Genomic DNA, 141,000 nt, shown 5'->3' on the forward strand with positions numbered 1-141,000 from the left:
TGATTCCGAGTTCTGGTAATATGAAATGCCAGTTTATAATCCTGTCCATCATTGGAGATTATTTCTGTATCTAGAGATTATATTTACTCTCCCTACATCTCGTATTGGAGATTATCTTTATATTTAGGGTGGTAAGGTTGTGTATATTAACGCTCCCTAGATATGGTATCGGAGGGATTGTGTACACTGGTACATGTGGTTGCTTCTGTAGTTTTATAACACAGGAGAACCTCCTTGTATATGATTTCATTCAATGCTTGTCCGAGAAGTATCTACCGATAAGAAACACCTTGAAACTAGACAGAGATTAGAATGTTATAATAATAACAACAACAACAACAATAATAATAATTTGCACACCACGTTTATCTAAAACTAGTAGGTTTTACGGATCTACTACCAAAGTGGCTACAAAATGACAAGAAAAAAAAAGGAAAACTCAAGAACAGGCCAGCATGAACAACGAATGATCCAAAGAGGGCCTTTGCCGAAGCAACCCCAAATAAATGTAAGAAGATGAGGATGATATCGACCTTTCCTCGACGGTCAACAGCGGTTCAAAAGTCAACAACAAATCAAGGTGAAGCACTAGTCCATCGCTTTCCACGTGCCGTTCTGAGGTAGCCCTTTGTCCAACGACGGCCGCGATGATTCCAACGGTTATAACACAGCCCAGATCCAACGGCTCACATCAAATGGCCGGTTGCCGCCCAAGAGCAGCTTTCTCGGGGCTTGCAGTTGCGTCTTGCAGCGGCTGTCGGCAAACCACGAGCGAACTCCGCCATCATAAAAGGACCCAAGTGATGTGAAACTATCCGTTGCACTGTGCTCTATATAACGCCTTGCGGACCACAGAGCGTCCCAAACGATCTTTACATGTAGTTGTAATCTTCTTCCTTGATTCCGGTTGTGAGAACATAGATAAAAGTAGTTGATTCCTGTAGAGATCATCGGTGTGATGGAGAGTGTTCTCGTAGATCGATCTCCGGTAAGTCTCAGGAGGTTTGCGGCTACCAAGGGTGTTATGGTTTCTGTCACCGATCTGCTTCCACTAAACGCCCCTCGTTCTTCTTTTCCTTGTGCTCCTCGTCCTCATCAATCGCCGCTACTCCCCCTCCCTGTGCCTCTCCCATCTCCGAGCAAGAGACCGAGATCACATCAACAGAACAAGAGGAAGCCGAGATGCCAGTCTGTGACTCCCACCAAGGACCCAAAGGCGAAGGCCATTGCAGTTGCTTCACGGGATCCACTCCAAAGACTGGTTAAGGTAGAGGTAGATGAGAATGACAGCAGATGCATAGATTTCCTGCAATCGGTGTACTCGAAGTCGCCACCACCGAGCAGTCTTCCGCTGCCGAGTTTCCCTCTGACGAAGCCCAAGAGCGAAGGTTCGACTGAAGCAGGACTCGGAGAGGTGAAGGGAGGCATTTGTGGAGGTGGCGTCGATGCCGGCGCCACGGATGGTCTTCGGCGTCTTCTTGGTATATAAAGAATGTGTGGGGCGTCTTCTTGGTACATAGAGAATGTGTGGATTCGGTGTTTATGCGTTTGTATTGGTCATGAATAATTTAGAAGGCTATCATCCTATTTGAATGATGGAAGCTGCAAAGTTTTGATGAAATTAAGCATTGATCAAAGACAACATGTTCATGGCCAAGAAGGATAAATAAAGAGAACCATTGACAGATATTATTATCGGATTTCCGAGGACCAAAACATACAGATTGCATGCACAAATATGAGATTAAAAGATTAGAAGAAAACGCATTATCAAGTATTACTCACTTAGATTAGATTTTGATGAGAACTATGACAGACAGATGAAGCAACAGTGGTTATGGTTAGAGTATAATCTGGTGCTCTATTTTTTCTCATAATCTTTTAAGAGCAACCAAATACCCCTATCTTCATTATCTAATTATATACAGAGGGCACCAATTCTTGCAAAATATGGAAATATTTACTTTTCATTAGCATTCATCTAAAATGAAATAGAACTTAAGAGCCAAAGTAGGACAGGGGCTCAAAACTACACAAAAATAAGTCCCAAACATGAGAAGACCACAGCTGAGATGGTGGTGGAACTTCCATTCTGCTTCACACTTACGCTCCGACTAACCTTATTATAACATCAAATTACTGGATCTAGGAAGCATAAGAAGAAGAAGAAGAGTGATTACAGCACACACTTAAGTACCAAAGTTATGCATAGAGGAGAAACTTCATAGTGGAGACTGGATGAAGAGAAACAACACAAAGTGACCATTGCAGCAGATGGATCAGAGGTTGGTGAAGAGAAGGTACTGCTGTTTGGATGGGAGATCCACCGTGTCATAACCCTGGGGAAACATTACCTTGGCTTCCTCATTGGAAACGCTTGGTGAGATGACCACCGGCTCTCCGGGCTTCCAGTTCACCGGGGTGGCCACCTTGAAGTTTGCAGTCGTCTGCAGCGACTCCACCGCCCGCACCACTTCGTCCATGTTTCTCCCGGTGGCTGCAGGGTAAAGGAAGCTGAGCTTGATCGTCTTGTCCGGGCCGATCACATGGAGAGCCCGAGACGGGAGCTCAACTCCATCGGCATCCTTCTGGTTTAGATCCACCATGTTGAGTTGCCTAATCACCTCTCTGTTATCATCCGCCACTATCGGGAATCTCACCTTGCATCCAGGCTTGAAGAGACGATGAAGAGAAAGAACATGAGACATGGCAGGCAAGTTCATGTTCTGTCGTTGGAAATCGAAATGGTTACCGCGTAAGCCTCGACGTCTTTCATCCATTCCACGTGAGAGGCAACGTCGTCGCAGGAGAACCCCAACAGCTTCACCCCCCTCGCGTCTCGAACTCCTCCGCCTACATCGCCATCTTTCCCAGCTCCGTCGTACATACCGGCGTGAAGGTAGCTGCAAACAAGAAGATCACATCATTTACTCTGTACTAACAATCCTATTTGCATATATGATGATAAATTTTGACAGTCAACCCAAGGTAGCAAAGTTAGATCTAACAAAATCTAGTTTTCAAATATTATTATATCTGAGAATTATGAAGAAGTTCATGTGATTCATGAGTGAAAGTCAAATGATTATGTCCAAGCTCATTGGACAAAAAAAATTCTTTTTGAATCAAAGAGGCTACAGATAGCTTGGTTGTCTTGATTTTACCTTAGATTTCGTAAAACTTGATTGTGAGTAAAGGAATTTCACAGGGAATTGAAAAGTTCAGTATTCTCTTAGAGAGTTTTGAAGGAGAGCTATCTGTAAGGATAATAATTGTTATCTAATAATCATCATCAATTAAAAAATTAAGTGTTTTAATGATAGTATGGTCGATCATCACCTTAGTGCTATACAAGTCGATATCTTAAACCTATATGGTCGACACGTTAATGCTATATGGGCCGACACCTTAATGCCATGCAAACAAACACCTAGCACCGTTAACTAATGCGCTGTTGGCACGAGGTTGATAGTTAGACTATAATGATAAGATCAAACAAATATATTATGCATTATTGCATCTAGGATTTGGTGCTATACGAATGCGTTTGAATCTAAGATAAATACATTATTACATCCACCCCTCGTGATCGATGTCTATCATCATAATAATGGTCAATATAGATAACTATAAAAGGGTTTCTCAAGTATATTCCCCAAATATATTTAAGTATTACTCTTAAGCCTCATATATAAGCATCAAAGAGATATTTATCGAAACACTCTCAATACGATCTTACCGACACCTTCAAAGTCAAATGAATAATTCTTCATCCAAGATTGAACCGAGATAAACACAAAAGAAGACCTAGTTAACTCCAAATCAGTAATAGCTAAAATAATTTATTTAAGTTTATCAAACCTAAAATCATATAAATTTTAAATTGTATAAATTTTGAGTTCCGATGGTCTCCAATAAGGGCCATTGATGAGCCAAGCTATTGGGTTTTCATTGGACTAACTTATAATAACCATCCACTATTATGTTGTAGATTGACTTTGAAAATCTTACTGTGAAAATGATGATGATTTGTAATGTATATTTATATAGATTTAATAGAGAGATTTATTTTTTTTTCAATTATGTGCTCAAATTATGCACATATATCATGACGATTGATCGTTAAATCATAAATTGATTGAGAATTAAAATATATATAAAAAAATAAAATTATCATTATATATTTATCTTTATCATAATCCTTTATTATACCTTTGTAAGGTTGAATTTTCGCTAAAAATATCAATGATGTGATTGAAATATCTTGTGAGCGAGAGGTTTTGTGAGGAGGCTCACTAGATGGTTATAAGTATAGATATGAGAAACACATAATTACCTTTTGACAACTTAATTTTTGATAAAGTAAAAATCGATCATAATGTATTTCATACGAGAGTGAAACATCAAGTTAAAGCATAGGTGAGTGACACCGATATTATCATAGTATATTATTGAAATGGATTTAAAAGTGATGCCAAGTTCATATACTACATTGGTAATCAAATTAAGTTTTATAGCTATGGTAGTGATGACTCAATATTCAACTTCAGTGGTGGATTTTATGATTGTGTTCTATTTCTTGAAACTTTAACTAATTATGTATGATCCAAAGAAGATAATATAGGTTGATATAGATATTCTATCATCAGTATTTCCTATCTTATTGGTATCCATGAAATTATAAAGATTGAGGAATGAGTGTTTACGAAGAAGTTTGTGATTGAGAGCTCCTTTAAAATATTATTAAATATATTTTAATACTGACCAATGAGTACTGGAAGGCTGGTGTATAAATTATGATAATTTATTAACTATAAATAAAATATTTGAACGTATAAAAAATAAATAGTATAAGGAACCAAGTACTTGTTGGTACTGTATGTGATCCGTAATAAGACTATTATCATATAAGTAACTCGGTAGAGGAGCGTAGAGTGATAACTTCTTTGGCATTATGTATATTCATCTTTGATAATAGATTTTAAATGTTCTTCTTTTAAATTGAAAAAATTCAAAAGATATGAAAGTTACTTTCACTCCTAAAAAATAGCTTAAGGTTCGTAGGCCTATAATGGAGAATTGATATGATAATTACTTAAGAAATTACTTGACCTGTATGTAATTATTATTTGTGATGATAATATTATCTATATAAATCAATAGAAATATAGTATATCCTTATCATAAGAATAAAGAGCTTCGAATTTAGAGTTGACGAAATTGACTAACATAAAAAATGAGCAAGTTTGGTATACCAAACTCTTGGAGCTTGGTGAAGTCAATAAATTACTTTTCATAGTTTACAAGATTTAGATATTGAGAGTGGATGAAACCAAAGGGTTATTATATAAATACATCTACAATTAAGATCCCTTAAAAAAAATATTGTTAACATTTATTTGGTGTACATGCCCACCTTAAGTGATATCCAAACTTAAGATAAATCGAATTATTATCGATTTAACAAATGGATTGAAATGATTTATGAAATCAATACCTGGTCATTGATGAATTTCTTTGACCACTAGACGTATTTTGTATCTAGTAATTGATTCATCTAAATTTTGCTTCATTCAAAAGATTCACGTTCAATAATATGTTTTGTGGGATGAGATGATATAAGGATCCATATAATATTATTGGGCTTAGGTTATGTTTGTGGGTTCGGTAGAGTTGGGTAGAGAGCTTATATAGTATGAAGATTAAAAATTTAACATGATTTGATCTTTAGGGGTTGTGGGTGTGTTAGTGTGTTAGAGCGTTAACGTTGACACGTATAGACGCATCTCTCCGTTGAGGAATTCAGTTATTCTCTGAATTCAGTTATTATCCGTTGAGGGTCTACTCTTCGCACTCCTTGCAGATTTCGCAGCGCGATCGGATTAAAGACGGAGCCTGCAGCAATCTTGGATCACGGTGCTGAGCAGATCAAACAAGATCTCTGAACGGATGGCATCAAAAGGTAAGCATCGTATAATTAGATCTATGTATTGATTTCAATCCTGGCATGTAGGTTAATTCCGCATTATTGACTTAGCATAATTACAGATTTTTTATGCTTACAATTGGTATCAGAGCCCGGTTTTTGAAATCATGCATTAGATCTGTAAATTAATTTACGATGCATAATTACCTTTATCTTCCAAGAACTGCTAAGCAGTAATGGTCACCGTCGACCTCGCTGCAAATCTGCGGTTACGTCGAGTAGCGTACGTATCACAGAACTCGTCCCATATGCGGACATCACAGAACTCGTCCTATATGCGAACATCATAGAATCCATCCACGCGATAGCATTACAGAATCCGTCCGTGCGACGGCATCACAGAACTCCGTCCATGCGACGGCATCACAGAACCCCGTCCGTCCGTGCGACGGCATCACAGAACCCCGGTCGCACACGGCCAGAATCCGTCCATGCGACGGTCGGCCGCACGCAGGCAGACAGCCCAGGTGGCGGCCATGCGTGAGTAGGCCGTGCACAGGCGGCGGCCGCGTGCTGGCAGCAGCCACCCGCGGGCAGGAACCGCCGCAGCGGCACCGGCCGCGCATGAGTAGTAGCAGCCCCGCGGCGGCAGCGCCGTGGCGGCAGTGGCCGAGCACAGGCTAGATCTACCGCTGGCAGCCGCGCACAGGCGGTCGCTGGCAGCCGCGCATAGGCGGTAGCCCGCAGCCGCGCACAGGCGGCAACCCGCAGCCCCGCACAGGCGGCCGGGCCGCAGGCTGCAGCGGCAGCGCCGCTCGCGCAGGCAGCGGCGGCGGCGATGGCAGATTAGGGTTTTGGCATATTTACGTTTTTGTCCTCGAGGCTAGGGTTTTTGAAAAATTACAGTTTTACCCTTTGCAAATATCGTAATTACAGATTATGTTCTGTCAACATATTTACGGTTTTACCCTCGGGTCTAATTTCTGCCAAATTACAGTTCTGCCATTCGAATATTTTCGATTTATTTCCTATCAAATATTTTCGTTTTTTTATCATTATGAAATTGAGAAATTTAGGTTATATTCTCAATTATAAAATTGATAAATATCATTTATTATAATTATGATTAATTTTAATCATGATTATATTTTTGATTATTTGATTGGATTTAATTTTGATATAAAAAAATATAAATTATGGTTTATTTTATGGTTTTCTCATATGAATTATTCATTATATATGTGGTAAATAAAATTAAAATCTAATTATTGTTTTTTAAAATTTTATTTATTTATTCACATGTATATGCTTGAAATTATCATATGAGTTTTATTAATGTTCAATAATTATTATGGTTATTTATTATTGAACTGTTTTGCATTATTGTTCAATAATTATTATGGTTATTTATTATTGAACTATTTTGCATTAAATTTTAATAATTATTATTATTATTTATTATTGAATTGTTTTGCATTATGTTCAATAATTATTGTTGTTATTTTTTTATTGAACTGTTTTGCATTATTGTTCAATAATTATTATGGTTATTTATTATTGAACTGCTTAGCATTAAATTTTAATAATTATTATTGTTATTTATTATTGAATTACTTTGCTTTAATGTTCAATAATTGTTATGGTTATTTATTATTGAACTGTTTAGCAAAATTAAAGAAATATTGATGAATATTATTTGTAATTTATTTCCCTAAGTTTTATCTGACTAATAGCCGCCAAAGTGGCTTAGGATGATAAACTTTTGTGATATGAATTACAATAAAAGTTTTGTCATTTATAGGACATTTTTATTTTATATCATTGCATTAGTCTTGAAGTCACCAAAGTGACCTAGACTAATGACTTATAAAATAATATTAAAGAATGAGTCCTAAATGATATTAAAGAAATAATATTCATAATGGCACATATAATTATGAGATTTAGATAATCCCAAAGGAGAATCTAATTCAAATAATTATGTGATGGGTAGGATGATACTATTTTAGATATCCTTGCAGTTTAGGGTTGTGTACCCAAAGGTAACAATACCTATTCCTCAAGGATGGTATCAGTCCTCCAAAAATATTCTTGAGTGAACACTAGATATGTCATTATTTCACCCAAAGGTGTAATATAGATGATATCAATAGTTCATCAATTTTTTGACAAACTCAAAGCATTAATGTTGTTATATATCTTTTGCAGTGGTACTTTCGCATATACATTCATATGCTTCAAGTGTCCCTGTACTTTCTGGATCAAATTATTCAGAATGGTTAGAGCATGTGCAATTCACACTGGGTGTATTAGATCTTGATCTAGCATTACTTGTTGAAAAGCCTGCAGACTTGACTGATGAAAGTACTACAGAACAAGTTAATGAAATGAAGGCTTGGGAAAGATCTGATAGGCTTAGTTTAATGTTCATAAGAATGACAATTGCAAATAACATAAAGACTTCATTATCGATTGCAACTAGCGCAAAGGAATATTTAAAGGTTATTGAAGACAGATTTAAATCTGCTGATAAGTCATTGGCTGGCATATTGATGAAAGAACTGACTACAGCTTAGTATGATGGTACTCGAGGAATTCAGGATCATATCCTCAATATGGCTGACAAAGCTGCAAAACTTAAAACATTAGGCATGAATGTTGATGAATCCTTCCTTGTGCAATTTATTCTTAATTCTCTTCCTTCTCAGTTTGGCCCATTCAAGATTCACTACAATACAAATAAAGATAAGTGGGACTTGAATGAGTTGACTAGCATGTGTGTTCAGGAAGAATTGAGAGCAGGAAAATTCATATAATGTCATGACGACTACTCAAGGAGGTGATAATAAGAAAAGAAAGTTGAAGCATCATCCATCGAAGAGATTTGCTAAGTCTGGAAATGTTAAACAGAATAATGAAAAGAAAGCCTTTACTGTAAAGTGCTTCTTTTGTGGCAAGAAAGGACATGTGAAGAAGGATTGCATTAAACGCAAGACTTGGTTCGAAAAGAAAGGTATTAACTCGACCTTTATATGTTTCGAATCAAACATTACAGAAGTTCCTTCTAACACTTGGTGGATTGATTCCGGTGCTTCAACTCATGTTACAAATAACATGCAGGGATTCCTTTCAATTCGGAAACCAAAAGAACATGAAAGATTCATCATTATGGGAAATCGTCTTAAAGCGAAAGTGATATCAATGGGAACTTATCGTCTACGCTTAGAGACGGGTCACTTGATGGATCTTGTTGACACATGTTATGTCCCTACAATTTCTAGAAATTTGATTTCTCTTTCTAGAATTGATGAGTTGGGATATTGTATTTCTTTTGGTAGTGGCAAACTCAGCATATTTTATGATTCAATAAAAGTTGGTTCTAGAATTCTGTGTGATGGTTTGTACAGAATTAATTTGGATCTTGAGTTTGCAAAGACACTAATGACCCTGCAATCAAATGTTGGATTGAAACGTAGTTTCAATAATGAAAGATCTTTCATATTGTGGCATAGACGATTGGGGCATATCTCCAAGGAAAGAATTGAAAGATTAGTGAAGGATAATATTTTGGAACATTTAGACTTCACTGATTTTGATATTTGTATAGATTGCATTAAGGGAAAGCAAACTAAACAAATAAAGAAAAATGCCACAAGAAGCAAAGAACTCCTTGAGATTATTCATACTGATATCTGCGGACCACTCCACATTCCTTGTTTTAGTAGAGAAAAATATTTCATCACATTTATAGATGATCTGTCCAGATATGGCAAAGTTTATCTAATACATGAAAAGTCTCAAGCCGTTGATACTCTTGAAGTATACATAAATGAGGTTGAGAGACAATTAGATAGAAAAGTTAAAATTGTCAGATCTGACAGAGGTGGTGAATTTTATGGCAGATATGATGGATCTAGTCAGAATATTGGTCCTTTTGCTAGATTCCTAGAACAACGGGGTATTTGTGCTCAATATGCATTACCAGGTGTGCCACAGCAGAACGGTGTTGCTGAAAGGTGAAATCGTACTCTGATGGATATGGTTAGGAGTATGATGAGTTATTCCTCTGTACCTAAGTCGATGTAGGGTGAAGCTCTTAGGACAGCTATGTACATCTTGAACAGGGTTCCTAGCAAGTCAGTTTCATCGACTCCATTTGAGTTATGGACTGGTAGGAAGCCTAGTCTGAGACATTTACATATTTGGGGATGTCCTGCAGAGATAAGAGTATTCAATCCACATGAAAAGAAATTGGAGCCAAGAACTATTTCAGGATATTTTATTGGTTATCCAGAAAAATCCAAGGGATACAGATTTTATTGCCCTAATCATAGTATGAGAATAGTAGAATCTGGAAATGCAAAATTCCTAGAAAATGGCGAAATCAGTGGGAGTGAAAAATCTCGAAAGATTAATTTTGATATTGAGGAGATTCAGGTTAATTCTCCCATATCATCTCCTGTCCGAGAGATTGTTGTTCCTCAAATCAATGAGAGTATTAATGAGGGTGAACAACAAAATAACATCCAAGAACTCTCACATGATGTTGATGTCGCCGCTGATGATCTTGTAGAAAAATCACAATTGGCAGATTTGAGAAGATCTCAAAGGAAAAGGAAACATGCCATTTCTGATGATTATGTTGTATATCTACAAGAATCAGATTATGATATAGGAATAAAAAGAGACCCCTTATCGTTTTCACAAGCTATAGAAAGTAACGATTCTGAAAAATGGTATGATGCAATGAAAAAAGAGTTAAAATCAATGGTACAGAATGATGTCTGGGATCTCGTTGAATTGCCCAATGATTGTAAAAGAGTCGGTTGTAAATAGGTCTTTAAGACAAAACGTGACTCAACAGGCAATATCGAACGATATAAAGCCAGACTTGTGGCCAAAGGTTTTTCTCAGAAGGAAGGCATCGACTATAATGAGACTTTTTCTCCTGTTTCTAAAAAGGACTCATTGAGAATCGTTATGGCATTAGTAGCTCATTATGATCTTGAATTGCATCAGATAGATGTGAAAACAGCATTTCTGAATGGGGATCTGGATGAGGAAATCTATATGGAACAACCTGAAGGATTCATAGAAAAGGGAAAAGAAAGTTGGGCTTGTAAACTTAAGAAATCCATTTATGGCCTTAAACAAGCTTCCAGACAATGGTATATAAAGTTTCATAATACCATTACTTCCTTCGGATTTAAGGAAAACACTGTTGATCAGTGTATATACCTGAAGGTAAGTGGGAGCAAGTTTATTATATTGGTCTTATATGTGGATGATATTTTACTTGCCAGTAGTGATCTTGATTTATTGCACGAAACCAAGATATTTCTCAACAAGAACTTTAAGATGGTTGATATGAATGAGGCATCCTACATCATTGGCATTGAGATATTCAGGGATAGATCTCAAGGATTATTAGGATTGTCTCAGAAAGGATATATTGATCGTATCTTGGAGAGATTTAATATGCAGCTTTGCTCAATCAATGATGTACCTATTACTAAAGGTGAAAAATTCAGTCAAAACCAGTGCCCAAGAAATGACTTAGAAAAGAATCAAATGAAGAATATTCCTTATGGATGCGCAGTTGGAAGTCTACTATATGCTCAAACCTGTACAAGACTAGATATCAGTTTTGCAGTTGCAATGCTGGGAAGATATCAAAGCAACCCAGGAATGGAACATTGGAAAGCTGCAAATAAAGTAATGAGATATCTACAAGGGACAAAAGATTATATGCTCACATACAGGAGATCTGATCAGCTTGAAGTAACTGGATATTCAGATGCTGATTTTGCAAATTGCCTCGACAGCAGGAAGTCCACTTCAGGATTTGTATTTATGTTAGCTGGTGGGGCAATTTCTTGGAAAAGTGCAAAGCAATCGCTTATTGCATCATCAACAATGGAAGCTGAATTTGTGGCATGCTTTGAGGCCACAAATCAAGCTTTATGGCTGCGAAATTTTATCTCAGGACTTGGTGTGGTCGACTCAATTGCCAAGCCACTGAAGATATTTTGTGATAACACCGCAGCAGTTTTCTTCTCTAAGAATGGCAAGTACTCTAGTGGTTCCAAGCACATTGAGATAAAGTACTTGGTGGTTAGAGAAAGAGTCCAGAAACATCAAGTGTCAATTGAGAACTTGAGCACCACTATGATGATTGCTGATCCATTGACAAAAGCCTTACAGTGCAAAATATTCAAAGAACATGTTCTTAGAATGGGGCTTGTGAGCAAGTCATAAAGGATATGGTGATGCATGTTTATGTGGATGCTATTATTGATATTTTACTTAATTAAAGTTATCTGTTTCTGCTATCCTGTTTACATTTATGTTTATGCATATTATGGTTGAATGTAATAACAGGATTGTCTTGACAAGACAAATTACAGGGGTCATTATGGACTATGTTAGGAAAGACTAACAATGTTGTGGTACATAGAAGGGAGTATGACATTGATGAAATACAACCGCTATGACTCGCATTGATAGTTGGACTTAATATAGTATTATTGTGTTTATTGGACTTATTGGCTTATTTTTAAAAACATGGCCATGTATAAAATGCTTTTCAAAAATTTTTTGGAATCCAATTAGGTAAAATTGTTTTCAAACAAATTTTTTGTTTTTGTTTGTTTTGATTTTGTATCTCTTTTATATCTTATCAATTAATGGGCCAAGTGGGAGAATGTTAGAATATGTGGCCCTTTTAATAATTGAATAAGATATATAAAAGAATAACTAATTGGGTTCCGTTGCGATATTTTAGCCAATATAGACTAAGTCCACTACGGAACGATTCCTCGGAGATATCCTTGATGGGAGGAAATCTTCTGAGATCTCATCTCATCGTAGACCCTCTGCTCTCGCCTATTAAAGGATAGGATCTTTAGGGGTTGTGGGTGTGTTAGTGGGGTTGTGGGTGTGTTAGTGTGTTAGAGCGTCATAACGTTGACACGTATAGACGCATCATCTCTCCGTTGAGGAATTCAGTTATTCTCCTCGACTCTCTCCCCAAAATCCTCTCCCCAAATCCATCAATCCGTGTGATCCTGTGAAAGGATAGGAAGAGAGGAGAAAGGGTCTACTCTTCGCACTCCCTGTAGATTCCGCAGCGCGATCGGATTAAAGACGGAGCCTGCAGCAATCTTGGATCACGGTGCTGAGCAGATCAAACAAGATCTCTGAACGGATGGCATCAAAAGGTACGCATCGTATAATTAGATCTATGTATTGATTTCAATCCTGGCATGTAGGTTAATTCCGCATTATTGACTTAGCATAATTACAGATTTTTTATGCTTACAAGTGACACGTACGTGATCAGGCTGCTGAACTTTAGTGTCACTTGATCGAGAAGAGGATAAAGATACTATTTATGGTGCTAAGGGTATCACTTCAAATGTTACAAATTGAGATGATAGAGAGACGGATTTAGAAGTCATAGAAGGGGTGAGGTGCTATTCAACTAGAGTAATAAGTGAGTATAGGTCTAGAAGGAAACTACTGGTTGATGTGATAAGAGGTGTGCTTAAGGGAGCTTGATGTGTATATATATGAATCCAATGATGGATGATTAGTATAGCAGCTCACATTATTGAAGGGGCAAGATATTGAAAGAAAAAAGTATACTTAATAAAAATATCATGATGTGATATAAAGGCCCTTTAAGGATGGAAGCACCAAAAAGTATTATATTTAAGAGAGTATTTAATGAAGATGCATGACCTCAATCTTGGTGTTAACTTGTGTGAACCGGGCATAACTACGGATAACATAAGTAATCAAATAGTTAAAGTTTTTTAAAGTTTAAGATTTTATAAGATAGTCATTCAAATAATGCTTGGTGTTGTACGATTAGGGTGAGAATTTGGTTAATGAGATGTATAAAGACTACTAACCAAAAGGTTAATGGTGTGAAAACTTAGTATAGGTGAGTGAGACTAATTTCAACTATATGTTAGTGCTTTCATTTAGTAGGGTCAACTAGTTAAGGTATATATAATGATGATTTAAGATATTATATACTATATAATGAAAGATAAGTTATTAGAGCTTGATATTCACATTTTTCATTAGAACAAATATATTAAAGTTTCGTAGATGGCTTTTTTTTGTTGATTGTTGTCATTAGGACATCAGAACTATTGATAGTTGTAGTGATTATTATGGTTGAAATTATTTTCTGAGTTATTTAGATTAAAGTTATCATTATAGTTAGAGAGTTGATAGTGTAATTGTAATACCTTGATTAGTCCCACATCGGAAGTAGACATGACTAAGATTAACTTATAAGAGTCTAATAAGTATATTATTATTAATTTAATTTAAGTATTTGGATTAGTTGTTTAAGTCATATAAAATTGATATGCCAATTAAACAATTATAACACCTTGATTAAAGTTAAGTCATTTATAATAATTTTTAGATTTTGCATGTAATTAATAAAACTTTCCTTTTGATTGTTTTAATCAAAGTAAATAATATAACTTAGCATATGAGTGTAAGAGTGATCGGTGAAAGTAGTTTGCAAAGTAGATAATGCTTTTGCTACGGCATTACATGAAGAGATTAGTAGTACTATATAACTAATAACTGCTTGAATGATTTGTAGAATAAGGTAGTCTTGATGTAATTATAATTTTGATTAAGATTTACCCTTAAGGTTGGTCCTCCTATTATTTGAATATTTTTAGATGGACAATTGAGGGAACTATTGACATAGCTTAATAGATTTAAAAAGAAGGTTGAATTGTTCTTACTAAGATGCATAATTATCCCTTTGGATAGCTTGGAATGAATTAGAGTGATTGCATTGATACATATAAGCTTAGCATATTAAGAAAACCTATTGTGGATAGCTTGAATGAATTAGAGTGATTGCATTGATAGATATAAGCTTAGCAGATTGAGAAAACCTATTGTTTCTAGATGAAATAACAACCAGAGTGTTAGAACTTGAGAAAGTAGACGAAGCACCTGATGAAGTGTCACCTTATGATCACATTTAATCAGATCTAGAATAGATTAAATTTGATAGTTAAGGTGGAGCTGATATAGATCAGATCAAACAAATTAGATTTGATAAGGTAGAATCGATGTAATCGAAGGGATGTAACCATTATGGAGTGATATCGAATAGATTAATCATAGTGAGAGATAATAAGGAGAAACTACACCGGGGAGAATCAAGTAAGCTAGTACTATGTGACATACTTTAATTTTCTCTTTCTTTTTTGGTTTGATATTATTAGTTGACTGAATCAGATATGTTTAATTGGTCCAAGATAGTTCATGATGATTCCAAACTAACTTGATCGATACAAGCCTACTTGACCTAATTAAAATCAATCAAATCTAAATTAGATCAGTCTAAGATAATTTTATATCAACTCGATGAACATTTGAGTTTGGTTTCATCATATCCCAATTGAATTGAGTTTGGTTCAAGTTAATTGAGTTTTGATTAAGAACTATCAAGAGGTTGATATCTCGTTGCTTTATAATTTAAAGGTATTATTTAAAAATAATTATTAATTTTTTGATTAAATTAATGATATTAATATGATTATTATCATATAGTATATATGACTATACTAAGTGATCCATATTAGAAGTGTAAACTATGAAAGAAGCTAAAGATCCATCATAGTATGAAGCCACCAATAGACATAGTTTAGTAGATCATACTTTAAAAATGATCCTTCATAAAATTTTATCATACTATACTTTGGATACATACATGAACGAATGGATGAATATGAATAAATAATCATGATTGACTATATATCCTTACTAAGGGTTAGTAAGATGATTCCTTTTGGGGGATTAATAGGTTATCAGACATGACAGTTAGATAATTCCTCCATTTACTATTGGGAAAAACATATCTCCACTTGGACAAGTGAGGGATACCACTTTTTTATTGTTTGGAGTGTAATATAAGTTCCCTCCATCCGTTGTTTAAAGAAATCCATCCTATAAAATAAACCTCTTCATATACTATGCTTTTATTACTTTATTATTATGTATATCATCGAGATATATTGTATATATATTATTTTGTTTATTATATAATAATTATCATTATTTTTCTTGTATATGAGTTTCATAATAAATTGATATATTATCATTTCATATTAAATTATTGATATATATATTATAAATATTAGATATTATTTTTATAATTTTTAAGGTTTCTATTGGCATATATGATTACTGATGGGTTTCTATCTTATATTTATTTTCAAATTAACCTACTACTTAACATATGAGGTTTGATTAGAGGAAACTTTTCCATCACTTGTAACATTTGAAAGATTTTCTTTTCAGTTAAAAAATATTTAGTACTATAAAGATAGAGATTGAAATTGAAAGATAAAAAAAAGAGAATCTTATGTAAATAATGAATAATGAAATGATGATTTATTTTTTAAAATAAATATGAGATGTGACAAATCATCAATGGGGAGAAGATACAGATGATGAATCGTTGATGCCGGACAAATCAATATTATCGCTTGGCCAAATTAGCAAGGAAGGAGCGATCAAGGCAAATCAGCAAACTATCACTTGGGTAGATCAACGATGAAGCTTTGATAAGGAAACTTATTCATTACAATAGGAAATAGGAGAAGGGTAAGGAGAGGATTGAATCTTTGCTTGGAGCTTTGATATTAGGAAAATTTTATTGTAAAAGTGATGATAATTTCATTTGTTATACACTCAAATCATGTGATTAATTCTTAAATTATAAATTGAGTAAAAATTAAAATATATAAAAAAAAAATAAAATTATTATTTTATATTTATCCTTATCATGATCTTATGTTAGATTTGGATGTACTCATTTTTGGCATAGGAGAACTTATTCCTCGCAAAAGGCCGCTCAATATTTGCTAAAGAAGTCGAACTTTCCTGTGATTCTTGATTCCTACTTTCTAGGATCAATGCGCCCAAGCATCTCACCGCCCCTCCACCCGAAAAGCTCATATGTGCAAGAACGACCCCCACACCCATCCAACTGCTGAGATCCAGAAGCATGCTTTGGTTTGATCCCAGCAATCACTGGAATGGAACATCGCAACTTGTTTTCCTCTCTCTTCCCTTCCCTCTCTTCTTTTTGTTGAAGATGCCATGGCTGATGTGACAATCCTGACATCAGCTGCTGCTATTCTCGTTTCTTGGTTGATCACCGCAGAGGCAATATCGATACTTAGTGCTCTCAGAATCCCATGAAATGAAACCGTACAAGTCAGCCAACCATGCATCTCTTAAGCTTCCTACCGGTTGCTGTCCCCTTCTTTTGATTCCTGAGATGAGGGTGGCACTGCCACTTTCTCGTCTTTTTCATGGCGTCAGAGTAGCAGATGGAATGTTACTGTTGAATGATGCGACGTAGAGAGCATTAGTGCGCTTCCGAGTGTACACCATATCCGACGTCTCGTAACCTAACTCGCAGTGTTTTGCATGAACAATGGTGTACGTACACTTGGAGTCATACATTATTGTGATTCTTGTGCTCTGTCACTCTGTAACCATTTCTTCTTCATCTTCTTCTTCTTCTTCTGTCGCAGCCATGACTGCAAAATCTTTTTCACTTCATCTATTGTCACCTCTAATTAGTGATCTCTATATGTATTCTCCTTAATCCAGTTCCAGGCAAGGTTTCTTTTCTATTGGTAGAGGGAGAGGATATTTGGATCATTACATCTTTTATGTAAATTATAACTCTAGGTGAATGAGTTTTGGATCTCCTTCTTTCTGCTACATTTTCATTACAATGTAAACATCAAACACCCATCAGGAAGCCATCAATGCTCAAAAGTTCCTCACCAACTACTTCACATTCACACAGGCGTTAGTGCCAAGTGTCAGAGGTCGAAGAAATGCTCATGGTTTGACAGAATGCCATCGGGACAAAGCAAAGAACACAGATCTGTACCATTCTTCCTTGTTCAAGTAATTTATATATCTATACAAGCAAAAGCCAAACCGAGTGGCGATAATTATACACATTGGAAGAAAGCAAAGACACGGACCTATGTGTACATATCAATAAAACTGTGCTGTTCTCTTCTTCTTTGTTGGACTCTGCCATATCTACACCAGCACAGATCAAAAGCACTGGAACACAGATCGGAGAGCAGGCTTGTACGTGGGATTTGCTGCCAAAGGCAACCTTCTTTTCTTGGTTTTCCAACTCAAAATGGAGCTGTTACAGTTCTCTGCAGCGCACGCCTGGAAGCAGTGGGGTTCTGTGAAGCTACTACTGTCATACGCAGCTGTCGCAGATTTTGAGAAGAACCACAATAGATCATCTAACATGTCGCTCTAGAAACAAGGATGGAGTTAAAAGTTACCTCTTCAAGCTCTCTCCTTAGCGCATGGTTCTCATTCAGCAGACGAGCAACTTCTAGCTCAAGCTCATTTATGTAGGCCTGTCTCGTGGAAGACGATCGAGGTTAGAATTCTTGAACCCATTTGAGAGTGGTCATCATTGGAAGAGACAGTACCTGTTTCCTGGCTCTCGATCGAGCAGCCGACTCGCGGTTCTTGATTATCCGCTTCTTCCTGCGCTCGGCGCCGTCTTGGCCGTCGATGCTCCTGTTAGGCTGCTGCTCCGGTGAACGCTTCTTCGTGCACTCAGAGTGAGCGTCGTTGAAGGAAGAGCCACTGATTTTACAATCACAGGCGCTGGTATTGAGATCATAGCCAAAGAACCTGACGGAGTTGTCAGGACTGGGATCAATCGAAGCCGGAGGACGGCTGCTTGGAGGAGGAACCCGAGTTGCTTCTTTGGTGGCATCCGCAAGGAAGTCCTCGAGGGTGATGCCTCCGAAAGAGGAGGTGGTGGTGGGGTTGGAAGTGTGGAAGGTCCGGTGGTGGTGGTGGTGGAAGGAGAGGAGAGGGGTTGAGGGCACGTCTTGGTGGAGGGTGCTGAGGCTTATGTCCTTCCAAACTTCTTCCATGCATATCAGGTAGGGTAAACAGAGCAAGTAATCGAGAAGAAAACCTGGAGGAAGAGGGCAGGCACTTCACTGCAGATTTGTGAGGCACCGACTCAAAAGCACACTGGTTATCATGTTGTGCTTTGCAAAGGGGCTGTAGGACCAGGAAAACATAATATAGTACTCGAAAGCATCAACTTGCTGTTGCTCGCTAGTGTTGCTTGTTGATCGATCCTTGGTCCGAGGAAGAGCTTTTAATGTGCCCCATAGGAGCTGTAAGATGATCCTGTTCTTACCTTCGTGGTACATGCTTCCACGTCCCGGCTTGTCTCAAGACGACAGGATGTGGCACACATCAAGAATCGCACTGCCGCTCCGATCACATCGTGAGTCACATACCATGATCAGAGGCCGCGATTCAGATCATGACGTGAAAGGCACTTTTCGCGATTCAGATCCGCAGGAACATTCCTCCCGTTTAAATCCTTCCATGTCCAAATCTGTAGATAACAGTTCTCACTTGCTTCGTGTTGGTCAGAGCATGTAGACGGAGTTGAGGTCTTCAGATGCTTCAGATGCACCTGAATTTGGTCATGAAAAGCAAACATTGGTATGTTATTGCAGTACTTGAAGAATTCTTCTATCTGTTTTGAGTATCTATCTGAACTCTGCAGCTCCACAGTGGAGTTTACTGCTATCAAGTATGACAATTTAGCTTGCAGCAAAGAAGCAACCATGGTTATCATCTTTTCCGTGGCATCCAGGTGCGCAGTAAAAGTGCCTGCCCTCTTTCTTTTCCATGCTTCTGCTTCCTTGTGGCTTTTTCTGGATATGTTCTGCTGCTCATCGGGCTGTGGTCAGAACAAGACTCATGGCGGGGAGGAGGAAATGGACGGCATTCCAAAAAGGAACAGGACTCAGCTTTGGATGTGGCGGAGAAGGGGAAAGGATATCTGTTGGGATGTGACCATTTCAGAATCTGCAGCGCCTTGGTTTGATTGGCTCCATGGTTTACGGACAGGGAGGCAGCTTTCATCTGACAGGAAGATGGCAGGTCGTGGGGAATCGTTCGCTGTTCTCCGCTGTGCATGCGCGCTGGAATAAGATTGTGTTCACCTCCTGCTTAGATTTCAATACACGCACCAAATGTAAAGTCCCAACAACTTTCCCATGATCATTGGACACGGACAAGAAGCTATTCCGATCGAGAGAGACGTCCTGATTCCATGGATCGAGTTTGCACCTGAAAGATACAGAGAGCTTTTTGAGAGCAAATTCTGGGATATAAAGCACTATTTTTGTGAGAGGAAAGAGAAAGATTAGTGCATGAGGGCAGAAATGGGATTGCTGATAACAAAGCCAACAGATCTCCTTTTTGTCTCAGGTTGTGAAGGTGATCTGGTTTGGGTTCCGACAAGCAAATGCCAAATCAAATTGATTTGGACAGGAGCTTTGTGCAATGCAATTTGAGGAGCTGCATGATTCCTCTCTTTTGGTGGAAACACCTTCTGCTTCCTTCATCTGGCCAAATGATTGGGCTGCGACACAACATGCACCATGAACAGTTTGATCAAAACCAAATATGTCAAACAAATTGAAAGTGTAACTTACTCCATCTAAGATTTCAACATGCAATAAAAGCCAAATGGAAAAAAATTAAATAACTGGTTAGTCAAATTTGTCAGCAAATCTATGGAGGACCAAGTGATCATCCAAATTGTCTTTTACTTTGAGCTCTGTTATGCAAAGTCTCTTGTATGAAAAGTTTAGAAGTCAATATATTATTTCTGTCAAAAGAATGTCACATTTGTCAAGTTAGATATCATAAAATACAGGGTTAGGATCACCAATTATTGTATAGCTTCTGTTCTGATCCAATTATTCTATATTAATATAGGTGACTGGAACCCTAATGTTATGATGTGATGGAACATCTTTGACCTCTAAACCCATGACCTATCAGCCAAAGTATATAAATATTTGCTATACTTGAATTGATCAGTGCCAATTCCACCCATGTCCATTCATCCTAAATATATAGATAGCTGCTACATTTAGGTTACCCACTGCCAACTTTTAGTTCTATTGAAAGAAAGAGAGATCACCCCAACTCATGTTCGAGAACATATATCAAAAATGTCAAAAGTGAATTGAAAGGGGTACAAAAAACAACCATTGAACCAATCTAAATAAGATAAGACAATAAGAGTTTTGCGGTTTATATCCTTACAGGAACTAAAGAGAGTCACTACACAGTCCCTACCTCGCCTAAGGGACATTTGATGCTTAAAGAAGACATATAATGCTTCTATTTTGGTCTTTTGTTATTTGAGAAAGCGCTTGAATCTTTTGAAGTAACAATATTGAAAAGATAAGAAAGCAAATGATAGCACAAAATGGACTAAAAGATCTTTCCAAATTGCTGCTGAAGAGACAAACTTAATACGCAGTATGCATATAATCTTAATGTAATATACACATATATACAGAGTGAAAAAAAATTCTGAATTTCCATTAAAAACTAATGTATAATTATTTCATGAAGACAAATCTAGAGGTCTTTGGTCTCCATGTCATGCACCTATCTCTGATGTCCTTTTTGACATCAAGGATAAAAAATAACTCAAGAATTACAGGTTGTGCATAAATATGAGCACCTGTCATTTTAATCCAACAGCAAGTTTCAACTCATCAACAGTCAGCATCCAGCCTCATCCATTCATCTTAAATAGTTTAGTTTAGAACACATGTCCTATGAACTACAAATAGCCTGGAATGATTTTTTGTATGATCTAAGAGAAGAATTTACTAGCTAATAAAATGAATCAAGATAGTACACTATCTTCCATTGGTGTGAAGACAAAACAAGCTTCAGAATTCTGTTGTTTAAGTTTTTGGTTCAACTTTTATGTTTTCTTGGTTAAACTTTATTGCTGTCTGATGGACTGAATAAAAATGCATGTACTCTGCAATTTGATGACTTCTAGACCTACACCTTTTGACTCCCTTGTCAAACTAGTATGCAGGTAAGAGTAACACAAAATGAAAAATATGTTGCTTCAACTTCATTTATCTCTGTTTCTCCACTTCTTGATTGCAAATGAGGTCAAGATATGGACTTCTGGTAGCAGCCAGAAAGTTTCATACTTTGGGAAATAGTTTTCAGAATCTCTACAGATGCGGAGAACCAATTTATCTTGGAAGTCTCCTTGTATTCGTTTTACATCAGTTTTATAGGAATAAAACATCCAGCAAACTGATACTTCACTTCAGTACGTGGAAAGCTTACCCATTGCATGTCCTGTAACCATAAACACTTAATCTATGACGCCCAAGAGAATGGGTTATTCAACCATACCCATAAATCTCACCAATAAGATAACGAAAACTGTAAAGCAATCATGAAAGCATTCGCTAAGCAAGGGTTCTCTTAAAAAACTCATTTGCAGATTAAACAGCTTAATCAAGTCTAATTTTCAACTACTATAAGTCTCTGTCTGATCCTACTTCAGTATTTCAAATTCTAGGTAGTTTAAGTAATACCATATTCAAGTTCTAACTCCATGACTCCATCAATAGACTAGGATTAGGGTTCCTCAAAAAAAAATAAAAAGTTGCTTCTTAACAAAAGAGCTCATAACTTCTGATTAATTAACATTTAACGTTCAACTACTACAAGTCTCTGAATGATCCTATATCAGTATTGAAACTCTATGTACTTTATGTAATAAGTACATTGAAATTCTAGCTTCACGTTTTCCTCTTTCCCAGAACTCCATTCAATAGACTAGCTTTAGGTCTCTCCTAATAGTCTCACTTCTACAAGCCCTAAATCAGAATTTCCATTAAAACTACTTAAATATTTTGCACACCTTAACATCTTTTTAAACCAAATAAATTTCAAAATGCACACAGGATTAGATCTGATAATATTTTACCACAAAATCAGTGATTAAAAGCGCTAGGCGCCTTTTGGCGCCATAGTCCCAAAATGGCCGAGGCGCTAGGCCTCGCTCGAGCAAAGTGAGGAGCTTTATAATTTAAAAATTATATATCACAATTAATAAAAATAAATTAAAACAAAAATATCACATCAAACTTGCATTCATTTAAGGTACCAAATTATGTTGTCCATATCGAATAACAAAATGACAAAATAAAGTAAGATTAACATCAAAGATCATTAAGATCTTGTTCATCATCTCAATCCTGTCACCATCTAAAGCTGCAACGACAATCCAAGACACTAAAAAGTAGCACTAATCACTACAGCAATAGCAATCATAATCGACATTTCACTACTGATTCACTACAGCAAGCAGCTGCTGTTCTCACAAACATAGACAAACAACAAAGACTAACAGCCAAGCAGGCAGCTATTCTAGTTTCAAATTGACAAACAGCAAAGAAGTGGCAGTGGTGAACGGGGAAGAGGGGAGACAGCACGTGCATGAATCGTATGAAAATGATGAGCAAAAAGGTAATTTCAACGATGATGGCAAACAGTGGCATCGTGGGTGGTTGTTGTGGTGGTGGTCGACGAGAACAACACGGTAGTTACCTGCCTCCTCTTCCTCCTCCGATGCTAACACAGATGCAGAGCAACACCAGAGGAAGAAGACAAGGCAAAGCGGTGCAACACTGATGCAAATGCCTCACCTCCCTCTTCTTTCTCCTTCGGCGCCAACGCAGATGCCTCACCGCTCTGCCTCCTCTTCCTCCTCGTTGTCAATGTTCGGATCGACATCGACAAGGCCGACTACTGCATCGTTTTTGCCATCCACCACCACAACAACCACCCACGGCACCATTGTCCGCCACTACCATTGAAATTACCTTTTTGCCTATCGTTTTCGTGTTATTCATGCATATGTTGTCATATGTTATCTTTCATCGGTAAAGCCAACGATATTAGGCTAAATGAGATTAAATATTTCACTTTCATAATTATATGAGGCTTGTTATGCACATGTCTTACTGCTCTGCCTCCTCATTGTCAATGTTTAGATCAACATCGACAAAGCCGACTACTGTGTTGTTTTTGCTATCCACCACCACAACAGCCACCCACGGCACCATTGTTCACCATCACCAATAAAATTACCCTTTTGCCTATCGTTTTCGTGTTATTCATGAACATGTTGTCACGTATTATATCTTTCATCAGTAAAGCCAACGATGTTAGGGTAGATGAGGTTAAATGTTTCACTTTCATAATTATAGAGATTTCAATGTAAATTTTTAAAGTCTAGGGATTGGAATGCTAAGAAGGTCTAACTACATGGGGTAATCTATAATTAGCCTACAAAAACCATGTAAGAAAGGGTTTCTACATTAGGGCTCGTGTGTGGACATGTTTTAATCGAACTCCGTAGCCATCAATTAAGGGTCTAATTGGTTTAATCGAACCAGATATGATTCTTTGGTTCAACTCATGCTCGAACTAGCATGAGTTTAATCAGGTGTCCGCTCAACGCGTGGGCCCAGGCGAGTGCTTGAGTGAAGATGCCTACCCAGCCCATTAGGCGAGCGCCCAAACAACTCGTGACTTCACTACACAAAATGATGATGTTTTGTTAGTGTTCAAAACTTTTTAGAATGTGAGTCATGTAATGTAAAACTGAAAACACCAACATCTATGACAAGCGACACAAGACATGCATCAAACAAATGATGTATCACACTATTGCTTGTTTTCTTTCCAAGGAAGATATATTCATCAAAGTCCTAGTTCATTCAAAATTATTACTTTATTGTTTAATAAGGGCAGATGATCTGAGACAAAAAAAAAAAAAAAATTCCAGGCCTTTAGTGCTCTCTGGCAGCCCTTAAACACAAGGCTGAACCACTTATTCCACAGTCCTTGGCATTAAATCTAAGTTTCCAAAGATTGGGTCCATTAATGCAGGCACCAACTGAAGGCATAGGGCTGAGATAACAGTCCTATGTAACCTCAAGAAACCAGAAAATCTAACCGCATATATTCCTAGGGATTAAGAAACCAAAATTTTAGTTAAAGACTGACAAATTGCATGTCCTGTATAAATGTCTATAGCAGAGCTCAATATATTTCATAGTATTCATCGAGTACCATCAGAAAATTAAGAAAAATTACAAGTCATATGGCGACATGAATACAAGTAATAATATAGTAAAAAGGTCTCAAATCTTATGCTGGCAGAATAATCAAGCTTCTATGCACATACATGATCCTCATTCATCAGGTTGAGGTAAATATATATGTTATTGAGATGACAAGAATTTACCACCTTCAAGCATCTGAATAGAAGTTAGAAAAGAACAAGCATAGCACCATTGAAAAGGCAAGGTATAAGCATTACTTGCTAGTTTTAAATTCTAAAAAGGTACTCAAGAAGCAAAAATTATGCCACTAGCACAAGAAAGTTTCCAAACCAAAAAACGCCAGTCAACCTCCTCACATCCAACATTTATTAATGTTACTATACGGATAGGATAATCGAAAGCTACAGCTACTTTTCACATGATATCATGAAATAGAGCCAACAAACTACAACAGTAAAATAACAAAAGAAAATCTACTAAAAGCGAAAGATAAAAAGAGTAACAGAAAAGCACGAATGATTTCTTATCCAATATAGTAAAATATTTTCTAGGTAAAAATACGCTGAGACACTAGCAACAATAAATTTTACGGTGATAAGTATGCTAACGACGGATGAGAGGATTCTCTGAGGTACATGAAAAATGCCCTTACAATTGGCTGATGCCCATATTTCTATACATAATGCCAATCTAAATAAGAAGAAATAGATTCTCGACGTGAGACTTCTTGAAGGGATCAAATATGAGATATTGCGTTCTGTACATCAGTGCAATTTCTTGCACTGTTAAAAAAAACTACCCAAAAAGATTCAAATTTGCATTTCTTCTTCGATAATTAGGAGCAAGTTTCATATGATTCCCATTCAATGAGAACTTGCACCTCTTCTATTTCAAGTTATTTGATGAACAAAACGAAGTTGAGAATCTACAATAGAGAAAGCCACGGATTAGGGATCCGATCATACATGAGACTTCATGAGATTCCCCGTCGCAGGGAACAGGGCGACAAGCGGCGTCAGCGAGACCGTGATCGGCACAGAGCCTCATTGGAGAGTGTCGTTCCCCCGGGCTGCTTTTCGCGGCCACACGAACCACCGCCCTGCGAACGCCATCTTCTGCGAGATTAAGATTAGGGTTCAGATGAGGTTTTGTTACTCGACCGACAAAAGATCAGGGTTTTTTAATGGGTTTCTCTCACGGCCGCTGCTAAGGAATCCATGTAAAGAAAATAAACCGACACCGTTGGATTTACCTTAAGCCTCCAGTAGATCTAATCCTGATCGTTGGGTTGAACCCATAAGAACCTTTCTCGGCTTCGAAGGACCTCGTTTTGTTTCGACAATGGAAGGGGGTGGAGAAGAGGGCGAACCCCTACAGAGCGATGCTCTAGTGAAAATGGACAAGATAGTAGAAGACGAGGAGCTCAGGTCTCTTCTCATACCAGATGTAAAGGATCTCCCGTCAATTCCTCCATCGGCTGTGGAGTCCAACTTCGCTCGCTACTATGCCGCAGGTACTCCTTAAACCTTGGGAAATTTTCATCAACGATCGAACGATTTCGAAGAGGAACTCTCAAATTCATGAAATTTATTACTCAGACTTTCTGAAGCCAGGGCATGATCAGTACGTATATCGCCATGCCAATGGGTAACACAAGACATGAACCAAAACCAGACTTTTCTTTACCACTCTGTAAACTGAGACATAATCTGTCTGTGTTTTCCATTTTTGTTCCGGGTTATGATCATAGATTGTGTGTAGTCGGTTTGGCTCCAAGCCATGTCGCCTTGAGAGAGGAAGGTGGCGTAACAGCTGTGAATTTCAATGTGGGGAAATCTGACCGGAGCGAGATGAAGGTCACCGGAAAGCGCAAAAGGGTAAGTGAACTTTGAAGAAGATTGTCGATTAGTTGAAGTGCTAAGCTTGATGGATTGTTGTTTGCTGAGGCTTGAGCGATGATGGAATTGCTTGGTTTTGCAGAATGCGCAGCATTTCGATGCCAAAACTTCATTGTGTAAAGTTTGTGCAAATGGCAAAGAATTTATTGTGAGGTTGGAAAATTTGGAGCTCTGTTTGTCTTCAAATTTAAGCCGTAGTGATGTTTAGATATATCATTTTGGTGACTGATTTCTGCAGGTGTTGTGTCAAAGGTTCCCTCTTAGAGGTAAATGACAGATTACTTAAGCAACCTGATCTACTTAATTCATCAGTAAGTATGAGTTCCCCTTTTCCTCATGAAGATAATACGTAATGTGTGGTCCTGATTTTGTACAACAATCTATCTGATCAGTGATCAGATAGAAGTCACTTTTGGGGATTTTTTTTAAATTTATGATGTGGTTTTTAATTTTTGTAGTTTGATATTTCTTGTGATTATTAATTTAGACAATTATTTTAGAAGGAGAGGAAAGGAGGGGGAGGATGAGAGCTAGAGGAGGGAGAGGAATGGACTAGGAGGAGGAAAAGAGGAGTATTTGGCAAACTAGCAACAGTGTGAGGAGAAATCCTCTTCAATGAGAGAGAGAGAGAGAGAGAGAGAGAGAGAGAGAGAGAGGTTGTTAAAGATTCTAACCCTAAAATTAAAATATAATAATTATTTTTAACCAAGTAGGAAGCCAAATTGTAGGTTACCGGCCAGAAACTTGTATATTAAACTGTACCAAGCAAGAAGGCATAGTCTGCATATATATTTAGCTTCGGACTGGTAAATATCACCCAGTACATACTGGTCGAAATGAAATTAAAAACCATGAAACAAACCAAAAAATTGATGAAAGGAATTGATTTTAAGAAAGAATCCAATAGAACATTTATCAGGACCAGTTTTGTTGAATATATCCTGAATATATATTGTTCAGTTGATGAAAAGCGTATATTAATATTGCTTGTATTACTGGTGCAGGGTGGTTAAAATTGTATGTGGCAGGCAAATATGACTTTCTTGTTTTGAAATCTTCTAAGATAGAAGCCAAAAAATCTTTATTAGTCAGAGGTTTAAACATTCAGGAAACTGGGTATATTAAAAGCTAGTTTATTTGAGAAGAGACTATCATAATGGATATCTTGTATGTGTAGTAAATAGAGCAAGATATGACTGCATTTGCAAAAAGTTAGATGCAACACAAAGCAAGAAGAAAATGTGTGAGCATTGCACTGGTGCATTGATTTAGGTCAATGAAGCTAGAGATCTCAATTTAGGGCAAGGAAGACCAAATAATATCAATTATATACAAGAAATGATATGGATATTTATTTATTTATTTTTGTAGATAATCTGATACACACAAAGCTAAATTAGTCGAAACATTCAATATAGAAATCTAAATGATTAGTATATGGCTTATTGTGCGTTAGTCATTTCTCTATTGTGGTATAGCAACGTGAAAATTATGCGCCTCTTTAGCAGCAGAATAAGAATATCATTTTAGTGTTAAAATACAGATTTCTTATCTCTTATTTTCTGATCCATGTACATGTTTGTATGCGTAGGCTGACAGAGAAGGATACATAGCAATTATAATGCCAAAGCCAATAGATTGGCCCAAGATCAAAGATTCCTTATTGAGCCGTGAAGACTACAAGAAATTGAGAGGCCTTTCTTGAGACAACAAAGGTATTGTCTTTTATGACTTATCACTGGACAAATAAACAGACTGTCAAAGGTGAAATTTTGCTAATCCTATTAAACATGCTTAACTCAAATATGGAAATTTGATATGTAACCTCAGATGGTGAACCAAACTTTATACTTTGCACCGAGTATTCCCTTCCTTGCTTAATTGTCAAAGGTAGAATTTTATCAATCCTACTTAACATTAGAAAGTCAAATATGGACATGTAATCTCAGATGGTGAACCAAGGTCATTCACAAAGCATCTATTCACTGCAAGTGTGTTCACTCTGTTCCTGTCCTTTCCCATCCTTTATTTGTTCAGACCTCTCTTGACCAATCTGTGGATCTTCATTAATAATTTCTGTTTTTCACATCCAGACACTGAAGTCACACTAATTAGGAGCTTTCATTCTCAAATATAATCAACTATCTTGTTCACCTACTAGACAGAAGCTGACTGTGAAGACTGGCATGTATAATAACATTTCAATTGCTACCGGTGTCACATTTTTGAGTTTGGGCATAAAATTAGTATTTGCATGCAATTCTACAATTGCACATATTTTGCTCTTAAGTTCATTCAAAAATGTGTTGTGCTACTTTGAAGTGTGCTTCTTGCAACCTGTTGTGCTACTTTGACCATTTAAAAGGAAATATAAAACTATGGTCTCTGATCCTTCTCGTTCATTGTGAAACAACTTATTCCTAGTTGACTCTCGTTTTTATATTGCTCGTGGATTTTCTAAAGCCTATTGTTGGCTAGCACTAAATTTAGTCATCAGAGTCCAGTATCATCTGATTGTAGTTACAAAATCTCTCTAAATTTGCTTTCTGCATGTAGAACCAGAATGTTGCTAAGATTCTCGTCATAAAGCCACACCCTCATTGTGCGCCATAGGTGTTGTATCCATTTATAAGAGGCATTTTGGTGCAGGATTCTGTAACTGCTATCTGAACAAAGGAGTTGCCAGTTGCAAGAAGAAAGTGACAATGCTACACCACAGCTCTTTCAGATTTGTCAACCAATGATCATGTAGTCTTAGGCCCCAGCTGGATCCCCAAAAATAATAATTAAAGCATCAGCTATAACCAAGTTTTTTTTTTTTCTTTTTGGGATAACCAAGGATTCATACTAAGCTGCATCTTTTAAGGTCCTGAGGATATGTTTCAACTAGGGAAGGCCTCCATTTTTCCTTGTAAAACATTTGTTTCCAGTATGACTCTTTGCAGGTATGTTATTATGGTTGATTAATTTTATTATATCAGTGATTCAAACTGTTATTATGGTATGCATTGATTAGTTGTCATATATCCAACCTGTCAAGATTAGTGCGAGTGTGTGCTATACCTAAAAGTTCAATTGTTGTCATGATGGTGTTACCATGAAACTCTTGTTAACAAGGACAACTTTTGATGTACATCTGCTAAATGCTATAATATAGTGTATACATGTGTAGGTTTGTCAACTCTAAATACCTTTTGTTGTTGTTTTTTTTCTCTTATTAGCCACAAATATTGTCTTGACTATATGAAGGGACATTTTAGTAATTCAAGAGTAAGGTATATACAATCTTTATTTTTTTTTCAAAAATAAGAATTTTTGGTTGACTTGGCAAAAGCAAGCAAGCAATCAATCAGCACAATGATATATGATAAATAATCGATCATTTAATCGTTCTAACAAGGTTAAATAATTTTTAATGAGAGATAATTGAAGGTGTCAACAACTTGACCATCTCAAATGAGTCGATTTCAATAATCAGGAGTCCACCCCCCCCCCCCGACTCCAAGGCAAGTCGTAATACCTCAAGCATAGGTATCAGTTCCAAGTGCAGCCATTCTCTCCTTTCAAAATATTTACAACATGTAATCAAACAGTCCCAGTATCATTTCGAATCAAATAGCCTAAACCTTGTACGTCCAAGTCTTCAAAAAAGGCCCCATACGTATTCAACTTATATCACCCCACTCTCGATCTTTGCTAAACCACAATGGTCTGATTAAGGGCAATAGAAATGCCCTCCGAATGAGTTTGAAATGTATCAGTGCAACAAAACTCATCAAAGTAAGCCAGAAAGCTACTTCCTCACGATACTGGTCGCCACCGTGGCCCAAATCAGCATACGCAATATTTATGTGACCTTTTGACTTTTTGTAAAGTGGTCGGCATCGTGGGCCCCACAATACGGGGCATTAGTCGTCATGCCATTGACTTGGCCTGCGGCTGAGGTCGGTGCGCCAAGTCCCGGTTAACAGTGAGCTGGAAATTTGGATCACAATAGCATGCATCTCGACTCGGACGTGACCCGCGTGTGACCCAATCGCTTCACATGAATCACGACTCTTCGTCTCGGTTGGCGCCCATCGCACGGAACGGAAACCTTTTCTTGAGGAACTAAAACTGACGAGCAGCCAAGTCACCGGGAAGGCAGGACATGGGCCTCACCGTCATTAGTTGGATATGCATGAGAGGGGTTGAAGCTTGCGTAGCTTTGTTTGTGTCAGATTGAGATCCTGAGGAGGAGGAGGAGGAGGAGGAGGAGGATGTTGTTGATATGGTGAAGTGCACTGCGTGCCCACTCAAACCCAATCTTCTTTTTTTTTTTTGTAGCAAATATTTCTTGCATTATATGGGTTATTTCCTATTATTTTAATATTCAGAAATAATATAAATTCATATACATTATAAACATTAAACTTGTTTTCCTTCTTCCTTCAAGATCTTGTTTTTGTGCTTCGGAAGCAACTCGATTCTTGGTTTTCACCCCCTGACTCCACAAGAAACCAATACCTTCATGAGCATCTTATTTTTAGCTATGTAGATGATAATGCAACAAGTCACTCAACAAAGTTTCTACTTGCTCGTCCTACAAATATAATACAACATGATTTCCGAATTATAGTATGATGTCTCCATTATTTCTGTTTGACGACTTCCTCGATGGTCACATTTATATTACAAAACCTTGTTTTCTATATATATGTGGACACGGAAACATGTCCGTTTCTCTCTCCAGAGTTCCCGTTGAAGGCCACAGCTAGATAAAGATGGCCTAATATTAGCATGAAAGATATCCAAAGCTCCACTCTCAAATATAATACTGATGAAGAAAGATGATTCCTTCAAAGTCAAGGATTAGATGCTCCAATACCGTTCTTAATTTTTCTTTCTCTTCGAAGATCTTGAGATTGTGAAAATTAATGCACAAGATGGTTCATTCAAGAGAGAATGTTGATTTTTGTCTGATAGCTAATTATTCTTATATGATAAAGGATTTGATTTTCTTTTATAAACATGGAAAAATATTCTTAGCTTGAGTGTTTTTCTCGCTACATGGAACATCCATCAGATACATTTATAGAATTATGTTGACTTTTGATAAAGTTACATGCTAAATTGACTTTTAACTTGCTTCCCTTGTCAAATCGACTCTATTTATGTGCTGAAACAGTAGATTTCTGTGGATTTACATGGCCATAAAAGATAAAATCACAGGGAAACAGGGATAAGGGAGAGGAGGAGCGTGAGAAAGTGGAAGAGGCTAGAGAGGTGGCCGAGGCTTCACCATGTAGCGTGTGCTTGTGGCGTTTGCACTCAGATGCAAGCTTGTTGGCAGGAAGAGGGAGGCAAAGATAAGGAAGATAACGCGGCAATCACAGTTAGATGGAGGCGCGTGGGGAGGAAGGAGGAATCCATAGCTTTCTTACGCGTGCCACGGCTTCGTCCTGTGGTGGTGGGGACTCTGCAGCCGCCTCTTCCCGTGCCTTTTAAGAAAGCTCCTGCCTGCCTTCCTCTTCCGGCAGACTCTCGTTGCCTTATATATACGGCAGTGCAGCTGACGCTTTGAAGCTTTCAAGTCATTGCAGGTTCTATAGGCTCTGCATTTGTTTTGTGAGCTTCGCTGCAAGTACGAGCGTCAAGTTTGGAAGAGAAGGCGATGCGGTGGAAGTGGGTGCATTCTTCCTCATCCAAATCCAAATCCAAATCCAGCGACTCATTAGCGGCTGGTGAGGAACATTTTAATCTCTTCTTTTTTGTTTGGTCGTATCTCAAGTATATTAAGATAGGATTAAAGCTTAATAATAAAAAGCCAATAGCAGGAATCATTTCTTGATGAGATGACAGGAAGTTAAACGATTGCATTACTTTCTCCTCAAGTAAGCATGCTGATGATGTCAGGACTTATCTCTCTGGCTTTTCTTGCTTGTCTGCCTCTTCGTTCTTCCCACAGGAGGACAGCTCTCCATGGCGAGGAACCCTAACCATTATCGGAGCCCGTTGAATGTCAATGAGGAGTACAAGAAGACACTCAGAACCAAATCTTTCCTTGACATGTGCTCCAAAGTCCATCAACAGCTCCGGCGAACTGTCTCATCTATCGCCTCCTCGTCTTCGGAGGATGATGGCAGTGATGACGACGATGGCGGTTCTACAGAGGAGGAGAAGCTAGATTCGAGCCGGCCTAGTGAGTCGTCTCCTCTCCCGTACGCTGACCTCCCGGACTTCCTTCTCGAGCCGAGTCAAGAATCGCTTGTCGCTGCGACGACCGCCACTGACGACCGCAGCGCCCACCTCCAAGTCCACTCCCTCCTCCTCGAATTTTTTGACGTCACCTTACAGGCCTGCACCGCCTGCACGAATCTTTTGGCCTCCATCAACCGTACTAGAGTGCACCATCGGTCGATCCGACATCTTCTCTACAAACTATCGTTTGCTTGTTCTGATGACAGAGATTGCACCGCGTTCGACCGTCTTGCTTCCCTCGTCAACACAGAGAATCCGCTCCAACCACAAAACCTTGTTCACTTTCACTCTGCGCAATCCGAGTATACTCGTCTGATGCAGCGACTCACGGCAGCGCACCGGAGAATCCTCAGAAGGGCGCGACTTATCCGTTTGACCAGGAAAGCCACCGGAATCCTGACCATTAGCATCGCCGTGGCAGTTGCACTAGTGATTGCGGTGCACACAGTGATCGGCGTCGGGGTTGTGGTGGCAATAGCTCCGGCGATAATGACGACAGCGCCATTGACGGCCATGACTTGGGCGAGGGCAGGGAAAGCGAGGTACCTAGAGAAGCTGGGCGCACAAGTAGACTCGGCGGCCAAGGGCGCGTACATCGTGGGGAGGGACCTCGACACGATGAGCCGGATGGTGCGGCGGGTGCACGACGAGGTGGAGCACGAGCGGGATGTGGCGAGGATGGTGTTGAGGGACAGGGAGCGGCAGCTCGTGAGGGAGGCCGCGAGAGAGGTGGAGGGCGGGACGGCAGGTATGGCGGAGCAGCTGAAAGAGCTGGAGGAGCATGTGTACTTGTGTTTGATTACGATCAACAGGAGCAGGAGGATGGTTGCGCAGGAGATGACGATGGGTGCCAATGCTGTGCCTTCCCCGGCGGCAGCCGAGACAATGCCATGACATTGCTTGATAGATAGCGCATATTCTTTGAGTTCTCCATAATTTTTTCTTCTCAGTTCGATTGAGTACATAAAAGCTGACTAAATATTTCTTTGATAGATGTGTGTTGGCCCCTTCAATTAATTAGGCCGCATCACATGATCAACAAATATTGTTTCAAGTTTGGACATTGGATGATTGATTAATCAACTTCATGCAAATTGATGGTTCATATTGTTCTCTTTTTGTGCTACTTAATTATTAAGTAATACTAATCAAAGAGATGTGGACTAAGAGACACAAATCTTGCTATATTAAGGAAAAAAAATGAATTATGGTTTCACTTGCTTGCTAATTTTAAATGATTGGACAACTTTAAGAGAAGAGAAGAAACATGATATCCAAATTTAGTAGATAATATAATGCTTGTAATTTCAGTTTTAATTGTTGCTAAAGTACTTCTTACTGCATTACCAATATGTTCATATAGGATCATTAGCTGCCTGGATGTACTCACCTGGAATGAATTGCCTATTTAGTGTGCCAAGAATTATACATTAGACTCACATGCTGAATTATAACTCCATTATCAAGTAAAATATTTGACTACTTCCACTAATTATTTATGACAAATGAAATTGATGCTAAGCACAGAGAAACAAATTAAATATATGGAAGGATAAGACTAATGACTCAGAAGTCTTGTGCATTGGCTACTCATTTTTAATGAAATTTATTTTCTATGTTTAATTTTTAGTGGGCTGAACATCAGAACCTTACATACCCATTAGTTTGTCCTTTACTTGAACCATCTATGATCCATCTGTGAAGATTTGTACATCAAACTCAAGTAAATCTTACAATAAAAGGAATAATCTTTCATATATACAAATATACAGTCAACAAAGAGCTAAACACAATTATTCAACTTGCAGAATATGACATGCATTCATACTTTAGACCTTCACAAAACAAACTGAAGCAGAACAAACAAGAAGACCTTCGGAATGCAGGAAGGGAACCCATCAACAAAACAAGACACAGTGTCTTCTCTTACACCAATCTATACTAGGGGGTCTTCTTTGACCTCTCCACATTGCAGAGAAGTGCATGCCCTGCACCATGAAGGCTTCCTCCTCTATAACCTGGAGCTCATCTGCAGAAACCCACCTTCTCGCATGCACTGCTCAGTCCTCATGACTAATAAATATAAAGCGTACGTAGTTTTACTCTTGAGCCATGAGATTGATTCAAGGTGCAGAGCTGCAAAAGGAGATGCTTAGGCTGGGCTTTCCTTAATGGCGAAATGGAGTACAAGCTTAGCAGGGAAAGGTCGTCTGAAGGAGGTGAAGGGTAGGTGGTAATCTATAGGGAGAAGAAGAAGAGGGAGTTATGACTTGGATTATGTCAGTGTGCACTTTAAACGCACTGGTACTTCATTTACTGAGTGATTGATTGCAGCAGATCTGCAAACTTAGATTGAATGAAGAGTAGCTAGATGCTGGCTAGAGATTGGTAGAGAGGGGGAATCACAACAGAACAGGAAATATTAATGATGAGGCATAAGAACACTAGTCAAAGCCAAAGCACAAATGTCATCACATTCCACTATATGTATCTTTATACGATGGAAATCCAGCAAAACCTCCCTGGATAACAGCGGTTGGAAGGAGTGAGCAATTATTAGCGAGTCTGAATCACACCTGCTCTATCAAAGAGAGAGATGGGGGAGAGAGAGAGAGAGAGAGAGAGGCCTTGAAGAATACTTTTATTGAAGCTAATGAGAATAGGCTTAATCTTGACTCAAACCTTCTCCAACATTCAGTACAAACTATTGTGGCATGATTATAATTTACCATTATTTTTTATAACCTATGTTAATTTTAAAAAGATTAAAAAGATTAATAGCCAAACATTTGTACCTTTTGGTTCCATGGTCTTATTATTAAAATTCATAGCAACAAATATGTTATTACAAGAGTTTATCAAGTTATATATATATATATATATATATATATATATATATATATATATATATATATATATATATATATATATATATATATATATATATTCTTTTAATACAAAGCGCAGCATTTATTTCACAGCAAAAGCAATGCCATTGACGTTCTCTTAATCTTCAAAGAGAAGCGAGCAAGATAACCTCCTCTTAATGCTTCAAGCGACAGCTTCGATCCACAACACACGTACTTCGCAGGACGGCGGGCAAGTCGAGCAAAATATTTCGCATGCCGCAGCCAACCTAAATCTTAGACTCGGAAGCTTCCCAGCCTTTCAGCTGAACTGCAAGCGGCTGGAGAAGGTCTGCCCAAATCCCCAGTTAGACGGAACGATGTCACTGAAGACCAGCGTCTGCCCGTCCGTGGTGGTGACTCTGAAGGAAAGAGGCTGGCCATTGAGATAGGCATTGGATTGCCAGTTGGCGCCCCAGTTCCTGGACATCGGCAGCCACCCGGTTTTGGATCCCTTGACGGACATGGACTGGACCGATCCAGGGCCAGCGACGTTGCTGACGAGAACCAGTTCGAAGTAGTCGAGCCCGTTGATGGTGAACCTCACGCCACCATGTTTCTTGCACGGGACCCTGCGTCATTATCCGATCGGTCGAGCACTCGACGAAACCAGGAAGACGAAGACTGTCACCGGGAAATCAGGAGACTCACCTCTGGAACATCACCGGCACGATTCCTCCGCGGTAGATGCCGATCTTCTCCCATGCGGGCTGCGCCATGTCGAAGTGCTGGCGAGGAGGGTTGCACCACCCCCCGTCGTCGTTGGGGAGGGCGTAGTTCGGGGGGCAGAAGTTGGTGGCCGTGATCGTCACCGACACGCCCTTGAGGCACCACCGCGTGTCCGCCCTGTAGTCGCAGATGATCTTGTAGCACTGCCCGCACGACGCGCCGTCGCCGAACAAGGCCGTGCTCAGAGCTGCCGTCCTGGTGCCGTACCCGGTCGAGTACAGATTGCCGTACCCGCAAGCTCCACCTACAAACCATCCACCGCGACTCAGCGCCGTATTGGATTAAGCTAACAAGATACAACAATGCATGACGCCGACGGATATCCCACCCATCGTTCCCGAGGCGTCGCTTCCGCCGTAGAACGTCGCGGTGGCCTTCGTCCATCCCGAAGGCTTGAAGCCCTCCACGACGGAGAACATGGAGCTCACCGCCAATACCATCAACAGCACAAGTCCAACACCGCTATCCATCGTTAAGATAAAACTGCCTCAAGCTTAGGTCTCTTTACTGAATGCTAAGATCCATGGTGGGGATTTATACGAGAAGGAGAAAGCCAATAATGGATGCAAGCTTTGCACATGGCATGATGCAGTCACATCCATACCTTGTGGGGTGCCCAATAGCTATATTCTAGACCTTATCTGTGGCAATTTTGGTCCATTTTTCGTTTGCAATGCGAACCATTTGGTGCTCCAGTTCACTGGAATTATTAGATGAGAGGGATCACATGGTCATGTGTCCCTGCACATGGCTCCTGATCTCTCTGTAGTGCCAGCAACCAAGACAGGGTTGGTTGGCTTGGATTTATGATGAAGGCAGTCCAGGCGAGAGTGATGGACAAGCCTGGGAGCTCATCAGGTGCAGTTTCACTTCAAGTGGGAAACCAAATGGGCTCTGATTCCAGATCACCGACAGAAATGGTCATGGAAGCTCATCAGTCCTTGAAGAAAAGTGGCAAAACCAGATGGATTCTGACTCAAGATCACCGACAGAGTCGGTCATAACCACCTGGCAAGATAGATCCTGGAAGACCACACTTTACTACCATAGTTGTTTGGGATAAGGTTCAACCACAACCTAGATCCTTGACACACATAAGCCTAGGATCAAAGTATAAGATGGAACAGACATACTTGTTTAGAAGGAGTATATGACAATGCAATCTCAACTTGCACCACTGTTTCTTGGTAAACAACATCTTCCGTTTCAGGTGATATTGAAGGCCTGGCTGAAAGGTTAATGTTGTGGGTCAAAAAAGTCAGTTCTGTCATCCAATGACAAAATAGCATCCAGCTATAGAAACTACTTCAAATTTACTCACATGCATGCCAGGAAATCAAGGAACAAGACCATGTTATCGAAACAGTTTTGGATCTGTAGCATTTTGTGAACAAGATTTCACATAATTAATCATAGTTCTAAGCCATTGAATCTGGTATCAGATTGCAACTGTTCTCAACAAGCTTTCCAAAGACGAGGGAAGATAAAATCCATGTTACTGCTTTGTCTCTTGAAACTTGCCTCACCCAGGAAAATTATTGACAAAGGCTTGAAACCCTGAACCTGCATTATCAAAGAGGGAATAAGTTAGAGCAATTACAACTCAGAGCCAAGGCCACTAAAACCACATAAACTGCCCAGAAAAAAATTCTTTCATATTGAAGAACTATTTTTATATTTAATATGCATATTGATCCATCAGACTAAGTTGTAGGTTAAAAAAAGGTTGATATCAGAATTCAGTTTACCTATGTTTCCAAGAACAGCTTGCAAGCAAAAATATAACTAAGTTATTATTATTTTCATCCACCTGCTTTGTTGTGAACAGAGGAAATAGATCATCTCGGAAATTTTACCACACAACTTTTTACCTCATTGGGATCATCTTTTGTATCCAAAACTAAGATGGAAGTTGCTTTCCACGTATCTCACAATAAAAGTAAAAAAGTAATGCATTCAAACAAAGTCATGATCAAGGATGATTGTATGATAACCACACAATTACAACAAGATATCAGTGAACCTTGCTGCTTCCACAATCATCATCACTACAGTCAAATTTATAGTGATCAGACTGTAAAAAAACATTGATATCGTACAAATATATAATTACATTGTTGGAGCATAAAAGTGATAACAACGAGCTCCTCTATCTCTTCTTAGCAAGCTTTCAGTGCAGCGTCAGTAATATCAGATCATGCTCCCTTACTCCTGTATGCCCATATTTGCCTCTGTTACAAAAGCAGTTAGCCAGCATATATCCATCCTGTAAAACCAAACAACCTCTTCAATTCACGTGGTAGAATACAACTAATTAAGCAGACATTTCCCTTACTGCTATCCCATTAAAGCAGATTAACAACTGATCTTTACTAAAATGGAGGATCTCAATTGACTGCTTCCTTAGCAACATTGTGATATTTCTTCAATGGTATCAAATTTTGGTACATACCAGACAGTGTTTATTGGCCCAGTCTTGAACCGGTGTGTAGAGAAGGGTTTTTCGCCCGAACTAGTCTGATAATTGCAGCAATTTCTTTTAAAATTTTAACAACTGTTGTCGTCTTCTTTATAACCTCTCTCTCTCTCTCTCTCCTGATCCCTTACGCTGCACGCTGCCCAGTATTCAGATCTAAAATCATGCTTTAAATTACTTTGATTTTTGTTATTTTGCAAAGAATAAATTCATTAAACACTCATGGTTTTCTGTCAAACAAGAACAGAATACCAACACTAGCATGTGACTGTTTCAAGATACAATCAATGGGAAATTGCATTATAGTTAAGAATCTATATATTGTTATTCAAATACCAGATAAGTATCCCAGCATGCAAGCAACATAGCTATAACCACATACCTGACATCCTTATCTGACTCAGAAATTAATCAGTAAACATGCCAATAAACTCTCCAACAACTTGTCAGTGAAATTATCTACATTTCCAGTTTCATTCATGAATAATTTTCCTTTCTCTATCAGACTTCGCAAAACTCACAGTGAGCAACTGAGACAGCACTATACTCTCTGTGCTTTCTTCTCAAATAAAAAGATTTTAATTGAAGCGTAGATGCTGACTACCAGAATAGCTCCAACAAATGGAGCTGTCTCAACTCTCAAGTTGAGAGTTGAACTTACTGTCAGAGGCTCATTTCAGCATGAAAAATCCAAATATGCTAACAGTAACTTGCGTGCGGAGATACCCTTTTGTAGTGGACGATGTGGGCCAATTAATGAGGCTTGGAGATAGGATTCAGAAACAGAAGGTAGCAACTAAAAAAAAAGAAAAAAAACAAAGAGAAAATAATCAGTCTTGAATTGAACACTTGTTGGAAGCATTTTCATTAGAAAAAGTCCAGATTATTAACATAATTAGTGCCAGAAAGATAAACAGCAAAGTGCCTCTTGCGAAGACATATCCAGTTAATAGTATAGAGAACTCGACATAGACAGAATTATGTTACAAGTTTAAATAGATGCAAATACACCAAACAACCCAAAAACAGGACCCTTTCAAACATTAATTTAGTTTCTCATGACTTGACTAGAACTCTTGCTCTCTGTTTGAGTTACCATACTCATATAATGGATTTAAGTACAACAAGAAGCCAAACATAAAGTAGGAAAGAGAAAGAACGTCTGCAATAACATAAAATGCCAAAACAAAGCCTTTCACGGAAAATCTTAAGCTGAACCTAATGCAAAAATCTGTCAAATTTTTTTATTAGACATGTTAATTTGACTAAAATATAGTTATTACAAGATAGCACTACAGCCATCAAAATGGGTAACTCATGAGTAAGAATGGACAAGATGGTTAAGCACTTATCACACTATCAATAAATAATAAAAGAATATACCGATCTATTAATTAGATCCTACAATTAGTCTACCTATAAAGATGAAACTAACAGCTGCCTAAATATTGGGATCATAGAGATACATTGTAAGGCTATAGCATGACACTAGAACTCCTATCCATAATCCAGCGCTACAAGACAGAAAATACTCTTCAAAGCAAGCATCTGTCCAAATACAAAGCAGAAATCTTGCATCTGAGATCAATATTAAGCTTCAATGGCACTAGCATGAACCAGTCCATTTTGGTCACTCCCACTACCACAACCTGCAATGAGATAGCATTAACAATATTCAGATATAGAAACACTTGATCATAAAACCTGCTTAACTAATCTCCAATTCGAGGTGAAGCATATACTCTGTGCATATATGATCTTGGTCCTTCAGTATTTCAAACTTCAAATGGAAAAGGATTAAGTAGATAAGAAAACGGAACAAGGGATCCAAGTTGGGCCAACTTGCATCTGGAAATCAAGAGGTCCAAATAAAACCGAACAAACACGCAGATATTGACCCCAAACGAACCAGTCAGCGCGGAGGAGAAACCCGAGGAAAGCGGACACCAACGAATACAAAGAACGAAAGGGGATCGAGTGGGCTCCCCGCACTGCCTTACCTCCGCAGACCGCTTCATCTTGTGTCAGCCAATCCTTCGATGGAGCCGGCAAAACTGGTGTCCTTCCGGCTTAGGGCTCCGTCTCGATTTTTAGCCGGTTAATAGCCCCTTGCCAACCATTTAATTACCATCAAGGCCGAGAAAACCACTGCCGTAGGATGATTAGGATACGGAGATCAAGAGCCGCTACTCCCCATTTGGGACGAGAAACGTATTTGTAGTATAAATACTAATCTGGTATGGAAAAACATGCTTGCTGTATATGAAAATATTATGAAATATTACATAATATATACTTCAAAATAAAGAGAACTCATAATCTCATTTGATAACTTTTCCATATGTCTTCGGAATAGGACTGTTGTAAAAAATAATAATTTATTCTTCTAATACAAAAAGATTTAATTTATCTTATATAAAAAAAAGTTTTTAATAAAAAATATTATTTTTTTGTTTCCCTGCAACCAAAAAGCACATAGAAAAGTGAAAAGTTTTTCCTGTATTGTGCTTTTGTTAGTATTATGTGATGATATTATTGTTTTGTGTCCTTGCAACCAAAAAGGCCCGTAGATAATGCTGCTATATATATCTCCATCTTTATTTTCATCAGCAAAATGACTTTGCTACCCAAAATTAATAGGAAGAGGGATTATCTTTAAATTTGAATATATTGACATAATTTTCTTATTTTCATTTTTTTTATAAAAAATCGACTTAAAAGACAACACACAAACGTAAGATGAAAAATGGAGAAAAAACTCAATTTAATCAGAAGAAACATACTATTTTTTCTTCATTTTTCTTCCCAGCAGGATTTAGTAATGTCATGAGAAATTTGGCATGATTTGTTATGCTGAAACAACAATCGTAAATCATAAGCTACCATAATGTGGATTTTCTTTCCGCAGAAAGATGACTTTCTTATATAGGTTTGACATTTAATAGTAGCTAGCAAGAATTACAGACAGCTAACTTATAACATCTATCTTTACATGGAATGATTTCTATTGGCATCAATTGCAATTTATACATCAGACAATTCATGGGACTGGAAGTATAGTAAGGATTAAGGTAAAAAGAAAACATTATAATCACTGAGCTCCCTGTGTGAATTTTGGTATGAGGCTTAGAGTCTGAAATGAAATCATTAGAGGCTGACCAGAGAGAAAATTAGAGATGTCAGGAAGAGACTTGTAAAGAAGTGTGATGAATGGATTGAAGGCGCAACTGCTGCTGGAGCCTGAGCAGTATTGCTCCTGACCTTTGTGGCCTCCTGAGTGTAAGTGCTTGGTGCAGGAGCAGCTGGATGAGTTGTCGAAGAATTGTGCACAGAGAGATTGCCAGAGTTCTCCAAACTGTAGCCTGCATAGTTATGGATCGGTAATCTTACTCAAATCTGCTTCGGAGTTGACTTGTGAAATATGTTATGAAGTGGGTGTATACTTACAGTCAAAATTCTTCCAACCCAGGATCAGCCTCTCTCTGTCAAAGACTACGCGAAGCCCTGTCAAGAAATTTTCTTCATGAAAGCATGTAAATTTGTGTCAGATTCCAGATTTAATTGGAGAAAAATGACTTTCTTCAGTATTTAATCCTATTATCAAAAAACCCAGATCATTTACTGCACAAAATCTAGTCTAGGAGGATATAGATTAGAAATATTTTTCTCGAACTTCTTTAAGATCTTCTGTTCATTATATCACCCTGAAGTTTTAGAGTATGAAATAACTAGAAGTACACTTATGATTCAAAATCAAGATTTTTGTCTTTCTACCAGGAAATTATAATCTTCAATATGAAACAAGAAATAAGAAATTTTGATATATGTTGCAAAGGGTGTATGGAAATCTTACGTCCAATTATATTCAGTCCAGTGCTCTTCAGAACAGCCAGGCAATATACAGACTGCATTTTCTGCATAACACAAGCAAATAAATTCATATATTGCTTGCTAGAATAGACAGATAACATATTGATGAATTTACCTGAATCTCAATCACAATAATTGGATCATTAACGGGAAGAGCACTTCCACCATCTGTTTTTAGATTTATTTTAGGTCCTGAGATTGTAGTTTGCGTGGGACTGCAGAATTCATCAGCAAATATATTAGATAATGTCTATAAAGGATTAAACTTTTAAGTGATTGGCTTGTTTCATTGTAGATATGATGACCTCAACTCGTAGCAATAATCAAAAGGAAAACCTGCATTTGCATCTGCTTTGTACCGTTTCTCCTGAACTTGTTCATCGAACTGTTCAAAAAGGAAACAAGAGATGCATAATTGCTAAATAATCTAAATTTGGTTTTAAACCTTGTCACTATGTAAACATCTTACACTCTCAGCGAGATTTGTGTAAGCTGGATCAGCCAAGTATGTGAAGGAGGTACCAGAGTCGACAATAGCACTAAACACCATGTTAGTGGAACTATTCCCGACTATTATTCCATTTATATTGATTTTGTAGGATGGGCTGCATAGAAACATTCAAAAGTTATATGAACATGATATGCTAAAAAGTCAATGGAATTATTGATCCAACCACAATGTAATGGAAATAAAGCAGAGATAACAATGACACTTACTGTCTGCTGTCAATAATGAGTGCAGTTTCTTGTTGGTCTGAGCTACCTTTATGTCCAAAAGTAATTCTACCAAAACCATCACGTCCGAAGCACATGGAGAAAGAATTTGAAGTCAATCCCTTACTCGACAAAATGCTGGGCACTGATATCTTCTCCATGCCAAGTCCAAACAAGCCATTAGGAGCTGCACTGCGTAGAAATGAACCAGTCTGAACCACTCCACAACTGCAGGATTCAACAGATAGAAAGTTACCAACACAATTAGCCAGTTTAAGCCTAAATTGATTGTGCTTCTTGAAGGCAACCTACCCGAATACAATTGGTGCTTCAACAACTCGAGCAGTAGCGTCCTCTATCGTCAGGTACAGAATGTCTTCAACTAGGACTCCAGAAGATGAAGTGTTTTCAGATAAGTATTGAACAATGTAAGGGCAACTGCTGGTTGCTCCAGGGCAGCTATTTTGGAGGTCACATAAGCTGTTGTTGCAGAGGATGGATTGGCTTGTCGATGATCTACTGGGACTGTATATGTCAAACATAAGGTTCTGTTGCAATTTCAATACATGAATCAGATATAAGTACCAAAACAAACAATAAAATGGAATAAAAGCTTCTCATCCATCTCTAAACTTTTTTGGTTCACTCTTAACTATTCCAATCAGAAGGATGAACATTAAATCCGGCATTTTTTAAAACAGTGTATCATGCCAACAAAGATGGCATGCTCAACCGATGTTTCCAAGACCTTGTGACTTTGTGATCTTTAATCCACCAACAAGCAGGACTACCGATCAACAAAGCTGCTTCGAGGATTAGAACAGAGAAGGATTGGATTCGATAGGCTTACTCCGTATTCTGTGGGAGCGCACTGCAAGCAATCACAGGGCACCCAGAACAGATCACTCCCGGTGTCCAACGCCACCAGAAACGTTACATTCGGCGTCCCCAACGCCACAATCGCGTAATGCAAGCTGATTCCAAATATTCAACCAGATCAAAAGAGCAATCTTTTCGGAGAAGAAAGATCACAATTTGGACTCGCAGGCCCTATACCCGAAAGAGGAGAAGAGGAGCACAAGGAAACATGGGCCTTACAATCCCAGGGAGCTGAGCCTGACGGTGGCGTTGCCGTCGACGAACGTGAGATCCGAGCCGCCAGCGTCAGCGAGAGAGCGGCCGCGGAGGGCGCGGTCGTGGTGAGCGAGGGCGGCGTAGTACTCGGCGGCGCCTTTCTCGGGCCACCAGACGCCGGGGATGGCGCGGGCCTCAGCCCACTGCCGCACGCGGTCGGAGAACCGATGGTGGAACTCGAAGCCGAGCCCGGTGGCGGAGGAAGCCGCCGGCCCCAGCGCCGCGGCGAGGACAACCCATAGGCGGATGAGCGGTCGGCTTCGACTACCGGCGATGGCCATGGGAATCAAATGGCAGGCCTTTGGATGCTAGCAATTAAATGGGTAGTGGTTGACGTCGAGAGGTACTTCTTGAGAATTCTGCCTGTGGCTTTTGCCTAACCAAATTGGGAAGGTAATGATATAATATGAATCATAATAATGTATTTGCAAGAGTCTAACTAAAGATTTAAGACAACAGGAAGAACAAGATGATAATGATGATGATGATGGCAGCAGCGACGAAGGTTCTTCACAGTGTCAGTGTCACAAACTTATGGTGGTAGATCAGATCTACTTTCAGAATTCCATGTAGTTAAGTTCTCTCTCTTGGTTGAGACGGTCGACTGTGAACTGTGAGCTAAAAAATTGAATTCGACATTTAGTCAACGAAGAAATCTGTTAGAAAATAGGAATAAGAATAAAGTATAGTGCTTAGCTGAGAGGATTAAGTAGAAGCTTGTTATGATTATGTTGTGTTCTTCGTATCTAATTAATAAACTATGATTGGTTATTCACATATATGAAATTGTTGAATTTGGCAGCGGACCGAAACTTTGTATCACAAGCTATTACACGGTTCCTATGAATAAATAATAAATTGGATGTAAGCCGAGAAGGTTGATAAATCAAGAGAGCCTTCATCAAGCATTTATGACCGATGAAATGAGTACCATTTGGGTAGTTGCAGTGTCACTGTCTCATCTTTTCTCTTTCTACCTTCTCCATCGTCATCGCTCGTCCAAGGGAGAAATCAATCATATTATATAGAATAGAAGGCACCAAACATCTATAGCAAATGCGGACACCGAGTAGCGCGAGTGACTCGAAATAAAACTAAACTCGACAGTGCATATTTTGACAGCTTGCCCTTCAACCGCTGTGCACAACTACGATAATATCAAGGTCAGCGTAACGAGCTATACCACCAAAGTACAATACCGTTCCGATCCTCGTATGGCACCGACCAAGTACCGTGCCGTTTGATCTTCGCAGGATGATGCTACCCAACTACAGCACCACCCTGCGAAAGTCGGGACGACGCCGACCAAATATCGCACCATCCGATCTTCGCAGGATGATGCCATTCGAGTATCATGTCATCTGATCTCCGTAAGACGGTGCCACTCGAGTACAGTATCGTCCCGTGAAAATCGGGACAACTACAACCGAGTACAGTGTCATCCCGCGAGGATCGAGACAATGCTGACCAAGTACAACATAGGTCCGCGAAAGTTGGGACGTTACCGAGTACAACACCGTCACCCAGTGCCATGGCATGTATGGATGACTCCCCAACAGGAGGATAAAAACCCGTCGCAGGGCCGCCAACGGGGGAGTCTGAATTGATTTTTCCATCCAGTTCTAACTAAATCTTCAGAGGGATCGAAATCAAGAGCTCCCTTCCCAACCCCAACCCGTGTGTAGGGACCGACGCTAGAGAGGCAGGTGATCAACCAAGGGGAGTTTTCGATCTTCGAAGCTAGAGTTTGAGCTCGACCGAATCAGACGACGATCTCCGTCGCTCGAACACCAACATGGACAATTTTACGCATCCGGGATCGAACCAAATCGTACCGACCCCTTAGCCACGGGGTGAAGGACGATTATCAAAAGTGATGAATGAATTCAAACTCAAAAGCAACAGTGCTACAGATTTAGTGTTTCAATGGGTACAGTCGTGGATGGATTTATTATTAATAAATTAAATTTCAATATTATGAATCAATAGTATTGAATATAATGAGGGATTCAAATGAAAAAAAGACATCCATAGGCGAGATTAGAACAATATGAAACTACTACTAAACTAGATTTCATATACACTGTATTATGACTTGATGTGGGAAAAAAAATCCTGATTTAATTCACAAGTAAGAAAAGATGTGGATTGTTTTACAAAAGTTTGATGGTATATTACTGTTAACTTGAACTTAAATATTTTGAACCTTTGTACTACTTATGATTAATTATGTTTAACATAAATAAAAATTAAAAACAATTAAACATGGTAATATATGAGCAATGTGTGATGGAGCTGCCACTAAACAAGACACTTTCAGGTTTAGTCCAACAATAAAAGTGTATTGAATTATAAGAATTTAATAAACATATTATTAACATGAGTTTAAATATTTTATGTCAGATGAGAGTTCATAAATTACATTTAACTTAAATGAAAAATATTAAAATAATTTTTGCCATGTCAACCGAACTAACCCAAGCAATACATGAAGTTTGTTCTAATTCTAAAAATAGTCCGGAATTGAATTAGCTAAAGGTTTGCTTTAGTTAATTTAGACCATAGTCCTTTATAGAATGTAGTGTTATATGAAATCGTTGTTTAATTGTTTCAGATCAAACTATTGGTTAAATGATTAAACCAAATTCAACCATCTAATACAACTTAGGAGTAATTTGGATATTTTTTAATTAAAAGAATGATTTAGAGAAAATAAAAATGTGGAGGCTTTAAAAAAAATGAAAAAAAGGATTTTTTTTCTGAGAAAATCATCCAAATTTATTCGTTAAAAGGTTAGGTAGTCTATCAAGAATAATTGAATTTGAAGGATCTCAATTAGAATATCTCCAAAGTCAACGATCACAATTTGACGGCGGAATCGTAACCGTGACAGTCTCGCAGATGTGGCCACGTGTTCTGTGACTTGCCTAATTATCTCGATTAAAAAATAAAAAAAACCGCAAGTGCAAGAAATGAAAAAGAAACGGGGAAAAGGTCGAAGCCGTGCCCCGAATCTCCTTCCGATCCGACACTCGCGTTCTATTTCGTACATAGAAATCGAGAGCGAAACGAGGAAGAAGAAGGGAAGGCAGGGGCAAGGTAAAGCCGAATGATCGATGGAACGATAGATCACGATCGAAGACCACGGCATCATATGCGGCGACCGGTAAAGCTCTTTCTCCCTTTTTTTCACCTTGCTTCGCGTAATTTCACCCTTGCTGATGCTGTATCTGTAATTTGCATCCATCAGCGAGATCTGGATCGGTAATTTGTGGAGGAGGAAGCAGAAGAGGATTTAGGAGATGAGGAAGAAGCTCGGTACTCGGTTCCCTGCGGTAATTCCCCCTTATTTGACCATTCGTCTTTTTCCGTCGTTTGGAACGACGGATTCGCTAGGCTTTCTTATAATTTGAGGGATTTTTGGTGGATCTGTTGTTTGATTTGTGAATCGATCTTTTCTTCTGTGGGATCTCTGATTTGCCTCATGGCTCGTTTGATCGAGGAGGCCCTAAATTAGGTTTTCATTTTGGATCTTCCAATATCGTTGATTATGTTTCTTTTCTCCATTAACCATGGGCGCATTGAGAGCATGTGAGTTTAGAGGACTTATATTCTGTATACTGGATCGGATGCTATATGAAGTATTTTAGGGAACTATTGTGGTGCTGCATGTCAGAATAATAGTCAAATAGCCATCGGTTGGGGATTAAATTAGCCAGTGAAGAAACTGGACAGGTGAGTATGTTTTCAGCCACTGACACGGTGATGCCTAGGGTTGCAACCTTTGCTGATACGTCTGACGCACATGAGGTGGATCATTGTATGGTGGTAAAGAAACATGCATGTGGTGAACAGTGTTCTCATCCAAATCTTTCTTTTGTATGGTACGACTGCTTTTGGCTTTTAGTTTAACCTTATGTGCTTGAATAATCCTAAGGTATTAGCAATGTGTTCTATCCAAAAGATCCATCCTACAGTCCATCAGATTTTTAATTTAGATAGCTTGGTTTCCTTGGATGCTTCCCATATATTGGGAAGCATACATAAAATACACAGCGTTTCCATATCAGTGCAAGTTATTGATTCCTTTTCTGTGTCAGTGATGGACTGTTGGCAACAATCCTTTGCTTCTTTCTCTATGTACCTAGGATTTAAATGTACTGTGTTACAATTGAATGCATATACTCATAACATTATTTTGTAATTCTGATGATTACTAAGTGAACCTTTTTCTTCATCAAATGTCTCACTTCGGATATTTCTTATAATTAGATTTAGTCTTAATTGATTTCTTGACAGTCAATGAATTCATGACATTAATATTTGGTGTCTTATGGATTATGTTTGCTTCCCTGTATTGTGTTGTCCATGTTTGTAGATGACATGGTGCAAGCACACCATTAGCTTCTGGTATATTAGGTAAGTGTCTTTCAGGATTGGTCATTGTGTGTCATCACCTCCCACTTATCCTATACATTTAAAAATTTATTGATCTTTAGTGCAACGGTTTATCCTGGACCCAACTTATCAGAACAAATTATTTTTTCGGCTTACTTTTGTGATTTAGATTATTGTTTCTGAAGTTACTTCAATGAAGTATCACTAAAGGATAATTTTTCATGGTTGTTGTTGTATATGATCTTCTAGAGGAAACCACTTATTGTACTTTCTTTGTTTAACATCGTAATGCCATTGGTAAAATAAATTGGTGCTTTGCCTATGGTGTTGTCATTTGAGCAATGAGTTGGAACTGATGCCTTTTGTTTTATTTTTGCTTCAACAGTCACGAATAAAGAAGATAATGCAAGCAGATGAAGATGTTGGCAAAATTGCATCGGCTGTGCCTCTTCTTGTTTGTAAGTGTTTGAGCAGTTCTAGTCACCATGCAGTAGAATACTCTTTTGTCTCTGATGAAGTACTTGTATCTCATTATTTAGTTTACAGGAGATGAACTTGCATTATTGTTTCTGCTCCCTCATTGTTCTTTTGAAGGATCTATTTCTTCATATCTCCTGTGCTTTGCTTTGACTTACTATGATAGTTTATTGGGTTTGTGATGACTTATATCTCTTGGCTAGATTTCTGTTGGACTACTAGCTGTCAAGTGTCAACAACTTTTCTACTAGCCACTTACCTGCTTCAGCTTGTGCACTAATCAATAATGAGGATTTCTCATGGAAACAAGTAGCTGTAAAAATTTCGAACCTTGATGCATAGGTTTGGCATATCCAGTTCATGCGTAGAAAATTTCGAACCTTAATGAAACATAAATGTATGTTTCATTTATGTTCCTTGGCATATCCAGTTCATTTGACATTCAAAAGATAGAAGGCTTAACTAGAAATTTTATAGTTGACTAAGAAGGCATGAATGCTCCAGAAGTCCTGTGACTGCTACCGTCGACCAAGATTCGTTTAGTGGGGAGACAATACTTTTCACATTGGCTTTCATAAGTTGACCATCATGGACCTTCGAATGATGGCATTGTGCTGAGATCATTTGCAACTTCAATCAATTAGTATTTATCATGATGTAGTTAGCCTCCTCTAACAATACCTGCTGAGTTTTGAGCCATATCTTGCCTATAATTGGCATTTCATTTAAAAAAAAAAGAATCCACGTTTCAGAAATTGGTGCAGTTGTATTGTGTGCCCAATTTGGCAAAAACCTATTTTCTTAATGTTTTATAGGTGCACATGTATCTATTAGATGCATAAAATCAAGTCCGTATGATTACTGCATGTTTTAACTTGACTAAGCCTTTAAATTATTACTGAAGAGAACAAGTACATGGAACCATGCTGAGTCTAATGAAGTTACAATTTAGTTTGCTTATATATTGCATTAGTGACATTTCAAGAGAAGCCAATGTTTATATCACGAGGAACTATGATTGGCAACTTTCTTGCCGGGACAATCAAAGGGAATCCTTTGATTCTCTTTTTTTTTTCTTCAGAAATATGAGTAGGTGATCGGTTAATATTCATCTTGGTATGTGATTTTTATTTCACTTGTGTGTCTTGTGATTTTTTGCTTTTACTTTCTGCAAGTTACTGCAATAAAGTTCCTCTTTTTCAGTATGTGCATATCATGAAAGAACAAGTAGAGCTCTGCCAACACTTTCTGTTCTTATCTTTGAAATATTGTAATTTTTATCTTTTATTTGCGGAAGTGGCAGCCATTTTATGAGTGGCTGATGTCTTCTTTGTTGACTGACTGACAGCAAAAGCTTTGGAGTTATTCTTGCAAGATCTTTGTGACAGGACATATGAAATCACCCTTCATAGGGGAGCCAAGACATTGAATTCGTCACACTTGTAAGAAAATTCACACCTTTTTTTTCCTTAGTGAACTTGCAGTTTCATATTTAAAATTCAGCAGATTTGATTATTGCTATCATATCTAAGGAACAATTATTAAGTTGTCTAACCTGGTCACTGTTTTTAGTTTTATGATAAGTTTAACAAAGGATATCAGGACTGAAATATTAGTTCTTGGATTTGCTTTATTTTTGTACTATGGTTGCATTCTCGTCTGAAAATTCGATGTTAAACGTGATGGTCCTCAATGTTTGATATTTGAATATGACTAGTAAAATAAGGTGAGTTAAGAATGTTGTACATAGTACATGTGTAGTAAACATGTATGGTTGACTTATGTTGCACAAAGTATTTATTCAAGAATAGCACCAGGAAGCATGCTTGTAGAAACAATAATTTCTGAGGTGCCATCAGGAACTTTATGTATATGTGCAGTAAACATGTACAATTGGCTTTGCATAAAGAGTTTGTTCGAGAAAAGTGATAGGAAGCATATGCTTCTAGAAATGAATCTCAATATCTGAGTCGCTTTCAGGAACTCTATAAGAAATGGTAGGTCTGAATGCCTGGGAGTGAGCACGTGGGAGTTAATCTGTGATTCGCAACTGTGGGACAGTGAGTTGGGGTTGGAAGCTTACATGTTATGGATACATTAAATTCGTGGAACTAATATAACTTCTCCATATCGGTTCTGCTTTGAGACCAGTTGGGATCAGTTACTACCTTGGTTTTGGCATGCATGTTGTTTCCACATTGCATTACTTGTTAAGTAGGCCTTCACTTGGATGCCTTCTGGGAGAGACTAATTTGCTTTTTTGAAGATTCAGCACAATGAAACTCAATGCAACCCTTTAACCTACTTGTCTAGAGATCCTCGAAACTTTTGGTGTTAACAGAAATCAGAAGTGGATCTGGAAGTCTTAAATGATTTTATGAAGTTGTTGCATTTGTATTTGATAATGATTATTGCAGTTGCTGATGAAATGTTCACTTTTTTTTGTTGGTTGAGAAATATTATGTGATAAAGGGGCAGGAAGAGCAAAGACAGCCAGGTTAGAAATATTAGTGATCTTGATGATTTTTTGATTAATGGATGTGGTCTTTAGTAGAGCTAAACAGTTGGAGAAGATTCATTTATCCAGCTTTAGTTATGTAATTCAATTGGTATTAATTGCACAATAAAAAGAGATATATGTTCTAAAATGAGGTGACCTTGTGGTAGGGGATGTTTTCTTTTCTTTTTTTTCCCAAAGAAACTAAACTTGATTAACTATATCAAAGGATTACAAAAGACACTCCTAGCATTAGAGTCGATCAAAAAACTCAGCCAAGAGGGCCACTCCCCTCTCTATAAAAATAAAAGACTGAGACTCCCTAGCATACCTCGTCGACCAATTGGCCATCTCATTACCCTCCCTATACACATGGAAAGGTTATATACATCAAAACAATCCAACATGGCCCAAATATGAAGAATAACATTTCTAATGGACCATGGAACATGCAAAATGTGTTTTGAAAGTATTGATAAGGATCAATGAATCAGATTTCACATATACTCGCCGAAATCTCTCAGCTACAACCACTTGCAATCTAGCCACGACTACCACAACCGCTTGCAATCCCACACATTCCCTTTCTCCAAAAACCTACATCCAACAAAAATAGGCTTAACACTCACACTGCGTAATATAAAACCAGCACCTCCCCTTGGGCGGTGACCTTGAGTCCCAGTTCACCCTCCAAATCAGCCCCTTTAATGATCCATTCACCCATACACCATGAAGGAGCAAGCAAATTAAGATGAAGTTTTTAGTTCACAAGCTGCCAAAAGGAGATGAATAATTAGCACAAAAAGAAACAATGCTCAAGAGAATCAGGGGCATCAGCACAAAGAGGACAAAGGAATGACTCACCCATCCCCATCTTGACAAATCTCTTAGCCAAGGGGAGGCGGCTGTGTAAAAGCTTCCAGCAAAACACCCTAATATGAGGTATCGATGGTAGCTTCCACAATTGGCGCCACCAATCCCCTTAGCCAACCGAGCCACATTGGTTAGGGAGGAGAAAAGCATAAGCAAGTTTTGTAGAAACACTCCCATGTAAATCGGGCTTTCAAAACCAAAAATCATCACATTGCGCAGGAGAAAGGTCCACTTGACAAATTTTCAAGACTCGCTCCTCACCAAAAAACACATGCAGTTTATTATGTGCGTAATAATTTAAGTTTGATGCTAAACCTATTTATGAACTGATCTTATTTTATAGCAAATTCTTTTATTCTATCTTACATATTCTCTTTAAAAAGTTAAACAAGTTTGCAGCTGATTGGAACAGTGGAAGTCATTAGTAATAGTTCGTCATTGTCTTTTTCCGACCTTTACAGAAAACAGTGTGTGAAGACTTACAATGCTTATGATTTCTTAACTGGTGTTGTCAACAAGGTACCAAACCTTGGTGGCATGGAACCTTGTGAAGATGAAAAAGGAATTTGTCGAAGAAGGTAATTTGTTAATCATGTTCGTTTTCAACCATAGTACTATTTCTATGAATAATGAATCACTGACCGTCATAGAAAACGGTCAGGAAGACACTACCACATGGTGATGAAGTTGAGAGCAATGAGGATCTCCAGTCAAGGTCCTCTAAGATGGTAGTATATGTGCTCGTATTTGCTTGATTTTTCTGCAAAGTAATTAGATCTTTTCCTTTTTCTGATAGCTGGCTTTATGATAGGCTATGACAAATGCTAATGTTAACCCTAGAGGACGTGGAAGAGGCAGAGGAAGAGGTAGAGGACGACCACCTACAAGGCATAGAGATGTAGGATATGTGAAGTATGAAGATGACAGCAGCATGCTTGGTGAACATGATGAGGCCCCCTCGGCGTTGCCAGGTCAGCATGAAGATGCAGAGAAGGAAAGCACTCATCAGAGTGAACATCCTTCCTCGACTGCAGTTACAGATGTAGCTGCAACTTCACCCATGGAGACTAAGCAAGAACAGCACCCAGCTTGGCCTGTTCCCGATGGAGTAGGCAGCATCGGCATAGAACCATCAAGACTTGTACAATTAACAATGCAGATAGATGAGGACGAGGATTATGACAAAGAAGATTAGAGAATATGATTTCCCAGATGATACTAACAAAGCTATCTTGTTCTGTAAATAGTTTCATACTGCACATTTTGGCTATTCCTTATGTCCAGCGCGCTAGTGGAACTTGGGTCAGATACACAACTGATTGATGGTTCATGTCTAATGCTGGATGTAATGCTATAGTAGCATTTCTATTAATCTTTAGGTTTGTCAAGACAATAGGTCACTGGCAGATTAGTGTTTTGTGTTGTAATGGATTTTTCAATAGTTTTAGGTCACTGGCAGATTAGTGTTTTTGTGTTGTAATGGATTTTTCAATAGTTTTCTAATTGTTTCCTAGTTCTTGAAACATTTTATTTAAATATATTGAGCAAAAAATAGTTATGAAATTAATCATGATCAAGGGTTAACACTCTTTATAAGTGACTATAAACAGTTCAATAATTTTGTGAGAAAAGAGTGGAAGCATACAATTATAATTATGTTATTATGTAAAATAAATTTAATGTCAAAATATGAAATCAAATAATAATAAATCAAGATGATGTGTATCTTTCCATGTCATTTAGATTATTTATAAAATATATTTTATAGTTTGATACATCAAAATATTTTTCTCTTTTTTTATCCTAGTTCACTATAAATAATATAATATGGATTAAAGGGAAATGAGGATAGATTATGTGTGTTTTGTACTCCATAAGAATTCTTATTTATTTATAAGTGAGATTAGAGGGTTTGGAAAAATGATTAAAGAGTTCCTCACATCATCTCCTTAAGGCAATTTTCTTTTTATTAGTTGATAATCATAATAAAAAATCAATCAAAATTATAATATATCTTATCAATTAAACAGGATAATATAATTTAATATTGTTTCACATGATTCATTAATTTATAAAATATAAAATATAAAATATAAAATTAAAAATATAAAATTAAAAATAAAATTAAAAAATATTTAAAAATAATTTTATATAATTAGATTTTAAAATTTTTAAAAAATATTTTACACATGATCATGAATTTTAAAATAAGTCAATAAATCTAATAAATATAATAATACTTCATTAAGTTTTATTACTAATATAAATCATAATAATTATATGTTATCAATGTCATATTTTCTTTTATATACCACAATACTATTGATCTTTCATAATGTATTCCTTAATAATCGTTATAACTTTTGTCTTCTTAAGACAATCTTGTTATTATATTTAACTATAATATATATACACATAAATATAAACATGATAGCAAAAAAGGTAATTTTAAATAAAATATAAATATAAATAATAATATATCATCATATTTTTTACGAGTTGCTCACAAACCCCAACCATGTTATTTAAATATTTAAGATTGTAAAAATTTAGTAAGTAGATCATCAATCATCAAAGTGGTAATTAAGTTCTTAATTGACACTTGTTATTTCTGAATATATTCTCTAACCACAATTACCTTATCTCAATATGCTTGAACCATTCTAGTACTTATCATTCTCAGATAAGAACACTATTACATTATTGTCTTAAAGTATCTTCGGTGATATGATAATTAAGTCAATCACATTAAGTCCGAAGATAAAATTCTACAACCATAAAGCTTGATATATGATTTCAAAGTATATCACAAGTTTAGCTTTCATTATTAATGATGTAATAAGTGATTACTTTATACTTTTAGATGAAATTGCCCCTTCAGCTAATATGAATATGAATCACAAAATAAACTTCCTATCGTCAAGATAATTTATAAAATCAGTATATGAATATCCCATCATTTCAAGTAGATCTAATTTCATATATATAATCATATAATCATTTGTCCATTATAGACATATCATCACTTTGTTTTATAATTTTTTAATATTTTATTCTCAGATTATTTTGGTATGTATCAAGCATTTCAACTATAAAACTAATATATGATCTTGTACATGTTTGAATATATAATAGACCTTCAATTATGTATGCATAAGAAACATCCTTCGTTATAATAAACTAACATTTGATTCCTTTCTAAGTCATTATTGGGACACTGACTTTAATTGAATTTTTCATCTTTATTTATAGGTGATTACTAGCTAAACAAAACTACACACTAAATCTCTCTAAAACTCGATCAATATATTTTTTCTAAGATATTCCTAACAATCATATAGAGCTATCCCTAAATATCTCAATGCAAATAACATAAGTTGTCTCGTCTACATATCTTATTCCTATTAATCATCTTAAAATTCATAATAAGAAATACCTTAGTTTTGTATAATAAACCAAGATTATTACTTGCAAGTAAAATATCATTCACATATAAGATAAATATAATAAGCTTGTTCTCATTGACCTACAAATATATATATATATATATATATATATATATATATATATATATATATATATATATATATATATATATATATATATATATCAATAATATTTTCTTAAATTCAAAAGAAGTAATGATATCATAAAATTTTATATACTATTATCTCAAAATTTATTTAAGATCATAAATGGATTTCCTAAAATTGCAAGCCTAACTTTTTTTTTTTCATTTTATATGAATCCTTCAAGTTGTTCAATGTAGATTTTGTCACGTAGATTCTCATTCAAAAATACTATTTTCACATCTATCTCGTTAGAGAAAATATTTCATTACAGTTGATGTCTCCTATTTTAGAAAAATTTTTGACCATAAGATTGGCTTTATATTATTCGATATTGTCTTTTGAGTCAAGTTTCGTCTTATGAACTCATTTGTAATTGATTTTTTTATAATTATTGAGTAATTCAATGAGTTTTCAAATACTATTTTGGTTCATCAATTTTAACTCTTCTTTTATTACATTGTATCACCTTTTAGGATTGTTGCTTTCAATGATTTATGAAAATGATAATAGGTCCCTTTTGATTCTTATGCCATAATCTAATTTTTGTAGATATATCATATTATCATCGGTAATGACAAGTCTCATTTCTCTTTAAAGTCTTCTCAAAAATATATGTTATGGTTGTTCTACATGATCATTAGCACCGATATACGAGTTCATTAATGTTATTTTGTTATTTAGTAATTTGAGAAACAACAATCTCTCCTTTATATCACATTATAAAGGAGCATCAACTTATATTTCTTCTATATCAAAATTAATATTTAATAATTTTTTACTCCTATTAATTTTATTATTTTTAGGAATATTAAATTACTAGATTCTACTTTTCTCATGATTAAGGTAATAAAATTTGTATCTACTGAATTTTTCTGAATAACTAATAAAATAACTAGAAATAGTTTTGTATTCAATTTTTTTTATTTTAATTAAAGACTCTTATCTCTGTATGATAATTGTAAATATATAGATGTCTCAAACTAGATTTCCTAATAGAAATCTATTTACTATGAATCTTGCTTAAGATATACATAATTATCCTAAGAGCTTCACCCCCATATCGACTCAAGTACAAAGAAATAACTCATTATGTTCCCAATCATATGTATAATTATATTATTTTATCATTCAACAATATCATTATGTTGTGAGATTCATGTAAAGGCATATTGAGTATAAATATCTCGATTTTCTAAAAATCTAACAAAAAGACCAAGATTCTGACTCATCATATTTATCATAAAGTTTAATTCCCTTATTAGATTTGATAATTTAACTTTTTATCTAAATATCTATCGAATTCATTTATGTGCATTTTAACATTATCACTTTTTATGTATTAGATACATACATATCTTGATAGGTTATCTATAAATATGATAAAATATCTCTTACTACTGAAACAAAAAAAAATATGAAGTGGTCAACGTATATCAATGAATAATCTTAAAGAGTTTTTTACTTCTTGTGGTATTATTTTTATGTGCTTATTTTTTCTTCCTTTAATACAATCTATATAAACAAAATTAGTAAAATATAAATCTTTCAAAATATTATTCTTTACCAATATTTTGATTCTTTTATTGGAGAAATATCTCAAATATCCATGTGACAAGATAGAAAATTTCTTATCATTAAAATTATATTTCGATCCAAAATTTGATTACAAGATCACCAATGAGTTTGTAAACTTAGACTCAATTAATTTTGTATAAATCATCACATAGAATTTTAAAATTTACTCTTATTGAATCATAAAATATATTAAGTTTACCATCGATAAAAGAAATATAATATAATAACTCATCAATTTTATATAGAGAAACTAAATTTCTAGAATTAGTAAAAACATAACATATATAAGTCGTCTTTCTTTTTAAGATGATTTATCATAACGATAATTTTTTAATGTTCTTTTAGTTTCGAGTTAAAAAAAGTATCTACATGTCATAAGTAATATGAGTTGAAGTACCAAAATCAATCTATAAAGTATTAAAAAAATCTTTATAATATTTAATTTAAAACATATAAATGTCAAGTTTATATATATATTTTTCAAACTAAGTCTTACATAGTCCTTTTTTATATGTTATTTCTTACCAAAAAAATATTCTGCTATGATGACTTTCTGTTTATTAGTCTGCTTAATAGTTTCAAACCTAACAAATTTAATTTGTGGATAATGCTTTAACCTTTTTCTTTTTACCAACTCCTAGAATAATAATCAAAACATTATAAGATCTTTCATGCCTTCAACTTAATTCTTCCTAAACACACGTACTACTTAACTCATTCAAACCTTATTTATTATTATTTATTTTGTATGAATCATGAATAGGCCAAATCGACGAAGAGAATTAATGATGAATTGTATGAGAAAAAAATTATCTATGTTTATGTCTAATACTTTAAGTTTTATGGCTTTATCAGTTATATTAGGGATGTGATCTTAAATCCCTCGAGTGTCATCATAAGTCATTGTAAATTCTCTCGTTGATGTGTTAACTAATGACTTATTAGTATATATATGTTTGTCTTCAATAGCTCTCAAATATTTTTGTGCACTAGCCTAAGTTTTGATGTTATTTACAATTATTGTTCTTATAAATATTAGACTAAGTTTATTAGTATTTTTCTAAATATTTATTTCATTAATTTATTTTATAATGTTTTTATCAATCAAGTCTATGAGTCCTTCAAGTAATACTATATCAAGATGTAATATACCAAGTGTGGACTATATATATTATAACAATAATTTGAATCAAAAAGTACAAGAACATTACAAGTATGAGAATACTTAGAAAGAAGTACCGTTGTAAAGTATAAAATAATATTAACGCTTTAAGTTTTCAAAATATGATTATTAATATTATCCATATTTTACTCATAAGTGAAATATTGAATATCTAGTGTTCATTCAAAATTTATTTATACCATCATTGTAAAATAATATTGTTACTTTTGATATACAATCCTAAAATAATATCATCCTACTCAATCATATAATTATTTAAAGTAGATTCTCTTTTAGAATTATCTAGATCTTCTAATTATATATACTATTTATAAATATTATTTTTAATATAATTTAAAATTAATTTTTAAATATAATTTTATAAATTATTAATCCATTTCACTTTAGCGACTCTACAACTAATATAATAATATAAAATATATTTTAAAATATCTTATAAATGATAAATATGTATTATAATTTATATCTCATATCTTATAGATGATAAATATACCACTTTAACGTCTACTAGTTAGATCAAACTTAAGGATATAAATTATAAATAATATTTACTAAGTTCTTATTAATCTAATTTATATAAAAATAACATAATAATAATATAACAATAATCATAATAATTATTAAATATTAATCAATATAAAAGAAAATATTATAATTATGATAAAATAAAGATCATGCCTTTATTAAAAAATAAATATTATTTCATAATTTTTAAACATATGTATATGAATAACTAAATAAATATTTAAATATAATACTTTTAATTTAAATTTCATAAATATTACAATTTTATCAATATTTCTTATGAAAAAATAGAAAAAAATTAATAATTTATTTTTAAAATATCATATGAAATCCTAAATTAGACATATTAATCCTTTTTAATTGGACAACCCAAAATTGAGATATCAAAAGTAAATATTAATCCAATTACGTCAGCCAAAAGTAAAATTGATCTGGATCAAACTTAGATTTTGACAAAAGTCAAAATGAAAATCCAATCAAAATCTCAAATCAGGATCGAAAATAAGATTTTGGTCAAACATTTAACCAAGGCATGTCAAAATTATGTCAAAAACCAATTTGGACATATCTGACCAAATAGAACTTGACGAGAGTAAAGTTAAAAATTAAGTTTGCTCGATCAAAATAGAACTTTGACCATATCAAAATAAAATTGGGGAAGTTGACCGGCTGAAATTTAGGGCTTTCCCCTAATCGAGCAGTCGCAGCGATTTCTCACCGCCGCTCTCCGTCGTGCACGACGTCTGTACAATCCCTCATCGGCGATCAACAGTGTTGCACCGCCGTCTGTCCTACGCGTCGTCGCTGCCAACATCACTGCGACGCCCATTGCCAGCGAAGGAACACGGGGAAGTATCGTTCCTCGTTGCAGCGTCATCTTTGGCCGAGGACAACCCTGCCGCGACGCTGTATCGTCGTTGGGCGTCGCCTCCGTCACCATCTGTCCCCAATCGAACGACGGCGATGCTGTTTGCGGCGTCGACTGTGTGCGGATGTCTGTCGCTCGCATGCGTTATGAAACCTCACAGCCCTCGGCATTGTTGGCCGCGACCAACGCCCGAGTACAGCACTCGGCCACGACCAAGTGCGCGGCCGAGTCCCACTTGTGCCACTGTTCCGCAGAGATCCTCACCACCAACTCCTGCGATGCACGACTTCATCGCCCTCGGCCGCCTGCAATGCCCACAGCCCTCAATCAGGTCGCCGCCCGCTTCTGACCACAGCTACAACACAGGAAACCCAATGTTCATGACGATCCTTCTACCGTGGGCAAGGAAACCTTCGTTTTCTCAGAAGGAAAGATGAACAACCAGATCAATAATACTTTTCATTAGCGAGTGATATTTACAAATAAATCTAAATACAAAATATATCTATATATATTTAAAGTATAATATTTAATATATAAAATATTAATTTAACTCTAATATTAATTATAAACATAAAATTATAATCATATTATTAGCATGCATGCCTTTCGATACTATTAAAAATATTTTTATTTGATCCGTACAATTCAATAATACCGATCAAGAGAATTAGACTTATCTTGAGCTTTTTTCCTATCATCGAAAGAAATACTGTAAGCGATGGAATATGAGTTAAAAAGAGATGAGAATAGATCATGTATCATATATAATATATAGGAGGTCATATTTATTTATAAATGAGAATAAAGGATTTAAGATATGTGATTATAAGAGTCTTTCTTATCAAAATCATCTCCTAAAAAATTTTATATAATCTAACAAACAAAGAGGACTTGATTGATCCGAGGATAGATAACAATTCCTGTAACTTCACTTTGTTTCTAGAGTTTTCGATTTATAAAAAATATAATATATCTTATCCAATTAAATATAATTAGATAATGTAAGAAACAAAGAGGGCTTATAGATATAAAGATGGATAGCAATTGATATAACTTACCTTTTTCTTCTTTCTTCTGCAATTGATATAACTTGCCTTTTTCTTCGTCTTAGATTTTGTATGTTGAAAAGAATAATAAAATTCAATTTGCTCTTAGATTTTTGATGTTGAAACTGAACTAGCATAAGGTTTGCACCCCATTAGATTGTGAAGATGGTATGGAAGTCGCAAAGGTAGCAATCAACAAGGAAAGCGTTTGTTTCCTAAAAATCTCCAAATACAACAAAATAGTTTTTCATGGTTTTTGCATTAGTTCAGATGGATATTTGTGAGCGTGAGAATTCTAAACCTTTTGTAGCACACAACAAAAATATATTCTGACAAAAAAATATTAAAAAAAAAGCTAACATAGTTCTTACTGAATGAATATTTATTGAATTCATCTTCGCTAATACTGACGACCATGAACTATGCAAGATTATCTGGTCCTTCAGATGTTCTATAATTCATACTGGTTTCTTCGATTGAACCACTCCACTTCTTTATTCGAGAATCTGCTTCCATTGCCTGATATGATCAAGACACGGTCAGATGTCTGTCACAGAGAGAGAGAGAGAGAGAGAGAGAGAGAGAGAGAGAGAGAGAGAGACCTCCTTGTTCCAGTTTGTAGCCACTGTCATGGCTACAATTATCATGGTCTGCAAGACAACTCCCGACAACATCCCGCTCCACATCCCCTGCGTTTAGTGAACTCGACTCAATAAGAATCATTCACAACAAGGCAAAGGATCGGAGGAGGAAACATAAACCACCAGGGAGACCCTCTTCCAGCTTGTGACATGTATACCTGAACTCCAAAGCCAAAATGGAACGCCAGTAAGCAGCCCACGGGAATCCCAAACGCGTAGTAACACCCCATGTTGACGTAAGCCACCAACCATTGCCACCCAGCTCCTACTGCAACACCTGCAATCCTGCACCGGATTAGCTCTCTCTCTCTCTCGCTCTCTCTCTCTCTCTCTTTTACCTCAAGCATATTAGTCGAAAACTCTTTATTTTTTTTAGCACAGATTCCGATGCTTCTTGTATTAGTTGGGATCAGAACTGCCTCGCTTGCATCAAATTTTTTGATTATGAACGATATAGATCTTCACCATCTGCTGTACTCTGCACTTAGTCTTCACGAGCATATGAAAGCCATGGGTGAATTCCTACCTGTTAGGACTGGCTGAACACTGTTGAAGAGGAGTGTGAAGGAGAAGATCACCGCGAGACTTGAGACAGCACGGATTACGTCGGGGCTGTTGGTGAAGGGAATCCCATACACATCTTTTAGAGCCAAGACGAGGGTAAAGAAGATGAGTCCCAGCGTCAACGACGACATAATGACGCATACTATCGCAAACTTGGCTGCTCTCGGCCTTCTTGCTCCGAGCTCATTTGATATCCTCACGCTATGCCATTACCCAAACCAAACATCTTATGGTAATTAAGCCTCTTGTGCTTCGAAAACAAAGGGAAGTGAGTATATATTTACCTGATTGCAACATTGAATCCGAAGAACACCATGAACTCCCAACCATTAATGTTGGTGCTGCCAGTGCAAGACAAATAGTTGAGAATCAAGCATTAGCAATTGGCTACGTCTATGATCATGTATCTACGAGTAACTCACCAGATAGATACGGCGGCCACGGCTATCTGAGCATTCTCCAAGCGGCCCACTAAGACTATGATGATCATGTAGTACCAGAACTCCAAGCTAGAAATCGTAGATGAGTAATGCAGCATGATTGAGATAGCAACGACTTGGTGCAATGCATTAAAGATGAGAGGTTTACTCACCACAGCATGATAGCAGATCCTATTGAGAGCCAGGCGAATGATCCTAATCCCCTGAAAGCCCCCCAGCTGAAGCCATTCCAAGCACCAGGGCAGTAACCCATGGCAATGTAGCCGAACTGTGCGAGCACTACGATCCACCAAGCTATGTTGAGTGAGGTTGCCGCACCGACGAGGCCGAGCTTGAACTGGACTATCAGAAGCCAGCTTAAGCAAACATGGAACACGAGGGCGATCGCCGCCACCACTGCCATGACCATGACCTTGCTCTGGGCCTGCAGGAACTTGGATATGGGGAAGTTGAGGCCGTAGGCGAAGAGCTGAGGGATCATGTACAGGGAGAACCTCCCGGCGAGCTCCGCGATATCCGCGTCCTGCTTGAACAGACGAAGGATGGGCGCCGCGAACAGGTAGACCGGCAAGAGGCAGGTGCACGTGGTGAGAAGGATGACCCAGGACCGCTGCATGTAGACGCCAAGCATGTGGAGCTGCTTCGCGCCATAGGCCTGGCCGCACAGTGTCTCCAGGGCGCTTCCCATGCCCATCTAGTAGAACTCAAAGATGTTAAGTCTCCATTTCAACGACGCTCGATTTGACACTGTAAAAGAAGACGATCACAAGCAAAGGGCACAATGCCAAGTGCATTGCAGGTACAGAACAGCTATGTAATTTCCGTCTCTGCTGGACTATACAGTGAAAGGGAAGGAAGGGGAGGGGATCGCAAGTTCTTACAATAGTTGATCGTCATCAGGATGACTAAACTTAGAAAGTAAAAGAATTTGAGGTGCGTTGATGACTTAGAGATATAAGAGATAAAATGTGAGTGCTTGTTATTATATGAGAAAATTATTTTAATGATAGATTGAAAAAAAATTACTCATCATCTTTATAAAATGAGAGGATATAACTATCTATATTTAGTGAAGCAATCAACTAAAATTACATAAAAATTTAAAATTATCATAGGAAATGGTTGAGACAGTGTCTCATACGTCAATATAAATAATTTCAAATAACTTAATATAAGATATAAAAAATATTTCAAAAGATACTATGCAACTTTTATTATTAATGCAAACATATTTTGAAGTTGAAAGAGAATAACGAGAAATTAGTTATTATTGAATGAAGGATAATAAATGACCAAGACGATAATGTAACACATCAACTAGAGCTGTAACTAAAGCAAGAATGATTAATGGAATGATTTATGAAGTTGATGGTCACTCGTATATGTTATCTTTATTCTAGCATCGGAATAATGATATTTTCGTGCTCAGATTCTTTATAAGAAATAATCAGAAAAAAAAACTTAATAGTAGCGTTATATTATTTGAGAATTGAAAAACAAAAATAAAGTTCCTTTTGAAATGAGGTGCATGCAAAACATAATCGATTGTAAATGTGTTTGTGTGTATTAAGTGTTATGGAACCGAGTGATAGAGATTCTGTTACCATCACCAATGATAATGTTTTCATTGTCTCTATAATTAGTGTAAATGGATAAATTTTATAGATCAAAAGTAATATAATGAGAAATACCAAAATTAATAATTATATTGCTTGGATGAATAGTCAAAGTAGTTAAGATGTTTGCTTGAGCCTAGTTGTGTATAGCAATAGGTTTGAGTCGAGATCGATAAACTTTTACTGTATGTGTAATTTTATCATAGAGCTAATTAATGATTTTTTATTGATTATTATTATTTGGACGATAGAACTACCGATAGTTGTAGTGATTATTATTGAAATTATTTCTTGAATTATTTACTTTGAAGTTGTCATCATGATTGAAGAGTTAATAGTGTAATGAAGGATGATGACTTTGTATATTATCGATGTATCCAGCAGGTATCTTATTCAGTCCCATATTAAAATTCTTGTTTCTTTGATTATCTTTTTTCTTTTAGATTTTTTATTAAATTAAATTATAGTAGCTAGTCATGTCTTCCTCTTTTTCCGTTTCAAATATGTTTCATGATCAATTAACTTGTCATACAATTTTTTAAATAATATTGGTGAGTCATATGCTCGAATTACTATCGTTGGTTTCTTATATTTGTCTCATAGGCCATCAAGAGTATGAACAATGACTTCTTCATCACTCAAAGAATGACATATTAAAATTAATTCATCTTTAATAAATTTTAGATTTTACATATATTCAACAATAGTACTTCCCTTTTGTGTTATTTTTATTTTCATTATAGTAGATAAAAACTTAGCATGCAAGTATGAGAGTGATCGGCAAAAGTGATTTATAAGTTGGACCATGCTATACTGTAACGCTACACGAAGAGATTAGTGGTGTTATAGAGCCAACGATTGAGCTTTGAATGACTTGTAGAATAAAATATTCTTATCATAGAATAAAGTGATTAGGATTTGTTATTGGAATATGTTCTCTTAATATTTGAATCTTTGGAGAGTTTGAAGAGGTTTAGAGTTGCTATATTAATATATATATATATAAATCTTGTAAATTAAAATTAATTATTGTTTCCTTGATGAAACAATAATTAAAATATCAAATAAAGATGAGAAAGAGAAGATATTGTGATACAAAAGGAGAAATATAGAATTAACTGATTTGGATGCACAGTTGGTAAAGATCTGATTTATTGTTGATCTAATGAATGAGATTGAGAAGTACATAAGGGAGGATTAGATATGTGAAATTACAGACGGTGGAGATATGAGGAGTCGGACGATGCTAGAATCTAAAAGTGGGAAATCAAAATCAAGTGTTAAGAGTGGGGCTTGATCTGAAGATCTCTAAGGCAGCAGTAAGGAGGGCGAGAGGCTGTGATCAGATCTATAGATTAATTGATCCTATACTTAAATTATATATTTAAATCGATTGAGGATTAAAAATATATTAAAAATATAAAATTATTATCTGTTATAATCTTCTATTACCCTCCAAAAGATAATAAAAGCATAAGGACAAGAGTCATCATTAATTTCTAGGAGTTACAGGGCATTTTTTATCCTGCAATTGATCGATCAAAGCTGAGGAGATTGGAAAGAGAAATAGCAGCAAGGTTGATTTGAACTAGTCAAAACAATGGATTGGATCCACAAAATCCAAATAAAAGACAGCCGATTCCATGACATGACAGGATAATATCAGGTTCCAATATACATATCGGATGCATATCCATGAACATAACTATGTCTTACTCTTGTTCTTATCTGGGAAAGTAGAAAGCGCAGGATATTGAGACAAGAAAGAGAGGATGATCTGATCGGTTGCATTACCATGATGCCGAAGGCGAGGCCGGCGATGACCATGTTCTCGGTGGAGACGGCATCGAGCTCGAGGGTGGTGAGATGACCAGCGAACACCTGGGTGGTGGCGCCGAGGGAGTAGCGACAGATGGAGGTGAAGATGGAGGGGCCTGCCAAGTACCACAGCCTCTTGTTCTCCTCCACCCACTGTTTGAGGAACTGCTTCAAGCTCCCGATCTCCTCCAAGTCTCCTCTTTCTTTGCCGCTCCCAAGCAGAGGCTCCGCCATCTGTTCACTGGCCATAGCTCTTCCTCCTATCTCTCCTTTGGGCCCTCTCCTCCTTTTACCAAGTCCTTATATAGCAAAAGGAAGTGGCCACTCTGTGTCTGATCCAATTATTTTTTTGTGACATCAAAAAAACATAAAAATCAGAACAAGGTGGGAAATTATTCGTTCAATGATTGGTCTTTGTTGCCATATGAGATAGAAAAAGATTCCCTCATGGCTTCTTTGTTGCCATATTGTTTATTGATTTGAATTTTTTTAATAGTACTTCAAATTTTAACTTTCCCTTCAATAAAAGTGGGAAATGATCCGTTGAACAAATGTTCTTATCTAATTGGCATGCTTTAACTTTCGTGACAATAAAAGATAATATCGTCTTCGTCGCCAAAGATGACATCAAAAAGAAATGCTACGTTTCATTTGAGGATGTGACGATAATTCCCGAACAGTATCATTCATTCACATGGCTGGAGTCTTTAAGACGAATGTGACGTATTATCGTCATTCAATTCCACACTAATTAAACTCGACAATGAGAAGACGTCCCTCGCTTTTTACCATTAAATAAACGGAAGGAGACGTGAACCAATTTTCACCGATTCGTCGAACGTGACAAAGACTTGAAGTGTATGCCAAACCAATTATTGCAGGCAAAGAGGGGGGAGGGAATACGTGTGTCCATCAAACATGCCATAATTATTTTGCCCGACAACAAATCCAAGTCACAGGAGACTGAACGCTGAGTAGAACAACTCTCCGAGACCGTGAGATACATAATCTCCGTGTGTTTATATATATATATATATATATATATATATATATATATATATATATATATATATATATATATATATATATAACAATTGGTCATGCCCAATCAATGCCATATTGTTGAAAGACTACATAATCCCGAGTTCAACATAGGCAAGCGATAGTTACGATCGAATTTTACGTTTTCATAATCATACGATATATACAATAGATGATTGTAATAATTTGGAATGCCCGCTATAAAAAGGGGCTCTAGGCACACTAAATATGTTCATCGCACTTGTCCAATTTATCAATTGATTTAAGCATCAGAAAGATATTATTAAAATTTTTCTTGATGTAAATAAAATTTAGATGATTCTCAAAGAAATACATCTTGAGATCGGCTCAAAAAGAAAAGCATGTTAATTCCAAATCAGATTCCTGAAAATAAGAGATACTTTCTAAAACCAACTATTTTTTTTTATGAATTCATCCTTTTTAAAGTATATTTTGCAGTTACACAAAATCAGACAAATTACTTATATTTAGGTCATGCACGACGAATTGTCATGCTGATAGTTGCATTATTTATCACAGTAATAGAATTGCGTGTGTGTGTTGTGTGTTGCGGTGGAACTCTGCATCTTGCCGATACGGTGAATTCTGAGATGCCAGATCATCGCATTTAAAAATCACATGCATGGCCCCATCGTTTCAGTATCTAAAGGAAGGGACAAGCAATCTTCCAAGGCTTCTAATATTGTTGTGGTTAATGTATCCTAATTTTGATCAACATCTAGAAATAAAGACAAAAACATATTAATGTTGGCATGTAGGTCATAGATAAACATAACAAGTATAAAATAACAGCATGTAAGTTGACATTCCATTTAAGGATTAAAAACGTTATTGATAGGAAAAATACTAACAGCACCAACTCAACCAGGATCGGAAAGGCCACTTAAGTAAAAGTATGGAAGCTCCCGCTAACACTTTGTAGCCGCCAACAAGAGATCACACGATCCATGGATGTCCCGACTTCCGAAAAAGAGCATGCAAGACCCACTCTTTATTAACGCTACAGTTGAAGAAAAGATCATGCCCTCACATTAATGGATGACATCATGGTTCGCCTCCCCCACCTCCCTTCTAGGTGACCGAAGGAGGGATCACTCTTGCTTAACGCAAAGTGGCTAAAAGGTCGGACAGAGAATGCCATCCCGATCGCCCAGCATCGTTGTCGACCTCGGGACGATACTGTTAGGACCGAAATCGACACTAAAATGGGGGGTGAATTAGTGCTTATGTAAAAATTCATCGATTTAAAATTTCTTATTCAATGAAAACCGATATCGTAAAGATGTTAACTTGAAAAAGCGTTTATAAGCACAATGAAAGTAAGAAATCAGTTTGCAATGAGAATGAAAGTTTAAAGTAAATGCAAACTAGATTTATAGTAGTTTGGTAGTCGTGATATATATCCACTCTCGATTCCTCTTTACTTGAGACCATTGGCTTCTACTACCGATCTTCTTTCATCGGGCAAAGATCAACTATCCTTACAACTCTTTCTCCTTTTTATAGGAGAGAACCTTTACACATCTCTTTTAGACCTCACTCCTCCCTTAGAAAACTTCTAACTCTAGGAGGAAGAGACTTTAAATCCTAAGAGAGTTTCTAATTTCTTTTCTTAAGGTTTCTTTCCCCCTTTTTCTTGCTCAAATTCATGCTTTTCTAAGCAGAAATAGTTAGGATATTTATAGACCCTAAATGACTTCAAAAATGGAGCAAAAAAAGGTCTCATCCGGGTTTCTCAGATCTTGGTAATACCACCTCCTGACAAACTAATAAATGACGGTTCCACCACCTGTCAGTCTAATAATGGGCAGTACCACTGCTCAGTTTGACACTGATAATAGGCAGTAGTACCACTGTCTGACATAGTCTGAGAGATACAGTTTGGGAGACAGTTTGGGCGGTACCATAGTCAGACCCTACTAGGTTACTGAATAGGCCAAACAACATGCCCAATTCAATCTTAATTCAGGCCCAATTGACCCCTAATTGAGTTATTATTTCATCTCAAAACTGACTCAATTAGTCATAAACTAACTCATGGCATTGTTTTCTTGGCTAAGGTCATTTGGATTGAGAGAGAAAGAGTTCTCTGGGAAAATCCTATTAGAGCGAGACTCGAGAAGAAACCATATGAGTCTGACAACACCATGCCCGGTGTATGGTTTCTAAGATATTAGATGGATGAGGGACTATATGTATATGGTAATTGAGGACAAATAGGTCTAAGGGGTTGGATTTGTTGAATCTCAGATTTTGATGATGAAATCAATTGATGAGTTTATGATTTAATCTACGTTTTGAGTGACGCAGGACTAACTTTGATCATAAAAGGCAAATCGATTAAAGCAGAAGGAATTAGACGTTGAGCCATAATGTAACATGTAAGAAGATTAGACGTCAGGCTGGATGATCGGTCAACATGTCGGTAGAAGGCTTCGTACCATGAGTTCGGGCATCGGGCTAGAAGGATCGGACATTGCGCCAAGGAGATCGGATATTGTAGAGGTCAACATGTCAATTGGACAATACACCACAAGAGAGGACGATGCGTCGAAAGGATCAAACGAAGCATTGGATGAACCAATGATATGTTAGACAACAAAGGACTCATGCTTGTAATCATGTGTGTCTAGATCGAGTTTGTTAGGTCTAATTGAGTTGATTTTAGTTGTAACCATGCCAACTTGATTAGGGGCTTATTGGGCCTGAATCAGAGCTGAATTAGGCTTGTTGTTTGGTCCATTCAGTAACCTATAATAGGTTTAGCAATGATATCGCCTAGAATAGTCTCTCAAACTATGTCAAAAGATAATACTGCTAGTCTGGGCGGTGGTACCGCCAGTCACAATCTTCTAGACTACGCAGTGGTACCGCCTAGTGTCAATGTTAGATTGAGATATGTGGAATCGCTAGTTCTTAGTCTATTGATAGGTAGTACCACCCAATAATGGCGGTGGTACTGCTAAGACTCGAAAAACTCGGGATAAGACCTTTTTTTGCTTATTTTTTTAGTAATTTGGAGTATATAAATACCCCAGCTATTCCTACAAGGATAGGCAAGAAATAGAGTAGAAAGGAAAAAAATATTCTTGAGAAAAAAAGGTTGTAATCTCTCTTGAAGTGTAGGGTCACTTATTCCTAGTATTTAGAAGTTCTTATAAAGGGAGAAGTGAGGTCTAAGAAAGAGAGGTTGTAAATGTTCTCTCCTAAACCTTTGAAAAGGAGAAAGGGTTATAAGGGTAGTTGATCTTCGCCCGTTGAAAGAAGATCGATAACAGAAGCCGGTAGCCTCAAGTGAAGAGGAATCAGGAGTGGACGTAGATCACGACGATCGAACCACTATAAATCTTGTTTGCATTTACTTTATGTTTTTCATTTATATTATAAATTGATTTCTTACTTTCACTATGCTTATGAACGTGTTTTTAAGTTAACATCTTTTCGATATGAGTTTTATCAAATAAGATTTTTGAATCGATATAATTTTTATGAAAACACTAATTCACCCCCCCTCTTAGTACCGATTTCGATCCTAACAGGATTCTCCTATATCGTTTCGGGACTACGGCATAGTGGCTTAGTACGTCCGCAGTTGATAAGTCGAGTGAATTATTAAGAAGCTAATAATTTACTGAGTCAAAATGAGTACTAATAGGTATAACTCACGGTCAGCTTGATATTGGGCCTAGAGGATCACACATATATGGTAAGTATTACGATGAGTAGAGGTTCAGATATGATATATCCGCTAGAGCCCCTATCTTATTGGATATCTATTAAGCTCCTAAATTATTGGATCATATATATAAGATCTAATAAGAGCTAATAAGAGATTATTGAATAGAAACCTATTAATCTAAGAGGCTAAGGTAATTGGTAAAGATACAATACCTAATAGGGCATGATCCATTAAGTTGACAGGGGACCTCTATAAATAGGAGGGAACCAAAGGTCCATAGACTATATTTGTTAGATGTCATCTCCTATTCTCCTCTCCCCTTCTCCTCCTTAGCCAAAAGGTATGGAGATTTGGGTAGCAATTTGACGAGCGTCTTCGTAGCCCCTATCATGTGGATCACTGCTAGAGAGGATGACACTTGACCTCCTTCATCCTCTCCTACAGATCTGTAAGAATTTATGGATATGTGATCTTCCTAGGTAATACAACTATCTCAGACATGGTTTTTAGTTTCGTAGGTCTTTGCGTACCAATTTTCGCACGACGACGAACACCTTTTTGGAAAATTTAAGATTTTTATTTTATATTCTTCCGCTACGTATGTAATGTCGCCCATAGATTTTCCTACAGTATAAAAATCGAGCCCCATGCCAAATAAGGGTAAGCAAGTAAACACTACACTTTCTTGAATATTGCTAACTCTTTCTTCCCCCATCCCTCTGACTTAAGTATCAGAGAGGTCACGCCGAGACATCTCCTGATGCTGACCTGTCATGAAGGATCTCCGACGCAACAAAGGAGGTACTATGAGATAACTCCCTCACGAGCAAGGCGGTTCGTCCTCCCAAACCAGTTTGCTCCATCCATAAGCAAGAAGCTCTCCACATCGGTGCCTCATGCCTATCTCCGTAGGCTAGCTCTCCAAAGTGACTCTCTACGCTCATGCCTCACGTCCACTCTCCATAATAGTTCGCCACGTCAATTCTCCAGAATGAACCTATAGTTTCTGAACCAAGCCAAACTGACTCATTAGTCGACAGCCTCAATGTAATAACAGTTTTAATGATAAATTTTAACAAATTCTTCCTCATTTGTATTATTTTATTAAAAAAAATAGAATTTTTACATTTCAGTTTTTCTTCCTGCATCTTATTGAAACTATTAAAATGGCATAGAAGTAGACCTAAAAATGGTAGTGTGATGGCAATAAAAACTATTCGTTGTTAACATCAAAGTCTCGTCGTGATCATATGGATATGTGCAGTACTTCATAGAGAAATAACTGTTATACTAAGATATAGAGAAAGATCTCTATATCAAATCTTTTGTATCCAAGAACGGAAAAAAGAGTAAAAAGAAAAGGTTCACTTTAAAGAAGCAATCATTGATCTCCAAATTGAAGATATATGATCAATGAGAAGACGGATGGTTGTCACTTAAAAATCTAGGTTGGATCACGATCAACCTAACTAGCATTGTGATTATTATGCAAGAGGTCCACGAAAATTACTGCATGTTTATTTACATAAAGGTGGTCGATATTTTTAGACCCCCCAAAATAAAATCGCAGTCAAATCACCCTAGAAAATTTTCTGAAATGAATCAACCTAAATTGTGACTCGCTTGTTCAATCTTAAAACCCTAAATAAGGTTAAGAACACGAACAAATTGCGACTCGATATAGGTGAAGGAATAGTCGCTGAGAAAAAAGAAGTGTGACCAATTCAATTCAGAAAGTCGAATCAAAGTTCATTAACTTTATATATTTTCTGGGCCTATGAACAAGTTAAGCACATAAGACAACATTTTTATTACTTTCTTGGAGGCACAGTCTGCGTCACTCCTTACATCTTAACAAGGTTGTAAACGAGTACAGCTTTATAAGGTTGAGGTTGCACTGTCTTAGCAGTCATAATAAGAAAATGAGATGCAACATGGCTTAAGAAAATATTTCAGTAATTTATCAAAAACACACGTTTTTAGTAATCGAGTTTTAACATATGGCATTCTGTTTTTTTATTAGAAGTATTTTTTTTATTTTGATTAAAATATCCTCAATAAAATTATAAAAAGATGATGATTATTTAGAGTTAAACTGATTTTTTTTTTTATGATGAACCAGATCAGACCGATTTAACTAAATGTTAATCATCTAATTTGGTTCAATTGATTCCTAGATTGTCTTTTAATTTTCTCCAAATTATCCTCCAACTTTGTCTCCTCCTTCTTCTTCTCCTCCTCCTCCCTTCCCTTTCTCTTCATCATTTTCCTCCTCCCTTTTCTTCTCCTCTTCTTTATCTTCTACTCCACATCTTCTCATCCTTACACTTTGCCATCACCTCCCTTCTTTTTTTTGGCCTTCTCCTCTACTTTCTTTCTTTTTATGTCCCTCCTTTCCCTCCTCCTCCTCTGTTTCTCCTTCTCATAGTTTATTTTAAAAAGTAATTATACTCAAGTTATTATACTCATGCACAAATAGTATTAAAATAAATATTATTTTTATATAAAATTATATTAAATTTATTATAAAACTAAAAAACATAAGTTATACTAAATATATATTAATTTTTATATAAAACTATCCTAAATTACCTAGAAAAACCATTACACTCGGGTTACGCTCATTCATATAGAATATATTAAAAATATATTAATTTCTATATAAAATTATCCTAATTTTATCATAAAATTTAAAAAATGAGTTATCATTAAAAATATATTAATTTTTATATAAAACTATCCTAAATTATTTAGAAAAGTTATGCTCATTCACATAATATTATTAAAAATATAATATTTTTATATAAAATTATCTTAAATTTATCATAGAACTAATCATAAAATCATATATTTTTTATTTCTAGATAATTTTAGGATAATTAATTATCAAAACTTTGAGAATTCTACTATAATTAATAGATTGTGTGAATGATTGTAACTTGATTGTAACCCGAGTGTAATAAAAATTTTTAGGTTAAACTATGAGAATGAGGAAGCAGAGATGATGAGGGGGAGGGAGAGAACAGTGAAAGAGGGGGAGGAGTGGGCGGATGAGGAAGGCAAAGGAGAGAGGGAGGAGGTAATAGTGTAGGAGGAGGATGTAAAGATGGAGGTGGTGTAAGAGGAGGAGGCGACAGAGTGGAAGAAGGACGTGACGATGGAGGTGGAGTGTGAGATGAAGTGGGATGAGGAGGAAGTCAATGGAGAAAGGGAGGAGGCGACAAAGTGGGAGAAGGAGGAGAAAGCTAATGGAGAGAGAGAGAGAGGAGGTGATAGAGGTAGAGTAAGAGGAGGAGGAGATGATGGAGATGAGGAGGAGAAAGCCAAGCGGGAGAGAGGGAGGAGGAAACTAATTGAGAGGGAGATGATGCAATAGAAGTGGAGTAGGAGGAGGAGAAAGCGGAGATAATTCATGGGTTGGTAGAAGAAATTTGACCCAACACAACTTAATCTAAAAGGATCTTATCCGAATTGACTTAACTCGAGACATCTCAACTAGATTGAATCGGTCTATGAATCGATCATGCTTAATACAATTTGGTTCCACGATATTAACAAGATTTTAAATAAAATAAGTGTTCTGATAAAAATTAAATATGGTAAAAGTTCATTACTAGATTTTTTTTTTTTTTTCATAAATCATCAAAAGATTGAATGTTGTGGGGTGTGTTCTTCTGATTGACTCCAGAGATTTGGAATTGCAGTTTTGACAGACACTAGTTTTCATGTGATTGTAATGCTGTAAAAGGTTTCTCATAGTCAAACAGTTCCAATGATGCACAAAAACCATGTGGCAACAGCTTCCACCAAGTACTGTGTGAAGATGATACATAATGTTTGGAACATAAAGCCTTCAAACTCTTGATAGATGCTGCTTTGAATTCAGATGCAAGAAATTTCTTTCCTAAATGTGTGTCATTAGCCATTAACAATTCATGTTTTTTTGTTATTGGTTTTAGGCTCTAATAATAAGATTCTCCTGGATCCATTATATTTCAAGACCTACCTAGTTCATGCACATCTCCACTTTGGATCATTTCTATTTAAGTGGATTGAACTATTCTTAAAATTCATAGACATTGAGTCCACCTAAATCGTCTCTGATAGCCATAAGCATCACTCGAAAATATCTCGTGTGTATGTATGTGGTGGTGGCTCTGATTGCCGAGAAACACTGCAATTGGAGCCGTCGAACGAAGCAAAAGCATAAACAACGTTCTTTACCCGCAAACATTACGAGAGCAAAGGATATGGCGGCAACGCTACCCTCGGAACTCTCCATTTCCCACAGCACACATGACGCTCTCCCTCGGTGTCGTGTGCCCAGCAAATCCGCCCTCATCTCCGCCATGAAGGTGAGCTCCCTTCTCGCGTCCTCCCATGACGGCAGAGCCGTCCATGCTCGCGTCGTCAAGGCCGGACTGGGGACCGACAGATTCGTCGCCAGCTCCGTCATCAGCTTTTACTCTTCCTGCTCCGACTTGGACTCTGCCCGCAAGGCGTTCGACGGAGTTCTTGTTAAGGATGTTGCGCTTCAGACCGCCTTGCTCATCGGCTACGCCCAGAATGGTGAAATTACCCAAGCGAGGGCCTTGTTCGATGGGGTGATGGAGAAGGACGTTGTTGCTTGGAACGCGATGTTGAGCGCTTATACTCACTGCGGGCTCCCGCAGGATGCTCTCCAACTGTTCAGGGAAATGCAGATGTCGAATTGTAGGCCGAACGAGGTCACGCTCATTGGTGCCCTCTCGGCTTGCTCTCAGATAGGCTGTCTTGCTTTGGGTGAATGGATCCATGGTTATCTCAGGAGGCATCCGGAGGTTAGGCGTACGACGACGCTGAACAATTCCCTCGTGCATCTGTATGCGAAGTGTGGAAAGATTAATGCTGCTTTGGATACGTTTCTTGAGCACGGTTCCAGGGACTTGGAGTCATGGAACACCATGTTGACTGGATTCGCGATAAACGGATGCGGAACCAGTGCTCTCTCCCTCTTCTCGCAGATGATGAAGCTTGGGGTGAGGCCGGACAGGATCAGCTTCGTCGGGGTTTTGATGGCTTGCAGTCACGTTGGCATGGTTGACGATGCTCGCAGATGTTTGGATTGCATGACAAGGTTCTACGGGATCAAGCCAAGCGCCGAGCACTATGGATGCCTGGTGGATGTTCTGTCTCGTGGAGGACATCTAGATGAGGCGAGATCGCTACTGGAGAGCATGCCGTGTGAAGCTGATGCATCTGCGTGGGGTGCTCTTTTAGGTGGATGCTTTGCCCACGGCAAGTATGAACTAGGCATAGAAGCTGCTGTGCATCTCATTCAGCTCCAACCATTGGAAGAAGGTCGATATGTAGCGCTGCAGAATCTTTATGCTATGGTTGGTAGAACAGAAGATGCGTTGAGGGTGCGAAAGGTGATGTGTGATATGGGTATCAGGCGGTCTTCAGGGACAAGTATGATTGAAGTTGAAGGCGTTGTGCATGAGTTCTTAGCAGGAGATTTGTGACATTGACGATCCAAAGATGTGTTTGTGATGGTAAATGCATACTGGAAGGCCCCATGGGAGAATGTCTATAAAGATGAGCTCTGTAGCTTCGGCTAGCTTGAGATCTAATGTCTACTCTAATGGAGGGAGATCTTGGATAAAGTGATGTTACTTCCCTTGTTCCCTTATTACTTCCTCCCCCTCTTTCTTCCCTCTCACTTTGACTCACAAGAGAGATACGAGTTTGGCAGAGTCGCGTAGCTAGAGAAAGCTATTATATAGTCTGCTCCGAAAGTGGTAGGTGTTGGAGGCAGGCTAATGAGATGGGCCAGTGTGCGTCGCGCAGGCAATGCCAAGGAGGAGCCGGCGCCGGAGAGGATAAGGTGCCTCGCGGCGGCGAGGGAGCCATGGTCGGCGGTTCTACAGTGTTACGAGATGCGTGCTGATGGTCATCTGTTGGCGAAGGCAGGGGAAGCAGTGAGCACGTGGAAGGCTTGCAGGCGGTGACTTGGGATGAGCTGCATCCCCAAATGCACATACTTGCATTTAATGCTGTCTTTTGTTTTCATTTCATGAATATGTTGGTGACTATCATCCATCTTTGTCCCTCGCCTTTACTGACCTCCTTTATCTTTTGCACTGTGTCATTTCTTCTCACTTGAAGATGAGCATCAAATCTTCTCGAGCATGAGTTACTTCCAAAGAAGCGTACGTTTCCCTCAAATAGGAACATGACATGAGTCCATATGAGACGCATGAGAGACTCCATTTCTGCCTCCGAACGTCATATCACATGGGTGACATCTCACTGCAGCAACACATAAAATATGCTCACACGGACAGTTGTTTTGTTCTGCACTGAAGAACAAGACCAATACGAGGGATTTAATTAGAATCACAGCATCTCGGGCTATTCAATAAATTGTCATCTTCTTAATCAGATTCTATCATCGGATCTCGTAGAGCAGCTTTGACAAAAGGCTGTTGGGCACCGACTTGATGCTCAAGACATTGCAATTTGTAATTATCAATGAATACAGTGGCACAAAATTGTTTAGGGCTAAATGGTGTAATTGTTTTAGGGAGGATGGGGATGGCATCAGCCAATGAACAGATTTCTTGGACTTTTCTGTTAGACATCACAATTTTTTGTCCAAGAAAACAAAGATTATTAGTTAAAGCATCAACTAAAGGTCTTAATCCGAAGGTTTCCAAAGTCGTGCGACAAACCCAAGTCTGAGGCCATACATCACAATACAACTAAACATTCACTATAACTCTCACGATTTGCAGAGGTTAGCATTCTTTACACCCCATTCAGACGTCGTCGTAACCATTACTTGACCCAGCCATGCTATGAAGTTCAATCTTTCAAGCACAACATTTCTGCAAGGCTTAGCATATCAATTTCATGAACAGTTTCACCGGTGATGTTGTTTTGAATACCTTTTAAAACCAAAATACTAATAGGTAACAACTCTCTTAAAAAATAAGTTGAAGGTAGACATGTAACAAGATCCATACCTGCATCTAAAGTGTAAAGCGCGAAACTTGATATCGGTTACTTCTGTACAGGAATAAGCCCATCAATCAGACAACCATCGGCTCATGTCTCATTGTCAAAGCTTTCCATGTGATAGATGGCTGCCAGATCCATCTTTCATGAGGCCAATCGACTAACTTTTTATTTCATGTCAGTTCCTTTCAGGGGCATCACCTGTCTCTTTTCTCGAACATAGTTCCCTAGTATATGACCATACCTCATCTGCATTGCCAGAAATAAGCCTCTCCACCTTCCCCTCTTGTTGTTCTTGTCGGCTGCCCTTGCTCAAGGAAGATGGCACTGTTACTGGACTTCCTATAAGTGGAGTGGAAGGACAAAATGGTGAGGCAGAAGGCGTATTCTGAAACGAGAATGGGCTGGGCGATATCCTCTTATGAATTGGAATTCCTCCCACTCCTCCCCGGTTAAGTATAGAAATGGATTCCGGAGCTGCACAATTCTTTGTAGCATCATCCACAAAGATCAAGTCATCAATCCTTGCCACGATATTAAATGCCAAACTCTCCATAACCCTCGAGTAGCTCTCAAGTATAGACTGCCCTACATCCTGAAAGAGAGGTTAACATGCTTAATCACATGTCCCCAGAGTTTCTCACATGAGATAATCATGTCTGCTAAACAAAATGCAGTACTGCTGGTGTAATTTCACTACACATAATGTACAACTAACATTCATGATGAGGCCAATAATACAGACAATTTGGAGGAACTATGCTTGGAATTTGTAAGTTAACAAGTAATATACACCGCTAGTTGTAATAGAAATATTCTACTTAGAAGCATCTGAGACCATTTGGGCAAAATATCAGCTATTAAGAGGATGTTACGAATTACCTTATTGTACTGAATCTTGTTCATATCAAGAATAGTCTGTGGAAGAGCAGGGTAACGAAGTCGTAAGCTCTGCAAAAGACCTTCACCCCGTTCTGCAAGGAACAGAAATCTTTCCGTGTCACCAACAAGTCCAATGAACTTTCCACTCCATGAGTTCTTTGCTTTAGATTGAGACTGCTTGCTTTGGCCCTTCAGCCGCCAAACATGTATTGCCGCCTCAATCCTATTCGCTATTTCTAGAATATGGTGCTCAGATGAAAGTTCTAAGCAGTCAAGTAGACACTCAGGTGAAAATGAATCAGCGGTTATGTAGCGGTAGATGATGTCACCTAAACAGGTTTTCCCATACTGCAATTCATCACAATTGAAGAAAAATGAAGAAACTCAGGCATAATGAGATGTGATAAACTTTACTGGGTATATACAATTAGAACTACTAGTGAACTTAAGAGAAAGAAAGAAAAAATAGATGGGGGCTGGCTACATTGTTTTATCTGATTGAAGCTTACATATGATGGAAGTAATTCCAGATCAACATCTGCAACAGCTCAATGTGACATGTACCAGCTCAACTACTTGGAAAAGCCGAGAACATCACAACTGTCTCCACTGAATGCATCTTTTTTTTGTATGTATGATCATTTTATGACAATTGCACTCCTATTGGACATTCAGGTTTTTACATGATCATGCTCCTATCTCGGTCCAGATAACTTGAATATTATGCCATCTAAACTCATCAACAATGTGTTCCCTGCTTTTATTTGTGCTTGTGTCATCTCATGTTTTATTTATGTATTTTTGCATCTTTTCTACCCAGTCTTTTGTGAATCATGTTCATCTTTTATGTATCCCATTTATCATGTGTGCTCATTTCAAAATTCCCTTAACATATCAATCTGTTGTTTTATTGTCTTTGGTGTATATGATTTTATTATTCTACCCAAGCATGAATCACTCTGCTATTTGTCCTCTTTCAGGTTACTAAATTCTTGCACAGAGGGTATCAAGGGTATGTTGCTAAAAGTGTCATGAAGTGTTTACAGGGTTTGTATATCATCATAAAAACAACAATCAGTATCACTTTTTTGTTCTCTGTTCATGCAGTCATGGGTCCAGTTGATGATAACCATAGCATTCTTGACAATCTTCTTCCTAACTAAATATTGTCCTCCTTTGTGCCTTTCTGTACCTTGGTTTCAAAATAACACAATCTATAGTGATGAGAAAACAGGTACAAATCAAATATCACATGAGTTCTTCACAACATTTCTTATAAAATTCTTTCCCTTTATATGCCTTACAATGCCATGTCATTGGCTTATTGCATTCATTACAGAGAAGCACGAAAAGGTCCCCTATCAAAACAACAGTTGCTCTCATGCAAATGTTAAAATCACTTCTTTTTTAGTCCAATGCATGTCTGTGTCAGTTTTAATATAATGCACCAACAACAAAGCATCAAAGAACTTCAGTCAGCAAATTCATGAAAGTTCCCAAAGGATTCCATCTTCCCATCAAGAACATGTTAAATAATTCATCTTTTTACATTATTTGTCATGACAAATTTTGATTACAAGTAAATAGTTACTAAAAGTATCTAAATAAACAATCAGGTTATATGATTTCCTACTATGGGACACTTAGCATAAAAGGCAGTTGATCAGAAGAAAGAACCTTTACAGAAAAGAGATTTGGTATTGCAACCATGTTGCACCTTCAATCCATATAGAAATGATAATTTATGTCTATATAAAGAATCAATTGCTAGATATCCTTCGAGGGTGGCAAAGAAGAATGTGAATATATAGTGAATGTGAATCAATTGTTAATAGTTAAAGCTAGCACTAGTTGAGCATGTCTTCAGTCCACATCTTGGATTATATAGAGAATGTGAAAGATGAAATATTCATGGACAAGTAGAATTAACATGAATCTTAAAATTGCTACATCATAGAAAAATAAGAGTTATTTAAAATTGTGAATAATTGTATTCTTCACTATGAAAAATTACACAGTTGTAGATGATCAACTATGCCAATGTCATTGTAATACATTACAAAAACAAGCAAAGATGCACCCAATGTCCACATCCACAAGGGTTGATCTATTTAGTTGTCTACAACATATAGCTTCAGATTTAGTTGTGTACAACATATAGCTTCAGATTTGCTATTTTGGGATCAAAGATTCTCTCTCTCCCTCTCTATAGTTTTAACAATGTCTCTCATTCAATCATATAGTATTATGTCACATATATGCTTCATTTTAACCAGGGAGAGGATAAATAAACAAGCTAGTCATGGTCTATACCTTAGGTAATGTTTCAAAGTAGACATCAGGAGTCTCCATCTCAGAGAGCACTGCACTATTGATTGCCATGGCTGCCTTCAGGATCTGATTCGCACAATCCCTGGACAGCTGCAATCTCTTCCTTGCCTCCTCTGACAGACCAGTTGGTGGAACTCCCGGACAAGGTAACCACCATTTTTCCTCCTGCCTCGAAGACGCCCTCCTGAACGAGGAAGATGGACAAGTCTTGCTTGCATCTTCATCAGCATCAGTGACCAGGAATCCCCGGTCTACGTACCAGAACTCAGTATTGCAGAATCCATCCAGCATGCCAAGAAGCATTGCGTCGAGCTTCTTGAGCGCTGGGAGGTTCATCTGGAGATCAGTGCGGTGACAAGAGACCATCACCTCGAACGACCTGCCGCCGGGTAACTCTTGGATGGAGGGGACGAGTTCCACGATATAGTCACTTACGCTCAAGAGCCAATCCATCTCCCTTCGCCACATTGTCTTCTTCTGCGGCGCCAGGGGCTCCAATCTCCATAATTCCCCAAAAACTGCAGCTGATTCAGCATTTCATAACAAGAACAAAAATGTCAACATGGTAATTCTAACAAATTAGAGTGAAGCAAACAGAAGGAACAGGGTATCACCGGAGAGATTCGTGATGGCGTTTGAGATCGCGAGGGCGGTGCAGACGCCTTTGGCACCGCCCGACATGTCTTCGCCAAGGAGCAGCTTGGCAAATCTCTCCTTCATCATCTCCACCTCTGAGAAAGAAATCAAAGCATAGTGTCAGGGTGATTAGCGCATCTGTTTCAGCATAACCGAGTCAATAAAAGGAAAAGGGATTGAGACTCGAAAGCGGAAATGAGGTAAAGATGTTGGTTGCAAACCGGAGAAATCCGTCGCCCTCTCCTCCACGTTTGCCTCCCAGAAGAGCAAATCCCCTCCGGGATGCAGCGGGACGCCGGCGACGGGGAATCGGCGGCCAGACAAATCGATGGAGGAGTCGGACCCGGGCACCTTGGCGCTGGGGCTGTGGCTGTCGCTGCCCCCGCCATCGTTCGGCTGGTCGGAGGCGTACTCTTCCTCCGCCTCCTCGGAGGAGACGCTCCCCATCGCCGCAGCCCGGGGAGAAGTGATGATGCCGAAGCCAATTAGGTAAAGAATGCGGGACGTCCGCCGTCGGATTCTTGTAGGGATTGCCTCGATCGCGTTTCGCTTTCTCTCTCGTCCGCCTGAGGGGTGGGTTTCAGATCGGAGAAAAGAGTGGGGGAGAATGATGAGAGAGAGAGAGAGAGAGAGAGAGAGAAGAAGGCGCCGCGAGCGAAGAGCTCTCACTTTTCTCGCTTTCCACCTCTCACTCTCACTCTGTTACAAATGGAAAGGGCAGGAGCGAGGATCGATGCCGGCCGTCGTCTTCTTTTTTCCGTCTCTCAAAAAATAAAACAATGGTTTTTGCTCTGTTCTTTATTGGTCCATCAGACTTTTTTTTCTACATTAATTTCTCGTGACAAGAAATAATGTACAAATATTATTTTTTTAATAAATGAACAAATATGATCTTTAACTTTTATTACATGATTTTGTGTTAAATCGAATTAAACAAGACCAACTCGATTTGATTCAACCTTCTCGTTTTCTTCCGCCCATCTTCTCCATGACCCCTAAAAGATGGGGAGCAAGAACGGGTGAAGTAGGAAGAAGAGGTAGAGGAGAAGAAGCGGCACAGGTTGACCTGAATTGGTTCTAAATTGGTTATATATATATATATATATATATATATATATATATATATATATATATATATATATATATATATATATATATATAGTTTTTCAATAGAGCAGTGTTATATGTTAAAAATTAATTAGTATGAACTTTTCAAAGTAAATTATCCATAAATCATAATATTTCAGTTACCAATGCATAAATTCCTTTTTAGCTTACACGTATTAATTATTTCCCTAGTGATGATATCTTCATCTGCTCTACGGATTTGAGTTGAACATGAGGAATAATAACTCATTTCATAAATTACCTATCAATAAATTGAAGGCCAGAGAGACCATTGCAAAGACTTTGCACAATTAATAAGATTCGAGTTTGAATGCCTTACGTATTAAAAATCGGACAATCATATCCAAAAGCTTTTTGATCTTGTTGCTGTTGAAGTTAATGTTCCTTGTTTTATTTTCTTGTAACTTTCATTAGTAGACATATGGTTTGCAGTTTCTATTAAGGAACCATAGAAAGGTGCATGATCCTCGTCCTCCTTGAAATGGGACGGGTGAGTTTTATGGCACTCAGAAAGTGAAATAAATGGAGAACATAAGTGAGCGTACGTTTATGCTCTCTGTGATCCATTGTAGCATCATCTTCCGCACAGAATGAGGGAATTCACTCACTCCATTAATGCTGAACCATTCATGACCGATCCACGAGGAAAAGGGTTGCAGGGAGAAGGATGGTTGAGGTGGTGGAGCGAAGGAGTAGCTGCAAGAGTTAGCTTCTGGTTTTTACTCGACCCGTGAGGACTTGTTGGCTGCTGTTTCGTTCTCCGGTGAGGTGCAGTCGTGCTTCCCGAAAGAGACGACGAGGGCGTGGTGCAATCATGAAGCTGGGAATCCCATGGATCACGCCCTCGCGATTCTGAAGCCGTAAGGAACAAGCAATGCCTACCGAAGCTACGTAAAAGCACTATTTTGCTGGAGCACTTGTAGTAATCATCACTTGTTCTACGATTGCACGTGAATAAGTGTTTGATTAACATAATATAATGAGTTTGCCGTATAAGTCTTCCCATCTCTAGATAGTTACCTCGGAACCAACGTGATATCTTCGAATCGACATAACATGCATATATAAAAGTAACACAATTAATCACATCTTAAAAAAATAAAAAAAATAATAATAATCACGTCGCTCCGACCATACGAAACCGCATACAAAATCGAATAAGATATCTCTGCATGGTATAGAACCGGAACAGTCGGCTCATGCCTTCCGGAGTGGACGAATCAATCGCTTGGAATGTCGACAGTCATTAAAAGCTCGCATACAACTAATCTTTGACGAGAGGTATAAAACGTTACTCCAGGACATATGTTAGGATATTAATCATTATTATAAAAAAACTGACTTAAACTTCAGAGAGATCGAGCAATATATTCTCTTTCTCGATATGGACCTATTGTATAGGAACTAGACATCGAATGTAACCTTACGTCGAATGTAACCTTGGCTCCTGGAGAATGGACAAGTTTAAGAATGGAAATTCCAAGTTCCGTTTGCTTCTCTTATTAGCTGGGCTACTAACTAGCAGCACGACGTAGGAGCTTACAATCTAGTATTTGATCCCTTTTAAGATCAAACTGAGATCATAAAGGAGCATCCTCCTTGAACTAATCATCAGTTTGATATCTTAACTTGCCGTGACTGTGTAAGCTTGTTTCAGTGAAGAATGACAGCCAGCAAACCAAGAGTAGCTAAACATTTCTCTTTAATTTGTTTAGTGTCAGCAGTTGGAGGATTCAAATGCTACAGGAGTTTTCTCTGAGCGGACAAACGAGCTGCACTGTCTCACTCGTGGGTGAAGTCATAACAAGGCACAGATTATAGAACAAAGTTAACCGGCATCGTGACCCTCACAACATTAACTGCTTAGGACGGAGAGAGAGAGAGAGAGAGAGAGAGAGAGAGAGAGAGTGATTGATCGAGCTCACGGTACAGTACTAATAATACGAAGGGCGACGGAGAATAGTACGAATCTGCGTTGGAAGAAGCGGGGGATTGGGGAGGGCACACTGTGGGCGAAGCGGAGCAGCTCTGTGACCAGGTCCCCTTCTCTGTGACGGCGGGTCCAGCTTCTATCTGCAGCAACTCATGTGCGTCGCCTGCTCGCCGCTCGTCATTTTGCGCGGCCGAGGGGCTCCAATATGAGGAGGCGGCAGGCAGCCCGGACACGATTGGTGGCTGTCCTTCACCTGGTGCCCACTGTTTCCGTCAGAACTGCTTCCGTTTCGTTTTCACGAACGTATTAAGTTCCTAATTTCTACAAGACATTTTAGGATGAGTTTGATCTATGGATACTAAATCTTTGAATTATTCAGATAAGAAATGAGATCAAGCAGTTCAACCACTTGTTGGCATAGTATTCTCCTCTGGAAGCTCCATTGGCAAATACTTCCAAGAAGCATTTAGGAAAACATGGGTGCTGGTGAAGTATTCGTATCTATGCCTGCAACCAAGAAAAGATAAGCTTCTTAATATATCTTTATCGTGCATTTTTCGTGTGCCCCAAAAGTTATGTCAACTTGAAGGCCAACATGATCGAACTAGTATGGTGCTTTAGAAATCAATTGTTGGAAATATTTATATAAGTATCATGAGAGAATAGTCTCATATTATTAATTATTGAAAGAGTCGGATTATATATATATATATATATATATATATATTAGATTTAACTCATAATTTAAAAGTTTAAATTTTAGGATTGAATTGATATCTGTCATGATATATGTTAACATTAACTAGAATGATTCAAATTAGCCATTTCAAAATTTTTGATATGATCTTAGAGCCAAAAATAAAAATAAATTATATTGCCATGGATAGACGCAGATGAGTGAATCGTCCCGTAGCATCGGAAAAGATGTAAACTCTACTACTCATAATCGAGAAACTGAAGGGTTGATTCGGTGTTAATCCCGATATATGTTAACATATATTCGGGCTTTACTACGTTATAAATTGACTAATGAATCGAAATCTGTCACAACGGGATCAACCTTCTTGTTGAAGACCTCACGATCATGATGCAAGTTGCAGTAAGAAATTTGGTTGAATTGAATCCACAATTTTATACGTGCTAATTGATTTATTATGGTCATCAGCACCTAAAAATGGTTTATCATCTCCACGCTGTATCAGTCATCGTTCATGCGTTATAGAGCATGGCAAATCCGTAATGAATCATTCACGCATACTGTGCAGCTTTATTGCTCGGAAGTTACAGTACCCGAAGTTAGACTTGATCGCTAATATTATTAGGATCAAAATTTCGAGGGTGAGAATACAATGTACAGATCCTACTTGGAAGTGACTCTTTCAGAAGCCATAGAGGACCAGCTGCTGGTTGAGCCCCTCTGGAGCTAAAGCTGTGGTGCACCGACTACTGGCGATGGAGGCAAGCACAGCTCTCTCCACCTCCCTTGGGACTCGGCTGTGAAGCAAGGAGATGATGTAGTCCATGCAGGCGGCTTCGCACGGCAGCGTTATCGGCCCATCGGTCGGCAAACCGAATTCTTCCTCGGACAACCTCAGGAGCTCCCGGAAGATGCTGCTGGTTAGATACTTCAAGGGCACCATGAAGCGCTTGCCGTCGGTGGTGTACATGAACACATGGCCTTTGCTTGCAACCAGAGAACTGGGTGAGTCTGCTGTAGCACTAGTATCTGAATTCTTCGACATGATTCTTCTCCTACCCAAGGCAGACACCTTCTGCCACTTCCTCACCATCTTGATGAGCTTCTTTGGGTTCAGCATGGCTGCTGTTTGTGAAGGCTACAAGAATGCTTCGAGGCACAAGATGTAGGAGAACAGGGTTGGTGAGGGTTGTGAGGCACAAAGAAATAGGACGGATCGAGCAGTACATATATAGATAGATGAGCAAGAAAGGACATTCCATGTGGCAGTGGAGTCATGGACCAAAACCATGTGCTGATTGGATAAGCTAGCTGCCCTTGTAGTTGCATGTCTGGATTTTGGCGAAGACTCGCCTCTTGAGGTGGGGAAGACAACACGGAAACAGCCACATGGTAGCTGGGCCAATATCATTTTGTCCTTTTATATAAGATATGAAGCATGACAAGCTTACCAAATAGGCAGGTGCTCTTGAGATGAAGCATGATAGGATTAGCCTAGATGCTCTTGTTCATTGTATAATGCAAGACATTATATGTAAGACATCATATAGTTTAATTGGTAAAATTTTTGACAATATATCGTAAGATAACTAAATTTCGTCTTCACTACTTATATTTTATTATTATTATTATTATTTTGGGACATAACACGAGTTGCTGCTCATGAGTGCCACAATTACAAAGATGTTGATGTACGAATATGCTAATGTTTTCTAAAAGCTAAGTGCATGTGATAATGTCCCTCTAACTTGGAGTTTCTTCTTTCTTGGTGGATCATGCATGGCAATCATTGTTGACAAGCATCATTGTCTAGTATCAGAAGGAAAGAAAAACCATGGTGAATCTGTATCTTTCTTCGGTATCGTTTGGTGAGAGGCAGAGTCATGTGGTAGGGAGACCTGAAAACGATCTGAGAGTAACCCTTGTTGAACTGGTTGGATCCATGCCTCATTGATAGTGATGCTTATCTGAACAGTTATCATCCTATTGTGGCTTGTGGCTATCTTTCTGTGACATGCTATCGTACATGCCATGCAACGTTTGATATTCTGTCTGCTTCCAACTTGCACTTCTTTTTTCTATATTTTTGAAGATCTTTCTGGAATGCAGTTCGATACAACTCACCGAAGACTCTTGCCATCCATGAGAGAGAGAGAGAGAGAGAGAGAGAGAGAGAGAGAGAATTGTGATGTCACATGGAACCGGGGCTTGAGAAAGACCCACTTGTACCAATGGACAGTTTCTTCAGACAAGGAGGGCAAGCTTGTTGTTTGCTGTTCCAACTTACTTTGGCATCTGGTGCTTTTTACTTTACCTACATGTTTGGGAAGGGGCAAACATGCGTCTATGGATGCAATCTATCCACGAACTATTTCATGAAGGCTTTTTAGGTGGACGAATCTGAACTGCAAGAGTTCCTGGATACGTATCATAGATCCTATATATCGGGTGTGAGAATCCGATATCCGACCCAAAATGTTGGATGTGAATCCTCATTTGGATCTGTATAACTATCAGTTCCGGGTCCATGTGGATGCAATCCGAGTCCGACCCGGTAACGTTCCTGCTCATAGCGTCGCCGGTCTTTGGTGTGGACTGAAATCCAGACAGACATCGGTTGGTCGACCGCATCGAGGGAGAAGGGAGTATGGGCGGCGGCGGAGGGCACGGTGAGAGCACGACGTACAAGGGCTTCACCATCCACCACCCCAAGCGGTGGCACGTCGTGACCGGGAAGGGCCTCTGCGCCATCATGTGGTAACTTCATCTTCCCCCCAGCCGCGAACCCTAACCCTCTGCATCCCTCTTTCCTTTAATTGTGATGTGATACGTGGTGTCGATTTTGGTGATGTGATCTGGTACTATTAGATGATGAATTCGTGAGAAAATCCTAATTCTCCCACTTTTGGGGTTATCCTAATCCCTGATCTATTTGTCATCGTGGTCCTTGGACCGTATTTTAGAACCTGTAATCTCGATCTCGACTTTCTTGATCTTGGTATATGCATCGTATACACTAACCACCAATATCTCGCATATACAGTGCTAATCTAAGCTCTCTTTGCGACTTGGACGCATCCCCTGGTAACACTAGTACTGTTATCATTTGTGTCTTTAGGAGAGTCAGAAATCATAAGAAACTTTAATAAGTTATTTATTTGGATAGTTCATATTGATCTATTGCTGAAGACCATTTGATTGGTTCTATTGTTCTTTGTGGCATTCCATCTGTCACATATTTGACTGAGTATGGGAAGTTGTCGCCAGATGATGCTTATTCTGTAACCAGTCGTCTGATTATTGATTTGTCAAGTCCAGAAACACTTGCAAAGATCATTTCTCAATTGGAAGCAAACTGCAAGCTTTAACTGATTCTCTTTTTTTCGTGCTCACCAAAACCATCTTTATCAGCTATCTGACTTGTTTACATTTCTCAATAATAGCTTCCTTCCAGTATGAATTGGAATATTATATCAGGGAGATGTCTATGCTATATTTAGCAAAAAGTTTTTTATTTTAATAAAATAAATATTGACTGCCTCATTTAAACATATAATTTAGCAAATGACTATTATATATGTTATGCAAAAGATTCATGCAAGTATAAAATAGTGTGCACTAACCCTTCCTAGATCGTGGGTTGGCAAGAACCTGCACACCAATTAAAGTTGGTTGATTCTTTCTCGATTTTGATTGATTTTGACAAGAGGTTGGGAAATTGGTCAAAATTAAATTCTGACAAATATGGATCCAGTGCATCAAACTGGATGCGGTTCATAATAGGAAATATTCTCCTAATCAGTTGGTTACTGTCTTGAAGCACAAAGGGCCTGTAGCTGAAAATTAATTTATCCCAGAAATTACTCCATTCCCTTACTCTCATACCAAATTTCATTTTTCAGTTTTGTGTGTCTCTATTGGCAAAAGGTTTTCTGTGACTTAAGAAACTACTATAAATCTCTCTCTCTCTCTCTCTCTCTCTCTCTCTCTCTCTCTCTTGCTTTCTGTGACTTACGAAACTACTGCTGATGATTGCAAGAATATGTTGTGCCCTTGAAGCATGATGTCAGGACTTGGGATAGAAACCACTCAATGTATATATATTGATAGAAAATCTTAAAAGCTAGATACGATACCACAGTGGGATTGTGCCTTCACAAAACATTGATTTAGAATAACAGATAAATTGTCAAACATTGCTGAAAAATATGCTTTAGGTAACAATCCAAACTTTTATATGGAAATATCTCTCTGTGAAAGAAATAGAAAGTGTCATTTATTTGATTAATCAACAATGTAATATCATAACAATGGAGATATGAATTAAGGTGTCTATTATGGTGCATCAATTTCTGGTCAATCTTTGAGCAAGAAATAAAGATATATGGGAAGTAATGCACCTGTGCGGCAGTTGTATGTAATTTATCTTTAAGATCCAAAAGTGACAGTGAAATATATATTGGAGAATATTCTTGTGCCGTGTGTGAGTAGTGTCTGTTGTTATCTTTTCTTCTTTAGATGGTCCTCGTGCCATCGGTCTGGCATTATCATTTGGATATGAATTTGATATTCTGATACAAGATTATACATGTTTGGATGTGTATCTACTGTTTTCCTGATACAAGATTATACATGTTTATTCATGTCTTTTCTAATTGATGCGAAGACATTGTTACCATTCGCGTCACTACAAATAATTAATCATTTTCAACTCAATCACATTTTTTTTGTATGATTTAAGTCTAAGAATAAATAGGTCCTCTTTTTGGTTGATAAATGTTTTCATATCCTTCATTATCTGTTTAAATTAACTATGTTAAGTGCCACCTCTGTCACGCCCCCTCAAATATCCATGATATTAAAATTTTCAACACAAATCCATCCAGGATCCAAACACACATTTGAGGACACTGAAAAACATTCTATCAAATTCACATATATAAAACCCGTGCAGTTTATAATCATATATCACATCACTCGATAATTCATATTTATGGCAACCCAAGCCAACTTGACAAACATGAACAACATTTATAAATCCACAAGCTAAATAAATTATACAATCAGAACTCCAACTATTCACCACAAGTGCATATCATCATAAATTAGACTTAACATTCCGAAATTCCAAATAAGAGAGATCTTCTAACACGTTTACATAGTATATCCATTTCGATTCATCGACAACATTTCATTTCATACAAAATATGCTTATACAACAATAACATAATAACCAACAAGACTTGCCCATAATTCTGAATAGCTCTCCACTGCCTCAGCCCAATTTAAACATCTCAAAGAGTGACAAGCTGACCTGAAAGATTTATATAACAACGGAGTGAGCTAAAAACAGCTCAGCAAGTGACAAAGCATATTCAGAACAAAAGGAACGATTTCAAACAAGTAAGATATCATAATGCAAGGCAGAATACAAGAATTCTCAAGGATACCATCTCATTAGATGCAAAATCATATGTGTCATGTCATTCAAAACATATTTGGTTCATAACCAATGTAGCATAGAGTAATTGGAGCATATCAATAGTGTACGAGATGTTCCGAAGCATATCAATTGCAAATAGGACATTTCAGAACATATCAGTTCATAGCAAATGAGGCACAGAGTAATTGGAGCATATAAATAGCGTAGGAAATGTTCCGGAGCATATCAACGACATATGGAACATTTCGAAGCATGCCAATAACAGATGAAACATTTCGGAGTATATCAACAACGAATGAAATGTTTCGGAGCATATCAATAACAAATGAAACGTTTCAGAGATCATCGAAGGCGTATGAAATGTTCCGGAGCATATCAACGGCGTATGGAACATTTCGAAGCATAACAATAACAGATGAAACATTTCGGAGCATATCAAAGAACGAATACGAAACAGAAGCTCAGACGTCGTACCCTAGCATAGTGCATGTGAGGTTTAACTCAGTGGTGTTTCCACGCCATGATGAGTTCTCGACTCCATCCACGGGTAGCCCTTTCCTACTCGAGCCCTCTCACCCTGCCCAAGTGCTAGGTCGGCTCTGAATTTCATATCAAACAGATAGATGGTGAAGTGGGATTCCAAACATAATATGGTCCATCCATTTCTGAATGGCCACCAAACATAATCTAGAGCATCGCAGGCTCTAAGCACATACCCTTTATCATTTCTGGCAAAGGTCCAAATAATCCCACAAACACCAGAATACAAAAGGGTATTGTGAACAATAAATTGGGACATATCGGAAGCACATGCGGAACAACGAAATGTACATGTGCCTTTATAAAACATTACGATACAAACATGAAGTTTACATAACAGATTTAGGTATCCAAATACATGTAGGACAAGAGCATACAAGATTTCAAAGCAGTAATATAAAGCTCAATTGAATAAGAAAGCTAAAGGATATCAATTTCCAAAGGAATGAAACCAGAATATGCGAAATCGACCAAAGCTCGATTTCTGGCAGAATTCAAGAGGCATATTGAACAAATGATTCAAACTATCAATCGTGCTCCAATATACTCAAGAAAGCTATCAAAAGAAATGTTTATGAGTCTATATTCTGATCATATAATTTTTGTCCAAATCAGAGATCAATACATGAAGTTATAACCATACAAAGGTAGAAAGGTCAGAATTTCAGGAGTTGCACACATTCGAATCATTACATCTAAACAGGAGATATATCAAATACAAGGCTAGAACAATTCAATGTTCCTCATATTCAAAGCAAATGTAGAGATAAAAATTCAGTAAGGAAAGATCAGGACACTTGCAATAGGAAAGATTAGAACAATAACAGGAGAAACGATCGGGAAACTTGCAATAGAAAGGATCGAAATATTTGCAATAGAAAGGATCGAAACACTTGCAATAGAAAAGATAACACTTGCAGGAGAAACGATCGGGAAACTTGCAATAGGAAAGATTAGAACAATAACAGGAGAAATGATCGGGAAACTTGCCTTTCAAAGATTTCGATCCTTTCTATTACAAGTTTCCCGATTGTTAGACTTGTATGGTATGGAGAATTGGTCAGGTTTGGACTTCTAGAATTGAAAATTACCTTTTTGATGATGTATCTTCTTCTGAATGCAATTTTCATTTTCGCCCTTGAGTGTGATGGAAGATGTGCAAAGGCTCTGGTGCATAAAGTTGTCTCCACCGGCTTTGACTACAATGTTGGCATCTGATTTTCTGGGACATAGCAAGTGTCGACAGCTTGCATATGACTTGTAGATGCCATTGAGTTGAAAGAACTAGTTATTCTTGAAGTGTAGTAATTAGCATAGAAACAATGTAACCCAGTTGCAGATATTTCCTTTTGCAGGTTTTGGGTACTTTACAGGGCTAAGCAAGATGGTCCAGTAGTATTGGTAATTTCTCTTTTGGAATATAACTACATCCGACTCCTTGCCATTTAATAATTTTAATATAAAATTATGATACCATAACTTTGTTCATAGGGTTGGCATCATCCTTGGGAAGGACATGGTGACCACTCTCATGACCATGGGCATGAACATGAGGTACGACAGTGCAACTTATGCCTTGAGTTCATCGGATGCCTCCATAGACATGGAAATATTTCGTAATTTTGTTTGTGCTTTTACATGTGTGAAAATTACGTGTCTTCTTTCTGCTTGACTTAGAATACGTTGACATATGAGCATTAAGAACCATACATATTTCTGTTTTTTCGTATTGTTTTCCTAACTTCAGTTGCCTTATCACCTCTAGTAAAGAAGAAAACCTCTTAATAACTTTGTGCATGTATTGTGTTTGGCTTGGGCCAGTTAATTGCTAGGTTTTTCTGGGCTATTTCCAGCGTACCTTGTTTAGAAAATCTAGTATCACATCACTATCAATTTTAGTTATGAGAGATTAAAAGGGAGATCCTGTGCATGATTTCAGTCGATGCAAGGGTGATGTGCTTACCGTTACACTCTCAGTTGTTGTAAGATGCCAGTGATATTTCATCATCTAACCGGTCTACTCCTGCTAAGAACACGCATGCTACTGGTTTTGCACAGATAAATTGAAGTTCTTGATTAATAAAGTTGGCATTTCAACTTCCATGTCACGCAGGCGTCTCACTAGGGTCCTCATTGAGGCTACAGAGGGAGTCCAGCTTGTTTCACTGGAGTGCTTGCCGAATAAAGTTGGGTGTGAGATATGGATCTGAGATAAAGATGGTCGTCTTTGTCTCCTGTTTACTGACAACTCATTTCATTTGATTTTATTATCTTCTTTATATGTGACAGGTTGATTCTGATATATTAAATGAGTTTGACAACTCATTTAAAGAGTCATCCCTTCTTGTGGCAAAAGGAAGCAATGGCCATTCCCCAAAGTTAAAGTGAGCATCCATTGCCATACACTAGGAACCGCTCGTTTAAAGAGTCAGAATAATTGGATCACTTTATTATTGTGGTGAGCTCTCACTATCATCTATGTCTGCCTAACTTTTTGGCTTTGCCAAACAATCATCACATGTTTTGTCGCTATTTATTGCTCATTATATCATTCTCTGTTAGCTTCTAGTTCGTCTTTGGTTGATCAAGATGACGAGGGAACAAGATTCGCCGAAAAGCAACACTAGCCTTTTGAATAAAAATGTCTCTAAAGCTCTTTATCACTGTGTTCTTTAATGCCGATAGAATTAGTTTTACCTGGAAACTTTTTTTCTTTAGTCCTGATGCATCAAATATATATATATATATATATATATATATATATATATATATATATATATATATATATATATATATATATATATATATATATGGTATTTCATGGTTCTTAAATGAAGAAAAATATTTCCGAATTTGTGTGCTATCTATTTTATTAAGAACGGTGCACGTGCGTTACACATAACTCAACTAGTATAACTATAGAATCATATCTTCTCTTGCCGAATTCGTCAACTAATCTCGAGTGCTGTATCATCTTCTCTCAGTGTCTGAAAAAATGGCGATGATTCTGGATTTCTTCCTATCGAACTACCTACCGAAGCTGGCAAACTTAATCGAGGGCGAGATCTGCAAGGTGCTACAGGTGGGGGACGAGCTCCAGAAGTTGCAAGAGACGCTGGAGAGGATCGGCGGTTTCCTGGAATCCGCAGAACGGAAGAGGCTCACGGACTCCGACATCGGCAGATGGGTGAGAGAGCTGAAGGACGTCATGTACGACGCCGACGACATCATCGACCTCTGCATAGTCAAAGGTGAGAGGCTGTTGGAAGGCCAGCCTCTGGCTTCAGCTATAAGCTTCTCCTTCGCTTCCCCTTCTTCTTACTTCAGATGCGTGAAGCTTCGCCATCAAATCAGTAGCAAGATCCAAGGGCTCAATAGCAGACTGAAGCAGATCAAGGAGGACAGGTCAATTCTTCCGAGACTAGAGCAAGTTCCCCAAGAACATAGAGCAAGCTCCCGAGAAACGTCTTTCCTAGAGGTTAAGACTGACGTCGTAGGGACACGGGTGGAAGATGATGCCCGAAATCTAATCAAGTTGATACTGGAGAACGACAAACAAAAGTATCGGGTATTCGGGATTGTCGGTATGGGTGGGATTGGCAAGACCACTCTGGCACGGAAGATATACAATGATGAATGGATAAAGGAGAACTTCCCCATACGAATTTGGTTGTATGTCTCCAACAATTACTCGGAGAACCAGTTGCTGAAAGAGGTAATTAGATGTGCAGGAGGGGACACTGATGGTTTTGAATCCGCAGCGACACTTCAGACTCGAGTAGTCTCTCTCCTGTCGACAAACTCCCTTATAGTACTGGATGACGTATGGTGTTCAGATGTGTGGGAGAATTTACTCAGGAAACCTGTAATGAATGGAGAAGGTAGCAGCAAGATCGTGGTTACCACCAGAGATGCCGGCATCGCCAGAAGCATGAATGCTTGCATCCACCATGTTGAGCAAATGGACGAAGAGAGTGGCTGGGAACTGCTCCGAAAGATGGCTCTCGGAGTTGGTACGGAGGATGAGATCTCTACGTTGAAAGAGATTGGGGTTGAGATCGTCAAAAGATGCGACGGGCTTCCTCTTGCAATCAAAGTTATCGCAGGGGTTCTTAGAAAGGCAGAGGCGAGCAAGGAAGCGTGGGAAGCGGTTCTCAGAAGTGACTCGTGGCATATGAACCAGATCGACAAGGAGGAGCTACCGGCGGCTTTGCACTTGAGCTACGCCGACCTACCGTCTCATCTCAAACCATGCTTCCTTTACTGTTCTTTGTACATACCCTACAGCATTAGTTGTCACGATCTTGCTCGGGCTTGGGTGGCCGAAGGATTCATTGGAGCAGATGATGGAGAAAGATTAATGGAGGATATAGCCGAGGACTACTACTGGGAGCTGATCTCCAGGAACCTTCTACAACCAGATCCGAGAAGTATGGATGGGGACCGGTGCACGATGCATGATCTCCTGAGGTCCCTCGCTCACTTTTTGATGGAAGGAGAGGGCATTTTGTTCAACGATGGTGCCAGGTTGCATACGAGCCCTCTGACAAAGGTCCGTCGGCTGTCGATGGTTAACATCGGCGAAAGATTACAACTTCCTGAAGTGATACTGAAGCAGAACTGCTTGAGGACCTTAATTCTCCACGACTCTCCCAAGACCAGGATGGTCAATGATGTACTTGTAAGGTTAGAGCATCTACGAGTCTTGCACGTGTCCGATTCATGCATCGAGGGCCTTCCGGATTCCATCGGCAAGCTGTTGCATCTGAGGTACTTGGATCTTGATCGAACCAACATACGAAGGATACCAGAATCCATTGGAAGCCTTGCAAACCTGCAAACCCTGAACATCGCCGAGTGCAAATGCTTGGATCAACTTCCCAAGTCCATCATGATGCTGCGCAGTCTGAGATGTCTTCGGCTCAAGCGTACACCCCTCACCCATCTGCCGAAAGGGATAAGCAAATTGGAGAACCTCATCACTCTCGGAGGACTAATCATCGGCTGTGGCGAGTACGCGACCGGACCTGACGAGGGGTGCCAGTTGGAGGAGCTGCGATGTCTATCCAAGTTGAGATATGTGAGGATACACAACTTGGAGAGGGCAGTTGGAGGAGGAGGCGAAGTGCTCGCGAACAAGCCCTTCCTCAAGCGTTTGCTTCTGTCATGGGACAATCAAGCACCAGTGTGGCGGGAGCAGATGCAGAGAGCAGAGGAGACGTGCGACTCGCTGTGCCCTCCACCCAGCGTACGCGAGTTGAACATTAAGGAGTTCCCATATCAGCGGTTCCCGATCTGGTTTCGTTCAGCCTCCGTGGATGCTTCTTTCCCTAACCTGTCATATTTGATGCTCAGTCACTTCCCTTCATGTGCAGAGCTTCCTCCTCTGGGCCGGCTGCCGAAGCTAAAATTCCTTTCCATTAGGGAGGCAGATGCGGTTGTGGCCATTGGGCCTGAAATCCTCGGCCATATTCCTCCAGGAGCTGCCGCGTTCCCCAAATTGGAGGTGATGCGGTTCGTTGACATGCGCAACTGGGAACAATGGTCATCATGCATGACAGAGGAAGACAGTATTCGAGAAAGACTTCAACTGCTGCCTAATCTACAGAAGTGTTATCTCATCGACTGTCCAAAGCTGACAGCTGTTCCAGGAGGCCTACGTCGTGCCTCGAGATTGAAGTTGCTTAAGATTCGGAGTAATCACAGATTGACGGAGATCATGAACCTGGCCTTCTTGGATGAGCTCCATGTCAATAGTAATCAAGGCTTGCAAAGGATATCCGACCTTCCTTCGCTGAGGTATCTGGCCATCAGCGACTGCCCGCAGATGGTGTGTGTGGAGAATCTCGACTCGCTGCAGCACCTGGTCCTCGAATGCTCGCCATCAACGGTGCATCTTCCCCGGTGGTTGCCGCTGCTGATGGAGCAGCACCGGAGCGAAGGTGCGAGTTTCAAGAAATTTGAGTTGCAGTGCAGCTTACCGCTGCTGGAGAGTTGCCGCCGGAACGAGGCGAATTGGGATGTTGTGCAGCAGATCCCAGATGTCAGAATCCGTACCAAAGATGGCAGCAGATTCATATGGTACACGAAGGATCCTCAGCTGTATAGTACAAATGCAGGATTAGCATGAGAGAAGCCTCGTCGTCGTTCCTGTTAGTCTTCTTGTCTGTTCTTCCTTTTGGTGTGTAGCGTTTGCTGCATGTGCTTTGAGTTCTTGGCGTTGAATCTGCCATTTCTGTCGGATCTGTGCTAATATGACTGGTGCAAGTGACACCATCGTCTCTCCACGCTCCTCTCGTTGCCGCCGACCTCCTTGTTGACACCACCCTCGGGCTTGGATAGCCTAAGCATTCGCTGTTCCGACCAGTACCTCTTCGTCGGCGGAGAAGAAGGTCCTTTGTGTTGTACTCGTCTACTGTTGATTAACGGTTGAGATTAAACCATTTTTTCGTTCAATTGTAGTGCATCGTGTTAAGTTCTTGGTCGATAAGTGACTATCACATAGCTCTAGCAACATTATTACTTTCTAGAGCAAAAATCAAAAGATCAGTTATAATCTTATTTCTAATGCAGCCAATCTTCCTATATACATCTTATAAAATTGAAGTGCAAAAAAGAGGCTAGAGATATTAAGAGTATAACATCATGATTAATTTCATGTTAAAAATGAATAATATTAATATTAATATTAATTTATAAGGGATTGATGAGTGTAATAAGTGTATTATTATTATTTTTAATTTAGGTAGACTAATATTAATATCAGATTAAATATTTTAGTTTAGGTTAGACGAAATAGATAAGTCAATTAGTCTATCAGGCTTGAGTCGTGATATTTGGTATCATAATCGATCTAGTATTTAGGTAATGGTGAGAGAGCTTGTATGGAACCACCACTAAACTATACCTCAAGCATACACGATACTAGTGTTTGATTTAGGCTATATTGATTTTGACGATGAAGTCCCACATCGAAAGTGGATAAGATTAATAATGATTTATAAGAGTCTAATAAGTGTATTATTATTATTATTAACTTAAATATTTTGATCAGTGATTTAGGTCTGATGGACTAACTAGTCTACCAAACTCGGGTCATGACAAAAGTTCTCAAAGTTTATATTATTTATGTGTTATTTTCTTTTTGTCATGGTTTACCTTAGGAGGAGGGGATGAAAATGATGTAAAAGTCTTTTGTGGTTCAGAATTATCTAAGGAGAAAAAAAAAAGGAGAAGATTAAAATATGAACTTCTTATACAATGATGATTATAGCCAATAAACTAAGGAATTATGGCAAAGGATTAAAAAGGACCCTTAAAAGATGTGTGATATTAATGTGTCTCGTCTAAAACTTAGATTGTTACAATAACGGAGTGGACCTATAATGGAAAATTAATTATTAGTTTCTTCTAATGCTTTAAAGGTTAGATTGGCGTGGTTATATAATTGCATAGAACTAGTGTGGGTCAAAAAGGTATAACCTCGATTTTGTCGAATCAATATGGTACATCTTGAGATGTCTCAAGGATACACTGAGATAGTAATGTTATAGTGAGTCAGCCAAAATGGATATATGTCAGTAAATTTTAATTAGTTCTGCACATCATTCCCTCACTAAGAATGCATAATCAGAGAGGAAAATGTTATGCCAATGACCAACACATAATTTTTCTTTTTTTGAAGAAGATACTATAGGAAAATATATTTTAGAATAATAATCTTAAGTAAATTCGTAAAGATACTAGAAACAATGCTATAGAGAAAAGGGGTCCATTTCGTGACTAAAAGCCCTTTTCAGCATTGACGCATTTCGTTCGTAGTGAGGCTCGGATATGTTTGTTGATCAGGTAGAGGCTATTAGAGTCACTCGCTTCTTACAACTAAAGTGGTCATTATTATTTCTTTTGCCCATATACAACATTAGCACCTGAACTAAAATTAAGAGAAAATGTTATTCATGTCTTGATCATCCCGATTTGGTCGGAACTCATATATGCAAGATTGTCTAAAGTGCCTTCGAGATAAAAATGATAAGCTCCTAAGATGCCACCTAAATCAGTTGGGAGAGGTTTCCCGATCTAGTCCTTCCGATATTTAAGTTAATAGCCTGAGATATGTGAGTGCCGATGTGAATTCTCATTTCTCTATGTTAAAGGTGAGTTTGTATACATAATCGTAGAGAGCAAGAATAAAACCTGAGATTGCCTTTCTGATTATAAATAATAAGAAGGAAGCTTGCGATTGCCTTTCTTATCATAAATGATAAGAACGAAGTTTATGATTGTCTTCCTAATCATAAATAACAAGAAGGAAGCTTCATCTTCTCCTTTTTTAATCGTCATGTGGCGATGACATATCGAATGATTAGCCGATAATATATCCCCGATCATTTGTCCCTCATCCCAAAGGCATGCTTCAAAGCTCTTGCGAGAGGGGCTTGAAGTATAACATTTAGGATTTTCTCTCGTGGGTTAGGTTTTTCTGACTCAAGTACCTTGGGTACATTTGGTCTTATACTTTTGTCATAGCATATTTCTTGTCATAGCAAATTTCTTGTCATGCAGGTTAGGTTTTCTCGACCTACGCACCTCATGCATATTTTACTTTGTACCTTCGTTGTGATAGATTTCTCTTCACACGGGTTAGGTTTTCTTGACTCATGCATCTCGAGCATATTTTATCTTATACCTCCGTTGTGATAGATTTCTCTTCACGTGGGTCAGGTTTTCTTGACTCATGCACTTCGACATATTTTATCTTGTGCCTCTGTTGTGGTGGATTTCTCTTCACGCGGGTCGAGTTTTCTCGACTCATGCATCTCGAGCACATTTTACCTTTTTGCCTCTATCATGATAGATTTCTCTTTATGCGGGTCAGGTTTTTTTGACTCACACACTTCGAGCACATTTTACCTTATGCCTCCGTTGTAGCGGATTTCTCTTCACATGGGTTGAGTTTTCTTGACTTATGCGCCTTAAGCATATTTTATTTTATGCCTTTATAGTGGCAGATTTCTCGTCACGTAGGTCAGGTTTTCCCAACTCATGCATTTCGAGTATATTTTACCTTGTCTCCACTGTGACATATTTCTCTCCACATGAGTCAGATTTTCTTAACTCACACGCCTCTAGCACATTTACTTTGTGTCTCCACCATGATAGATTTTTTTTCATGTGAGTCGGGCTTTCTTAACTCACATGCTTCAAATATATTTTACCTTATGCCTTCATTGTAACATATTTCTCTTCACGTAGGTTAAGTTTTCTTAATTCACATGCCTCAAACACATTTTACCTTATGCCTTCATTGTGACAGATTTCTCTTCACGCGGGTTGGGTTTTCTTGATATGCGATTCATATATATTTTACTTTATGCCTCCATCGTAATATATTTTTCTTCACGCGGGTTAGGTTTTCTCGACTCATGTGCCTTTGACACATTTTACCTTATGCCTCCACTGTAACAAATTTCTCTTCAGGTGGGTCGGGTTTTTCGACTCATGCACTTCAGACACATTTTATCTTGTGCCTTCGTCATGGCAGATTTCTCTTCACACGGGTTAGGTTTTCTTAACTCAAGTACATCAGGCATATTTTTATCTTATGCCTCCATCATGATATATTTCTCTTCATACGGGTCATGCTTTCTCGACTTATGCGCTTCGAACATATTTTACCTCATCCCTCTTTTTAATCCTCTGTAGTCTTATGATTGTGATCCACTATAGACATGAGTATGCTAGTCATAGGTGCCCTATAAGCCAATCGCATGAGTGATGATATGTATGACACGCTACACAGTCTTTTTACTTATTATTATTATTGATATTTTCTCACTTTATATTACATGTTGCATATATTATGATATTCATGGATCTATGCAATGAGAATCGGATTGTAGTGAGATCATGATAATGAGACTGATTCACCGTTATGCATACCCTAAATAATTCTGATTGTAAGTTACTCGAGAGGGATATCGAGATAACCAGATGAACTGGTGTGCTATATACTTATCCATATGATGGAGGCAGCTAGTATCATAGCTACTCGTGTGGAGACACTAAGAATATAGTACAGGTGCTCATTAGAGAATGAGTTCACTGATTGATTCGCTCACAGAATGCTGGATAGTTAAGATGCTCATTGTTAAACAATAATTTCGTGATCCCAATTGTATGTTTAGTCCTTAAACCTGAGACACAAAGGATGTCCTATATGAGTACTCTACTCTTTGATACCGGACTTCTATGTATGGAAGTTCCAAATCTAGCACAACCGGTTATCGTAAGTGGTAGTCAATCTTACGATGACAATTGAGTATTGATAGAGGATCAATTACTCTCGGTGTCATGAGAGGAATATCCTATGTGTTCTTGCTTAAGCAAATACCTGGCTAGAGTCATTCGGATTGAGAGATAAAGAGTTCTTCAGGTGAATCTAATTAGAGCGAGACTCAAGTAGATTCCATATGGGTCTGACAGCACCATACTCGATATACGATCTTTAGGATATTAGATGAATGAGGGACTATATATACATGGTAACTAAGGATAGACAAGTCAATGGATTGGATCCCCCTGTATCGTTTGAGAATTATGACATATAGCCTAGTATGCTCGTAGTCGATGAATCGAGTAAATTATTATAAAAGATCCTAATTCACTAAGTCGGAAGGAGTTATAATAGGTACGACTTATGGTCAGCTTGATATTGGGCTTAGAGGGTCACACACATATGACAGGTGTTGCGACGAGTAGAGGTTCAGATATGAGATATATGTTTGAACTCTTATCTTATTGGATATCCAATAAATATATGAATTATTGGATCTTATTGATAAGATCCAATAAGAACCAATGACATATTATTGGGTAAAGATCCACTAATTCAAGAGGCTTGAGTAATTGGATGGAGATTTAGTACACGATAGGATAAGATCCATTAAGGTTAAGTTGATAAGGACCTCTATAAATAGAAAGAAACCAAAGGGGCATAGGCTAGGCCCCTTTTGGCTACCGTATTATATTCTCCTCTCTCCCTTTCCTCCTCAGCCAATAACCTTTGTTTGAGGTGTGTGGACAGCAAGAAGGGTCGACCCCCTTCTTGATCATGTTGTGCTCGTGAAGAAGAGGTTTGTACAGCAATTTGAGGAGCGTCTTCACCGCATCTACCATGTGGATCGCCGCTAAAGAATAGAACAGTTGACCTCCTTCATTCTCTCCCATAGATCTGTAGGATTTTAGGGATATACGATCTCTTTAAGTAACACATATCCCTTAACACGTGCAGTTTTTTTGGTTTTACGAGTTTTTACGTACTAATCTTCACACGATGACAAGAAACTATTTTCTGTGAAAATCTAGAAATTTTGTTTTCTATTCTTCTGTTATGCATATGATGTTGCTTTAGAGTTTCCCAACAATTGAATTGTTGATCGTGACTAAGGTGATGACATCGCTTGTTAGGTTAGTTGGGGAAAGATCGAAGCAACAGCTTGTATTATGCTCTTTGGTATCTACATCTATTGGGTGAGGTCGAGGAACGCTTCAGTAGGGACGAGCAAGGAACTTAGGGTCACCCTTGGATCATTGAACGAATATTAGTATCGTGTCAGTGTTTGTATAAAGGTGGATGCATCCACGTGCAGAAAGGGAGGTTGTTGCCCCTCGAGTGAAAGTATTGTAGGTCAGAGGTAGGATTGGTAAGTAAATATTCTTACGGCATCAGACCCTCCTTTTAGTGTCAAAATATTATGAGAAAATATCGTTGAAGTCTTGATAAGCCCGATGTAGTATGGACCAACATGCACTAGGTTGTCCGAAGTGCCTCTAAAGTGAAAAATACGAGCTCCAAAAATGCTACTACACCAAGACCAAGGTCGGGGGTGGGGGGGGGGGAGGGTGGGTTTCTCAACTCGATCCCTCCGAAGCCCAAGTTAATAACCCAAAGCATGCGAGGGCCGATGCAAATGGTTCTCTTTCTCTATGTTAAAGATAAACATTTATACCTAATCGTAAAAGATAAGAAGGAAGCATTATCTTTCCGGTCATAAATGATAAAAAAAAGTTTACAATTATCTTTCTCATCATAAATGACAAGATGGAATATTATCTTTCTCCTCTTTCTTTTACAACGATGACTTATCAGATAATTAACTAATAATGTATCTTGTATCTGATATCATAATCGATATTGTTACGGTAAGTAACTTTTTTAGCCGTGACCTCGGGGTCGACGCGGCTGGTTCCGGGCTCCAAATGGCTGGGATCAGACGTGGCTCCCCTTGGGATGTTGCGGTGGCTGATGCAGGGGATCTGGCTGGAAAGTTCTGCAACGCCAAATTGATTCAACGGCGGTCGAGTACCTGCACACAGGCCGGGTCGGATGCTCGGCCCGACCCCTCCGACGATCAAGTCAGTGATGGCGGAGAGGGGTTTTGGAGTGAGATCGCCCCCCTTTGCCCGTTGGGAGCCAGGGGGTATTTATAAGTGGGTTTGATGTTACCTGATGTGCCATCCTGCCGGGGCAGGGTCGTACCTCTGACGGCGTCTGTCGTCGTCGTGGACGTCGCGTGGAAGGCCGAGCTGCCGCAGGGTATGGGGGGTGTCAGTCAGCGCCTTCGCCTACCTCGGCCGACCACGAAGGGTCAGCCGAGGATGTTGTTCGGGTACAGTGGGTGTGGGTGCGTGTCGTGTCGTTGTTAATGCTCGTTCTGGGGCAGTGTGCCGCACAGGGTGTCCAACGTGGGGGTGTATTACGTCAAATCCGGGGTGTTATGTCAAATCAGTTTTTTACCCCTATCATATGCCCCACCCGAAAGGAGCTATGCGTCGGCTTTGCATGTGGGGAGTCCGATGCGTGGCTTCCTGTTTCAAGCGGGCTGTTCAGGTGGGTCTGAGGGGCACGATGCAGACGGATCGGTCGCGCGAACGCATCTCGAGCAGTACAAGGCCGAGGCGCGCGATTTATTCGGGAGGCCGAGTAGGATTGGACTCGGGGGCAAAGGAACCGATGAGGACCGAGGAGCACAACGCAGGCGGGGTGACCGCACAGGTGTGATCCCGGGAGGCGTAAAGCCGAGGGCCGAGGAGCACAACGCAGGCGGGGTGACCGCGCAGGTGTAACCTCGGGAGGCGTAAAGCCGAGGGCCGTGGAGCACAACGCAGGCGGGGTGACCGCGCAGGTGTGATCCTGGGAGGCGTAAAGCCGAGGGCCGAGGAGCACAACAGGCGGGGTGACCGCGCAAGTGTGATCCCGGGAGGCGTAAAGCCGAGGGCCGAGGAGCACAACGCAGGCGGGGTGACCACGCAGGTGTGATCTCAGGAGGTGTAAAGCCGAGGGCCGAGGAGCACAACAGGCGCGGTGACCGCGCAGGTGTGACCTTGGGAGGCGTAAAGCCGAGGGCCATGGAGCACAACGCAGGCGGGGTGACCGTGCAGGTGTGATCCCGGGAGGCGTAAAGCCGAGGGCCGAGCAGCACAACGCAGGCGGGGTGACCGCGCAGGTGTGATCTCGGGAGGCGTAAAGCCGAGGGCCGTGGAGCACAACGCAGGCGGGGTGACCGCGCAGGTGTGATCCCGGGAGGCGTAAAGCCGAGGGCCGAGGAGCACAACGCAGGCGGGGTGACCGCGCAGGTGTGATCTCGGGAGGCGTAAAGCCAAGGGCCGAGGAGCACAATAGGCGGGGTGACCGCGCAGGTGTGATCTCGGGATTTATGGAGCCGAGGGGCACGACGCGGGCGTTCTGGCGGCACTGGTCTGTCTCAGGAACCTAGAGCCAAGGAACACGACGCAGGCGGGGTGGCCGCGCAGGTGTGGTCGCGAGGGCCATGCGACCGAGTAGCATGATCAGGCGGGCAGGACGCGGGGACGCGGCCTCGGGCACCACTCGGCCGAGGAACACGGCAGGCGGTCGGGTCGCGCCGAGGGGGGTCTCGGCAGAGATCGGCCGAGGTGCTCGGTGCAGGTAGGCTACGTAGAGGGACGAGGAGCAGGTGGATAGGGCGGTGGAGTTCGGCACGGGCTAGCTGGCCGCGCAGACGTGTCTCAGGGTTTATGGAGCCGAGGGGCATGACGCGGGCGTTCTGGCGGCACTGGTCTGTCTCGGGAACATGAAGCCAAGGAACACGACGCAGGCGGGGTGACCGCGCAGGTGTGGTCGCGAGTGCCATGCAACCGAGTAGCACGATCAGGCGGGCAGGATGCGAGGACGCGGCCTCGGGCACCACTCGGTCGAGGAACACGGCAGGCCGTCGGGCCGCGCCGAGGGGGGTCTCGGCAGAGATCGGCCGAGGTGCTCAGTGCAGATAGGCTGTGACCGAGGTGGTACTTGGTTCTTGATCAGCGTTTAGCCGTTTGACCGTTGCGCGGGCGCGGGCGGCTAGGTTGCTTTTTCCCTGGGGAAGATCAAAGGGCCACCCCTTTTGGGCGTCGCCGGTTTTCGAGGTTGACATGATTAGGGACCCCGTACTTTGCACCGCGCTGTGATTAAACGTCGCGCCAGCCGTAGTTGTGGCGATGCGACGTTTGTGTCTTCGCAGCGCACCTCAGGAGAGGAAAGGCCGCCGTTTCGGCGGGAAACCGACTATAAGTAGCGCTCCGTTGGTCTCTTTCACTTCTTGGTACCTGCATCCGCTTCGACCCCCTCTTTGGGTGATTTAGCCTAGCACTCTTCACCCACCCCACCTTCCCAAGAGCTCGGTAAGGATGGCTTCCCCTCCTTCGTTCTCTCCTTTTTCGCCTCCTCTTTCCGGGGCCGTCGGCGAGGAGGTGGCGTTGGCGAGCTCCCGCTCATCGTCCGAGGAAAGGGCCACCAAAGCCCTTAAAACGCTGATGTGGTCGCACGACCTCGACTCCACCATGAGCGAGTCGTCGCTCGGCCTCCTTCGGGATCGTTACGGCATCGCGGCGGAGTTCACGCTCATTGCCCCTGAGCCGGGGCAGCAGGCATATGATCCCATACCTAAGGGCTTTGCCCTAACCGTGGATGCCTTCGAGGCCGGGCTACGCCTTCCGTTCCACCCTATTATAACTTCCTGCGTCGCGTGGTGGCGCATCTCTCCTTCTCAGATGGCGCCGAATTCTTGGCGCTATCTGGTGGCGTTCCTCGGGGAATGCTACTATGCCGAGGTCACCCCGAGCCGGTCTCTTTTCCTCTCCTGTTTTCGTCTGTCCAGGGGGTCGGGGGGCTATTACTTGTCCGCTCGACCGGGTTTCCGGGTCAACGGGGCTCCTTCCAGCAACAAGGGGTGGAAGGAGCGCTTCTTCTATGTTTGCCATCCGGAGAGTTGGAGCTTCGGGCTACGGTGGGCGGCGCGCGCAGTCGATAATACTGCCCCGGCCTTGGATGAGGGGGAGCTTCGAGCCTTTCGAAGATTAAAGGAGATCCTCCCGTCCTCTAGAGTCTTCCGAAAGATGACCGAGGCGTGGTTGGTCGAGGCGGGCTTGAGCCCGGTACCTCGAGGTATGCCTTGAGAAGGTGGCGGTAGGCCTTCCAGTTTTATTTTTCTCCTTTGGGATACTAACCGAGGTCGATATGCTTGTGCAGAGATGGTGAACCTCGCTGTAGTGCGTGGAGGACGCGTCCCGTCTGCCGCATCTCCACGACGCCAGGTCGGCCCGGGCGTCGGCACCAGAGAGGCGCCGGTGGAGCTCGAGGTCGTCCGCCCTCGAAAGAAGGCCAAGGTCGCTGCTTCGAAGAAACCGACTCCCCTAAGGGCTCAGGAGAGCGTAGGGGCGGCGGAGTCAGACTCGCACGACAGGCGAGGGGGGCGAGCTCGGGGCGAGGCCGACCCGAGCAATGAGGTGGCGGGGAAGGCGCCTCGGGAGCCTTCGATCCGGGACTTGTGTCGTCTACCCGCGGGGCCGCCGAACGATTCCTACCAAACGCGCCTGATGGGCGAGCTTTCAGAAGGCCAACCTTTTGATCGGTTGGTAGCCCGCTGGGGGGGGCTAACTCGCGGGACCCGGGTGTGGGCCGATGGGGAGACCGCAGCCGTGTTCATCCGAGGAGGGCTGCACCCCGACCTGGCTCGCGAGATATATACTTTGCCATCGGATGTCCTGCTTGGTAGATCCGTGAAGTCGCTGCTGTGGGTAGGTGTTCCGCTGTTGGTTTCCGACCTATGGTACGAGCGAGGGTTGTTCTGACTTTCCTTTTGCAGGGCCAGCACTACGCGATGGCGTTGGCAGATCGCATTCGCGACGCAGGTCGGGCCCTGGGCATTTTGTGCGACCGTAACGCCGAGTTACGCAGGCAGCTCGAGGAGGTTCGCGCAGGGGCGGCTCCGGAGGCGGGCGCGGCTGCCGAGCAACGCTCCTCGGAGCTCGAAGCAGAGGTGACGCGCCTCCGGACCGAGGCAGGGGCGACCGACCAACGCATGTCGGCGCTGGAGGCTGAGGTCCTTCGCCTGAGGTCCGAGGCGAAGACGGCTGAGGAGGAGAAGGACAATCTCCGAGGGCTCCTGGGGGAGGCGCAGTCCGAGGCTTGCCTGGTCTGAGGGGAGGTGGCCGCCCTGACCCAACGGTTGGAGGGTGCCCTGGCCGATGCGAAGGGGGCCTCGGAAGCTCTGGCGGCCGAGCAGGAGCGGCGGCCAGAGAAGGAGAAGGAAATAATTGAAGCTTATAAACGATCCTCAGGCTTCCAGCTCGGGCTGGTTCGGTCGGGGCAAGTCACCTACGAGTATGGGTACCGGATTGCCCTGGGCCGGTTCCAGACGCGCCGTCCCGGGCTGGAGGTCGAGGTGGATCCGTTTGTCTCGCACCCCGAGGACTTGGATGTGGATATGCCGGAGGAAGTTCCTTTCGACGATGGCGTCGGGGGTTCCGACGATTAGGACAGTCTTGAGGTCGGCTCGGCTGAGCTGTTATTGAGTCCTGTAACCTTCTTTTGTAATCTTCGAGTCCTGTCGCAGTCGAGTCTTGTAATTCCATGCTTCAGAAATAAAGAGGTCTTTTCCCAGCATGTCTTTAAGCTTCAAAAATTGCAAAGCTTCGACTTGGAGGAGAAACCATGGGTATTGACCTCAGACAAAGAACTTTTTATGGTTCTGGACGTTCCATGTTCTCGGTAAGGAGGATCCGTCTATCACTGTGAGCCGATAGGTACCCGGTCGGACCACCCTGGTGACCCGATAAGGTCCCTCCCACTTGGGGGCCAGCTTCCCCCTCGTTCGGGTCGGGTCACTGACCTCGGCCCTTCGTAGGACTAGATCGCCCAACCTAATCGATCGGGGTCGCACCTTTCTGTTGTAGATCCTTACGACGGCTCTCTGGTGAGAGAGGGCCTTTAGGTGCGCGTCGGCGCGTCGCTCCTCGAGCACGTCGAGGCTGGCGCGAAGTCCCTGGTTCGAGGCTTCCTCGTCGTAGCTCCTTGTCCGAAGCGTGGTGACAGCCATCTCGGGTGGTAGGACGGCCTCGGTTCCGAACGTCAAGCTGTACGGGGATTCACCGGTCGCAGTCTTGGGAGTGGTGCGTAGCGACCATAGCACACTGGGGAGCTCGTCCGTCCAGGTCGATCGGGCCGCAGACACTCTTCTTCTAAGGCCATCCAAGATGGATCGGTTGGTTACCTCGGCCAACCCATTCGTCTGAGGGTGGGTCACCGAACTGAACCTCAGTTGAATGCCATGACCGGCGCAGAATTCCCGGAACCTTGTGCCGGCGAACTGAGGTCCGTTGTCGGTTATGATGGCCTTGGGCAACCCGAACCGAGTTACCAGGTTCTTCCACACGAATTTCTCCATTTGCTGTTCCGTGATCGTCGCCAGTGGCTCGGCCTCGACCCACTTTGTGAAGTAGTCTACTCCTACAATTATGTACTTCCGCTGTCCAGAAGCCGGCGGGAAGAGGCCGAGGAGGTCCAGCCCCCACTGCGCGAATGGCAATGCGCAGTCGATAGGGCTGAGCGGGACCGCGGGCTGTCGGGGTGCGCGGGCGTGTTGCTGGCACAATCTGCACCGCTGTACGTAAGCTTTCGCGTCCCGGCATATGGTCGGCCAGTAGTAGCCTTGGCGGAGTATTTTGTGCGCCAAGGTTCGCCCGCCGATGTGCTCGCCGCAGACCCCCTCGTGGGTTTCGGTTAGGACCGTCCGGGCTTCGTCAGGCTCCAGGCATCGTAGGAGGGGATAGGTGAAGGACCGTTTGTAGAGGCGGCCACACTCCTCGGTGTACCACGCATGCGTGCGACGCAGGCGCCGAGCCGCGCCTTCGTCGAGGGGAAGGGTTCCATCCCTCTTGAAGCGTAGTAGCGCTTGCACCCACGTGAGCGGCGTGCTGCTCGGGGCCGTAGTTGCTATTTCGATGGTGCGGGCAGGGAGCTCCTCAACCTCCGTCCTTGCTCCAGGGGTTGGTCTCGACGCCAGCTTGGCCAGCGCGTCGGCTCGCTCGTTTTCCTCCCTCGAAACATTAGACAGCGTAAAGTAATGGAACTTGGCGGTTAGGTCCCTTACCCAGGCTAGGTATTTCGCCATGGTTGTGTCCCTAGCTTCGTACCCGCCGTTGAGCTGCTCGGTCATAAGTTGCGAGTCGGTGTGGACGTGTATCGCGTCCACCTGCATCTCAAGGGCCAGCCTTAGTCCCGCCAGCAGCGCCTCATACTCCGCCTCGTTGTTGGTGGCTTTAAACCGGAAGCGGAGGGAGCGCTCAAACGAGCGTCCGTCGGGGTGAGGAGAACCAGCCCCGCACCGGCGCCCCTTGAGTTGGCCGAGCCGTCGACGTGTAGGGTCCAAGCCTCGGGAGCCTGCTCGAGATTTACAACTTCCGTTTGAGTCAGCTCCGCAATGAAGTCGGCTACCGCCTGGGCCTTGATGGCGGTCCTGGGCAGGTATCTTATGTCGTGTTCGTCGAGCTCCACCGCCCATTTGAGGAGCCGTCCTGCAACATCGAATTTTGTTAAGACCTATCGGAGGGGTTGGTCGGTGACGACTTCCACCGGGTGCGCCTGGAAGTAGGGGCGCAACTTCCGAGCCGAGAGCACCAGGGCAAGCGCGAGTTTCTCTATCGGCGTGTAACGCTCCTCAGGTCCACTCAGGACGTAGCTGACGTAGTAGATCGGGAGCTGTTGGCCGGGGCTTTCCTTGACCAGGACAGAGCTGACTGCATGAGGAGAGGCCGCCAAGTAGAGGGCCAGCTTCTCGCCGGGAGAGACGGAGGCGAGCCGGGGAAGGCTGGCCAGGTGCTGCTTCATCTGTTTGAAAGCCTCCTCGCATTCTAACGTCCACTGGAAGTTCTTCGGGTTTTTAAGCGCCTTGAAGAATGAGAGGCAGCGATCGCCTGATCGGGCGAGGAAGCGAGACAGAGCGACCAGTCTGCCGTTAAGTCGCTGCAGGTCTTTAATCGTCCGGGGGGACTGCATATTGATTATTGCCCGAACCTTCTCCGGGTCGGCGTCGATTCCTCTCTGGTGTACAATGAACCCTAGAAACTTCCCGGAGGTGACGCCGAAAGCGCACTTTGTGGGGTTGAGCTGCATGCCGAACTTGCGCAGCGTGGCGAAGGCCTCGGCCAGGTCGGCAAGGTGCGTTCCGGGCTCTCGGGTTTTCACAATCATGTCATCCACGTAGACTTCCATGTTCCTCCCGATGTGATGGGCAAACATCTTGTTTACCGTCCTCTGGTATGTGGCTCCAGCATTCTTTAGCCCAAACGATATGACCTTGTAGAAGTACACCCCTTGACCCGTGAGGAAGGTCGTGTGCTCTCTGTTTTCGGGTGCCATCCTGATCTGGTTATACCCTGAGTAGGCGTCCATAAAAGAAAGTCGCGCATGGCCGGCCGTCGCGTCGACCAGCTGGTCGATCTTTGGGAGGGGGTAGCAGTCTTTAGGGCATGCATTGTTGAGGCTGGTATAATCAACGCACATCCTCCAGCTTCCATTGTGTTTTTTTACGAGGACTACATTGGACAATTTTAGGATATTTGGCTTCTTCTATGAAGCCCGCGGCCAAGAGCCGGTCCACCTCTTCTTGTATGGGGCGTTGTCGGTCTGGGACCTGGCGTCGGGGCTTTTGCTTCACTGGTCGAGCGTCAGACGGGATGTTGAGATGATGTTCAGCGACCTCAGGGCTGACACCCGTCATGTCCGATGGGGACCAGGCAAAGATGTCGGCATTTTTCCGTAGGAGACCGATGAGCTGCTCCCGTTCCCGCTCGGGTAGCTCTGATCCGATCTTGACCGTCTGGTCCGGCCAGGCTTCCCGCAAAGGAACGTCCGCAATGGATCCCTTCGGCTCAGGATGAGGAGCCAGTTTTTTCACTTCCCGCGGATCTTCCAGGGACCACTCGGTCCTGGCTCTCTTGCCCAACGTAACGGAGGTGAGGTAGCACCGCCTGGACTCTCGGGGGCTTCCTGTGACTTCCCCAACTCTAGCACGGGTTGGGAACTTGATGGTCTGGTAGTAGGTCGAGACGACGGCTCTGACCTTATTGAGGGTCGGCCGACCTAGTATGGCATTGTAAGCAATGGGGAGGTCGACCACCAGGAAGGTGGTCATCATCGTCTTCGACCTTGGCGGGGTCCCCAGGGTCAAGGGCAAAGTAATAGCCCCTAGGGGCGATATTGAATCTCCCATGAAACCGGTGAGCGCCGAGCACATTGGGCTTAGATTTTCCCTAGCCCAGCCCAGCTTCTGGAAGGCATCGAGGTAGAGTATGTCGGCCGAGCTCCCCGTGTCGACCATGATCCTCCTCATTTGCGCGTTGGCTACCCTGGCCGATATCACCAAGGCGTCGTCGTGGTCGGGTCGCTCGGCAGCTCCGGTTGGCAAGGTGATCTCGGGCTCGGGCTCGTGTCCCGAGGCTTCGTCGGGAGCGGCCCGGGCGTACGCCTTCCTGCCCGACATGGAACCTCCTCCGGATGCGGGGCCCCCGGCTATCACATCAATGTGTCGCTCGACGGGGCCCTCTGGGCGAGGAGACTGCTCTTTGTTCGGCCGGAGGTACTGGCCGAGATGACCTCTGAGGATGAGCTCCTCGATTTGTCTCTTCAACTCGTAGCACTGCTCAGTGTCGTGCTAGTGTTGTCGATGGAATCGGCAATATTTTGAACGGTCTGCGAGCTCCCGCGGGTTCCTCATCGGGTGAGGGTCCCTAAGCAGCCCCTTTCCCCTCTCGTGTAGGAATATTTCAGTCCGGGAAGAATTCAAGGCGGGAAGAGGAGGCCTCGGGTCAGGTCTGTCTAACTTTCGCCTGGAGGCGGCGGGTTGCTGCTGTCGGGGCGGCTCTGACTTGGTCTTTTTGTGCTCTTCCCACTTTCCAGCCATCCAGGTTTCCGCGGCGATAAATTGACTGGCACGCTGGAGCATCTCGGGGACCGCGGCGGGGGGCCGCTCCACGAGCGACCAGAAGAACCTGGAGGGCCGCAGGCCAGTCATGAAGGCCTGCATCAAGAGAGAGGGTTGAGCATCCGACAATCCACGGATTTGTGTCGTAAATCGGTTCACAAAATGGGAGAGGGGCTCATCCTCCTTCTAGTTGAGCCCCAGGAGCAACGCCATGGACGGCTTTGGTCGGGCGTACGCCAGGAAGTTAAGCTCGAAATCCTTGGCGAGCTGATCGAAGGAGGCGATGGTCCCTGGCTTCAGGCCGCTATACCATGTGCGGGCTGGTCCCCGCAGAGTCGTTGGGAACGCCCTGTACATCAGGGCGTCTGAAGTCCCGAATAGCGCCATCTGGGCGCGAAAAGCGGCCACGTGGTCCGCTGGGTCGGCGGCGCCATCATACGCGTCCAACGAAGGGAGGCAGAAGTGCGGCGGGATCGCCTGATCTTGTATCTCGGGGGTGAACGGAGATCCTTGGTGTCCGTCCGCTCCGAGCTCTCCCTTTGACTTACGAACTTCCTGTTGTACCTCGCCAAGCCTTTGACTGACGAGGCGCAGCTGAGCCCGTAGGGCACTTGCCAAATTGGCGGTCGGGGCCTCGGGTCCGGGACGGCTCGCCGTGTCTTCCGATTCCCGGCTCCCGAGCCGAGCTGTGGGGTTTCGAGTTGAGCCAGGAAGCTCTGGGAATGGTACGTGGGTCCGGGCAGGAGTCTCCCACTGCTGTGGAGTTTGTGTCGCATGCGGAGGAGTTCGCTGGGAGGCGATAGTCTGCACCATGCTTGTCAAAGCTCGGACCTGGTGGGCGAGGTCATGAAAGGCCTCGGGTGACACTTGCGACGGGTTGGCGGGTGCACCGCCGGGGGGCGACAAGCCTGGGTCGTTGAACAGTTGCTAGTAGCGTTCTGATACCGCTATGGGGCGTTCGTCGTGGGTTTCGTCATGCGGGGGACGCTCCCCTAAGACGGGGAGCTCAGCACTTGAGGATCCGCCGAGGCGGATTCACTGATCGCCTGACATTTGGACAGGCCCTCCTTCTAGCGCCAATCTGTTACGGTAAGTAACTTTTTTAGCCGTGACCTCGGGGTCGACGCGGTTGGTTCCGGGCTCCAAATGGCTGGGATCAGACGTGGCTCCCCTTGGGATGTTGCGGTGGCTGATGCAGGGGATCTGGCTGGAAAGTTCTGCAACGCCAAGTGGATTCAACGGCGGTCGAGTACCTGCACACAGGCCGGGTCGGATGCTCGGCCCGACCCCTCCGACGATCAAGTCAGTGATGGCGGAGAGGGGTTTTGGAGTGAGATCGCCCCCCTTTGCCCGTTGGGAGCCAGGGGGTATTTATAAGTGGGTTTGATGTTACCTGATGTGCCATCCTGCCGGGGTAGGGTCGTACCTCTGACGGCGTCTGTCGTCGTCGTGGACGTCGCGTGGAAGGCCGAGCTGCCACAGGGTATGGGGGGTGTCAGTCAGCGCCTTCGCCTGCCTCGGCCGGCCACGAGGGGTCAGCCGAGGAGGTTGTTCGGGTACGATGGGTGTGGGTGCGTGTCGTGTCGTTGTTAATGCTCGTTCTGGGGCAGTGTGCCGCACAGGGTGTCCAACGTGGGGTGTATTACGTCAAATCCGGGGTGTTATATCAAATCAGTTTTTTACCCCTATCATATATTATGACCTAAATTAAAAGATGGAATCTCCTATCTAAAGTCCTCAGTAATTTCACATGTACAAATGTTAGTATATGCAAACACGTCCCAGTCTCTCTGTGTACGAACACGATAAGACCCGATATCACAGGCAGATCGAGCCAAGTTTTTTGAATGCTGGGTAGGAAATCGAAATTGTCAACTTAAAAGAGTAACATTAATTATGTAAGGATTGGTCTATCCCTTCAATCAATTACCACCCAAATTGTTCTAAATTTCTTTATATTACGATTTCTAGTTGACTCCTCGCGAACGCATCGGGTACGCAGCAGCAGACGAGGCATACGGTTCCCCGAGCACATACACCTCGCACACGCGGGGAAGAAGAGGACAGCAGGAATCTCCGGTGACTAAAATAAGGCATCTATTCTAAGCCATGCAGGCATGCGTCTACCGGAACGAAGGAGAAGAACCTACTAACCTTGGTTGGCTTGATGCACATTCCATTAGTTTAATGCATGATGCCATGGCACTCGTGTACCTTGCCACGAACCACTACAGAATGGTTTCTCCATGCGTTGAGCTGCCTCGTGCTGTTTCATTGATGGGGCCATCTGAGGTTTTTGGACGCCACCTCTTCCCAAAAGTCATTACAGCTTTGTTCCCCACCTCCTCGGGAACTCGGATCGCCAACCCAAGAAATGCCGTCTCACCCTCCGACTGACATCTTTGCTTTGTCTCCACATCCATCTCTCTCTCTACCGTTTCTCCCTTTCTTTATGATGTTTCGTTCCTTCTTCATCGCCGAGGGAAAACCCAAATGCACACACAATCGTAGAACTCGTGGGCAGTGAGCGACAAGAAACGCCGCACGTGGATCCGAAACCACAGGCGCATATGATCGCTCCGGGAATCCACCGCCGGTACAAGTGGCAAGGAGACATCAGGAATCTCGACCCAACAGAGAAGAAAGAACCTCGCCATTTGTTTTGTCTGATCTCTGTCGATTGTATACTAAATCAAATAGAATTGCCAAATCATCACTAACCAATTATGATATGATTCCTAAAACAAAAAATCAAACATGAGATGTTGCTTGCAAGAATTTTGTTATACCATTATTATGATTTAAACATCTACAAGATGGTTCATAAAGTAAATTATATATTTATTATTTCATTTACTGTACGTGGAGACTCACAAAAGATCGACACGAGGCTACAACAAATGGATAACAAAAGACGCAGAGACAGATGGGATCCGTGGTCCTGCTTTTATGCGTTGCCATGCTTCCAGATCTCGATTTGCATTGTTGACATGGTTGGATCTTGCTGTTCTGCCATTTATTATCTCTCCTCCATCCCCGCCCTCCTCCTCCTAACTCATTCTACATTTATGCAGACAAGCTTTGGCCATCTTAAGATAAAATCCAGTAATTTGCGATGCTCATAAGTTACACGATCTTTATCTAGTTTAAGTTAAACACGAGATCAACTACAATTGAGCATGGATTAGATTAGACCTTGGTTTATTAGCTGATACCCTTAGCTACTCCTCACCCCCTCCAACCTGTAATGACTTAGATCAGACTACTAAACTATGCGTTTTATTAGTAGAGACCACGAGATAATGTTGGGTCGCCACGTGTTCCGTCCCATGTCTGTTCCCTCTCCGCGCAGAACGGCGAGTGGAGTCCTGAGCGCCAGCCCATTCCGTGCTTCCTCTGTTCTTTAATCCCATCTCATCTCCGACGCACTCCTTTCTCTACTTATAAATCCCGTTTCCTCTCCTCTCTCTCCACCGATCAGCAGAAGAAGCCAAAGATCATACAGAAAGTGAAGCAAGCATACCCGAGATTGGAAATACGAGATGATCTCCGGATTCCGCCGCTCCCTCTCTTTATCGGGCCTGAGCCCTAACGCCAGCCCCGCCCGCCGGCGCCCCCGCGACGCGCCCCGACACGCGCGTTCCGCCAGCCTCCCCTGCCGCTCCCAGTCCGCCCTCTCCCTCATCCAGGACGAGATACGCTCCCTACGCTCCGGCACCGCCTCCGATCTCGAGCGGATCGACCGCCTTCTCGCGGCACTCGACGACCTCCTCCGCCTCTCCCGGATCCAGGATCCCCTCCGCCGCTGCCCCGCCTTGGCCGATCGCCTCCTCGACGGCTTTCTCCGCCTCCTCGACGCCCAGGGCTCCTTCCGCTCCGCCGTCCTGGCGCTCGGGCAGCACCACGCGGAGGCCTGCACCGCAGTCAGGCGGCGCGACCCGGTGCGGCTCGCCTCCGCCGCCCGGTCCCTCCGGCGGGCGGAGAAGGAGCTCGTCCTGCTCGCCACGGCCATCAAGGATCTCACCAGATGTCCACCCTTCACCCCGGGGCTCTGGGCGGACGCGGCCGAGGCCGAGGTCGCAGGGATCGTCACTGAAGCGGTGGCCGCGACGGCGACCGCGATGTCGGCGGTTTACCTGGGGATCGCGGCGGTGTCGTCCGCAGCGGCATCAGCGGCGGCGGCCGCCTCGACGTCGAAAGACTCGTGGATGGTGTGGGCATTGAGGAGGCCGTCGCCATCGAAAAAGCGTGAAGCAGAGGAAGCGGAGATGGGGGCGATGGAGAAGCTGGAGGAGAGGATGGAGGGATTGGAGGAGGGAAGCGAGAGGGTGTACAGGAGTTTGGTGAACATAAGAGTAGCCCTCCTCAACGCTCTTACTCCCTCTTTGTAGAATGGCGAACCAAAGAAACACTACCGAAGAGTGTACAGACGATGAGGATCAAAGGGGAATGAGATCATGTTTTCTCTCTTTATAAATGGAACGGTTTTGACTAATATAATTTGAATCGTTGTTGTTACCTCCACTTTTCAATTAACACCATTTTGATGCATTATGGAAACATATTATGAAGGAATATGACTCTAAACCAACTATTAATCTAAATTATCAGTCTATTTGCGTCGCTACATGTTCAGATCCAACCTTCCAACCCCATTCCATAGAAAATTTAAGTTTATATATATATATATATATATATATATATATATTCACAACTTGCAACTCATATGTCAATAGAACTTTTAGATTACTTAATTGATTCATAATATCTTGAAGGTCATTGCTATATTACTTCTATATCAATATCTCAAATGAATAAGTCTTTTAACCATAAAAAAATTATCTTATGAGATTTTCCTCTTGTATAAGTTTATCAACTTCATCTACAAATAATATTCATTTGTTCCCTAAGATAGATGATGGAATACATTGTTGTCAATCCCCTGTTTGATCAATCTGATAATTTTTTCATTCATCTGTTCCCACTCTTTATCTATTTTTCATTTGGTTTTGACCTTCTATACTTTAATTAAATTATATAAATCTTTATAAAATGACCTTCCAGATAGAATAATTAATTATTATTAATTAAGATATAGTACTATCTCAATCTTTCATTTGATTCATACAAGAATTTGAGATCACTTTGGTGTGAGAAGAGAGATGTCTCGAATCTATGGAAGCAATATGTTGTGGTAAACAACCAAGAGCCGTGGCCTCGAGGTCGACACGGCTCGGTTCGGGTCCGGAAGGCAGGATCTTCCCGGTGCGGCTCTCGGGTTCGCCGAGGTCGGTCGGCTGCGACGGTCCGATCAGGACGGGGTCGGTCGCCTCCGCCGGAGAGGGCTCCTCGGCTGGGCACGCGCTCCGTCTGCGATCCTGCACACAGGTCGGGTCGGGAGACGCGACCCGACCCCTCCGACGATCAAGTCAATAGATGGTGGAGGGGGTGGAAAGAAGAAGTTTGAGGTGTCTCCCTGGTGTGTTCTTTTCTCCTCCGTCCCCCCCCTCGCACTCGGCCAGAGTGCGAGGGTATTTATAGGGAAGCTTGCTGTTGTTTGATGTGCCCGCTTGCAGGGGCAGATGGTGGCGTCTGACATTGGTTTGGCATGGCGTGAAGAGCCGAGCATGAGCGGGTGTTAATGCGTCTCGGGCTGTGTTTTGATCCGTTTGACCGGGTACCGTCGTGCCGACCGAGGCGTGAGGCGCGGCTGACGTCAACCGAGTCTTATCGTAATTAATATCCTCATCACAATAAACACCATAACTTATATAATTTAACCACCAAATATGAGATTGTAAATACTAAACAAATTACGAGAGAAGATTGATATGAAAAATCATTCAACATGAATAATGAGATTAAATATTTTTTTAGTTTAATCGGATGATATCAAACACTATATGAAAACAGATACTTAGATGAGGTTCATAAAAATCATAGAGAAAAACTAAGTAGAAAAAAAATCTCAAAATACACACTAATCAATTTAGAGAGTATGGGTCTATCTAAATCATCATATCAGAAAATAATGACAATTGGGTTTGAACTATCTAAAAAATCATGGAATCTTTGTTTTCCAACCCGATATTAAGTTAGCATTTTAATTAATCCTATGGATCTCACTGCTTAGCTCGTGGACGAGACCACCCAACAACAAGTTCTCTCGTTCCCCATAGATCAAGACTAATTTAAAGTACATTTACAATAGTATATATACTTGGTGAATTTTGTTAGAATTAGAATACGTTAATCGAAGAATGGGGTTAGAATTGGGTTCAGACTGATTACATGGAATTTTAGTTGCCTTATAAACTCGTATAACATTGCTTTAAATACAAAAAATATATAAATGAGAATCTTGGATTTAAATTTATTAAGAAGATTTCGATGGTTGCTTTTTCTTGATATCGTTGACTTTCATGAATACTTGGAAAAGTATTCCAAAATTACAAAATATATTATTTCAATTATGATTTGGTTTTAATTGCATGGAACAACTGATTTATAATTACCCACTAAATACAAAAAAAAAATCAATGGAATTTAATATCATGGATTAACACCATTAGCATATTACATACAAAATCATACCATTAGCAATGGTCACTTTGTGCTGTTTCTCTTCTTCTTCTTCTTCTTCTTCTTCTTCTTCTTCTTCTTCTTCTTCTTCTTGATTATGATTAAGGGAAAGCAGAATGGAAGCTCAACCTCCATTTCAGTTGTGGTCTTCTCTTGTAATCCTCTTGTCTGGAACTTATTATGATTAAGGGGATGTTGTATCTTATTATTTCTTGAAATTTCGTAAATAGACATGGTAATAAATTAACTCATCATGATTAATTGCATATTAATCCTTGAGAACCATATTTTACGTAGGTTCAAGCCTGTCCTACTATAGTTTCGTGACTCTTATTCCATTTTATTATCATTCATTTTAAATCATATATATATATATATATATAGACATGAATAAAATCAAAAAATAGTAACAATAAAGAAGAATAATAGAGAAGACACTTAAAAAAATAAACTCATATTAAACATCATTATAGCTTACAATCTTTCAGAGATTTATATCTTTCTTTTGTCTCTATTTATCTCCTATTCCAATTACATGACTAAAGCATTATATGAGTGATAAACTCAAGACTTTTACTTCAACAATGAAAGAAACCTCAATCTTAACTAAAATTCCTAAACCAAATTCACATCTAATTACAGATTTTGATTTAATATTCCAACAACTTTTTTTCCTATATTTGTATTGGTCATCTTCAATTAATTAAATAATATAAAAATAAACAATAATAACGTGAGATTTTAGAGCTGATATGCAAATACAAGAGAGTCCGAAGATGCAAGGTATTATTATATGTAAACAATTTCCTATACATGTAGCTATGATATAGTTATTTCGACAAAATGTTCCATACAAGCTAACGGCAAAGCACTATATATATATATATATATATATATATATATATATATATATATATATATATATAGAGAGAGAGAGAGAGAGAGAGAGAGAGAGAGAGAGAGTGTGAGAGTGTGTGTGTGTGTAGATTATAGATTATACCTCAACAAAGTCTAAAAATACCTAATTGAACGCAGCCAAGGCTACTTTTCACCCACTTCTGCAAACAAGAGAAAGAACTCAGTTCTACTGCTAAGAAAAAAAGATAATAGAAGAGATTAGAAGCAGAGAAGAATCAGATAAAAGAGAAAAAAGATAAAAATATAGATAGAGGTATGTTTGGTTTCATAAAAACCTAATCCTATTACTGTCATAAATTTCTCACACGCTAATAATAACAAAACAGAAAAACACAGTTGCATACCAACCAAAGTCTTCATATTTATTATTTGGATCCTCTCATTATATTTTGTAATTATTGAATTTATTTTTTAATTAAAAATAAGTTAAATATTAACTTATAATGATTTGATAGGTATATTATTACTAGTTTTAGTTTAAGCATTAGTAGTATAAGCTCAATGATAGTTAACATGTCATTTGTCCGAGATTGGATTAATAATTAGTATATTAGAACATAATGGATGAACTTTGATGAGAACGATAAATTCTTAAGTAAGAAAAACCCTATTTAACCATTAGATCATATCGTGATGAAACGAAAGCCTTGATTATACGACCCGAAATCTTTGAACACAAGATACCAAAAAATATATTCATCTAGTATAATATATAATCACACTTATCCTCCGATTAACATGGAATAATTTGATAATTTGATGATTTCCTATCTGTCACGAACGATACTACCCATTAACTTGGACCATATGACACAAAATACTTAAACCAAGGTAAATAATATATTTAGCTGACCTTCTAAGTTTATTTTAAATGCATTTAAGTTTACACATTTTGATTTGATTTCCTGCATCCATATTTACGATTAGTATTCATAACAGGACGATAATGTTTTGACGTTGTTGTATGTGACAAATGGGCTCTTTCATCCGTGCAAGTAATGGATTAAGCGACGTGGTTTGTCTCAGTCACGGAAGAGGTCAGTGCATTTTAAGGCAATTATTACCAACAAAGTATATAATATACAGTTGGAACACTGTGTGCAGTTCAAGTCATGTTGAGGACGAGTGCAAAGTTCATCGAACCGACCCCGAGCGTGAAAGCAAGTGCGTGAACCAGTCTTGAGGAAACGACGCAGAAATCCCACTTTGGGCGGACATAATGCCGCCATGGGGGTGTATAGCAAGAAAATTTTATAGCATCACGCTCCAACCTAATCACCTTTCCTCCTCCGGCGACCAGAAGTGCACAGAATAAAAGGAGAGGAACTTAGGTCATCGATAATAGTTATCGGAGAGCTGACGAAAGAACAATGTGACATCTGTATGACATGTGAGAGAACTAGGTTACTAATCCACACTCATCATCGTTTGTCAGTCTAACGTTATATAGAAGCCTGGATAGATCGACCCACGACGTAGGGGTTGTACGGGTCGAAGGTATGAGCGACCTTCACAGTCGTAGTTTTCTCTAGTAACTTTATAGGTATAAAAATTGATCCTCTATACTTAAAGAGAGAACTGATCTAAAAAAATACTCAGTATATATAGAATCGAATTTTCATCAACTAAATTAAGCATTGAAGGGGTTTGATTGAGAATCCCTCCTCATATCGACCTATTGTATAGGGTTTTAATGGAAATCGAATATACTTCAACTTCACCCCGGGATAATCTCATAATCTCCCTCGCCAATCCTTATTCGGTCTCAGCCACTCCATCCATCCCTTGAGAAGACTCACTAGACGATTTCACGCCTTCAAGACAAAATCAAACCATATCGACTCTCGATCAATGACATTAAATTATTAATATTTGAACGTCAAAAAGAGATCTATAAGCCTCTCTCTTACGGAGGGAGCACTAATAAAAACATTTAATTTTTCATTGATTGAAGAGTAGAAAAATAAAAGATTTATAAGTTCATCGGATCATTCTAACTTTTAATTTCATTTGAGACTCGTAAATTGATAAAATCATATGGGTATATTTAAAATGAATAATTTCTTATAAATTTATAGAATCATATCAATATCGATCAAATATTAACTTACCAAATCCTATTGGATCAGATCTCCTCTTGGAAAAGACCAGCCATGCGTGGCCAATGCAAAGCAGGTCAAAGCAGCGACACAGCCCTTCTTCCCCACTCTCCTGGAAGCTCACCCCCAACAGCAGCACCACCTTATCTACAAGCTTGGAGCTTTTACACGTTGGGACAGAAAAGTTGAGCACGTAAAGTCTCTCTCGTCCATGTCGAGTTACATGCGTGTATGTTACGGCCACTTACAGTGGTTCCCGTCTCCATCCTCGGGGTCAAATGCTGCAACTTTCGTTATGCTTTGGCGGCCAGAAAACGTTAGGGTTAGGTGAAGCAAAACGAAGGGGAAGAATGAGGATAGTTGAGTGGTCCAAGTACTAAGTGATTGGAAACATTGATGCACTGTAGTGAAATGGTCATGGATTGTGATAGGCAAACAAATTCCATTTTGCGTTATTATCTCATGTTGATGTGGTATTGTGATAGCCATGCACTTGTTATCTTCGCAAAATTATCTACCAAAAACGCATCGATGTTATTGTGCCACGCCAACTTTGTAATGTGCATGTCCTCATCAACCATGCTACTAATTAAATAGACAAATGAGTTTTATTGAGTTATGTAGCATCAATAATTATTAAGAAAACATTAGTTCACAGGTGGCCATTATTTTGTCCAAAAATTATAATGTTATTGTTGGCCAAAAATGTTATACTTAATCTGAAAATTAAGGTTTCAAATACACAAAATGTCTTATGTCATGAAAATCACATGTAGCCAATCCTTATCGAATGCTTTCTTCAATCCGTAATCGATCAAAAAATAAAACTCATAGTTTGGTAGGAGAGATCATGTAAGTTTTATTTTATTTTATTTTTGATGGTAGCAGAACACATGACATATATACGAAGAATATATAACATCTATAAAGTTGATCGACCTTCTATAATTATTCAAAAATAATTATCGCATCACAAAACTTTCCATCTCTATAATTTTTTTTCTTAGTTCGACTTTAATTTAAGTAAAGAAACTCCCTAATTTAAACAATAAAATTAACATCTTTACTATAAGTTGCATTTCATATTTATGTTTTTTTCTTTCTGAATTAAAACTCTTAAATAAAGTAAGGACAGAGATGGCCAACAATAGCCGATGAGATAAGATTAGGGATAATTTCATCTCTTAAAAAATAACAAACGTTCTATGGAAATAAAATAAAAAGAAAACACTTTATAAGAAAAAAATAAAAACATGATGTTTTAAAATATTTACCTAAAAAATTTCATATATGTGATTTTTTTATTAATTCAACTCTAATTTAAGTAAGTTAGAAAATCCTTAATTATACATTTTTAGTATTTATACTACATTCAATCACTAGAGATAATTTTTTTTTCCTTTTCTGCTTAGGAAAAAAAGGAAACTAAGTTGGAGAGCTGCTATCAAACTTACCTCACACCCTGGTGTCATCCATGAAATAAGAAAATTGAAAGCTCCACCTTCTTAGGGATGATCGGAGGGTCATCAAAGGTTATCAATAATGTCTCGTGTTCTAAAATCAAAACACTGATTTGAAACCAAGTTCATCCTTTCCTTCTTTTTAGATGGGCCCAACGTGCACCGAGAGTCGAGTCGATTCCAAAGGGTCCCATTTATCGATCCACTGCAGCCGGTCGAGTCTTATCTCCACACATTTGACCAAATGTGCATTTGTGTGTTCATCGTCAGTGGCCATTGTACACACGACAACATGTCCTGCTACGGTCAAACAAGGATTGTGACACCATGTTTTCGTCGTAATCCTAAGACAATACTTTACACTCTCGCTAGTGATTTCGGGTTTCCGTCAGCTCAATAAAGATAGGAGGAGACCACAGTTTTCCCTAACGCACACCAAACACATTCATCCGCATCCGCATCCGCATCCACGTTCGATGTCACGACAATGGTCACCCCAATTTCTCGTGGCAGTCATGTCGCCTACAGTCCCCCGATCACGTGCTCCCATGCCGCAATCGGGCTTGATGGAACCCGAACTCAATGCCGATGGAACCACACACGTACACCGATTAAAAGATGTCAATGGACGGGACGCCCGTATTAATAATGCATTCATTTTGATGTGCCTTCGAATCACATGGCGCAGACGCTTTATGACGGGGAATGAAGGAGCGGTGGCGGTGCCGCTACAGCAGTTGGTGGCGCGTACACGGCTGTAGTGTGTCCGGTGTGCGATGGGGGTGGGGGCCGCGGTTAGCCGTGGCGGCGCAATCACCGTGGTTGCGCCGTTGCTGTCCGTCGGATGGTCCTTTCCGCCTCATCCACCGGAACGAAAGGCGCGCCTTGATGGCGGAAGGCGATCCTAACGGCATTAATTAGACCGGCGAATATCCCTGTGGATTAAGTATATTCGCCCACAGGGACATGTGAGGCCACCGTTCGTTCTCATATGCGATCTGCCACATTTTGATGGACTTTAATTGGAGATTTTGGTACAATTACATGCCGCGATCGCAGGAAATTGGAGTCGCATCTCGAGTCCGAGTCCGAGTCCCGTTTCCGGCACACCTCGAAAATGGCGATCAGGTTCGGCACGCATCTCGCAGCGGGAGCCTGGGACGCCGACACGTCTCCCTCCCGGGTCCCGGTAATGATGAGGGCGACGTCGGCAGGAAGGGGGCGTGACATCACGTCCCGGCGATGGAACGGCCTTACGCAGTTGCATGCCGCTGCGAGTTCTCGTCACCGGCAGATTTACGCGGTGAAAGATTTAAAATGATTAATTTAGGCTGGGAAAAAAAAAAGTAAATAAAGGTGGTCATGAGTATTGTGCCGCCGGCCACGAGGTAGACTAGCATCTAAACAGAAGATCTCCATTGTGAACCTAAGCTGTAACTGTTACATGAGATGACAATGGAAGCGGCAATAAAGCAGACGCAGATGTTTAATATTGCATTCCTTCTGCACGAGGGAGACAAAAATGCTATAAATGTTTGTTTAATTTTGGAATTTAATATAAAAATCGTTTTTTTAATGTCGAAACAGATGAAGTCGCAGTAATTACAGATTTTTAGGAACTAGATGTGTATCTGTAAAGCGTAGAATGAGGTTGGAGACGACATTGGAAACCCTTGCAGGCTCTTGAAACCGAGGGAATCATGGCAGGATTCGGGCCGCTGCAGGAAGGAAACAGAGGTGCAGGTCATCAGCAGCAGAAACACCATCTCTTCCTAATCAGACCAGCAACACCAGCATTAAATTTGCCTCCCTACCGAGTTGGAGATAAGAGCACAAGTGCAGAGAGATCCTCTGCATGAGCTCACACGGTCACAGTGTCACGCTCACCCACCTTCAGCTCAGCCGTCTGCGAGAATGTAGGTGGCGATGGCGAAGGGAGGAATCGGCTTTTTACTGAAGGGATCCTCCTCCCTCCTCTTTTGGCAATCATCCAGCTACAGTGTTGTGCTACCCCTCCTCCTGCCACTAGTTCGCTTGCCACCACCCCCCATGTAGCTTCTGCCCCCCCTACCCGACGCAGTTAATGGCCACAGCAGAGCGGATATATAAGACAAGTGCATAGAGATGTAGGCGTGTAGAGGTACTAAACTGTGGGGGTGTGCGAGTTTCCGAGGGAGACGGACGGTTTACACGTGTGGATGACTACGGTGGTCATGATTGCCTGGTACTAAACCCGAGGTGCCGTGGTGGCTGATTTCTCTCCGTTTTATATTGATCTTCGGAGAATATTTCCTTGAGATACGATACTATACCATAACATTCATTCTTCCTGTATTCTACTGTGTATATACTTTTTGAGTTTGCCATGTCGTTCCATCTTTTTCGATTGATGAAAAGTACGCAAGAGAATGACATCTGCATTTACGTGGGCGAGAGAAAGACCACTCTTTTTCTCTCTCCGCCTTTTTTTTTTGTTAGACAGGAGTGAAAGGGTTATATGTAGGGATTCGAGGCTCTCTAAAGGCTCGGCCCGGGGAGCGGAAGTCTACAGTTCCAAAGTAAAGGCCAGGGAGTAGGAGGAAAGGTGTGGAGGGGGGAGTCGGGAGATGGAGGAGATCACGGTCGGGAAGTCGAGGTTCAAGAGGGTGTGCGTGTTCTGTGGGAGCAGCACCGGGAAGAGGAACTGTTACCAAGATGCAGCCGTGGAGCTTGGAAAGGAACTGGTAGCTTTCACGGTGTCCACCTTCGTGTTCTTCTTCTCTGCCGCGCAGCGCAGCTGAGGAGACTTGTCTTCTGCGTGCAGGTGGCGAGGAAGGTCGATCTGGTGTATGGAGGGGGCAGTGTGGGGCTGATGGGCTTGGTTTCCGAAGCTGTTCATACTGGTGGAGGCCATGTCATTGGGTCAGTACAGCCTTCCCTTTAGTCGCCTACCTGTTTCTTCTCCTCTAACGTTTGCTCTTCTTTATCCTACAGGATCATCCCAAGAACTCTGATGTCCAAAGAGGTAGTCATATTCATTTTTTTCTTCCTCCAAATTCTTACTGCAGATGCCATGTCTGTCGACTGTTGATTCGTGTTTGTGTCGGGGGGGGTGGGATTAGATTACGGGGGAGACGTTTGGGGAAGTGAAGCCGGTGGCCAGCATGCACCAGCGCAAGGCCGAAATGGCCCGCCACTCTGACGCCTTCATCGCACTACCTGGTCCTATTCTCATCTTTCTCCATCAAGTACTTTTGCAACCCACTACTGCCCAGTCTTATCCCATACTGATGATACTGTCCGTCATTGCTTTTAGGTGGGTATGGAACACTGGAGGAGCTGCTGGAGGTCATCACCTGGGCTCAGCTCGGCATCCACAACAAACCCGTAAGCATTTTCCAACCTCGAGGATCCATTATCCACCGTCGTCTCGTACGCTAACAAGCCCAAGCGTGGTTCAAGGTTGGCTTGCTTAATGTGGACGGCTACTACAACTCTCTGCTGGCCTTCATAGACAAGGCCGTGGAGGATGGTTTCATCCAACCTTACCAGCGTCACATCTTCGTCTCCGCTCCCAACGCAAAAGACCTCGTCCAAAAGCTCGAGGTAATATAATAACCTCTCTATACCTTTAAGCTCTTGGCAGAGACTCCCATCACCCATGTAATGTTCCGGTGTGGACCTCCCCTTCCTCCGAAAGTTAGGCTGTTGCTCCACTTGTCAAGCAGGAATACGTGCCCGTCGAGGATGCTCTGATCGCCAAACTGAGCTGGGAGATGGAGCAGGTGGGACTAAACTCCACCCTTCAAGCTGAGATCGCCCGGTAGCAACGCCGGAGAACAGAAACCATGCATCGATCTCCGATGTGTTTTGGTGCTTTTGGCTATTTTGTTTGGTGGACGGGGAAAGAAGCATAGCGTTTGTATGTACTAAGCGCCGGTATTCCCCGCGATTGCACCTTTTTGTTTGTATCTCCTCTTACAGCTATAATTGCATGTAGTACTTTAGTGCTACTTGGCTACTGCTGCCAGCACAGGGACACAGTCTGTGCCTTATCTTTGGTGCTTCTATCTTCTGTGAGCTGCTGTCTCTGGCTTATCTGTGGTGCTTATGTTCTGTGAGGTCATTGTCCACCTCCGCTGATGACACTCCTTCAGGGGTTGTTTGTATCATCTGCTGCTGTGATTTGGAAAGCAGTCGGATAGGAAGTGGTGGGTTGGGGTATGTTACGGTGCTCGCAAGACAAACCAGAGCCACTTAACGAACCATGGTAAAGCAGGGCTTTTTCCTAGTTTCTTAGGCCTTCGTCTTCGTCTGGCTTTTTGTGCATTGTGCTGCTCGTTGCAGGACTGGTAACTCGAAACGATGCCCAAAGTGAGCCGTATCTGTTACTGTTACAACCTATGGTGTTTTACGGGTGTCGCTACAAAATATGCTTGGTCTTCGGGGTCGAAGCCTCGTCCCTGTTCCCACAGCAGAAAGGTACTAGGCGGCCATGTGATGAAGGGCAGTCTGTTCCCTACTCCGGGTGGCGGTGTGGCCGGAGAGCTGCCCACTTCACGTAGCAGTACTGTGTGCCCAGTGGTGTTCTATAAGATGAGAAGGATTCCTCGGTGAAGCCAGGCATTTGACGGCGTCATGACCTCGGTAGTTCCTGTAGCCCTGTCGATCGATTTGCAATTGTGTGCATGTTTCATTTTTATTCTACCGTCGAGATCATAACTTCGCGGTGGCCGAAACAAGGATCTGTTTATGGAGTACAGGTTCTTTCATCACTTGTTTTGATGATGCCTCTCGCAATTAGTACGGGTATAGCGAAAAGCCAGAAACAGTATTACGATTGCCAAAAAGGAAAATTAGTCTAAGATCATTGGAGTTCACGAGGAATGTGAAACAAATGATGAGAGAGACGAGTTCTTGTCCCTTCTACCCTACCGACACAGCTACTTCAATCACAGACTTCTGTCACGGTAAATAAAGGTCCTTTGGAGAAGCTTTTGGTGTTCCATCTGTGGCCATGTAGTCGGCTGGAGGAGAACTGCTCTCTCCAGTTGCACCTTTATGATGAGGGACTACCATGGGTGCATGAATGTGGTTGGTACGAAGGGCTTCAGACTGTAGCCTTTCTTTCCCTGAAGTGTCGAGGCACTGAAGCAGCTCCGACGCTGGGGATCTTTCTGAAACTGGAGACCGGAGTTGGGCGGTGCAATCCGCCCCATGCAGTCCACTGTAACTCCGAACAGGAGCTTTCATGTCGCCATTCTGGGTGTGGGGCTTCCGTGTTCCCTGTGGAACTATTGTTTTCCCTTTCGTTTCTCGAGCGTGCATGCCATCCTCCCTTCCCTTTCCTCTTTGCCAAGCTTGTCATGGTGTCTGTCGTATCTCCAATTAATAGGTTGCCAACTTAACGTTTGCTTCGCCCATTAATGCATCGTCTTTTTCTTATTAAAGTCAAGATCTCAAGCAGTTCCCGACGGCGACAGCGCTGTCGAGAAATCGAGTTGGCAACCATCTTTTCTAGAGCATGCAATGAAGTGGTTGGTCAAAGACGGCACAAGGCAATGTGGTGGAGACCTTGTGCTGTTCGTAGCCATGGATTTACACAGATAAACCGTGTGTCAAAATAGCATCTGTTGCAGAGAAGCTAAGATCACGCATATGCATGCAGACAAATGGAGAGGTTGAGAAGAACGAGATGAATCACAGTTATATGTTCTTTTTTGTCTTTGGTTGTTGTTTCAATGCTCTAAATACATGTTATTTTGATGATATATGGTTAGGTAATTGATGCTGCGGAAACTTTTTCTTTCTTTTCTGATTTATTGAAAGCAACCAAGTGATCAGCTTAAAAAAGACACAATTGCCATAGATCTCAAGATAAACTCCAATTGTAAGAGAAAATGTTCTATTATTAATCAGTATTAATCTGTATATTTTAACTATCTGATAAGGTTATTTAGTTCCATATTGGTTGAGGAATATCGGAATCAATGGCTCATAAGTACATTAGGTCTCTCTTACCCTCAAATGTATCTTTTTGAGCTCAGAAAAGATAGATGATAGTTGATCGAATGATCATTCATTCACTATGCATTTATACACATTATCATTTGCTTTTTCAAGCCAATTTACTTTGGGGAGAATCCATTTAATTAAAATTGGAGATCTTTGTCTCCTCTTATCATTGTGGGAGATGATATTCATATTTCACATTTTTGATATGTAATCACAAACTATAGAGATCTTGTCTCCTTGTATCGATTCACATTATGAGATTTTTCAATCTAATATTTCTATCTTTTATCATGGAGTATTAATAATCTTCAAATATTCTTTGTTTTTGTTTTGTGTTGTCTTCTCTTGATGTTTATTTTGTCGTATGTATGACTAAATATGTTTATCAATATCACTTACAAGAACTGAAATGTAAAATATGGAGTCGTATAAAGTAGAGATATTCTTAAATGAATGACCCAATGTGGTTGTAACAATGTATCCCAAATTAAAAGAACATTGGATGAACATATTGCATTGTGCTACGTACATACCCATGTGTACATGTGATGTGGCAAATGAGGTCCTTAAATCCCAAATTAAAAGGACCTGAGTTGGTCGAGCAACTCGACAAACTCAGGTCAGCAAATTGGCCCAAGTCAGGTCAAACTAGTTCTACCATCTCATCTTAAACTCACATGGATTCGACCAGCCTAGGTCCATAAACCCTTTTAAAAAAAGTTTTGAACTCAAGAACTTTTTGTTATGTGTAAATCAAGCATTGCATTACATCATTACTAATATTGAAAGACTATATCAGTCCGTATAAGAGTTCATTGTGCTTATAACAACTAGCGCATCCTAAAGCATCTCGTTTGTGAGTGATGTGTTCACCTATAATTGAATATCTTAAATATCTTAAATGTATAATACATTCCAAGGGGTCATGGTGTGATGTGTTCATCTATAATTGAAAAGCATTCAAACGTTTGATGTATCTTCTTTTGTATGTGATGCATCCGCTTAGAAATGAAAAGTATTTGAAATACTTGAGACACCTAAAGGCATCCCTTTTTGCTTATGATGTAGTCGATCATGATTGAAAAGTACCTTTTAAGTGTTCGACGTACCTTAAGATGTCTATTTTTTTTTTATGTGCAATGCATCTATCCAATATTTAAAAAAACATCCGAAGCACTCGTTAGGACTCGAAGCATACTAAGAGATAAATAATAATACTATTATTTTTGACTAATTGGGACTCGACATGTAGAACCCAATCAATATCTACTAGGCATTCCATATTAATATAACATGTAAAGAGAATATTCTTTCATTAAATTGATGGTGAGGATAATAATGATGCTAGATAAAGCAATCTTCTTGGGAACGTACTAACTTGATTGCCAATGAGTTTTTATCAAATAAACTCATGATGAGACACAATCAGTGTAGGAAGCGAGAGATGAGACACAATCAGTTTCCACTCTTGAAGTGGAATAAGGAACAAAAAATAACCAAGTTTCCTACTTTCGCAAAAAGTAGTCCTACATCTGAATTTTAAATACTTAACATTCTTACCTGAAACATGACATATGTAGTCAATTTTGTCAAATCAAATTGATAAACAAAGTTGATCCTATCATAGAATTTGATAGATTGTAAGTTATTATGATAAACGCACTTGCTAGATTGCGACTCCACGTCAATATAGCCCCCGCTGCACCACTCAAGGCCTAGCAACATGCTGAACTCGTTGCATACTTCAGCCTCCTACGGACGTATCCTCCACATGCCGAAGAGAAAGTTTCAATGCTCCATGGCGCCGAGTTTCGGTCGCCTTAGGATGGCCACGAACATTCCATCGTCCGCATACAAGCCCATGCATGAGTACCAAATTCTTCGAGTTAGCAATTCCCCTTACCTCTGTGAGCTTTGCATAACTCTTTTGGTCGTTGAGCAACTCATTCCACCTTGCATAGTCTTATCCTTTACCAAGCGCCTCGCTTGCCTTGAGCACCATCAAGTATAGTTGTCAACGTTGAGCCGTAGCTCAAACTCAACCATCCCAACCTTTGTGCGCTCCGCATTCTTCCAAGCTTGCCTATTCTCGCGGTGCCTCTTGCGCGAAGGGTTGGCCATTCCTCTAAATGCCAATATCAGATGCCCGCTCCTCTGAGCGACTCCGTTTCCTTACATCTCCATGCTTGTTTTCCCCAAACGGTCGCGCGTGTGCTGACTGCCCTCAACGCAGCCTCGCTAGGTCCCCCACGTTTGCATGCTAAGTGTTTCTATGAGTGCTTGTCCCGCTCTGATACCATCTGTCATGGACTTAGCTGGTTTTGCCTAAGTCGTGCGGCACCCTTGCGTGTCCGTCCGCAAAGGTCAGCCTCCTCGAAGCCTCCCATGTCCCTTAGGACCCACAAAAGAGAGAACGAGTTAGAGAAAACGCCTCAATTGGGATCCACAAGCAAACATCTCCGAAAAATACTTCATAGACAATGTAAATTACAAACAGACTTTACAAGCTCTGAACAGTTGCACAACAAAAGGGTAAAATGGTCCATTACGGATCGAAAATCTCTCGCATGTGTCAACATGACACAACCTTTATTTACAAGCCTAAAGAGGCCACCAACCCAACTAAAATGGGACTATTAAGCCTTTGGTCGTCCCTCTACATGTTGTACAAGGCATGAACATACCAAAAGACACAGACAAACATAAGTATTACATCAAACATCCTGTTTAGAAGTTTATCCGTGACAATCGGGTGGTACCCGACCGTGGCCCCTCCGACGAGCAAGTTAGTAACGTGTGGGATTGTTTTTTCCTTTTTTCTCCATCCCTCTAGCCGGAGGCTGGCCAGGGGTTTTATACCTTGGCAAGAGGGCTGAGGGCGCGTTGATTTGGTGTCGTCGCTAGTCCCCGAGGGATGGGATGGCCCTTCTAACTAGCTACCACGTCGGGGTAGGCAGTGCAGCGTTAGACGGCACCGCCCCGAGCTCCCAGGATGGGACATGTAGTATATCTTCTTGGTACAAGCTCCCGGAACGAGACGTGTGGCATGGGGCTCTGACTTGGCATTTGTGTCGACTGTGACGTGTTCATACTGCCAAAATATACCGTATCACATAGATAAAAATACATAAGTTAAATGGCACATATTAAAAGTTAGATCTACGAGTCTTGTAAGATGATTTTTCTTTTTTTGTTTGCTAAAAGAAACTACAGTTTATTTGAAGGTAATTTTCTTGAATTTTGACAAGTTTTTTTTTTAATTTTTCTATTTGGCCCACACAGCATTAGCATTTATAATCATATTTTTTTGGTTGATAAGCATGAATGATTAAAAGGTGAATGATTGATGGTTTAATCTAAATCTAATTTGTCTCTTGCGATAAATATAATATTTTGTATACAACCATGAAAAAATTGCAAACCAATGTTGGATAGACACGAATCATATAAATCCTCAAATAGATAGCATGTGCTCGCTTTCTCCGGTAAAAGGTCTCTCGTGAGATCGCTAGGGGAAGAGCAACACATGTTCATTTCTTCCTAGTCACATTCGTCGATGATTTAGGAATCTTTCCCAATTAGCATGGATATCAAAATCACATCAAGCCCTATATTAGAAAATAGTTGGTAATGATAGTGATAAAATCATAAATTCTAATTATCTGACATCGATTATGTTGATGAACTGATGGGCCATGGCTGATAAGTCAGCACGGCCTGGTTCACGGGTCAGGAGTCTTCGGCCAGGTGAGCTGGTTGTCGAGATCGATCGTGCCCTCCAGACGGAGTGCTAGCTTCGGAATGTTGAAAGCGCCTCTTTCGATCATGATGGTCTCGCCTTGGGGAGATTCGCTTTCTTGCACAGAAGGCTCCCATCAAGTGTTTTTCGACCGTGGCCCATTCGACGAGCAAGTCAGTGGTGGGTTGATCTCTCTCTCTCTCTCTCTCTCTCTCTCTCTCTTTTGCCTCCTCCTTAGGGCGGATGTCGGCCATGGGTTTTTATACTACTGTACGAGGGTCGGTCGTATGTGGGTTTGGCGTGGTGACCAATCCTCAAGAGTGAGATAGTACCTTTGTACGGCCGCGGTCCCGGAGAGCGCAGAACGGCGCTATGCGGCGTTCTTGGGCGAGGGGTGTGCTTGGGTCAGAATGCCATGGCTGTGTTGATTGCTTACGAGGGAAGGCTGGATTGGCTCATCGTGAGGCAATTCAGGGGCGGTGCCTTGTGCTTTGGGAAGGATTTACACCGTCGGTCGGGCGACTGGGTCCATGTAGGATGATGTTGGCGAGTCACTAGCCAGGAGACCGAGTTGTGTGAGCCGGGAGGAGATGACCTGTTGGCCGAGTAACTGATCTCGGGCTTAGGCTTGTGGTTGGCGAGTCACAAGTCGGAGGACTGATCTGGCGCTACTCGGATAAAGACTAGCTAGTCATAAGTCGAGAATCAATCTGGTGCGACTAGGATGAAGACTAGGCCTGTGGGCCGAGGGTCTATATTCGGGCTCAGGCTGGACTAGCGAGTTGCAAGTCAGAGGACCGATCTAGCGCGACTTAGATAGAGAATGGCTAGTTGCAAATTGGGAACCGATCTGGCGCGACTCGGATCAAGAATGGCTAGTCGTAAATCGGGAACCGATCTGACGCGACTAGGATTAAGACTAGGCCCATAGGCCGAGGGTCTGCACCCGGGCTCAGGCTGGACTGGCGATCGCAAATCGGAGCACTGATCTGGCATGACTCGGATAAAGACTGGCTAGTCATAAGTCGGGAACCGATTTGGTGTGACTAGGATGAAGACTGGGCCTGTGGGTTGAGGGTCTGCACTCGAGCTCAGGCTGGACTGGCGAGTTGCAAGTCGGAGGACCAATCTGGCATGACTAGGATAAAGACTGGCTAGTCGTAAGTTGGGAACCGATCTGGCATGACTAGGATAAAGATTGGGCCCGTGGGCTGAGGGTCCGCACACAGGCTCAGGCTGGACTGGCGAGTTACAAGTCGAAGGACTGATTTGGCCCAACTCAAATAAGGACTAGCTAGTCGCAAGTCGGGAACTGATCTGACATTACTAGGATGAAGACTGGGCCCGTGGGCCGAGGGTCTGCACCCGGGCTCAGGCTGGATTGGCGAGTCACAAGTCGGAGGACCGATCTGACGTGACTCAGATAAGGACTGGCTAGTCATAAGTCGGGAACCGATCTAGCGCGACTAGGATGAAGACTAGGCTCGTGGACCGAGGGTCCACACCCAGGCTTAGGCTAGACTGACGAGTTCGCAAGTCGGAGGACCGATCTGGTGTGACTTGGATAAAGACTAGCGAGTCACAAGTCGGGAACTGATCTGGCATGACTAGGATGAAGACTTGGGGGTGTCATTGAGTGACACGCTGGGGTTTGCCCAGGTGCCACCGCGCCACATGGCGTGCCTGGTGGAGTGGCGTAGGGCCTGTCGGGAAACTTCTTATTACAAATGGCTTCTAGCAGGAGATTTCGGGTGATGAGGCGCCTTTGGCGGGGGCTCCGAGACAAGCAAATCTGGAGAATATGAGGAGTTATGATGGTTTTAAATGCTGCGACCATCTCTCTCCTCGGGAAGCCTAATCGTCGTCTCGCGACGGAGTAGCCTGCTCTCTATAAGCTTCTACCAAAGCAGTTGCCATCACTTTTGCTCAGTCCTTTGTCCTGCATCCCAGCTTCTTCCTTCCAACCTTGAGGTCGGGATGTCTCCGTCTTCATCTTCGTCTTCTTCTCCCTTGTCTTCTTCCTCGTCTTCTTCTTCTAGGGGCTACGAGTTGAAGTCGTAAGTATGTCCTCGGGTGGCGTGTCGTTGGAGGCCGCAGGGAGCCCTGCTACGCTTGAAACTCTCAAGTCGTGGCATGAAGTGGACTCGGCGGTGATCGAGGACTTTTTGAGGGTACTTCGGGATCGCTATTGCGTCCCGAAGTACTATGGCATTCACGACCCTCGGCTTGGTCAGCGGCCATATGACCAGTTTCCTAATAGGTTCGGGCTGACCGTGGGGGCCCTCGAGGCGAGACTACGATTCCCACTGCATCCCGTTATCGGGGAGTGCCTCCGTAAGTGGGGCATATCGCCATCCCAGATGGCGCCGAACTCTTAGCGTTATTTGGTGGCTTTTATTGGGGAGTGTCGGGGGAACGAGATCGAGTCGATTAGGACCCTCTTCCTGGCTTGCTTCCGTCTGTGTAAGGGGCGAGGCGGGTATTACCTAACCGCCCGCAGTGGTTTTAAGATCAACAGAGCTCCTTCCAACAACAAAGGTTGGAAGAGCCGTTTTTTTTTCGTCAGTTGTAATCAGGGGTGGGGTTTTAGTATTGGATGGACTTCCCAAACCATCAACAACACCCCCTCGTTGTTTTCTGTCAGAGAAACAACGGACGTGAATCGATTGAGAGGAATCTTGTCCTCTTCTTGCGCAATCAAGGAGATGATCGAGGAGTGGTTGGTCGAAGCGAGACTGAACCCAGCCACTGGGGGTATGGTCATTCGTATATTATGGATCGTCCGCTCGTCCTAAGCTAGCTGACCGACTGGGATTTTCCTTGTAGAGATGGTGGATCTTCAGTCTGTGAATAAGACGTCTCATGCCAAGGCCACCGTGCCACCGTCTCGGGATGGCGAGGGTTCTAGAGCTGGGGTTGCCTCGCAGAAGGGCACACCGAGGAGGGCATCGAGGTCCCTGGAGGCGAGTCGCCCTTAGAAGAAGGTGAAGACCGTGGTCTGGAAGACCTCCGTGAGCTCGGCTGCTCGTGAGAGTGCTGTCTCGGGGTCGTCCGGAGCTGCTCCCTAAGGCGAGGGCTCGGGGAGCATGAAGGGGAAGGGGGTGGTCGGATCGTCCGGCGATGACCCTTCGAAGAGGGCATCGGGGCGCCTGAAGTTGATGCGGGACTTGTGCCACGTCCATGCTCAGGCCGAAGGTGAGCGGTACCAGACCTTGAGTATGACCGATCTTCCTGTAGGTGAGCCGGGGACTCCCTATGCCTCTCGGTGGGTGACTCTCATGGCTGATAGTCGAATTTGGGTTGACGGGCCGGCTGCCCAGGAGTTCATCCAGGGGGTGCTTCACCCGACCATGGCCAAGGAGCTTTATTGTTCTTCCTCGGAGGCATTGGCGAATCGGGCGGCCAAGTCATTGGTTTGGGTAAGTGGTGGCGCTCCTTCTTTGATTCTTCCTTCTTTGCTGGGTCCTAACGTCGATTTTGGTGCAGGGCCAACACTACACCATGGCGCTGATCGATCGGGTCCTCGACACCGGGTGGGTGATCGAGCGTCAGTCGGACGTCTATGCCTCTCTTCGCTTGGAGAACTTGGAGCTGAGGGCAAGATTTGGCCCGGAGGTCGTGGCTGCAGCCGAACAGCGCGCCTCGGCTTTGGACAAAGAGGTGAAGCTCTTGGAGGCTGAGCTGGAGGAAAGCCGATCCCACATTCGGACGCTGGATGATGAGTTGCTGACCCTTCCCATGACATCGAGTCTGCCAGGTCTTCAGCTTGGGCCGCCGAAGAGGTCCTGAAGGAGGAGCGACTGGCGCTACCCGAGAAGATCAAGGGGGTGATTGCTGAGTACAAGTCATATGCCAGGTTTAAGCATGGCCTGGTGAGGTCGGGGCGGGGGACATATGAGTTCGGGTATTGGGTGGCTTATGCTCGTTTCCGAGCGAGGTACCCGGACCTAGAACTGGAGTTAGACTCGTTCGTTGACCAATCGAAAGATTAAAATATCGACATGCTGGTGAGTGTCCCCTTTGATATTGGGCCCGAGACTCCTCCAAATTAAGGACTGTATTCATCTTTTATTTTGCTTTGTTCGGGTCGAATTTTGAAATTGTATCATCCGACCACAATGAGCATGAGCTTTCCTCTCGCTCGGGTCGGGTTGCTCACCTCCGTCTTTCGAATGATGAGGTCCCTGACCTTGATCGGTCGTGGACGAACATTGCGGTTGTACATCTGAGCTGTAGCCTTTTTATATGCCAAGGTACATAGGTGTGCCTTGGCTCTTCTTTCTTCAAGGAGATCTAGGTTTGCTCGTAGGCCCTCCTCAGAGTCTTCTTGTTTGTAGTTGGAGGTGTGCAGTGTCGGGAACACCATCTTAGGTGGGAGGACTGCTTCGGTCCCGAATGCCGGGCTGAACGGAGACTCCCCCGAGGTAGTTTTGGGAGTTGTTCGCATTGCCCATAGAACACTTGTAAGCTCGTCCACCCAGGCTCCATGTGTGCCCGAGACCCTCTTCTTGAGGTCCTCCAGAATCGCCTGATTCATTACTTCGGTCTGGCCGTTAGTTTGGGGGTGTTAGACCAAGCTGAACATGAATTGTATCCTGTATAACTAGCAAAAGGCCTTGAACTTAGCATTGTTGAATTGAGCTTCGTTGTCGGTGACGATAGCCCTTGGGATCCCGAACCGGGTAATAATGTTCTTCCACGTGAAGTCTTGAACTTGTTTCTCGGTGATGGAGGCTAAGGGTTCGGCTTCAACCCACTTCGTGAAGTAGTCGACCCTGACTATAAGAAAGCATCATTGTCCCAACATTGGAGGAAAGGGTCCGAGGAGATCAAGCCTCCATTGGGCGAAGGGCCAGGCTGCCTCCATTGGGGCAAGAGGAATTGCTAGTTGGTGTTGCAGTCGAGCGTGCCTTTGACATTGTTGGCACCGCTACACGTATGATATGGTGTCCTGGCGCATGGTTGGCCAGTAGTACCCCTATTTGAGACTCTTGAAAGCCAAAGTTCATCCCCCGATGTGTTCCCCACAAATCCCTCGTAGAGTTCAGCAAGGGTCGTTTCAGCTTCTGATGGCACGAGACAACGCAAGAGGGGTTGAGCGAAAGCCCTGCGGTACAGCTTTCCACCGAACACGTAGTACCAGCCCTGGGTTCGCCTCAGTCATCGTGTGACTGTCGAGTCGTCGGGCTTTATCTCATCCTTCTTGAAGCGTAGGATCTCTTCCATCTAGTTCGACGAGTCCTTCGTTTCGGCGTCCGCGTGCGTCGGTATTATTGATGCAATTACGGATTCAGTCGCTAGGGTTGCCGCCAGGCTACGAGTGGAGGCCGATCTGTCCAACGCTTCAACCCGCGTGTTTTGTGCCCGAGGTACTCTAGTGACCGAGAGGCGGTTGAAGCGATGTGCGAACCATTTCGCTTCTGTTAGGTATAACGCCATTGTTGGGTCCCAAGCTTCGTAGCTCCCATTGACGTGTCCCGTCACCAGTTGGGAGTCGCCGAAGACTTTGAGGTTGCTCATATGCATCTCCAGAGCGAGGCATAGGGCGTGAAGTAGTGTCTCGTACTCGGCCTTGTTGTTGGTGGCCCAGAATTGTAATCAAAGTGATCTCTCGTAGGTTTCTCAGGACGGACCCTTGAGGATAAGTCCGACCCCGACTGCTTCGGCAGTGGCCGAGCCGTCCACATGCAGGGTCCATGTGTTCTCGTTGTTTTCCTTTCCAATAGCATGATCTTCAGGAGTTAGCTCGGAGATGAAGTCAGCCAGTACCTGAGCTTTTATAGCGGTTCTGGGGGAGTACTGAATGTCGAATTCGTCGAGCTCGACCAACCATCGCAGCGGGCGACCCGCCGCGTCGAATTTGGAAAGGATTTGTCACAATGGTTGGTCGGTAATCACTTTGATTGTGTGAGCTTGGAAATATAGTCGCAGCTTTCGGGCTGTCTTCATCAGTGCGAGGGTCAGCTTCTCAATTGGGGAATACTGCACCGAACTGACCGCCTACGCCGAGGTCGCCAGGTAGAGACCGAGCGTTTCACCCGGCTCGTGCGAGGTGAGTCGGGGCAAGCGAGCGAGGCACGCCTTTAACTTTTTAAAGGCTCCCTCGCATTCTGGGGGTCCATGTGAAGTTGTTGGGCTGTCACAGAGCTTGGAAGAAAGGGAGGCACTTGTCACCTGATCGCGACACAAATATGTTGAGCGCCGTCAACTTCCCGGTGAGGCACTGCACCTCTTTGATCGAGCGGGGTGGATGCATCTTGGTTATGGCTCTAACCTTTTTCGGGTTGGCATCTATCCCTCTTTGGTGGATGACGAAACTGAGGAATTTTCCTGAGCTAACCCCGAAGACGCACTTCGCGGGATTTAGGCGCATGTTGAACCGCCTGAGCATTTGGAATGTCTCCGACAGGTCGGCCAGGTGCGTGCTTGCAGTCTTGCTCTTTATGATCATGTCGTCCACATATGCTTCCATGTTCCTCCCGAGCTATTGTTTAAACAGCTTGTCGATTATTCTCTGGTAGGTTGCCCCAGTGTTCTTTAGCCCGAAAGGCATTAC

At 41.0% G+C, this 141,000-nt stretch overlaps 14 protein-coding genes and 1 pseudogene across 22 annotated transcripts; 8 read left to right on the forward strand and 7 right to left on the reverse strand.

Moving 5' to 3' along the window:
• Window positions 1–2,279: 2,279 nt before the first annotated feature.
• LOC135604800 (1-Cys peroxiredoxin-like) lies at window positions 2,280–6,283 on the reverse strand (annotated as a pseudogene).
• Window positions 6,284–17,857: 11,574 nt separating this feature from the next.
• On the reverse strand, window positions 17,858–26,151 carry LOC135586386 (bZIP transcription factor 27-like). 3 transcript variants are annotated; one of them, XM_065095358.1, is made up of 5 exons: window positions 25,941–26,151; window positions 20,218–20,429; window positions 18,457–20,134; window positions 18,304–18,381; window positions 17,858–18,181 (listed from the first exon to the last, which is right to left on the reverse strand). In XM_065095358.1, the coding sequence occupies exons 3-5, from the start codon at window positions 18,910–18,912 to the stop codon at window positions 18,059–18,061; spliced, it is 657 nt and encodes a 218-aa protein (XP_064951430.1). In that variant the 5' UTR covers window positions 18,913–20,134; window positions 20,218–20,429; window positions 25,941–26,151; the 3' UTR covers window positions 17,858–18,058. The 3 variants fall into 3 exon arrangements, with proteins under 3 accessions (XP_064951430.1, XP_064951432.1, XP_064951431.1); XM_065095360.1 differs by having other exon boundaries at window positions 17,858–18,198; window positions 18,457–20,429; XM_065095359.1 differs by having other exon boundaries at window positions 17,858–18,225; window positions 18,457–20,429.
• A 133-nt stretch (window positions 26,152–26,284) lies between these two features.
• Window positions 26,285–29,869, forward strand: LOC135581476 (uncharacterized). Of its 2 annotated transcripts, XM_065095362.1 has the most exons (7): window positions 26,285–26,488; window positions 26,574–26,622; window positions 26,726–26,852; window positions 26,956–27,026; window positions 27,112–27,184; window positions 28,465–28,588; window positions 29,523–29,869. In XM_065095362.1, exons 1-6 carry the CDS (start codon window positions 26,317–26,319, stop codon window positions 28,576–28,578), a joined length of 606 nt encoding a protein of 201 aa, XP_064951434.1. In that variant the 5' UTR covers window positions 26,285–26,316; the 3' UTR covers window positions 28,579–28,588; window positions 29,523–29,869. The 2 variants fall into 2 exon arrangements, with proteins under 2 accessions (XP_064951434.1, XP_064951435.1); XM_065095363.1 differs by lacking the exon at window positions 26,574–26,622 and having other exon boundaries at window positions 26,290–26,488; window positions 26,737–26,852.
• A 2,528-nt stretch (window positions 29,870–32,397) lies between these two features.
• LOC135604935 (putative UPF0496 protein 2) lies at window positions 32,398–34,212 on the forward strand. Its single transcript, XM_065094586.1, has 2 exons — window positions 32,398–32,596; window positions 32,821–34,212. The coding sequence occupies exons 1-2, from the start codon at window positions 32,527–32,529 to the stop codon at window positions 34,005–34,007; spliced, it is 1,257 nt and encodes a 418-aa protein (XP_064950658.1). The 5' UTR covers window positions 32,398–32,526; the 3' UTR covers window positions 34,008–34,212.
• Window positions 34,213–36,050: 1,838 nt separating this feature from the next.
• LOC135605364 (expansin-A11-like) lies at window positions 36,051–37,263 on the reverse strand. The gene is made up of 3 exons (XM_065095366.1): window positions 37,077–37,263; window positions 36,671–36,992; window positions 36,051–36,591 (listed from the first exon to the last, which is right to left on the reverse strand). Exons 1-3 carry the CDS (start codon window positions 37,216–37,218, stop codon window positions 36,282–36,284), a joined length of 774 nt encoding a protein of 257 aa, XP_064951438.1. The 5' UTR covers window positions 37,219–37,263; the 3' UTR covers window positions 36,051–36,281.
• Window positions 37,264–42,092: 4,829 nt separating this feature from the next.
• LOC135605363 (aspartyl protease family protein 1-like) lies at window positions 42,093–45,336 on the reverse strand. Of its 2 annotated transcripts, none has more exons than XM_065095365.1 (10): window positions 44,907–45,336; window positions 44,659–44,782; window positions 44,121–44,356; window positions 43,812–44,036; window positions 43,564–43,699; window positions 43,400–43,479; window positions 43,210–43,309; window positions 43,078–43,138; window positions 42,672–42,728; window positions 42,093–42,586 (listed from the first exon to the last, which is right to left on the reverse strand). In XM_065095365.1, the coding sequence occupies exons 1-10, from the start codon at window positions 45,221–45,223 to the stop codon at window positions 42,372–42,374; spliced, it is 1,551 nt and encodes a 516-aa protein (XP_064951437.1). In that variant the 5' UTR covers window positions 45,224–45,336; the 3' UTR covers window positions 42,093–42,371. The 2 variants fall into 2 exon arrangements, with proteins under 2 accessions (XP_064951437.1, XP_064951436.1); XM_065095364.1 differs by having other exon boundaries at window positions 42,672–42,743; window positions 44,907–45,334.
• A 2,580-nt stretch (window positions 45,337–47,916) lies between these two features.
• Window positions 47,917–54,650, forward strand: LOC135605365 (uncharacterized). The gene is made up of 7 exons (XM_065095367.1): window positions 47,917–48,108; window positions 48,193–48,277; window positions 49,726–49,798; window positions 51,166–51,259; window positions 53,649–53,765; window positions 53,849–53,915; window positions 53,999–54,650. Exons 2-7 carry the CDS (start codon window positions 48,245–48,247, stop codon window positions 54,380–54,382), a joined length of 768 nt encoding a protein of 255 aa, XP_064951439.1. The 5' UTR covers window positions 47,917–48,108; window positions 48,193–48,244; the 3' UTR covers window positions 54,383–54,650.
• Window positions 54,651–62,145: 7,495 nt separating this feature from the next.
• LOC135581519 (protein DETOXIFICATION 33-like) lies at window positions 62,146–67,325 on the reverse strand. Its single transcript, XM_065095368.1, has 8 exons — window positions 67,015–67,325; window positions 63,757–64,298; window positions 63,587–63,673; window positions 63,449–63,505; window positions 63,127–63,365; window positions 62,759–62,877; window positions 62,562–62,648; window positions 62,146–62,478 (listed from the first exon to the last, which is right to left on the reverse strand). Exons 1-8 carry the CDS (start codon window positions 67,285–67,287, stop codon window positions 62,380–62,382), a joined length of 1,503 nt encoding a protein of 500 aa, XP_064951440.1. The 5' UTR covers window positions 67,288–67,325; the 3' UTR covers window positions 62,146–62,379.
• An 8,704-nt stretch (window positions 67,326–76,029) lies between these two features.
• Window positions 76,030–77,283, forward strand: LOC103973719 (pentatricopeptide repeat-containing protein At5g56310-like). Its single transcript, XM_009388366.3, has one exon. It carries the CDS (start codon window positions 76,030–76,032, stop codon window positions 77,281–77,283), a length of 1,254 nt encoding a protein of 417 aa, XP_009386641.2.
• Window positions 77,284–78,420: 1,137 nt separating this feature from the next.
• Window positions 78,421–83,393, reverse strand: LOC103971206 (rop guanine nucleotide exchange factor 1). Of its 3 annotated transcripts, none has more exons than XR_001976252.2 (6): window positions 82,849–83,393; window positions 82,606–82,722; window positions 81,974–82,515; window positions 79,661–80,008; window positions 78,787–79,373; window positions 78,421–78,648 (listed from the first exon to the last, which is right to left on the reverse strand). XR_001976252.2 is itself a non-coding variant. In XM_009385174.3 (5 exons), the coding sequence occupies exons 1-5, from the start codon at window positions 83,072–83,074 to the stop codon at window positions 78,957–78,959; spliced, it is 1,650 nt and encodes a 549-aa protein (XP_009383449.2). In that variant the 5' UTR covers window positions 83,075–83,393; the 3' UTR covers window positions 78,421–78,956. The 3 variants fall into 3 exon arrangements, 1 of the variants encoding a protein (XP_009383449.2); XR_670677.3 differs by having other exon boundaries at window positions 78,421–78,708; XM_009385174.3 differs by having other exon boundaries at window positions 78,421–79,373.
• Window positions 83,394–86,925: 3,532 nt separating this feature from the next.
• LOC135604936 (auxin-responsive protein SAUR64-like) lies at window positions 86,926–87,571 on the reverse strand. The gene has a single exon (XM_065094587.1). The coding sequence runs from the start codon at window positions 87,503–87,505 to the stop codon at window positions 87,068–87,070; it is 438 nt and encodes a 145-aa protein (XP_064950659.1). The 5' UTR covers window positions 87,506–87,571; the 3' UTR covers window positions 86,926–87,067.
• Window positions 87,572–88,862: 1,291 nt separating this feature from the next.
• LOC103971229 (NADH dehydrogenase [ubiquinone] 1 beta subcomplex subunit 2) lies at window positions 88,863–94,900 on the forward strand. 2 transcript variants are annotated; one of them, XR_670682.3, is made up of 5 exons: window positions 88,863–89,142; window positions 93,724–93,769; window positions 93,860–93,922; window positions 94,482–94,554; window positions 94,658–94,900. XR_670682.3 is itself a non-coding variant. In XM_009385199.3 (4 exons), the coding sequence occupies exons 1-4, from the start codon at window positions 89,033–89,035 to the stop codon at window positions 94,491–94,493; spliced, it is 231 nt and encodes a 76-aa protein (XP_009383474.2). In that variant the 5' UTR covers window positions 88,867–89,032; the 3' UTR covers window positions 94,494–94,900. The 2 variants fall into 2 exon arrangements, 1 of the variants encoding a protein (XP_009383474.2); XM_009385199.3 differs by having other exon boundaries at window positions 88,867–89,142; window positions 94,482–94,900.
• LOC135605366 (putative disease resistance protein RGA3) lies at window positions 94,687–98,653 on the forward strand. Of its 2 annotated transcripts, none has more exons than XM_065095370.1 (2): window positions 94,687–94,826; window positions 95,353–98,653. In XM_065095370.1, the coding sequence occupies exon 2, from the start codon at window positions 95,364–95,366 to the stop codon at window positions 98,496–98,498; it is 3,135 nt and encodes a 1,044-aa protein (XP_064951442.1). In that variant the 5' UTR covers window positions 94,687–94,826; window positions 95,353–95,363; the 3' UTR covers window positions 98,499–98,653. The 2 variants fall into 2 exon arrangements, with proteins under 2 accessions (XP_064951442.1, XP_064951443.1); XM_065095371.1 differs by lacking the exon at window positions 94,687–94,826 and having other exon boundaries at window positions 95,418–95,619; window positions 95,696–98,653.
• An 18,247-nt stretch (window positions 98,654–116,900) lies between these two features.
• LOC103971256 (uncharacterized) lies at window positions 116,901–118,138 on the forward strand. The gene has a single exon (XM_009385240.3). It carries the CDS (start codon window positions 117,195–117,197, stop codon window positions 118,041–118,043), a length of 849 nt encoding a protein of 282 aa, XP_009383515.2. The 5' UTR covers window positions 116,901–117,194; the 3' UTR covers window positions 118,044–118,138.
• A 9,091-nt stretch (window positions 118,139–127,229) lies between these two features.
• On the forward strand, window positions 127,230–128,711 carry LOC135605367 (cytokinin riboside 5'-monophosphate phosphoribohydrolase LOG1-like). Its single transcript, XM_065095372.1, has 7 exons — window positions 127,230–127,434; window positions 127,515–127,612; window positions 127,685–127,715; window positions 127,813–127,912; window positions 128,007–128,077; window positions 128,153–128,296; window positions 128,419–128,711. Exons 1-7 carry the CDS (start codon window positions 127,318–127,320, stop codon window positions 128,515–128,517), a joined length of 660 nt encoding a protein of 219 aa, XP_064951444.1. The 5' UTR covers window positions 127,230–127,317; the 3' UTR covers window positions 128,518–128,711.
• Window positions 128,712–141,000: the final 12,289 nt, after the last annotated feature.

The sequence above is a fragment of the Musa acuminata genome, chromosome BXJ2-2 (assembly GCF_036884655.1).
Source record: "Musa acuminata AAA Group cultivar baxijiao chromosome BXJ2-2, Cavendish_Baxijiao_AAA, whole genome shotgun sequence".
In the NCBI taxonomy this organism is placed as follows: domain Eukaryota; kingdom Viridiplantae; phylum Streptophyta; class Magnoliopsida; order Zingiberales; family Musaceae; genus Musa; species Musa acuminata.

Bases quoted from the DNA above. Each gene is read 5' to 3' on its own strand.
- LOC135605366 (XM_065095370.1), top strand. From the start codon at position 95,364: ATGGCGATGATTCTGGATTTCTTCCTATCGAACTACCTACCGAAGCTG.
- LOC135605363 (XM_065095364.1), bottom strand. From the start codon at position 45,223: ATGGCCATCGCCGGTAGTCGAAGCCGACCGCTCATCCGCCTATGGGTT. The intron at 44,783-44,906 runs GTAAGGCCCATG...ATTTGGAATCAG, and splicing joins AGGCTCAGCTCCCTGGGATT to CTTGCATTACGCGATTGTGG. The intron at 42,587-42,671 runs GTAAGTATACAC...ATAACTATGCAG, and splicing joins GGGTTGGAAGAATTTTGACT to GCTACAGTTTGGAGAACTCT.
- LOC135581476 (XM_065095362.1), top strand. From the start codon at position 26,317: ATGGAAGGGGGTGGAGAAGAGGGCGAACCCCTACAGAGCGATGCTCTA. The intron at 26,623-26,725 runs GTAACACAAGAC...TTATGATCATAG, and splicing joins GTATATCGCCATGCCAATGG to ATTGTGTGTAGTCGGTTTGG. The intron at 27,185-28,464 runs GTAAGTATGAGT...TTGTATGCGTAG, and splicing joins CTGATCTACTTAATTCATCA to GCTGACAGAGAAGGATACAT.
- LOC103971229 (XM_009385199.3), top strand. From the start codon at position 89,033: ATGGGCGGCGGCGGAGGGCACGGTGAGAGCACGACGTACAAGGGCTTC. The intron at 89,143-93,723 runs GTAACTTCATCT...TTCCTTTTGCAG, and splicing joins GGCCTCTGCGCCATCATGTG to GTTTTGGGTACTTTACAGGG. The intron at 93,770-93,859 runs GTAATTTCTCTT...CTTTGTTCATAG, and splicing joins AAGATGGTCCAGTAGTATTG to GGTTGGCATCATCCTTGGGA.
- LOC135586386 (XM_065095358.1), bottom strand. From the start codon at position 18,912: ATGGAAGAAGTTTGGAAGGACATAAGCCTCAGCACCCTCCACCAAGAC. The intron at 18,382-18,456 runs GTACTGTCTCTT...TCCACGAGACAG, and splicing joins GATCGAGAGCCAGGAAACAG to GCCTACATAAATGAGCTTGA. The intron at 18,182-18,303 runs GTAACTTTTAAC...CACTGCTTCCAG, and splicing joins TAAGGAGAGAGCTTGAAGAG to GCGTGCGCTGCAGAGAACTG.
- LOC135605365 (XM_065095367.1), top strand. From the start codon at position 48,245: ATGAGGAAGAAGCTCGGTACTCGGTTCCCTGCG. The intron at 51,260-53,648 runs GTAAGAAAATTC...CGACCTTTACAG, and splicing joins ACATTGAATTCGTCACACTT to AAAACAGTGTGTGAAGACTT. The intron at 53,916-53,998 runs GTAGTATATGTG...GCTTTATGATAG, and splicing joins AGTCAAGGTCCTCTAAGATG to GCTATGACAAATGCTAATGT.
- LOC135604936 (XM_065094587.1), bottom strand. From the start codon at position 87,505: ATGCTGAACCCAAAGAAGCTCATCAAGATGGTGAGGAAGTGGCAGAAG.
- LOC135604935 (XM_065094586.1), top strand. From the start codon at position 32,527: ATGCGGTGGAAGTGGGTGCATTCTTCCTCATCCAAATCCAAATCCAAA. The intron at 32,597-32,820 runs GTGAGGAACATT...TTCTTCCCACAG, and splicing joins CAGCGACTCATTAGCGGCTG to GAGGACAGCTCTCCATGGCG.
- LOC103971206 (XM_009385174.3), bottom strand. From the start codon at position 83,074: ATGGGGAGCGTCTCCTCCGAGGAGGCGGAGGAAGAGTACGCCTCCGAC. The intron at 82,723-82,848 runs GTTTGCAACCAA...TTTCTTTCTCAG, and splicing joins GAGGGCGACGGATTTCTCCG to AGGTGGAGATGATGAAGGAG. The intron at 82,516-82,605 runs GTGATACCCTGT...ATGCTGAATCAG, and splicing joins CGCCATCACGAATCTCTCCG to CTGCAGTTTTTGGGGAATTA.
- LOC103971256 (XM_009385240.3), top strand. From the start codon at position 117,195: ATGATCTCCGGATTCCGCCGCTCCCTCTCTTTATCGGGCCTGAGCCCT.
- LOC135605367 (XM_065095372.1), top strand. From the start codon at position 127,318: ATGGAGGAGATCACGGTCGGGAAGTCGAGGTTCAAGAGGGTGTGCGTG. The intron at 128,078-128,152 runs GTAAGCATTTTC...GCGTGGTTCAAG, and splicing joins TCGGCATCCACAACAAACCC to GTTGGCTTGCTTAATGTGGA. The intron at 128,297-128,418 runs GTAATATAATAA...CTTGTCAAGCAG, and splicing joins ACCTCGTCCAAAAGCTCGAG to GAATACGTGCCCGTCGAGGA.
- LOC135581519 (XM_065095368.1), bottom strand. From the start codon at position 67,287: ATGGCCAGTGAACAGATGGCGGAGCCTCTGCTTGGGAGCGGCAAAGAA. The intron at 63,506-63,586 runs GTGAGTTACTCG...TTGCACTGGCAG, and splicing joins GTGGCCGCCGTATCTATCTG to CACCAACATTAATGGTTGGG. The intron at 63,366-63,448 runs GTAAATATATAC...GTAATGGCATAG, and splicing joins GGATTCAATGTTGCAATCAG to CGTGAGGATATCAAATGAGC.
- LOC103973719 (XM_009388366.3), top strand. From the start codon at position 76,030: ATGGCGGCAACGCTACCCTCGGAACTCTCCATTTCCCACAGCACACAT.
- LOC135605364 (XM_065095366.1), bottom strand. From the start codon at position 37,218: ATGGATAGCGGTGTTGGACTTGTGCTGTTGATGGTATTGGCGGTGAGC. The intron at 36,993-37,076 runs GTGGGATATCCG...GATGGTTTGTAG, and splicing joins CGACGCCTCGGGAACGATGG to GTGGAGCTTGCGGGTACGGC. The intron at 36,592-36,670 runs GTGAGTCTCCTG...ATAATGACGCAG, and splicing joins GTGCCGGTGATGTTCCAGAG to GGTCCCGTGCAAGAAACATG.